Source organism: Miniopterus schreibersii (genome assembly GCF_964146895.1).
Source record: "Miniopterus schreibersii genome assembly, chromosome: 14".
Lineage (NCBI taxonomy): Eukaryota > Metazoa > Chordata > Mammalia > Chiroptera > Miniopteridae > Miniopterus > Miniopterus schreibersii.
Genome location: NC_138114.1, coordinates 40,971,086 through 41,113,628, shown reverse-complemented (window position 1 = coordinate 41,113,628; position 142,543 = coordinate 40,971,086). Strand labels below are relative to the sequence as shown.

Sequence of the window (142,543 nt, the reverse complement as noted above, 5' to 3'; positions counted from 1 at the left end):
TCTCCCACGCTTACTTGGACTTGATTCACACTGGTGATCGCGGCCAAACAAGAACGTGTTAGGCTTTCTGGCTCTGGGATTCTTGGCTCTTACGGGTTTTTCGTTGTTGTTTTTAAATATATCTTTATTGATTTCAGAGAGAAGAAGGGAGAGGGGGAGAGAGAGAGAAACATCAGTGATGAGTCATTGATCGGCTGCCTCCTGCAGGCGCCCCACCGGGGATCGAGCCCGAAACCGGGGATCCAACCGGGATCTCCTGGATCCTAGGTCAATGCTCAACTGCTGAGCCAAGGTGGCCGAGCTTTTTTATCTTTTTCTTAAAGAGCCTTTTCCTTAACCTGGAAATGGTTTTGTGTTACTCCAGTGTTTCCCTGGAATACCACAAAGATTTGTTCTCTCTCCTTATAAAAGGGACATTTTAAACTAATTAGGCCTACTTGATATGCTGAAATGGGAAGCTTTGTGAAATAAAGAAATAATAATTAAACAGAAGATAAAATGGAGGCTTCAGAGGACACAGTCTCCCTCATGAGGTCACTCAGTAGACACTTGCTCATTACCAAACTGGAACCATTCAGGGTATAGTTATATTTCCTGCTGTTTCTTACCAATCACTCTTCCTAGTTTCTTGTGAATCATAACGAGATTGGCAGTGACCAAATATGGAGAGTAGAATCCAATTTGGGGGGCAAGGATGACAAGGTCCTTCCAATACAAAGCACCACCCAGGCACTCACCTGAAAAAACAAAACTCACAGCCCTGGCCGGTGTTGCTCAGTGGTGAGAGCGTCGACCTGCGCACTTAAGGGTCTCAGGTTTGATTCCAGGTTCAGTCCCCGCCACAGGTCGGGATGGTGCAGGAGGCGGCCAGTTGATGTGTCTCTCTCACATCAATGTGTCTCTCTCTCTTTCTCTCACCCCCCTTCTTCCCTTACACTCTCTCTAAAAGCCAATGGGGAAAATGTCCTAGGGTGATGATTAACAAAAACGAAAAAAACCTGAGTATGCTCGTAAGGGTCTCTGGGCACCATTCTCCAGGACAGTCACTGCATATTCATGTATGTTGCAGTAGGTCACATTCTGAAAAGTACTATCCCATGTAAGTAAAAAGACACAACAGAGAAATGACAAAATAGCCTTTTATCTCCAGATTAATTTCATAATGATCTGCTACTAGAACAGTAACTGCTACTAATGTTAGTAAGGCATTTTGCAGGTTTTTTACTTATTACATCAAATTAGAAACAACCAAAGCGATTGACAATAGAGAAATGGTCAAAAAGTATGGTACAGCTGTGCAATACGGTTGTATCACAAACATTTAAAACCTTTTAAAATGTTTAGGCTTAGGAAATATGCTAAATATAATTAGAATACTAAGTTCTATATCTAGCATGCTTCCGATTTTATTATACACATTAGTAGTAATTTTGTCTTTGTTTTTTTGTATTTTCCAACTTTTAACAATATTCATTTATTATTTTATAATAAGGAAAAAGTTAAAGTAAGAACTTTTGATTTCGCAGACGGACCACACACATGCAAGTGTCTCGTCAACCCCCAGCCGCTCCATTATAATGACAGTAAAGGAATAATCATGATGATGAGAGCACAGGGCACTAAGGGCATCGGTTCCGGGACAGCTGCCCTCATTTCCACACCGCAGTTTTCCTCAAAGTGTTTTTCACATTCATTATCCCGTTTAATTTCCATGCAAGTCCTATAAGCAGACCGCAGTATTGTCTACATTTTACAGTTTGGAAAACAAGAACTCGAGATTCATTTTCCAAGGTCAGACCACTTTTGAGAGGCAGAGGAGAAATGGAACCTGAGCTCCTGACCCGATCCACATGTCCCCACGTCGCCAAGCCTTGTGCTGGGCAGCAGGGAATGGAGCCCTCTACATGCAATGACACTCTGCCTTAAAACAAAACAGAACAGAAAGACACCTACCCCACGAAACTGTGTGTCCTGATCTCTTCTGCCAATTCAAGGCTGGCAGAGACGTCACTGAAATATAGCTCCCCACCATGCTGAAACAGCAGAATTTGTCCAAACAAGGTTAAGATTACATTCATCCTAGATAGCAAAGAAAGGAGTGAGGGGTAAAATCAATTTTGAAAACGAACGGCGGGGGAAGTGGAAGTGCTTGAGCTGCCCTGCCCCTTTGTCAGCGAAGGGACCAAAGGTTTGCCATCCTGAAGCTGTCTTTTTTGGATATTGCTTTTAAGCTGTTTATTAAGAAACAAGACTCAGAAGGAAACTTTGACCCTCCCCCCTTTCCTGCCCAAGTAGGAAAATTCTGGCCAGACAGCTCAGAAACAATGGGGCACAGGGAGGATCTAGCTAAGGGCACCTGCTTGAAGTTTTCTCGTTGACCATACTTAATTCAAATTAGGCTAAAGGAGCATCCTACGTTTTCCCTCCAGAAGCAGGTTTCTCTGTCAGAATCTCTTCAGCAGGCAAGGGGGGAGGGTCAAGGATTCTTTCTGAATCTTACTTCTTAATAAACACCTTAAAAATCAATATCCCATAAAGCAGCTTCTGAGCGGCCAAACTCTGGTTCCCTTCACATGCCTGTGTGAAGTCTCCATTTGCATGTATTAAAAACAAGATTTTCTCCTATTAATCTGCCTCAGTTAATCTGATTATTAGCCCAGCCTAAAAGAACTCAGAAGATAGGTGGAAAAGTATTAATATTTTTTTAGCTAAAGTCAAGATTTCTTTTTCAGTGCCCTACTGGACAGGTAGGGCAAGAGTGTCTCTCTCCTAAATAAGGACACCCAGGTCACCTAGACTTTGAGCCAATCTGAACCAAATGCAGCCCCAGTTTGTTGTATAACAGAAGTAAATAGTATTCACTCTTCTCCTTTAAAAATTATACAACTTTTTGTAATGCTATTACGTACTTTTATAACATATTTTTTCAATATTTTCCTTCAAATCTCAGGCATACGAGTGAGCAGTCATTTTAAGATTTTATTTAGCTAATTTCAAGAGTATTGAGGTCTGGATCCTACAATAATGTCTCTACCCACTTCCCTCCTCTCTTTCCCACACTCAGCTTTTTCCCAAGATAAGAGAGATGGACTGAGTGCTTAAAGTCTCAATAATTAAATCCATGGGAAAATCCTTATTGGAATATTTTTATAAAGTTAGAATATTTCCAATGATGATGTGTAAAAAAAAAAAAAAAAAAAGGTGTCAGGTTTTTTTGGCAGTGACATAATGATGAAAACTCTCTTAAACATTAGTTTATAAAATAATCTCCATAAAATTATTTCCTTTAGAAAAGCAGCAGCCACTTTCTCACTCCTTGTTAAAATGTTATCATTATTATCTTGAAGGGACAGATTAGTGGGAGATTAAGGAAAGGGCTCTATCATTTCCACTTGTTCACTTGTGCTTGTTTTATTATATTATCTCCTACTTGTGGTTCTTCACTTGAATCATTTGATAAGCCTTAAATCCACTTAACCACACACAGATAAACTGCACAAAAGCAAACCACCATCAATTCAGATTGAGTTGGTCCCAGTCTCCCTCGCGTATCTAACGTGCAGGGCTGATTCTGGACCACACTGCCTGTGACCACCACTCGCTCTGATCGGTCGGTGCCTCAGCCACAGTTTTGTCTGGTTTTGCTTTTGAATATCATCCCCACTAACTGATAGGTATGCTATGTAGATCAGTCTGCTTCATAGGCCAAATTAGACCTCTCATATTAAGCTCTATTGTAAATATTAGCAGAAGCTAATTTTCTTTAAGATAAAAAATAAACACACGTAGAAATTTTCATTTTTTCTTCCCTTACCTCCAAGGATGGCCTTGTGGAGGTACCTCCACACATCCCACCTTGGAAGCTACTGGTCTGACAACTACAGGATAGTTCAGAAAGTCGGCTTTTGGTTCAGTACACAGAAACATCTTTCAAGTAGAGTTTTCCAAAGTGGCCAGCATCCCTAAGTAAAGGATTCCCCAAACACTGGAAACATTCAAGCAGGAGCTAGATGTCTACTTGCCAGAGACACAGAGACTGGATTCAGTTATTTCCAAGATCCTTTCCTTTGTATTAAAGTACTAGAAGTAACAGGCAGCACCCTTGTTTTTATTTATAAGGAAAGTAACAGATAAATAGGGAGTTCAGTGACTTTGGGTAAGTTATTTCATCTCCTTGACCAGAATTTAAATCACTTTTTGAGGCCCCATGCAGCTCTAATATTCTGGGGTTCTATGATTCTTTCTTCTTCACCAAATATTATATCTTGGTTCTTAGATTTTAAAACGTACTTTTTTTTTTTAAATATATCTTTATTGATTTCAGAGAGAGAGGGAGAGAGAGAGAGAGAGAAACATCAATGATGAGAGAGTCATTGATCGGCTGCCTCCTGCACGCCCCCGAATGCGGATCGAGCCTGCATCCCGGGCATGTGCCCTGAGCAGGAATTGAACTCAGATCTCCTGGATCCTAGGTCGATGCTCAACTGCTGAGCCACGCTGGCTGGACTGATGCTTTTTAATCTATACGAACCAATTAATGGTTTCACATGTTTTTCAAATTTTTGTCATTCCTGCTTTGTTTTCTTATTCCACTTTGATTTCTTTTGTTTCCTTTCTAAGTTCTAACTGCAAACCCTTTAAAAAAGAAAACATTTATTTCTACCCTATCCCTAATACAGAGATTTAAAGCATAATTGTTTTCTTTCTATTACTGCTTTGGAATCATCACATAAATTTTCCTGCATAGAATTTGAATTTTCATTAGTTTAAAAATATTACCCTTCCAACCTATCCTCTACAACCCAGATTTATTTAAAGAAGCAGTTTTTTATTCCATGTTTGATCACCATTTAATTCTATGTAATCTATTTCTATAAGAAACAAACTATCAAATTATGTTTACATTTCAGTCTCTTCTGACATTTCTGGCTACTTTTCTTTCATGTAGTTTGGCATTATGGTCTTTAAAATGACTTAATTCAATACTACTAGGTTTTTATTAATGTATATTTTATCTTTACATTAAATAATTTATACTAAATAATCTTATTTACCATTAACATTTTGTTTGTGAAATTTATTTTATCAGGTATAATGTAAGCAATCACTGCTTTTTCATATTTGTTCTAGCATGATAGACCATACCTTTATTTTTTCATTTTCATGATAAGTTTTGTGTTTTTTAATTGATTTTTTTAGAGAAAGAGGAAGGGGGAGAGAGAGAGAAACACAGAGTTGTTGTTCCACTTATTTACGCATTCAGTGTTTGATTACTGCATGTACTCTGCCCTGGTCTGGGCCAGCTCTGACTCCAGGTGCTGCACGATTCTGTGAGCTGTTCCATCTGCACAGCACAGCACACCTACACCTCCCTCAGGCTGTTCTCCAAACTGGCCTTCAGGTTTCTCATTGAGTCCAGGTCAATGTCCAAGGCTTGGACCATACATCTCAGCTCTATGTCATCTCAGCAGCTATTATTTCAGTGGTCTGAGAGGTGACCAGTGTGGTGCTCTCCTCAGTCTGCTGGGACCAGCACTTGTCTAGCTCCTTGCGGTTCTTCTGAGTCAGCCTGTCCTCGTCACACTGGGCCTAGATGTCCACCATGATCTTGTTGAGGTCCTGAGATTTGGGGGCATCCAACTCCACGGTCAACCCAGAGTTGGAAATCTGGTTTTGTAGACCATTTACTTCCTCCTTGTGGTTCTTCATGAAGAGCAACTCAAGAGCCTCAATCTCTGTTTCCAGCTGCAGCCAAGTGATATTGGTGTCATTAATGACCTTTCAGAAACCACTGATGTCACTCTCCACGGACTGGCGCATGGCCAGCACCATCTCATACTTGACTATGAAGTCATCAGCAGCAAGAAGTCATCTACAGACACTGTCAATCTGTAGAACAATGTGGGCATTGTCCACAGAACTTGCAAAGATCTGAGCCCTTGGGTCCTCAATGGTCTTGAAATAATGCCCCAAGTCCCTGACCTGCAGTCCCTTCTCCAAGTGTTCCCAGATTTTGCTCTCAAGTCTCCAATTATCAGCCTCCAGGCTTCTCACCCTCTCTAGGTAGAAGGTCAAGAGGTCATTCAGGCATTGCATCAGTCTCCTTCTCGCTCTGGATAGCCCCCTATGCCTGTCAGAGCCCCTGCCATCCCTGCAGCCAGGCCCCTCAACCTCCAGTTGCCCCACACACCGGTGGAGTGGGACACAGAGATCTGGGAGCCCAAGCCCCTGGTGCCTGCATAGACGCTGGCTACACGCTGGCCGGCCAGGCCCACTGCCTGGGCAGGCGACTGCATGGAGCCCAGGGTCCAGTAGTTTGTGGAGAAGCTGGTGCAGGTGCTGAAGTTCATGTTCAGGGAGGAAAGCGAGAAGTTGAAACTCAAATTCAAGCAGCCAATGTTTTACTCTTTTTTTTTTTTTAAATATATCTTTATTGATTTCAAAGAGAGGAAAAGAGGGGAGGAGAGAGAGAGAGAAACATCAATGATGAGAGAGTCACTGATCGAGCCCTCGACCCTGGCATGTGCCCTGACCGGGAATCGAACCCTGATCGCCTGGATCCCAGGTCGACGCTCAACCGCTGAGCCACGCCGGACAGGCCAATGTTTTACTCTTATTATGACATTTGCTGTAAGTTTGTAACCCTTCTTTTTTAAGTTAAACTGAGTTTGTTCACATTTAATAACTGTAATAAATGCTTATAGAATAAATGCATAAGTGAATTCCTTCACACCTCTTTTTTTTTTAACCTTAAGTTAACATTTATATGTACAATAAGGGATAAATGCAGTCCGATATGATTAATCAATTTGATGATATATAATATGAATTAAATTGGACTCATTTTTTTTCTTCCAGTAAAAGCTTTGTCTTTTAAAAACATGTTTTCATTGACTTTTTTTTTTAAGAGAGAGAGGAAGGGAGAGGGAGGGAGAGAAACATCCATGAAACATCTATCAGCTGCCTCTGTGCGCCCTCTATTTGGGATGGAGCCCGCAGCTCAGGCATGTGCCCTGACCAGGAATTGAACCAGACCTTTCGGTGCATGAGAGGACACAACCAACTGAGCCACGCCGGCCAGGGCAAAACTTTATTTTCTTATATCAGCTTTCTCCCAACCCCTTAGTAAATTGAGAACTGAACTGGAACAGGAAATAGTCCCATTTTAAATTCAAACAAAGTTAAAGACATTCAGACTTAACTATAGACAATGGTAATGCCATTTAACAAGATGAATTCAATGAATATAAGTAAATGTCTACGAACATAAGGTTTATCCCCATGGCACAACCCTCCACCGCAATCACTCACAGTAATTCAACTGCCTTCGCATTTGGCAATATCATACAAGTGAATTTGCTGATTACTAGCAATATTACAAAATGAACCCAAGGCCACATAATCAAGATTCACAACAACAAAGAAACCCTAGGAATGCAGGTCAAGGCAGGAGTTTGCAGCTGGCCAGATATGATGCAATTTGCCTAATTATCATTTAGGTATTTGCTATAATAAATAAAATAAGTATCTCCCAAGTTACTAGAAAACAGTTATACCTATCACCATTCTGTGACCAGAAAATGAAAATAATTCCTGTATTTATAAAGAAAAAATTCTTTAAAAAAGATATTAACCATTCTTCCATGCTCACAATAGAAGCTCTATTTCTGAATTTAAAACACTACTCAGTGCTTGTTTAAATATCACATTTAGACAATATGGCTTTTGACATTAAACTTCTATGGGAGAAAATTAGACATCTTTTCATTTTGCTTTCATATCAAACTAATAGAGCAACTTAAAAATTCAAAGAAGAGCATGGGTTAGTCTGACTCAAGAAGTACTTCCAAAATTCAACCCCCTAGCTTCTTTTCTGGAGAAACTGTACATCATCACAAATATTTCCTAACAACTTCTGGGGAAGAAAATGGAAAATCAAACCCATAGCACAAAGGTTGTGATAGATGTTTTCTCCTCAGCATCAGGCAAAGCCTTCTTATAAGCTGTTCTATTTCAACAGATGATTCAGCTGGTCCTGTAGATCCGATGACTGCTCAACACTAGAAATTAGAGAGAACGTTTATCTAGAATGAGCAATAAAGACATCTCTGCTAATTATTTGTACTTTAACATGTAAATTAACTGTTAAAGCTAAATCAAAATGTGTATTGGCCTACTAGGATCCCAGAAGTTTTTAAACAATGAAGAAAAGGTTTGTAAAGCCAATTAGTAGTATAAACAATATTGCAAGGGACAGATTTAATCCACTAAAAAGAAAACAAGGCTGTTTAATGACTTTGGCACATTTACTCTACTTAAAGATTATCACCAATGTAAAAAGTTTTCTTAAGGTTGGTCTCTACACCCTGTGGCTTTAAGAAAGCCTTTACTAGTAGTGCACACCTTTGACACGCCTTTGAAATACACTGTATTCTTTATGTCCCAAATAAGCTATCCCAGAGCATATGTCAATTTAAGGGCATCTGTCAACCAGAGTTTTGCACTAATCCTAGGCCCAGCAGTATAATTCCCTCTCGCCTGCTTCAGCTGGCCACCCACTCCCCTTATCTATGGGGTTACTTACTTCTTCTGAATAGCTTCTTGCCTAAACCAGGAAAGGAAGGAGGAAAATAAATGTAGGAAAACTCAGTGAACTAGTAGAAGTTATTTATGGGCAGATATATACAGGCAGAACTCATTTCTAGCTTATGTCACAGTCTTTGTTTCTGTCCATCCTATCCTAAGTTTGTGCTATTGAACCCGTTCACTATATGAATGCAGAGCTGCTGAAAAGATGGATTCTAAACCTAAAGAGGTAACAATATTCTATCATACAGTGGGGGATGTGGTCCAATAAACTACATGCATGACTGAAATTCAGTTTGCAGAGTATGTGGAGTCAAATGGTCATATACCCAATATGTATATACCCAAAGAATAAACATCTAGCTATTTAAATATCAAGAGTTAAATTCCCAAGCGTACATTTCCAGTAGGTACATAAGTTTAAGATCTACTACACAAAATATAAAACAAAATAAGATGAAAAGCCAATTAAATTATAATATTATCCAAAATTATAGAGAGGGGGCAGGTGGAGAAGGTGTCTTTACATTTCAAAATCTCCTGGATGATTTACACGTAGCTAGGGCTGGGCTACATGTGGGAATGTAGGATACAGGTCACATTTACACTTGACTCCCCACTGGAGTTGACTCCCCAGGAAAAAGCTCGAGCACAGACAACAAATACTAATTAAGTGCCTACTGGGTGCCAAGCACTGTGCCAGCATGGTCCTGGCATGAGCCCTCCCTTATGGGGTTTACAGTCTCTTCTTCTCAGAAGCCCTCAAATTAACACAGGAAGACTCACAAAAGGTGGTCCCTGCTCCTGACCTCACCCCTTATCCCACTTTCTGCAATCTCAGGCGTCTTTTCCAGAGGGAACTCATCCTTGACCGACCCCACCTGTACTCCCAACTCCTGCCTCCAGAGGAAAAAGAGCTGAAGCACCAAAGCAAAAAGCAGCAGCTGAGTTTGTAGCAAGCAGGCAGCAGAGAGGACATACTCACTGGTATTGAAGATGTGTTGTTATTATTGCCATTTTCCTTAAACTCTGCATTAAAAAGAAGAGAGAAATAGAACATTTCACTTCCCTGTAGCCCACAAACTATGTATAGAAAACCCAAACCATACAAGAAATGGCTTCTTACATCTTCTGAGTGCAAGATGGCATCTTCCTGTAGTACCATGTTTCGAGCTGCCTGACCTAGCAGCTGGAAGAGAGAAAAAATGGTAATATTCAACATTTCCAAACTTCCTGCAATCTCTCTGCAGCTGCTATACCCCTGCCCTCTCTCCTCCCTACACTCTCCCACACAACTACAAACACTCTAAATGTAATGGAGGACAATGTCTCATTTGTTTGCATTAAAAATCCATTTCATTGTCACTGTAGCGGCTCTGGCATGGGCTTGACACCTATTCCAAAGGCCACTGCCTGAGAAACCCAGTGCTCCACAGCTGCTGAGCTCTCTGCACAGCGTATCAGTCTAGTGCTGCAAGAAGTTTGCAAAAAAAACACCAAAACACCTCTGGCTCCACAAGCCCATTGAGAACCTGCCTTCTGATTCTTTCAAGGCAAATCTGAGATTTGGGGTGGTTTGAGAGGAGCGAGGGGGCAGGGCGTAGGGTAGGGCTGAAAAGGACAGAAGGAACGCAGCTGTTCAGAAGCAGACCGGGCCCTGGCTGGTGTGGCTCAGGCGGCTGAGCGCTGTCCCGGGCACTGAAAGGTCGCCGAGTCAATTTCTCTCTCACATCGATGTTTCTCTCTCTCTCCCTCTCCTGTCCCCTCACTCTAAAAGTCATTTAAAAACATATTTTTAAAAAATTTATAGAAGTGGAATGAGAGCTGCAGAGAGGACGGGAAAGGCCTGGGAAGAAGCTCAGGACGTAAAGTGGAAAACCCACCACATGAAGGATGGAAAGATGGGGACAGGGAAAAGAAAAGAAAGGAGAAACGTGGAGGCAGATTTTAGTGAGTTCAGTGATCGCTGGGCCCTGAGCTGACTCAGCTGAGTGGCCTGTGGTCAAAGAGATGGGACGCAGCACTGAGAGGCAAAAAAAGATCATCTAACAGAGGTTTCTGGCCTATTGTCGCACCCTGATCTTGGCAGACATTAAGTCCAGCCATGTAGAGGGAACTGCTATTATGTGTGTCCTACCAACCTTCCCTGTTTCCTTGAGTCAGAGAGATTCTGGTAAAAAGGGGACCCATGACTTCAAGTTAACCAGGAACAGGAGGAGCACTGCTACAGCCACCAGATTCCTTCGCTCACGGCAACTTTTATTTATTTTTCTTTTTAAGTTTTAAAATTAATAAACCTTGCCCAGCTGGTGTGGCTCAGCAGTTGAGCATCGACCTATGATCCAGGAAATCGAGGTTCGATTCCTGGTCAGGACACATGCCCATGTTGCAGTCTCGATCCCCAGCGCGGGGGTGGGGGGTCATGCAGAGGCAGCCGATCAATGATTCTCTCTCTCTCTCGCCCTTCCTCTCTCTGAAAGCAATAAAGATATATTTTTTAAATAAATAAATAATAATAAAATTAATAAACCCTTATATGCTTCTAAAATCAAAACAATAAAATAAGATTTTCCATCCCTGTCCCTCCCCTTACTTAAAAGGTAGCCTACTATGTGCCCTCTTCCACATCCTGCTCTTTTCACTTGACAACATACACTTAGTTGGATCTGCAGCATTGTCATTGAGTCTCTGCACTGCTTTTGCGGCTGCACAGCACCCCACTGGATAGATGTCCTGTAAGAATACTCAAAGTCCCATAAGAGTATGTGGACTTTGGGACTGTTTCCAGTCTTTTGCTGTTACGAGCAGTGCTACAAAAAAGTACCTATATGTCTTTGGGATAAACTCACAGAATCATAATTGTGGCAGCTAGATCAGAGGGTTTTAATTTTGCTACACATTGCCAAATTCCCCTTCCATTACAGTTATACCATTTGAATTCCCACTTTACAATGTAGGAGAGTGCCTGTTCCCTCCTGGGTAGCAAACTCCAGACTCCTATATAAGGGGTATGGTAACTGACAAACTGGTGGCAGAAAAAAGGGTTCTAATGGAATCTTAATTCAGTCATTCAACAAATGCTCATTAAATTCCTATGATATGCCAGTAAGAGACACAGTCACCGTCCTAACGGGGCTCACAATCTGAGGTTACAAAGGGGACTCCGGCACTATAATACCTGTGGGAAGTGCTGACAGGGAAGCACTGGATGCCTTGAGAACATGGCCGTGGGGGAGGGGAATGTGTCTAACCCATTACAGTAAGTGTTCAGGGAGAGCTTCCTAAAAGAAGCGTCTTCTAAGCTGAGACCTACAGGTTGGGGTTTAGAATTCCTCGTAACTGTAATTTTACAGAAAAGTGGCATGATCAGATTACCATTTTAGAAGTGTGGTAAGCAAAATGGACTAGAGGGGGCACTAAAGGCAGAGAGGTTGGTTAGGAGAACCCTGCAGCATTCTAAGAAGCAATCAGCGGCCTGAACCACAGAAGTGGCAGTAAAAAAAAGGGGGGGAGGGGAGGAGATGAGAGACTTTTAGAAGATAGAGTTTGGGCAACTTGTGATGGCCTGGAATGCAGGAGCTAGCTGTTGTAATGTAGGGCCAAGGCCTTTCCTCTGATGATAGATGTATTTTCTGGGATTGCGCATCATTTTCTTACATAAACCAACCACACACATAAAATATGATCTAAGATTTCTGGCTTCGGTTTCTTTTGAGTACTGAGTCTTTTCAGATTTCTAGGATTTTTGCCCCGGGCTTTTACCATTGTCTTGCTCATAATTAACCCAAAAGCAGTTTGTCTTAGCACTCACCTTCAGCAAGTATTTCTGATTTCAACTTAGTTTTCATAGTAATAGCAACCCTCTTTTTTTTGCACTCACATTTCATTGTTTTCCTTATTAAATAATGTAGTTTCAATAACAAGCCTAAGTGCTTCACACAGGTTTAGGAAAAAACAAAAAGGCGCCCCACCAAGCACACAATTCACCTGGAGGAGCGGAAGGGCAGGTGTGCAGAGGAGCACATCAGTCACAGCATCCACCGTGCTGTGGGCACAAGTTTCCCTCACTTTGCACCAGCCAAACTGGCCTCTGTGCATTCCTTGTGCACATCTCCATCGTAAGGCCTGGCATTTGCTCCTTCCTTGGAGCTCTCTGCTTCCACATGCCCACATGGCTTTCTCCCTCGCTTCATTCTGGTGTCTGCTCAAATATCACATTCTCAGAGAGCCCTTCCCTGACCAACCTACTTCCGTAAACCCTTTCGTCACTCTCTATTCCCAGCTTCATTTTTATTCATAGCATTTATAACCATCTGATTTTTTTGTGTGTCTCATTTGTTTGTTCACTAAAATGTAAGTTTCCTGAGTACAGGGACTTTGTGTTGTCTCCTGACACACAGCAAATACTCAATACTCTAAATATTTATTAAATGAATGCTGTGGAATGAATGTTTTAAATATGGGAATTGTTAGTTCAAACAAAATACCTATGTGGAGTCTGCTGAAGGGAGAAGCAATGCTCTTTGGGTTGAGAAAGATTGAAAATCAGTAAGACACTCCAATAACCTCACAGCCTACTAAAGGAAATGGCAAAAATATGTGAGCAACTACAGAAAAAGGAAATAGAGTACATAATAAGTACTGTGTAAGAGATTCAGTAAAAAGATAAAGTTCAGTGCATGCTCCCCCTCCAGGGAGCAGGCCAGTGCCTTTCCCTTCCCCCTCTTCTTCCCTCTCAGGTGTGCATCTCCTTAGAGTTTAACTCTAAAGGACCCCACAGGCTTGCAACCAGGGAGCAATGGGCAACGGCAGCTCATCCCAGGCTAACCCCCTGAACCTGTCTCCAAGGCCCCCTTTTCTCTAATTTCTCAGTGAGCCCCGCCTAGGCTCGTCTCTTTCCTATAACATTTCTAGAGAGCCAAAGCAACCCTGCCTAGGCTCTTCTATTGCTTTTTCTATCCTAAGCCCTTCCTTGTTTCACTGTCCCCAGTTTTAATAAATGTACTCTCAAAAACACTTTTTTAAAAGAAATGAAAATACTGATCTCGTCAGCTGATTGCTCAACAAAGTCTGCAAGCCAGAGATTGGCACGGAATACTCAGTGATGAAAAGCAAAGACCTACAAGTCATGGTCCAGTCTCGTTAGCCTCCAATAAGGAGGGGTCAGTTCTAATGTAAGTGAAATCCACAGATAACTCACTCCCTAATTTTATTTTTGCTAATAGCTTTCCTCTTTAACTTCAATTAATCCTTGTACCAGAATTGGTAAAGGCAGCAAAATCATCTGCTTAGAATTTGCTATTTTTGCATTCCCTGATCATCCCCTAGGTCCTAGTAGATGCATGTTGAACAGTCAAGTTCAAATTATCCAACAGTAATGAGTATAAAGTCAGGAGCCTGGATGATCTCAGTCAGTCACTAAACAAATGCGAGGGGTCACCATCAATCGCAGTCTGTTTTTATAACAATAACACATGTTAACTTTAAAATGTGCCAACCTCCTAGTGTTGTTTAAACAAGTCAGAGTAAAATTAAATCCTCTATTGTGTTGAGGAAGCTTTCATAATGAAATTGGAGGTTCTACAGAAGCTTGTGCACTTGGACATCTTGACATATAAATATAACTCTAAATTTGAAATGGGGGGGATTGATCCTATACAGGTTTTATTTGTTTGGTCATTTTAATTCAAAATGTATGAAACAACCTGGTCGGCGCAGCTCAGCAGTTGAGCATGGACCTAGGATCCAGAGCTCAAGATTCGATTCCCGGTCAGGGCACATGCCCGGGTTGCAGGCTCGATCCCCAGTATGGGGCGTGCAGGAGGCAGCCGATCAATGACTCTCAGCATTGATGTTTCTCTCTCTCTCCCCCTCTCCCTTCCTCTCTCTGAAATCAATAAAGATATATTTTTTTTAAAAAGAGAGAGATAAAGATCTTACATACTATAGAGTGTTGTCTCTCCACTCTTTGTAAATATCAATTAATGTAAATAATGTAACAAATACTAAATCTTTTGACAAAATAGAATACCCAAGAAAACGAGCATTTTTAGAATTTCAGTAGCAAATATAGTTCAGCAATGGGAATGTTTTAACTGAATGGGTAGAATCAGTCCTAACGTGTATGCATGTCCTTTTTTCAGGTTTTGGAACTAGACTCATCAGTAATTAATTTTCCATTAGTTGGTGTAGAAATCTGGTTTCTCCATGATACCTGTCAGTGAAGATGAAGATCATTTCTGAAAAGTAATCCATATTTCCAGTGTTTCTTTTAATAAAGTACGCTACTTTTAAAGAAATATAAAAAATAAAGAAAATTATAAACGTATTTTAAATTTTTTTAACCATAAAAATAAAGGAAATATTTATATGATAAAATCTTTTAAAAAAGGAAACGTTAAAAAATAAATAAGACAAACTGAAAACCAAGAACGTTCCCAGAAAGACAAATCAGAAAATAATAAATCCACAGACAGATGATGCACAACAGACAGATGGAAGAAATCTGGGAGGTCGAGGGCAAAACCATGCGGAATTTGGGGGCCGGAAGGGACTGAGACAACCCGGAGGAACAAATGAGGAACTGGTGAGGGCCACTAAGTCATCCGTCGTCCCGAGACAATCGCCGCTTTCTAAGGCACAGAGTCCCATCACCTCGTCGTTCCCCCTCTCTCCGGCCAGGCCTCCCAAAGACTACACTTCCCAGAACCTGCCCTCCTCTCCGCCACGATGCACGGCCTACAATCCCCAAGATGCACCGCGACCCCTTCCCACGGCCCTGAAAGCCCGGAGCCGCCGGGGTGGGAGGCCCGGGCGTGGGCGCGCAGCTCACCTCGGAGCTCCGGGAGCCCTTCAGCACCTGCTTGGTGAGGGCGATCACGTCAGTCCCGCAGGTGGTCACCTTCTCCGTGAGCAGCCCCTTCACGGACTGGCCGAATCGCGGCTGCGAGTCGGGAGGCCCGGTCGCCATCGCCTCAGCTGGCGAAAGCCTCCGCGGGCAATGGCGAGTCGCCGGGGCCAAAAGAGCCGCAAAGCGGAAGTTGAAGCGGAGGCGTCTTTTCTCCAACCGTGGGAAAGAAAGGAAGGGGCGCGTTGTGCCCTAGTCTCGGTTCATTTTAAATTCGTTTAAAATACTCAGTTGGTGCCCTAAAGAAGACAGGGTCTGGGCAAACATCGCTGGAGGGAATGGAGGACAATTTAAGCAAATCCTTGGTTTAAAATCAGAAGGCCTGGTTACAATCCCAATTGCGCGGTTTTTGTGACTTCAAATTACTCAACCTCTGCATCTTGTGTTCATCAGCAAAATAAAAGTAATGGTGTTAAAGTCTCCAAAGGGTGATGAAAGTAAATGAAGATCATTCAGTTCCATTTTAACAAACACTTCATGAACGGAACATGAAACACTGTGCTGGGCTCGGGACAGAGAAGGAACTGGGTGGGGTACAGGCCTCGTCGCCCAGGAGCTCCCCGGCTCATGAGGCCTGTAAACAACGAAGAGGAAAAACCCAATAGGAAAACTGGCAAAATTCACAAACAGGCAATTTTTAAAAAGTAAACAGCCAATAAATGTAAAAAATTCTCAACACCAATAGTAATTTTTAATAAGTGATCTCTTTGTTCTATTAAAAGCACACCGACTATCACCTTGGAAAATAGTATCTGAAATGTTTCATATAGCTGTTTCTTTTTTAACTAATGCACAAGAGAGGTGAGAATGGCACATTACAAATTTTGTTTAAAATCACCTTTACTGTATCAACATTACTTTTTCTTCCAAATGCCTAGATTTATGTCTCTGTTGATTCTTTCATTTAACTCTTGTTCTTAATCAACTTTATTAAGGTATAATTTATGTGCAATGACTATGCTCTTTTATTTATTTTTTAAAATACGTTTTTATTGATTTATTTTTTTAGAGAGAGAAACATCGATGTGAGAGCAAAACATGGATAGGCTGCCTCCTGCACATCCTCTACTGGGGATCCAGTCCACAACCCTGGCAGGTGCCCTAACCAGAAATCCAATGGGCTACCTCTCTGTGCATAGGTCAAGACACTCAACCAACGGAGCCACACCGGCCAGGGCTTATTGATCTTTTAAAGAACTGGCTTTTGGTTTTGTTAATTTTCTCTATTGCTCTCCTGTTTTAAATTTTATTGATTATAGGTTTATACTGCTTTTCTTCCTCTAGTTTCCTAAGGTGGAAACTTAGAATATTGATTATAGATGGGGTTTTTTTCTTTTCTAACATATGTATAAATACTATAAATTTCCCTCTAAGTACTGCTTTCACTGCATCCCAAAAATTTTGATAAGTTGTATTTTCATTTTGTTTAAAATATTTTTGAAATTTCTCTTAAGATTTCTTAAAATTTCTTTTAAGATTTCTAAATAACACAATGTGTTATTTAGAAGTGTGCCATTTAATTTCCAAATATTTGGGGACTTTTCCAGCTATCTTTCTGTTACTGGTTTCTGTTATGTAATCTGAGAGCATACTTTGTATGATTTTTGTTGAGGTGTGTTGTATGGCCCAGAATATAGTCTACCTTGATGAATGTTCCCCATGAGCTAGAGAAGAGTGAGTAGTCTGCTGTTGTAGATTGAAGTAGTCTGTAATCAATTATCCAGTTGATTGGTAGCTAATGAACACTAATCATCCGAGTCTGGCAACTGCAATGCTGCCCAATTTTGTCTGGAAGCTCAGAGAAAACAAGTATGAAACTTACTTGGATAAATGTGAAATATCTTCATGTTCTGGTAAGACTCCGTCTTTTGGCTAAGATGGAGTAAAAGAATTGGATTTACACTCACACCTGAAACAACTATATAAAAAGATAAAATATATGAAATAACAGTTTTTTAAAACATTGGGCATCAGACAATAAAGGCTAGTGATCTCTGAGGGATGGGAAACAAATGAGATGAATCCAGTAATTTCTCCAGCTTACTGCCCGAAAAAATTGTTTCATAGGGAAGGAAAATTTAAGCAGAGCCTAGTGGGAGAGACAAACCTGGGAGAGGAAGAGATAAGGCTGGGAATCTGGGGAGGTCAAGGAGACTAGAGGTCACAGGACAGCGAAGGGAGCTTTACAGAGAGAAACTCTAGGCATCAACAGAGTGGTGCCTTTGAATATTTAACTCTCAATTAGGGCATTCGGCTGAGAAGCCTACTGGAGGCCAGTGAAAGAACCACCTGAAAGTTCAGATTAGAGGAACTTTCCCACAGAGCTGACAATAGTTCCTGTTCCCAACAGCCAGAGTGAAAACTTTATAATTCACAGGGCATTGCCTCAAGTACTTAGTTTTTGCCTTAGTAGTGAGGCAAAATTAGCTCTAGACTAAATGCAGCTCTGTTCTCACCCAATAAGTCAAAAGTAAGACTCAAAGGATCAAACCAACAAAGGTGATAAAATGCGGTAATATATATTGGGGAATTTTTTTGTTTTTATTTTGAAATGGTAGCTTTTTTTTTTACAAGTTAATTAAAATACAAATTTTTTCATAAACTAAGATTTTTTAGTAATCACATGATAGGTGTTATCACTGATAGCCAAGGATGAAAGTGAAATGCGAGACTGTGTTGTGACTAAGACTCTTAAATCAGTCTCTGAGACCACTGCCCTCATTGTTCATGAAGGTGCAGGGTCAAGTCAAAACGGAGAACTTGATTAGTTTAACTCAGTCTGAGAATTTATTCACAACCCTTTGGCCCTATTCTAGTCCAACTAGGGTCACAAGACACAAATGCACAAACTGTGGATGAAGTCAGATGAGTGCAGGGGTCAATGATTGATGTCCCTAGTGTAAGAGTCATCCGTTTCTAAACTCTGAGGGTCAAGAGCAGTTCCTATTCGTTAAAGGTTGGATACTGGTGATAGTTAAAACCTTGAGAGGGGTGAGATCAGCCAAGGAGAATGTGGATGGAGAAGGGCCAAGGTCAGACTTGACATACACAAGACGACAGAGGAAACAAGAGAAACAAAAGGAATTACGAAGAATCCAGAGCTACATGATGTTTCATAGTAGAGGGTTTAAAGAAGATGTAAGTCATCAGTAATGCTAATGGGGAGTTTTTATAAGAGAAAGCCTGAAAGACATCCAATGGATTTGGCAAAATGAAGGTCACTGCTGATGTTATTAACAGAAGTACCAATAGTGTGGTGGGGTCAGAGACCAAACTGCAATGAGTTACAATGAATGAAGAAGTAGATAGAGACACAAGTGCCCGTTACATTATTTTACCTAGAAGTCTAATTGAAAAGAGGAGAAAAATTAAAGGAAATTTAGAGAGGAATGCAGCATCAGTGCAGGATTTTGAAATTTCATGTGGGCTGAAAGTCTTGAGAGTGTATGTCAGCTGAGGAGAGGAAGCCAACAGAGAGGATGCGTTGAAGATGCAGGAGGAAAATATTGAAAGAAACAAAATCTGTGGGAGATATGAGGGAGCAGGGTTAAGGATGGTTGAGCATCGACCCATGAACCAGGAGGTCACGGTTAAATTAGGGGTCGGGGCACATGCCTGGGTTTCAGGCTCGATCCCCAGTAGGGGGCATGCAGGCAGCAGCCAATCAATGACTCTCCTCGTTGATGTTTCTCTCTCTCTCTCCCTCTCCCTTCCTCTCTCTGAAATCAATAAAAACATATATAAATATATACATATGATTTAATACAGTCAGTTAAAACACTTTCTATCTCTGTTCCTCTCTTCCGGGGGGGGGGGGCAAAGGTGTAATGGCCACCATAATGAGAAGGTATCTTAAGACTGACAAAGTAGGCTACTCCATAGAATATAAAAAATTTATTACAGGGTAATTTACTTACAGGAATGGAACAGAAAGACAACCCAGCAGCTCTGCGCCAAGTTTCTCCACTAACAGATCCTGGATCCCAGTTACAGTGCTTTTTTTCTTCGTACGGTATAACTCAAGTACTGATGATTGATAAGACAGGAATGCAGTGCAGGCCAGAGGCTGTACCTTCCGGTGGTCTTGTGAAAAATGATTTCTAATGTTTATAATCAGTACTTCACCAGTTTGATATTTATCTCAGTTGTTATACCATTTCAGCTATTACTAACCAAAATACTTATGGAGCACAGACAATCATCAACTGGAAGGTTGTGGTATGCTGGGCTGAAGACATTAGTGTTGGTCAAAGGCCAGAGCACTCCAGATACAAAATTGGTCTTGTTTACATCAACACCTATACAGTCTTTCTTCCCACCACCACCCAGCTTCCTACTTCTTTTTTCCATAGACAAATTCATAAGCTTCTTGCAGATCCTTCCAGAGATATTTTATGCATATACAAGCAAAAAATATATTCTCCCCACCCTTTTTTTTACACAAACGGTGGCATTCGCTACACACCATTCTTGCTTTTGCTTTTTTTTTAACCTAAAATATTTTGGAAATCTTTCCCTAATAAGCACACAAAGGGCTTCCTCTTCTGACTGAATTCCAATCTCCTATTGATGCAGCATATATTACTGGAAATTATAAACTTTGCTGAAATAATTTGTTTTGTATATCAAGCTGTGAGGCATCTGCAGGTTAAATTCCTAGAATCAGAATAATTTATACAAGGTATATATGTAAAGACATTTCCAGTCTATATTACAAGCAGCAGAATAGCATTGCAGTTAAGAGCTAAGAGCTCTAGATTGCTTAAATCCCTGCTTCACTACTGACTAGTTCTGTGCCCTTGGGCAAGTCCTTCTGCCTGTTTCCTTATCTGAAAAATGGAGATGGTGATAGTAATTGCACCTATCTTATAGAGATTTGTAAAGATTACATGAGAGAGCCCTGGCCAGTGTGGCTCAGTTGGTTGGGTGTCATCCTGTGCATGGAAAGGTTGCTGGTTGGATTCCCAGTCAGGGCACAGGTTCAACCCCCTCTTTGGGGTACATGCGGGAGGCAACCAATCAATGTTTCACTCTCACATCAATGTTTCTCTCTCTAAAAAAAAAATTACATGTAATGCATAGTAAATGTTCAATAAAGTTACTGTTCTTTTGCCCTGGCCGATGTGCTCAGTGGTTAAAGCATCAGCATGCGCGCTGAAGGGTTGAGGGTTTGATTCCCTGTCAAGGGCCCACACCTGGGTTGCAATCCCTGGCATGTGCAGGAGGCTATCAATTTTTGGGTCTCTCTCACATCAGTGTTTCTCTCAATCTCTCTTTCCCCATCATTCCCTCCCTAAAAAAATAATGAAAAAAATATCCTCAGGCGAGGATTAACATACAAAAAAAGTTATTATTTTTTTACCAAATTGTTACATGGTTTGATTAGAAACAGGAGTAGCAATGCTTTATGGTTGAAGAAAAAGAAGTGATAAAGTGGAAATTAAGGGAGATTAAATTTAATGGTCTCAGATTCCTTAAATAAAAAATAAGATTATCTGCTGAGCATGAAAAGAACAGGGTTGAGAATGAGGCTTGAAGTTCGGAGGAGCCATTGAGTAGAGTAAGGGTGACAATCTTCGGGTTTAGGAGATGAAGGAACTATGATGTTGGATGTTGTCTGATCATCCCCCATGGACTCTAAAGTCATGCAAGATCACAGCAGCATGGAGAGGAAGGAGGTGAGCCTGGTGCCCAAATCTTAAAAAGAATCTTAAAATGAGCAACAGGAGGTCAGTAAGTAATTGCGGTAACAAAGATCTGAAACCTCAAAGGAGCAAGAATTTGTACTCGAAGGTGGAGGAGTGGTGATCAAGAGGGTGTGGGGAGTGAAAAGAAAGGCAGTTCCATTGCCTAATCTGGAATTAAGTGTCTTCATTCAAAAGGACGGCGGGGAAAGGGCTGTCTTCAGAGAAGAGGCCAGTTTACGTAAAGCAGGGGGGAGAGAGAATATTCTATAGCCAGATTCGGAAATAAGGAAGTATGCTTTTTCTAGAAAGAAAATACAGAGAGGGAGAGAAGCAGTTCGAGGATGGGTGGAGTAGAAGAATCATAGAGCAAGACGGATGTGGGAATAAGCGAGGACACGGAACCTCGAGCCACTGGTGAAATCATTGCTTCAGAAGCTGATGAAACCTATGGATCCTCTTCCCAGAAAAATATATATTAATACATACATGCAAATTTTGCACACAATCTTAGGAAGGTCACAAACTCCACAGGCACCAACTTTTTAAAGTAAACTTTTTATTGAAGTATAACATACATACAAATAATTGATGTCCAGCTCAAAGTGAATGTACCTGTGTTACCAGCAACCATATCAAGAAGCAGAACATTACCTGCTCCCCAGAAGCCACCCATGAGTCCTCTTGCAGTTATTAACCACCCCTCAAGGGTAACCACTCCTGACATCTCCTGACATCTATAACCATAGATTAGTTTCACCTATTTTTGAAATTTTTATATATACATATGTATATGTGCGTATATATGAAATCGTACACCAGGCATTCCTGTAAGTCTGGTTTCTTAACATTATGTTTGTGAGGATCATCCGTGTTAGTTCACGTAGTTGCAGTTCATTCATTCTCAGAGCAACACTCTTTTTAATAATCCCAAACTAGGAAAAATCCAAATATTTATCAATTGTAGAATAAATAAATTGTCATATTTCATACAACAGAATACTATGTCACAAAAAGGAATGAAGTTCTGATGCCTGCTACAACATGGATGAACCTTAAAAACATTTTGCTAGGTGAAATAAGCCAGACACACACACACACACAGGAAATGGTATGATTCTACTTATGTGAAACAGACATATTCACAGAGACAAAGTAGATTAGAGGTTGCCAGGAGCTCGGTGGAGGGGGAAAGGGGAGTTACTGCTTAGTGGGCACAGTTTCTGTTTGGGATGATAAAAAAGTTTTGAAAGTAGATGGGGTGATGGTTGTACAGCTTGCGAATATATTTAACACTACTTAATTATTCACTTAAAATGGTTAAAATGGTAAATTTTGTTATGTATATTTTAATATAATAAAAACAATTTTTTTAAAAAATCATATAGCTAGAAGGTGGTCAAGCTAGGATCTGAACCCAAACCTATCTGACTCTAGGGCTCATGCTCCCAACCTCAGGGCTTCACTGCGTCTGGAAAGGCCAGCAAAACACGAATCGAATCAGGACATCTGGCTGCCTTCGCTGTCTTGTGTGACTGCTACAGCTTGACCTCTTAAGGCCTCACTTTCCTCAACGGTTACCTAGTAAGTCTAGATAAAATGTCTTTGACAGTTCCTGACAGTTATCTGTCTGGTGACTTTGGTTTTACAACGCGGAATGCCCCAAACCTGATTCCGGACTCAGATACCATTTGCTTCTGGCGCACACTGGGATGAGCGAGGGGACCAGCTGTCCGCCCCTCACTTTGCTCCTCCCTAGAGGTTTGCCCTGGAGTTAAGCCAGCCCTTGAGGAGGCCTCCACTCCCCCTTCCTTTCCCCATTGTGGGAGAGGGCTTGGATCTGGCTGCACTCCAGGGTAAACTTCTACAAGGCAAGAGATAACACAAAGTCAAGGTGAAGATCACGGCAGCCCTTAAAAAGACCTCCCTGCACCCTAGAGGCTGCAGCTCTTCCAGTCCAGAGCTGTCCATCCTGCCTGCCGGCACCTGGCCACCATGTGGGAACTCTTGGCTGTCTTGCTGCTCTCCCTGGCCTATTTTTTTTGGCCCAAGGTAAAGAGCTCTGGTGCCAAATACCCCAAGAGCCTCCCATCCCTGCCCTTGGTGGGCAGCCTGCCATTCCTCCCCAGAAATGGCCATCCACACGTGAACTTCTTCAAGCTGCAGGAAAAATACGGCCCCATCTATTCCTTTCGTATGGGTAGCAAGACTACAGTGATGATCGGCCACCACCAGCTGGCCAAGGAGCTGCTTATCAAGAAGGGCAAGGAATTCTCCGGGAGGCCCCAAATGGTAAGCAGTGCCCATTGTCCCTGTCTCTCCCACCCGCCTTGGGTCGTTCAGTTCTTGGGCTGAGACCATGTCTGGAATGACCCTTTCGGCCCCAACAACCTGTAATTCTTCCCCAAGACAGACTAAAAGGGCTATGGGTGGGGGAGTGACCCCTCAAACTTCTACCCAGCCTCTAAACTAGGCAGGAAGAATTCAAGGAAGACCTCATTTTCTGGGCTGCCCAGAAGGTGAAGTGGGGTGGGAGCAGTGGCCTGAGGGGGTCAGGGAGCCCTCACTCCCATCATCTCACCCCTGAACTGGATAATGATCGCTCTGAGCCTTGTCCCTAATTAACTGAGATGGTGCATGTAAAGCTCTTGGCACAGTAAGGGCTCAATAAGTAGTTTTATGGATGTTATTCTTCAAGTGAAAAATTGGGGGTAGTGATTACTGTTCTCCGGGGAAGGTGCAAGGGAGTAGTCTGGTCTGGAAGGGCCGGGGTGGCTGTTTCTCTGGAACCGTCCCCAGCTGCTCCAGCTCACAGGGGACTGACCCACGGTGGGATACTGTTGACCCACCCTACAGAGCTTTCAGTGGTGCTCCTGGGGGAGCGGGGAGCTGACCATCCAGGCACACTGCCAACGCCCCATCCCAGCGCCCTGCTGCTGAGTACTCCCCTGAACACCCTAGGCAGGGCCCCCCAGCCATGCATCTTTCATCGGGCCAGCGGGTGACCCGGGAGCCAGATTTGCTGGCCAGCTACCTCCCTCCCAACTCTGCTGAGCTCTTTTCTCCAGGGAAAGGAGGAGGCTAGCCAGTTGGGGTGTGTGGCTCGGGGGGAGAAGAGAGGACGCTTTGGACCCTTATGCTTTTGGGGGTGCCTCTGGGAAGAGATGGCTTGACCCAAGTTCAGGCTGGGTGGACAGGATGTCTGCACTCTTCAAATGTGGCCCTGTGGTGGGCACATGGCCTTGCAGTGGAGGGGTGAACAAAAAAGAGATGAGCTGCTGTGCCGTTAGCATTTCCCAGGGGGGCCAGGGAAAGGCAGAGGTCTGGGTAGTCCTCAGTCTCAACAAGCCCCCCAGCCCCACTCCTGTCCCCAAGACAGGCCCAATTCAGAGCTTATCCCATCCACAGCTGCCCTCCCCAGTCAGCAACTGATGAGAAAAGAGAGGTCCAGAGGTCACCCTGGCATTGAACTGAACCCCAGAACCCCTGCATTCTAATCGAGTGCCCTTTCTTTCTCCTCTGTCTCTGATGGAATTGGGTTAGAGGGGCGTAGCCCTGACCTACCAAGGCCTCGCAGTCGCGGTGGAGAGAAGCAGGGACGCCCCGCAGCACGGGCAGGTGTCTGCCTTGTCCCTCAGGGACGGGAATGGGTCCGGGACGCCCAGGGCAAGAGGGGCAGACGGTGGTGTCTGATTCCTCCAGCCTTTCCTGCTTTCCAAAGATTACTCTAGATATCCTGTCAGACGAGCAAAAGGGCATTGCCTTTGCCGACTATGGTGACGCTTGGCAGCTGCATCGGAAGCTGGTGCTGGCCACCTTCACCTTGTTCAAGGATGGCAACCAGAAGCTAGAGAACATCAGTAAGTGCCCTGCCTGCCCCTGGGGCTCTGGAGGGAGAACTGGGCTGGGGGGAGAGAAGGGGTGTGGACGGCTCAATCTAGCGTTTTCTTGGCCACTGCTGCCATCTAGTGGCATCTGCTACCTGTCCCTGACTAAGATGGAACTGGTAGAGATGGGGAGAGGGTGCCACTTCATTCCTCAGCCTCATGTCCCCCTCTCCCCTCAGTATGTCAAGAAATCAGTTCGTTTTGCGATTTCCTGGCCACCCAGAATGGACAGTCCATAGATTTGTGCTTGCCTCTCTTCTTGACGGTGACCAACATAATCTGCTTGATCTGCTTTAACACCTCCTACAAGAAGGAACATCCTGTGATGAAGACCATACAGACATACAATGATGGCATCATGGATTCTCTGGGCAAGGACAGTATGGTAGACATATTCCCCAAGTTGAAGGTAAGGATGAGAACAGGCCCCACCTTTAGATCCCAGCAGGCCCTGACAGTACCCCCAATTCTTTCTCCTCACAGCCCAGCTCCAAACTCACCTTTTTCCTGACCACCTCAGCCACAGTGACCTCTACCTTCTCTGACTCTTAAAACTTTGCTACTTCTCTAAATAAGTAGATTTAGCTTTTTAATCATGCATGTTATACTCTTAATAATGGCTCTCATTTGTTTACTAATTGCCACGTGCCGGTATTGAGCACTCCACAGTCAGTAATCGTGGTGTTCCCCTTGGAGGTGGGTTTTATTATCCCCCTACAGATGAGAATTCAGGCTTTGAGAAGTTAAGAAACTTGCCCCAAGGCTTCAGGCTCAAGTCTTTCTTACTCTTAAAGGCAGGGCACAAAACAGAGTCTACTAAGTAAACATCAGTGCTTGATGTTTGAAGTGGAGACCACTCCCTTCTCCCGTCTGGAATTGTCCTCGTGATTCCAAACAAGGAGGGGGGCAGCTTGTAGAGACTGAGGACTGCTCAGACCTCTGCCTTTTCCATTTTGTGTGCCCATCTTGCCTTCCATTTTGGCAGAAAGTTTGGGTTGCAGCGAGAACTCTCCAGAGACATAAGGCTAGGATTACCCCCAGGAGGGATTCTGGTAGCTATAGAAGCAGATTGCAAGAGGGATAGATTTGACATTTCTTTCTACTTTCCAGATTTTCCCCAACAAAACCCTGGAAACAATGAAGAATTGTATTAAAATGCGAAATGACTTGCTGAATGAAATCTATGAAAAACATAAGGTAGGTAATGGAGCAGAAGAGATTTCAAGTTAGGTTGAAAGTGTCATGAGAACAGGGTTGGGGTCCATTTTGAACACCACAGGATCTCCAGAAGCTAGCAGAGAGCCTGGCACATAGTAGGTGCTCAATAAAATCTGACTTAACTAATGAATAGGGGCAGGGAGGTGAGGAATTGAAGAGGATTCTAGAAGAGACCCATCCACCACCCCCCCAAGTTTAAAGAGGACCTAAGCTGCCTCACCTCCACAAGCTCATAGGTCCTGATTAGACTCACTCTGCTCCCTCACTTCCAAGTGGAAGAAGCCTTCAGATCTCCAGTCTAGGATGGAAGTATGGTAGGGTGTTGCAGGTGGGACTCCTTCCTTCTCACTGTTTCCCAACCTTACCCAACCAGAAGAACTTCAGCAATGACTCTGTCACTAACTTGGTGGACATACTGATTCAAGCCCAGATGAACTCAAGCAACAACAATGCTGGCTCAGACCAGCATGCAAAGCTGCTTTCAGATCGACACATTCTTGCTACCATAGGGGACATCTTTGGGGCCGGTTTGGAGACCACCACCTCTGTGGTGAAGTGGACTGTGGCCTTCCTGCTGCACAATCCTCAGGTGGGCTTCTCCTTACTCCAGTCTTCCCAACCACGCGCAACTCTGGCCTCGGCCAGGCTCAACTCTGGCCCCAGAGAGAGAGCAAGAAATAGGGGCAATACCCCAAGGCCTTTTATGCAGATAACTAGCCTGCTCCTTCCTTATCCAAGCAGTGGCTGGCTCTGGCCCTAGGGTGGAGCTGCCTCATCTTCTGGAAGGAAAGTCTAGGCTGCAGAGCCACCACTGGGAAGGGTCTGGGCCAGCTCTTCTAGATGTGACAGTAGGATTCTTCTAAGTCCCTGCTTCTCCTGGGCTTAAAAGTACTCTGGTCACATTCACCCTTCTCTGGCCCCCCAGTTGCAAAAGAAGATCCAGGAGGAGATTGACCAGAATGTAGGTTTTAGCCGCACACCAACCATCAGTGACCGGAACCACCTCGTCCTGCTGGAGGCCACCATCCGAGAGGTGCTTCGCATTCGTCCCGTGGCCCCTACGCTCATCCCCCACAAGGCCATCGTTGACTCCAGGTGTGCCTGCCGCCCAGGAACATCCAGCCCTAAGATGCATTCAACAGCTTGCCAGCCCCCAGGCCCCTCCTCCACTCCCTCAGCCCCATACCTTGCTGGTCCACCTATAGTCAACCAATGACTATCAATTATCTTACCATGACCCTATTGATCAATGTAGTCACCACTCACTAGCACCCCGTGACTAATCCACAGGCCTCCCTGACCTCCCTCAGAAGCTGCCTGCTGTCCTGGGGACATGGTGTCTGGGATGAAAGACGTGTTCTATGCTCCTACTCAGTCCACTAGCCATAACACGTACACATTGCACCAGCTCAAAATGCACAGCCACAGGCCCTGACAGACACGAACATCCACACACAGAAGTGTTATACATACGTGTGTGTCAGGAAGAGGGGGCTGGAGAAGAGCTGAATTCATACGGAATCTGGCAGAAGCTGAGGAAAAGATGGGGGATGGACATGAGGGAGCAGAGGGCTCTTCTCCCCAGGGTGGGGACTGTGGAGGCTCCGGGCTGAGCAGGTGGCGGAGGACAATATTCCAGACCCCTTTTCCTCTCCCTTTCTGAGGCAGCATCGGCGAGTTTGCCATTGACAAGGGCACAAATGTTATCGTCAATTTGTGGGCTCTGCATCACAGTGAGAAGGAATGGCACCTGCCCGACCAGTTCATGCCCGGTGAGTCTGTCCAGCTCCCAGGCCATGTAGCCAGCCTGGTCTCTGTGCTCTCCACTCCAGCACCACTTCCCCTCTGCCAAGCTGGCAACTAGAAAACTCCTGGCTCCAACTACATGGACCTACTGACACCCCCATCCTACCCTAGACTTACCCAAACTCTTCACTTTCCTTCCGCCAACTGCAAACCTCCTCCTCTTAGAAGCCCTCCAGCACATGCCCCTATGAAGCGGGCCCCTCTCCGCTTGATGGTGGTATCTTCATCCCTCGATACTGCCTCCTTTCTGTCCTTCCTGTTTCATTTCCTCTGTGTGATTAAGGGCCGCCTGAGCCTCGGGCTGGGGCCCTCAGGCAGGGCAGAGGCACTCCTCTACTCCTCCAGCCCCGGCCCCTGCCTGACGCATCCCCCGTGTCCACAGAGCGCTTCCTGGACCCCACGGGGAGCCAGCTCATCTCGCCATCCTCAAGCTACTTGCCCTTCGGAGCAGGACCCCGCTCCTGCGTAGGAGAGAACATGGCCCGCCAGGCGCTCTTTCTCTTCATGTCCTGGATGCTGCAGAGGTTCGACCTGGAGGTCCCGGATGATGGGCAGCTGCCCTCCCTGGAGGGCATCCCCAATTTGGTCTTTCTGATCAACTCTTACAAAGTGAAGATTAAGACGCGCCAGGCCTGGAAGGAAGCCCAGGTGGAGGGTAGCGCTTAGAAGCCGTACCTAGCGCTCCAGCCTGTGCGGCCCCACAGCACAGAATTAGAGGTGCTACTCCACCCTCCCCCACCCCGCTTCCCTCCTCCTGGCCCCCTCCGCCTTCTCTTCCACCCTGCAGCCTGACAGTGATGTGCATCAAGTTTTTCTTAAGAAAGTCTCTGAACTTAATATATTCCTTAATATCATTAAATTACCCTTCTTTAAAAAAAAAAAAAAGTCCCTTAGCAGCTCACTTAATTTTTTCATTCATTCTTTCAATAAATATTTTATTAAACACCTCCTATGTTTCACACACTGTCCCTGGACACTTAAGCTCCCTGGTCTCCTGAAGCTTACATTTCTAGTGAGGGCTGACAAATAAACATTTCAGAGACCCATAAGTTCTTTGAAGTCAATTATACCAGGCAATGGTGGTTTAAAAGAGAATGGCAGAGATGGGAAGTGGCTACTGTAAGCAAGTGGTCAGGGAAGGTGCAGAAAACCTGGGGGAAAGTGTCCCTTTGCTGAGGGAGCAGCAGGTGAGAAGTTCCCCAGGTGGGAGAGGTCAGTGTGGCTGGAGCAGAGCAGAGCAAGTGAAGGGGAAAGTGGTCCCTGATGAGGTCAGATTGGAGACAGGGGCCAGGTCCCAGGGAGCTTTTGAAATTTAGCAGGAAGGAATCTAGGTTTTTATCCCAAGTATGCTAGGAAGTCACTACAGGGTTTAAACATGTAAGTGGAAAGGTCTGCTTTATATTTTTAAAAGATCAACCTGGTTGCTGCGTGGAGATTGGTCTGTCGACGGATGAGAGTAGAGGCAGCGAGGGAGGAAGGGGAGGGGTTGTGCTGGCAACAGCAGCAGAGATGGCGAGAAGTGGTGGAAATTAGTTATGTTTTGATAGTAGGGCAAGGGATCTTGTTTGCTTGGATGCAAACGGGCATCGCTGCATGTACCTCAGTGTTTTGGCTTTGGGGGAGTGTGTGCGATCCACGAACTCAACTCACCACTACCCGTCACTCTTGTCTTGGTCCCCAGTGGACAGCAGGCTTTCTTTTCCTTGCCCTGTCCAGGAGACACTGCCAAGATAGGGCTTCCACAGCAGCCTTCTGCTAAAGTGCCCAGGCTCTGCCCCTGTTCCCTGCTCCACGATCCCAGGAAGCTTCTAAGTGTCTCACCAGAAAATGGAACCCAGACCTGGTCACACTAGAGAGGTTGCCAGTTGGATTCCCAGTCAGGGCATGGGCCCAGGGTTATGGGCTCGATCCCCAGTAGGGGGCGTGCGGGAAACATCAATGATTTTTTCTCTCTCCGTTCCTCACTCTCTAAAATCACTTTAAAAAACATATTTTTTAAAAAATGGAACCGAATCCAGACTTCTTCAAACCTTGAAACAAGCATCTTTAAACCTTGGCCACTGGCCAGCCTGCAGGTGAAAGATGTCCCAAGATGCCCCTGGAAAAACTGACCCTGCTCTTTAGCCTAGAGAGAGGCTCCAATCCCAGCTTCCTGGTGCCAGCCAGACCAGGGTCAGGTCATCAACACCCTGTCCTTCCCTTCTGACTGGAGGGAGGCTCCAGAAGGGCCAGAAGGCAAGGCTGAGACCATGTGTGGCCAAGTTCTTAGAGAGAAGAAATCAAGGAATCCCTTGAAAGGAGGAACAAGGTTTTCCATTACAGCAGCACCTTTCTTCAAAGAGCTTTGTAAAGCCAGTGGTAGTAGACCATTCCTGTCCCCCCAACCCAATCCTGGCCTTCAATGGCCAGCGACCCTGGGGCCTTGCTTGAGAGCCCATAGTAGAGTCTGTGGGCAGCTGTGGCCGACCCCAGCCCCCATCACAAGCAGCCTGGAGAGATGCAAACACCACAGTGAGCTGATGGGAAAGGGTTAAGTAGGAGATTCCACACACACACACATCCCCTCTATTATAGTGCCAAGCTACCCACAGCTCTAAGCAGAGGGGAGCGGATCAGCTGGAGGAGAGTGAAGTATTACAAATTTGCTCAAAATTTGAAAAGCATTTTGTAGACTAGTGGTGAACCAGTAAATAGCTAGCGGAGGATCTGTGTCCCCTGTAGAAGCAGCGGGTGAGTGTAACTGGGATGGAAACATCTACTCTCCAAATATTGAGTCAGATCATTGAGTGGCAGGGAAATGACTAACCTTTCATTTTAAAGATGACGAAACTGAGGGCCAGTGGGGGTAGCTAGGGTGGGGAGGTGACTTGCTCTAAGTCAAGTGGCTACTTAGCAGCAGGACTGGGACCAGACCCAAGATTTCAGTGATACAGGACGAGGAGCTGGACGTGCTCTCCTACCTGTCCCGTGTCCACGCAGAAGGGCTCTCAGGTGTCTGGCCGGGGAAAGGACAAAGCTCAGTGTCCTTTCAGGGAATGACCTATCCAAACTGCCCTTCCCCTGCCTGGAAGGCCTTTTCCCACTTAGTCTCCCACCCTGAGTCTCAGAGTGAAGCCCTCCCCCAGGACATTTCTCAACTCCCAGCCCACCACGATTGTCCCCTTTTAGCACTCAGCTTCTGTTCCTTGGTACTAAATCCCACGTGCATCAGAGCACCTGCCTGGACTTAAAATGGGTGTGGTGTCCCCAAGGGACCCTGTCCACCTCTGTATCTCTGGAGTTCAACACTGAGCCCTCTCACGTTCTTTGTCCTGCATATCACACCTGACAAGTAGGTTAGTCACACAAGGGGGGCTGAATCAAATGCTCTAAGTCACTTGGCTAACTGGTCCAGTGATAGACTCCATCTCCTTGTGTAGAAGGAAACCCAGATCTTTGGATAAGCTGGAAGGTCTTTGCCAAGAGCCCAGTCAGTCACCTTTCGAGCCTCAGACTGCCCTTAGCCAGCGATGTTGATACGTAAACACTGACCAACCAGTGCTCTGGTGCTGGTGGCAGGGAACAGCCCTGATATGCAGTGTATGCTGATTACATGACACTCCCACCACGACTGGTTTCAAGCCACGAACGTGAGGTCACTGACCACAGGGTTGGGAAGAGATGCACAGTAGCATTATGTTGTTTACCATAATAGTACATAGTAAATACCATTTACTACAGCTCGTTAAATTCCTGACAATTTAATAATCAGCTCTTGAGAGCTAAGATTTGGCCCTCCTGGGAGCAATGAGCTGCCCTGTCCTTCAGAAGGGCAGCTCCCCAGAGTCCTCATTCTGAGGGGAGGGGACCCCCCCCAGTAACCTTGGTGTGGAGTGTGGACGGGTGAGAGGGCATGACAGTTCTAGTCGGCTTCTTGTGGCCATAAAACCTGAAGCAAATGAGGAGTCCTCTCTCTTGTCATGCTTATAGGTGTTAACACCCACCTCGATAGGACAGGAATCCAGTCACACTGTGGGGTGGAGAGAGGACCAGCCGAGGAGGACCTGATCACCCAGGGCCTAGTCCCCATACTCCACAGTTTCCCAGCCCTGGATCTGAGGCCCACTGCTAGCTTCTTGAACCCCACTTTCCTCATCTGCCCAGTGGGGTAACTTACCACCTGTGCTCCCATTATCGGAGGCTCTGGTGAGGATGAAAAGCAGAAAGGGCTGTGTGACAGGAGAGTCCCACACCAACCGGAGTTACAGAAGGTAAGAAGTCAGGCTGTGGAGGCAAGTTCATGTCGTCATTTACAGACCGAATGACCATGGGCAACTTACCGGGCCTTTCACCAGACCCCCTGCTGAGGATGAAATATGGGCCTATGTAACATGTTCAGTGAGATTAAACACTGGCTTTATTGTCATTGCCTATGTCCAGATCCACAAAATAAGCCCTTCTCTAAGGGTTTCATAAAAGCCTCCCAAAGGCTACCAGTTTGGTCAGGAGGAGCAGGTGCGTCCAGATGGTTCACTGAAGGACAGGGCCTCCAGGAACCTACTCCGGACCCGACGGCCCTGCCTGCTGCCCCCTCCTTCCCTCCAGCACCAGGGCAGGCTGGCAGCCGGGAGTGGGTGCAGAGCCCAGAGACAGACTTTGCATGGTTCCCACACCGAGGGTGTTTTGTAACATTTTCCAGGATTGGGTTTCATGAGACTTCTTGGTGAGACGTGCGACGGAAGGTTAAGCTGTGGTGAGGAGCCACTTCAGGTCAAACTTCCTCTTCTTCCCCTCACAAGCCACCCAAAGCTCTTTTTATCTCCTCAGAGGAAGAGCAAAACACTCTACAAAGACCCAGAGCTTTCACTCCCCCAAATTTCACGGTGTTTCCAAGAGGTCGCACCTCCCTGTGGAAGTCCACACTGACCTGCGGCAGCCCTGTCCGTCCCAGGCAGGCCGGTTCAGCACTGAGGGGCTCTGCTAGGCGACGCTGGCTGCGTGTGGGGCCTCCGAGGGCTTATGACAAGGCGAGGGGGAGGGAAAGAGGGGATAAAGTAGCCTCTGAGCAAACGGTGTCTGGTTCACCTTTCACCAGGCTACTCCCCTGCTCAAGACACCTTTCTCTGGTTCCCTCTCACCTCTGAAAGGTTCTTCACATGACACCAGCAGTACAACTGTCACATCGACTAGCGCACTGCCTGGGCTTTGGAGTCGAGGAGTACGGGGTTCAATTCTGGCCCTACCGCTTATTAGCTGTGTTGCCTTGGACAAGTCAGTCAGTAACTCTGAATGCCTCAATCCCATTAATCAAGCAGGAATTAGAGGCCATGCTTCAAAGGGCTGTTTTTAGTCTAAAATTTAAAAACGTGGGTAAGATGCTCACACAAGACCTGGTATTGTGTAAACAGTCAACAAATGAAACGACAAGATAATTTTTATTACAAGCTTACCTCTCCAGCTTCATTTCCTGTCACTTCCCAGAAAGATGAAGTTGCTCGCAGCTTTAGGCAGGACGCCCACCCTCTCCTGTTTTAGGCCTACCATGCTTTTCTGTGCTTTTCAGCACCTGGCACACAGTGGGCACTCAATAATCTACAGACTGAACGCTTGCCTAGAATCCCCCTTACACCTGTCTTCATCTGGCAAGTTCATTTCAGAGGCCTCTGTTCCAGGCTGCCCCCGCCCAGGTGGACACATTCTCTTCTGGTGTCCTGTGCTCCACGTGCTTCATGGTACTTTCCATGTGCTACTAAACCTGTTTACTGTGTGCCTTTCCTCCTCCCTAGACAATGAGCTCTTCCAAGGAGGCAGGTCTAGGGCATATTTGCATTCCCAATGCCTAGCACATGGTAGGTGCTCGATAAATGATCAGCTCTTAAGTAAGGCCACTCACCCCCAGAGTGGAAACCCGTATCCCAAACACCTCCCAGGACCCACTGCCCTTGGCAGTAGGTTCAGCCAGAAGCAGGTTTCCAGCAGGTTAGGCCAACAGTCAGCCAAACCTACTTCCTACTTCTCCTGAGTGAAACCCTGTTTTTGCCCTCCCTCTAAAACAGGAAACTGGAGAATGGGGAATTTCTTGAAATTCCAGTTCATCAAAGCTACTCTAGTTTGTGCTTCAGGGCATTGGTACTGTCTCTACTTGAACCTGGTCACCTGGGGGAGGAACTCAGTGACCCAGGAGTCTGGGGTGTGGGGCTACAGACCTGGGGATCAAGGGTACACGCACAGCCTCTGGCACTCGGCCTGTACAAGTTGTACATTTGTGTTTCTGCCATTCAGACACTCGATTAAAGAAGGCAGGAATGGTGTACTCCTCCAGTTCTCCCCTGTGGTTTTAGAGCAGGACAGTCTCCAGAAGCTACTGTGGCTCCCCTGAGGTTACTTCAACAGTTTATAAGGAACTAGGCAACAACCATCCCTCTCGAGTCACTGAAGGGCCAGGGCAGTGTCCTCTGGACCAGGGTCAAAGATGGCTGCAGGGACATGTCTGGCTTACACTGCGCTCTTCGCAACAGCAGTGCCGACTGCAGGGTAAAGCGGAGGCTATGTGAGAGAACGCTCTCTTCTCTGTGTCCTCCGCCAGCACCCCGCTACTGAGTGTCACTTGGGGAGGCAGGAACCCTCCAGGGAGGGCTCCAGCAAGATTCCACATCATCTTGCTTTGCCCACCTGCAGGCTGCCCCAAAGGAAGTCTTGCTAGGTTGGGCAGTTCCTTCCCTTTGAGCAGGGACTTACACCTGACTCAAAGTTCTATTGGGACAGTCTTTAGAAAGTAAAGTGACAATGAGTCAGGAAACAATAGCTGTTCCCCGATGACAGATGTTGGCACACCAGTGGCTTCTCCACAGCTTAAAAATCAGTTCTGAGTTCCCTGCCTGGGATTCAAGACCTCAAATTACCTCCCACGACTCAAGTGTCCCTGAATCTGCACCGCTCACTTCATCTCAACCCACCTCAGTTAACTATGGCACATGGGTATGTTTTTGCCTTCCTAACCGGAACTGAACTTCCAAAGGGCACGGAGCCTGGTCTTATGTATTTCTTCCATTTTCCTTAGCATCCAGCACAGTGCTGGGCACCAAGTGGGAGAATCACTAAGACATATTTTGCATATTAAATTCAAGGTCAAGCACCTACCACATTTCTCTCGTATCATTAAGAGAGATTTCAGCCTGGCCGGGCATGGCTCAGCGGTCGAGCATTGACCTAGGATCCAGGCGATCAGGGTTCGATTCCTGGTCAGGGCACATGCCTGGTTTGCGGGGGCATGCAAGAGGCAGCTGATCAATGACTCTCTCATCATTGATGTTTCTCTCTCTCTCCCCCTCTCCTTTACTCTCTCTGAAATCAATAAAGATATACTTTAAAAAAAAGAGAGAGATTTCAGAGAGTACTTGCTTCCTTTTGAATGTCATGTTTTAGCTTCAAGGTTCCTGACAAAACTCGTTTCTACTTTTTTGGGTCTGATTTTAACCTGTTTGTGGGACTTTACAAAGTATTCAAATGTCAGACAGGTACCCTTGGCAGACAGTTTAGGGGAGATTCCGCAGCACAGAGTGTGGCCTCGGCAGCAGCATTACCCAGCTTGCTCTTGCCCCTGTGATTTTTCTGCCTGGCCCAAGAGCCTGTCCTCAGCTGCTGTGGGACTTCTCTCTGCCTCTGTGTGGAGGAGGGAAAAGCACTTGCGGTTAGGAACCTTTAGGTGCAACTCCCTGAAGTCTGAGGTAGAGGGAAAAGGAACAAAGTGCTTCAAGGAAAAAGAGCAGTAGAATTTTGGGACTGATTTTATTTGGGCTTCTCACAGTGGTTAGAGCCACTCTGTCTTCAGAACAATCACAGCACAGAAAATGCGTCACCGAGACTGCCCAGAAAGGTCTGACCAGCTGAATCTTATTGCTTAAAATACACATATTCACAATAACTGACAAATGGTGATGTGCTGCACATAGGAATGTGTTAGCATTTGCAAATCTTCTGACTGTAGCACCAAACCCTCGACCAGCCCCCCTTCCTTCCCATTCATCTGGAAAACCAGACTCAACCAAATCTCCCTGGCGCCCTAACCAGTCCTTCAACTCCCCATTTCCATTTCTCACTGCATTCAGGGTAGCCTCCTGGAGCAGGGGACAGACTGTGACTGCTGGAATCAAGCCCAGCTCCCCAGCTCCACCCTCTTCTTCTCCTGCCTTTAGGGTGGGACGCTGCAGTGAACCTTAACACTCAGACCAGCCCCCCAATCTGACGGGAGAAGGAAACTTGAGAGGGCCAGAATTCATCCATTTGATCAGTGAACTGAAGGAGGATTCATTTTGGTAAAACTTGATGTCCTTGGAGACACTTCAGTGAGTTGTTGGGGATTTTTTTTTAAATGGTGGAAGGAAAGGCATCTGAGGGCTGCTGACGCACTCCCGCCCACTTTCGCCACACACCAGCTTGCTTGCGCGAACTGGACTTCAGCAAAGGGAGGTAAACCCTGTGGTGGCTGCCAAAACCTCCTGGCAATTCTGGGCACGGCTGACGTCTGGGCCACAGCTAGTCCAAGCTTGTCCCTGAAGATCCAATTAAGCTTCGGTCTGAAGTTCCACCTTCACCTTCTGTCCCAAGTGGTTGTGAACATCCCCCAGGGGGCTGATACCGAGGGCCAGGAGCAGCCGAGGGAGGCAGACATGTTCAGAGCACGTTTCCATTTATAGGGAACAGAACACAGGCCTCCGCGTGTCCACGGAGCAATGTGCAAATTGCAGTGATGGGTAGAGTAAAACCTCTACTTTGAGGACAGTATCTCTGGCAAACACGGGACTGCCGTCGACAATGCTGCTGAATACACCCAAGTACACAGTCAGACATTTGTTCAGTAAACAGTAAATGCATAAAATAAATTACCTTGAGAGGGCCATATCTGCTCCAAACATGTGGTAAATGGGAGCAGAACGGCTGCCATTCAAAGTATATTCACAGGAAAACAGGGCTGGGGGCTCACATACAACGAACAGACAGACATAGGTTATCCAAAAAGTCATTGTATACGGACTTCACTTTGTTCAACATGGGTTTTGGATTTGTGGACTCCAAACACAGACACTCGTTCACCTCACAGCCTTGGATTTGTCTATTTTTGTATACGTCTACATATTGTTTCCTTTCTTATCACAACGTCATTGCCTAGTCTAAATGTCATCGTTCAAGAGTGGGGGAAGAACCAAACTCTTCATATGAACAGGGCTGGGCAGGGAATGTTAGTTTCAGCTGTTTGCTTTCTCCATTCAGATTATTCCCATCAAAGCTCAACTGGTTATCTGAAGCCAAACTACAGTAACAAGGATCCTGTGTTCCTTCTGGACGGCTGCCTTCACCCCCTCCCTTGGGCCATTTAAACTCTTTACCATAGACTACAATGATTAGTTAACCCACTTACGGGGGGGAGGGGACGGACGGACATGAAAACCACAGATAACCAAGGCATTTTTTCCCAAGTGGTCAGTTAAAATAAAATTTTAAAAAGCCAAAAAAACTTATTCAGAATCGAGAAAATACTGTGTGAGAGCCAGGCAATGGGGGAGTCCTTCCTCAAGACCCACAGCCTCCTCATTTGTTCATAGAGAACAGTGAAACGTAAAGGCCTGCAGACTGTGTGCTTGGGTTCGGGGAGTGCCCTGGTCACCTGTGGGCACAGACCAAAGGGCAGACATGCAGAAAACTGCACTTCTATCTACCACCACAGCTCAGGGCTTCCTGTGCACCCACAGAAGCTCAGAGACAGCCTCCACCAAAGCCGGTACACAGAGCATCCCCTTCTGGCTCAATCGCAGCCAGGCTCCTTGAAGGCCAACTTAGGAAAGAGCCGCAGACTTCTCTTTCCCAGAACAGAACTCTTGCCTGACACTGATCAAGTTCTTGTTTTCAGCTCGCTTTTGTTCTTTTTCTTTTTTAAAATAAAAAAAAAAACGAAGAGAAGGCAGTATAATCTTCCCCATCTGAACTGGTGTGTGGCCAGCCAGAATGCAGGGCAGGGCCCCTCAGTGATGCGGTGATGCATCATCGATCTCGTCACCTGGAATCTGAGAATGCAACAAACCCTTACAACCTACCACATGACTACCCATCAGCCTTCATCCTGCCACAGGATTAGCCCAAGTTGGGCTCTGCAGACACAGCAGCAAGGGGTGACGAGTCCTGGGTCTCTGCAGGCTTCCTTCACCCAGGGCTGAGATCTGCTGCCTCTCCCAGGCTGACTCTTACACTAACACCAGAGAAAAACCCACTCCACCACCGCGAGTACCTCGGGGTAGTCTCAGCCCCTTCCCTGGGGGCTCCTTAAACACACATCTCTCCGACCCAAGCAGTAGCTGAGATATGACTTGGAAAGGACAAAGGGGATGGGGTGGGCAATGAGAAGTGTCACAGAACCCACTTCTCAGCCCTCCACAGCACTGTGCTTCTGTGCGGGGAGAGGCATCCACACCCGAACAGTACCTGGAGGTGTAGGAAAATGTGGGAACAAGGGGGGGGGGGTGGAGAAAAAGAAGGACCAAGTGGCGGAACCACTTTTTCTGAAAGTCACTTAATGCTTCTGTCGTGGTTCTCCCCATCCCGGTTGCTTTGCCGAGATCTCAGGCACAGGCGGGCCTGCTCTAGCTGGGGGAGCTGCTGCTCTGGGAGTTTGGGGAGTCCTGCTCATTGATGGTGTTCAGCAGCAGGCACGCGGGTGGCCGTGGCAGGTGGGGATGCCCAAGATCTCCGGCCTGCTCCTCGGAGGGTTGGCAAAGCCCTTCCTCCTCGTCACCAGGGGGCCGCACGTGGCAGCTGTCGCAGAAGTCCAGGGGTCCATCCAGAGCGTCGTCAATGAATGTGCTGAACTCTTTGAGGTCGTCGTCATGGTGGCCCCGGTTGCACACACACACCTCAATGCCCGAGTCACCCGTGAAGCGGCGATGTCGGCCAGGCGTCTTGTCCTTGCTGTCGGGGAGGGCACCGCCCTGCTCGCAGCTGTAATCTTTCAGCAGCTCCTCCTTACATTCGGAATCCTTGTCCAGGAAGGCCCCAGGGGCCAGCTCTCCCAGGTCAGCCACGGAGCCGCTGGGCTCCATTCCAGGGGCTTTGGTGGCTGCTGGGTTGGCTGGCATGTCGGTGTTGGAGGGCTCAGGGTCAGCGATGATGCTCGGGGGTCTCGTGCTGCTTCTGCTGGGCCCAGACAAGGGGCTGCTCTGTGCCCCTTGGGAGCCCCTGGTGGGATCAGCAACTGGGGGGCTGCTGCCTGCAGGGCCACACTGTGCAGACAGCTGCTGCTGCTGTAGCTGGAAGGCACTGTATGGTGGGGGAGGAGTTGGAGGTCGGTTCACCACTTCCTCATAAGGAGGTAGTAAATAGTTTGGCAAAAACCCTAAAATGGGGAGGTAGGGAGGAGAAATTACTGCACTGGCAATTGTTCTAGGACAGAGACATTGAACATATGTCTCCTCCCACCCCCAGCATACCCACCAGGTGACAGCTACAGGTCTTGGTTGTGGGCAGGGCAGAGAGCTATGGGAGTAAACTAATCTAGCTTCTTGAAACCTGAGAGCCCCTAAAGCTGCTTCATAGGCAAAGATTTCTGCCTGTCTGGTCCAGAGTGAAGGCAGAGGTTTAGGCAAATGTGGTGGATGGCCAAGAGATCATTTCTGCCTGGAATGGACCTGTTTCCACATGCACACGTGTCTCCTATTTCACAGTCAGACTGTCCTACATCTATGTCCCATAGGCCTCAGGATCAGGGACCCAAACTTAATACTCTGACCACTTTTTTCTTCCCCCATCCTTCCAGATGAATACCATGAAGAGCGCCTTTATCTGGAAGGTTGTAAATCTGTGTTGTCTCTCACTCTAGTGTGGCTGGAGTTGGTCTACAAAGACAAACAAAACCTTATCCTGACTCAGACAACGAGCAGGTGGGTTACCAAGGAAGGGTGAGGGCCTGTGATCCAAGGCTTATAAGAGCATGCCAGGTGAATTATCTTTTCACTATGCTGAATGCCTTGAGGCACTGATGATCTACTTATAACAATAATTGTTAGCATTTATTGAGCACTTACTATATGCCAGGCACTGCTAAGCACTTAACCCTTCTAGATGTGAAATTTCACATTTGTGATCACTTGTTTCAGTAGAACACATGGTAAAATGGGTTTGGACAAGCTGCACAGCTGGGCCTCCACTGACCATTTGAGAGGGCATATGTATGGAAGCCCAAAGAAGTCAAGTGAGTGCCTTTCAGTGAGTCATCAAGTTCTTAATTCTCAGGAAGTCCTAGTGTCAACCACCCCCACCTGCCCCTTTCATGGCAGACTCTGCTCATCATATCACATGACTGTAAACAAATAGGAGGATTTCAGGCCACTGAACTCGAAATCTCAATTCACTCACATCATATACCATCCAACTATCTCCCTAAAAAAAATCTGCTAAAGAAGCAGAGACCTTGTCAGAACGCAGCCAGTGTAGATTTGCAGTGGCCCAATGGCTTCAAGGAGCTGCATCCACAGCAATGGCTCCTCTGTGCTAAACACGACTACTGCCCCCTTGTTCCTGTACTTTCAAAACCCTGCTCTGTACTGGGCAAGGAGGCAAACCCCCAATGCCCATAGGAGCCCTGGCCACCAACACACACAGTCTGTGTGTCCTGGGCTCCTGAGGGTGTACGTACTGAAATAAAATGGCAGCGCTGAGTAATTGTGGGCTTCCCGGTAGGCAATCAGGTTGATTTCATGTTGCCGCTGCTGGGCCTGAAGGCGGTGCTTGGCTCGGCGGTGGTGGCAGACGCAGCAGCAGCTCAGGATGATGATGATGGTCCACACAAGCCAGAACCCTGGGAGTTGGGAAGCAAGACAGAGAGGCAGGGACACAGTGAACACCAGCCAGAGAGGGGCAGTTCTCAGAACAGGGAGGGTCAGAGCAACGTCTCCCGGTCAAAGCCGGAACTGTCAGGCCTCGCTCAGTGAATTCACATTTAGAACCTGCATTTAGTTTTCATAATGTTTGTGCCAGAGTGAAAGATACATGTGATGGAAGAGGGCAGGATTATAAGAATGACAGTAAAAGAGGCCACTCAGTTTGAGAAGCCTCCAGGGACCCTGGGGGAAGGGAAGAGTGCCAAGGCAACACTCCAGCACCACTGGTCCTCCCATATTTTAGGTTTGGTGGGCATTCAATATGCTCCCCTTTTAGGACAGTGTACTCTTCCTCTTTTAAGAGATCTCTGAGTAAATGCTTTAGCATCTTTTAGTGCTCATCTTCTCCCACAAGGACAGCTCCCAGGCTTACTTCCTGCTGCTGACACCAGACCATTCACCAAAAGCAAAGAGTCTCTCAAAATCCCCACACCTCAGCCGATTAGCAACTGCGAGGGGCCTCAGAGGGGCTGCCTGATAAATTCTTGGGTTCTCCTGATATCATCAAAAAGATCTGGGGCTTTTCCCTACCTTGTATGCTTTTGTGAAAGAAGAGGCCCTAAAGTAAGAGGTGGAAAATTCTTTTTTTTTTTAAATATATTTTTATTGATTTCAGAGAGAGGGAAGGAGAGAGAGAGAGAGAGAGAGAAAGAAACATCAATGATGAGAGAGTCATTGATTGACTGCCTCCTGCACACCTCCTGCTAGGGATCCAGCCCCCAACCCCGGGCATGTGCCCTGACTGGGAATCGAACCCTGATCGCCTGGATCCTAGGTCTATGCTCAACCGCTGAGCCACGCCCGGCTGGGAAGAGGTGGAAAATTCTAATTGCCTCAGGTCCAACTCTTCCCTAGGGAGTGCAAATGACTTCCTCAACTCTTGATATAATCCGGTACAATTCTACCTCCCATTGTCACACAAACAATCACTCCCACCTCCTTTTGACCTGCATTAGACTCGTGGCCATTAGCAGCCTCTCCTTCTTCCCCCCTGCTCCAGAGAAGGGTAGAGGAACAGAGGAGAAGGCCCGCAGCCTCTTTTCTCCAGGTGTTTATTTCTTTTCATTTCCCAGTGGTTCTCTTAGTTACCCCTCTTCAATTTTCAGGTGTATGCAGAAGAGCCTTCTAAATATTTTCTTTAATTAATAAGAAATTTTGCTTTAAAATATATATATATTGGGGGGGGATCTGGGATGAAAAACACAAAAATAGTGACTTATATTTAAATAGTGATATTATGACAAATTTTAATTCTTTTTCCAATTATTTTCAAATTATAAAAATGGAAACAAAGTAAATTAAAACTTAGCCTGGCTGGGCGTGGCTCAGTGGCTGAGCGTCGACCTAGGATGCAGGCGAACGATCGGGGTTCGATTTCCGGTCAGGGCACATGCCTGGGTTGCAGGCTCCATCCCCAGTCGGGGGCGTGCAGGAGGCAGCCGATCAATGACTCTCTCATCATTGATGTTTCTATTTCTCTCTCTCTTCCTCTCCTCTCTCTGAAATCAATAAAATTTTATTTTAAAAAAACTTAAAATATCTGTGATTAATTTTATTTTTGCTGGCTTTTAGTTTAAAAATTAATATATTTCTGGATGGGTTTTTAAAATACTCTGGGAATATAGTCATATAATGAAATGATAAGAGCCATTAAAAATTATTCATAGATACTATTTTTTTGACATAAAGATGTTTCTAATATTAAATAAAAAAGCAGATTACAGAACAGTACAAAATATGATCCCAATTTTTGCTTTAAAAAAAGTCTATATAAACATCTAGAGGGATGATCAGGAAGTTATCATGTATTCCTGAATAACAGGGCAATAGGTTTTCTGGTACCAGCACCCTCATTTTTTGCTTATCTACATTTCCTAATTTTTCTAAGATGAACATGTACTTCTTTGAAATTAAAAAATTAATCTGAGGAACCCGGCCAGGCGTGGCTCAGAGGTTGAGCACCTACCTAGGATCCAGGCGATCAGGGTTCGATTCCCAGTCAGGGCACATGCCCGGGGTTGGGGGCTGGATCCCTAGCAGGAGGCGTGCAGGAGGCAGCCAATCAATGACTCTCTCTCTCATCATTGATGTTTCAACTCTCTCTCTCCCTCTCCCTTCCTCTCTCTGAAATCAATAAAGATATATATATATTTTTAAATGTGTACATAGGTCCATATTTTTTTTTTTAAATTATGTGAGGAACAATTTTAAGGTGAGTTGCTATTAAATAAGAATAGATTATATTATCATTCATTTGTTCTCTACTCCTGAATAACTTCAATTTTTTTTCCATTACAAATGCTACATCTATTTTTTATCATCTGCTTTGTAATTATAAATCTGTGTTTAGAATCTGTTAAGTATTTCCAATCCTGCCAGAATGAATTAACATTGTGGTTTTTTAAAAAGGCTTCCTTCTCCCTACAGACAAACTTGTAAATGAATAGAACCCTGCCCCCCCCCCCCCCCCCCCCGTTTGTACCAGAACACAATATTCTGAAAGATTCCACTGACATTTAGGGTGTGGCCTCTGGCAACAGCTCTATCTGTACCCCAGGGGGGTCCCCACTGAATTGCCCCACAAAGCCACCCTTACAGGGTGAGACTGCAAGGTGGTACAGCTGCCAGGCTCTGGCAAGCTATGTGGCACCTAACTGCTTGCGGTACGTGCAATGGAACTTTCTGCGGAGGACTGGCAACAGGAGAACAGGCGGAGGGCAATGAGCGGAGGACTTTTTCCTCTTTTCCCATCAGCAGACAGAAAAACCTCATTCCTAACCAGAGAACATAAACTTAAGTTGACGTTAGAAGTCTCCCTTCCCTTTCTAGATTAAATACTGGACAGTTGCTTAATTAAACTTACATCTCTCTCCTGCTCCTGGCTGACTGAAGACTAGACAGACACTGTTAAAGGAACCCTCAGAGGATGGTGTTGAGGCAAGAAAGCTGTGGGAATGAGCTGGCAACCTGCTGCCTCCTGTAACATCTCCTCCAGATCAATCTAGTTAGCTCCCAGCCTCCTAGGGTGGGACCACACTGGAGGGAAGCACCACAAATAAGCACAGTGCATTCTGCTGAAGAGCCTGACTCTAAATGTCTTTCAAAGTCGAAAAGATTCTGGGCTGAACACTTTATTACATTACCTATATTTCTCTTACTTTTTCCAGCATAACCTCATAATCCGTATTTCTGTGTTACTTGATGATTTAGAAAGTACATTCTCCCATTACATAATCAACATTTAACTCTACTATTTTTACTTCCCAAGTCATTTTTTTCAGTAGTTTCTCACCTAAAGGTAAACCAACTTTTAACTTACATGCAGCAATATATATGATCTAAGGCAGTGTTCCTCAGCTCTTATAGCATGCTTTAAAAAACAAACAAACCAGTCCAGCCTGCGTGGCTCAGTGGCTGACCATCTCCTGGTTTACAAACCAGGAGATCACAGTTTGATTCCTGGTCAGGGCACATGCCAGGGTTGCAGGCTCGATCCCCAGGAGGGGGCGTGTAGGAGGCAGACGATCAATGACTCTCTCATCATTGATATTTCTCTCTCTCCCTCTCCCTTCTTCTCTCTGAAATCAATAAAGACGTATTTAAAAAATAATTTTAAAAAACCAAACAAACAATCCATGCTTTTAATAGAAAAAATCTCATGCACTGGTTTTCATGCTGGCTAAATATTTCTGGTTTCCCCCCCTCCGGATATGTGGGTAGGCTGAACTTCCTGGTCCCTTTCTGATTGGATGAGGCTTTGATACTGGTTCTAACTAATGAATTGGGATTGGAAATGACCATTTCTTGCTGATATGAGACCCTCCATGAATCTTCCTTCTGCCATGGCAATTGGCAATATTCCAGAGAGTGACTTCAGGGTCAGTCTGGTCCCAGAGGATGATGAAGTGGGAACAAAGTGACACACATGCTATAGTGTAAGAAGTAAACCTGTTGTTTTAGCCCACTAGGATTTTGGACTTGTTACTGCAGCATAACCTAGGCTATCCTGACTGATGCAGTGAGTTTATAGGCTTTTCTGGGCGAGAGGATTTAAAGGGTTCATCAGATTCTTAAGCAGATCCTTGATCCAGAAAAAGGCTAAGATCCACTGATCTAGAAGTATGATAGAAAAAAGGGCTTTAAAAAAAAAAACAACAAGGAAAATTTAGGTCAAAAGGGGACTGGGGGAAGAAAAGAGACAACTGGATCATGGTGTGGCTCAAACCTGGGGGAAAACTAACTTGGGAGCAGGCTGGGTCTAGTGGTATGACGCAGCATAAGTGAAGGTCCAGAACAGATCCCTAATGGGCTGGTCCCACTTAATGGAAGGTAGAAGGCATTCTTATCTGACCCTCATAAAACAGATCCTCCTAGGAGGCATTCTAGTCAAAGTAGTGTCCCATTAACTTTAAAAGGAGGAATATCCAGACTAGTCTCTATGGAGTTGGGCCAACTTTTGATCTTATTGCTAGATTTCACAAGCAAGGAAGAGCTTAAAAAAGGAAAACTTAATGAAAGAGACACACAGCGAAAGACAGAAGTATGCCCTCTCTCCCAAACACACACCTACCCAGAGATTAAATTCCCCACTGACAACTTTGAAATTTATGACCTCACGTGGGGAGCATTTGTCATGCTAAGCAAAATGGAAACATGTTTTTAAAAACAACGAGTCCAACGTAGGCACTGAGTCATGTGCCCCAGAGTTCACAATAAACTTGGGAAAACACTACTCCCCAACTGGCAGGAACTTCCTCATTAAGAAGCCAAAGCATACTATAAATTAGCTCTCCTTTTATAGAATGATGGGTGACCCCCTGGGCCCCTTATACTTCTCAGCAGGAGCTCCTGCCATTGTCACTGCAGAAAAGGTCTGAATTTGGGAAATGAAGACTTCAGAGGATGTGCAACTTTATCTGAAACACTAAACAAGTTTCCTATAAGCATGACTACAAATAGAAAAGAGGAGAGGCAGACAACCTGAGTTCAAATCCCAACTCACAAAACCATTTCCTGGTTTTATGACCTAGGTAGTTTTTTTACTTCTCTCATCTGTAAAATGGGAAGAATAATGCTCTCTACCTACTTGGTCACTATGAGGAAAATTGGCTAATATACGCAGAGTACTCAGAACTATGCCTGGTATGGAGTAAGTTCTCCAGCTTATTATTACTACTGTTGTTGTTATAGTACAGGCATGGCCACCAATGGGAAGGGTTTCCTTTAAATTTCCCTTTTTATCCATTAAAAAGCGAGAGTAAGGAACAATTCCAAAGTCTGCTTTTAGGTCCTATTCTAGGCTAAACTCATTGGAAAACCAACCCGCCTGCACTCATCAACCTGCCTTTGTCCTGAAGCCCAGACCACTAGGGAACGGGGATCCAAGTCAGGGCATGAGGAGGCCCCAGCTCCCCGCTCTCCACTTTCCTCAGTGTGTCAAGTGCCGTGGGCCTTCTTAAGAGCAGCTCAACAACGAGTTTCTTAAGACAAACTATTTAAAAAATATTAGGAGGTGAAAAGCTGAGCAGCGTTAACTGGATTTGCTAATAATCTGTTTCATGTCATCTCAGGGAAATTCCAGTCTAGAAACACTCCCCTGTCCCTCATTAAAGCCCAAACAGGGGAAACTGATGCCTGATTGAAGTTCAGCCAAATGATCTCAGGAGCAGAAATTCCCAACTCTGACCTCTCTCTGGAAAATGGAGCTGGGTGAGTGGAAAGAGCCCTGGGATGAGAACTGGGAGGTCCAGGTTCAGGCTTTTGGCCTTGACTATGTCCCTGGCCTCCCCAGGTCTTGAGGTTTGGATTTTTTTCTCTTTCTGCTCCATGAAGGGCATCCTCAGGTGGAAAGTAAACATGCACATTCCAGACCCTCCATGACCTGGGCCCATCACCCTTCTAGACTAGCACTTGGTATTCTGGAAGGCTTTGGAGTGAGGAGCACTGACCTTACTACTCAGCTGCATACTCCTGGTCCAGAGACATGGGGGTGGTATCTGCACCTAGGAGGATGTTCTTAAGGTGAAATGAGGTGAGGTGCATGAAGAACTTAGTGCCTTGCACTAGGAGAGTTCTATGCACATTAGCACCCTTGTTATCACCCATTTCTACCCAGTCACGCCCCAGGGGAAAGGTTAACAATATGATCCATACTCTGTTTTCTCATGGGGCCTTGGTCTATGGTGGTGTGCTCCTCTACTTGGAAAATCATTCTACCCTCCTCCGTGTGTTTAAATCCTATCTACCTTTTAAGACTTTCTTCAAATGCTACCTCTTCCACACAGCCTGCCAGACTCCTGTCCAGCCAAAGCAAACTCTCCGTTGGGACACTCACAGCAGTTCTGGCAAATATATTCCACTCTCTACTTTGCAATTACTACTGAGGCACCTGGTCTTATCTCCTCTCTCTGCTGAGATGCCCTTTCTAATGGCAAGGATTGTATCTGCTCACAGTTTCTAACAGAAGAGCCCAGAGCATCCAGTAGGAACTTGTTAGAATTGCAAATTCTCAGGTCCACCTCAGGCCCACTGACTAAAAAAATCTGGGAGTAGGGCCCAGAAAACTGTTTTAATGAATCCTCCAGGAAATTCAGATACTTGCCAAAGTTCAAGAACCAATGGAATAAGGGTTTGCTGAATGAATAAATGATTGAATGACAAGTAAAGTGCAAGTGCCATAAAAATGTGAGGGCTGACAATAATAATAATGACCAGGTCCTATAGCCTCAGTCACTGCACTAGGAAAACCACCTTCACTTCCTGTCTGATGCAGGCCCAGTAATCACTATTGGCTTAGTCACAACAGACTGCAAAGACATGGGAGAAAGGGTGCTGGCTGGCTGAAGCTCTAGGTCTGCGTGTGCTTGTGTGTCTATGTAAAGTGGTGTGTGTGTGTGAGAGAGAGAGAGATAGGCCTCAGCACACAGGAAAATTCAGCTTAGTATAGGTACAAGGGTTGTGCAAATGGCATTTTTCCCCCTTGAGGCCCTCTGCCAAGGATTTCCTGGATGAGATTGTTTTCCTTCCAAAGTAAAGAGACAAAAAGAATAACCCAAAGCCCATTACTTTCACATTTTAGGCAGTTTAGAGACAATTACAGGGAATAGAGTTAAGGCCACAAAAAGTGCAGTTTTGATGAGAATGCAAAGGGCTCATTCCAACAGTCAACCTCTCTCTATACACGTCAAGCGGAGGCCAAGACCCTCATAAGGAAGAAAACTAAAGAATTCTCAGAGGCACAGGATACTCACTGGGCATCTCCTGACCAAGAAGCCATTTCTGGGTACAGATGAGAGGAAAGGTTTGCTTTTACAATCTCCTTCCCTGCAGGACTTAAAAAGTATGGCCCAACTGGTATAATGGCGATTCTCTTCTCCTCATCCAGATTCTGGTTTCTGTCTGGCCTTCCCCTTTCCCAGCCGACTGTAAGTGGAGAGATAATCGGCCACTCATGCAACTCTTCCTCTGGCTTTTTTTAGGCCCTTGGGGTGAAGCACCTGGTTCCCAGAATGCCTCTCTGCCATCTGGGTCTCCCTGTCCCACCACCCCACCACCCTGCCTTGGCTTTGGTGACCCACTTCTGATGGCTACTGAGTCTGCTCTGCCAACAGCCCAGGAGGCTCTGTCAATCTGAGATGGGGCCATCAACTCCATCCCTTTCCGCAACTGTTGCACCTGGGCCAGGCCCCAGAAAAACAAACTGTCAGCTCTGCGGCTTTTTGGCAACCCAGCTTCAACTTTTGTTTTAACAAGGGGTGGGAGGGAGAATTTGAACCTTGTGGTTATCTGCATTTTAAAACATTTAAACAGAATCTGCCCACCTGCTTGGCACTTTGCTTCTCCAGTAAGTCCCTCGGCCCCACCCCTTCTAAAATAGCAACATCAATTCTGGGCCTTCTCGGTGGCTGCTTATACACAAAGGAATGGGGAGTGGGATTTCCTGAGCCCTGTCCTCTCCTTGAAGGAGTCTGCCCTTGACTGCCCCTGGGATTCCTCAGAAAAGGCAGACAAGTAGGTCCTCAGTCCTGAAAGGGGAAGGAACAGGGCAAAAAGAGGTCCTGTTTGTAAGAACCACTCCCACTGGCTATAAGATGCATTTGCATTTAGAGGGACAGTCTTCCCAGCCAAGTGTATAATTTCCTCTCCATACCAAATAATAGCCCTTCTAGCTGCTTTCTGACCATATCACTGATGTGGGGGGAATAGGAAAATCAGAAAGGAGAGAGGGAAAAAGAAGCAGGGGTGATGGTGCCAATAAGGGAATGGTTTGACAAGCCCAAAGCTCATTTCCAAGTGGAGGGAGTGAGGGGGTGTTTAGAATTATTTGGGGAAACAGTCTATCATTTCCTCTGTCAGTAGACGGTTGTGTAAACCACTGCAGTGCTAGTCACCGCAGATTCTCTGCCCCAAGGACTCTCCCATCCTCCCGTTCTTCATGGAGCATCCTATAGTGTTTCATCTGAGTACCATGAAGATCAGAGTACAAAGTGTGTTAGTGAAGTCTTTAAGCTTGGGTTTCTCCCTGAAGACCACAGTAATGTCACTACCCTTGTGCAACTCTGGAAGGTACAAGTGGTCCCGGCCTCAACCAAACCAGTGGCAAGATAAGGACTGTCTCCACAGGGCATTTAGCTGACAGTAACAAGTTAGGTGCACTGTAAAAGCCTCCAGACACTTCAACTTTCCAGCTAGGGAATAAGCACAGGGGCCTCCCTCTTTCTAGGAGGGCTCTGTAGGCAGGGAACTACAGAAAGATTATCCCTTTGACAGAGACCTTTAGACACAGAAGCAGCTCCTTGATGCTCCACGGGGAATTCTAGAACCTTGTTCTTATAAAAAAAATAAAAATAAAAATGGATTTACAGCCATTCACAGAGCCCAGCTCGGTGCTCACAGCAGCTTGGCTGCTGCAATTTCTCTTCAAAAAGATGGCAAGCCTGGGAGTCTGGGATGGCCAGTGGAAAGATCTAAGTGGTTGTCACTGATGGGCACATACTGGAGAGAGCATGAAAGAGAACCCAGGCAGGAGTTTCTGCAGCAGACCTGGTAAACTTGGCCTCTTTTTTTTGTTTTGTTTCTATTGATTTCAGAGAGGGGAAGGGAAAGGGGGAGAGAGATAGAAACATCAGTGATAAGAGAGAGTCACTGATCAGCTGCCTCCTGCATACCCCCACTGGGGATCAAGCCCGTATCCCAGGCATGTGCCCTGACCAGGAATCGAACCGGGATCTCCTGAGCCACGCAGACCGGGCACCACAGCCTCTTAAGAAGGTTCAGACCATACTCTTCAGTCTTCAACCCACAATGTGCAAAGAGCATCAGAGTGGTCGTCCTCTACAGAGGAATCACTTCTGGAACCTGGAAACTGATTATACTTGCCAACAGTGCCCCCCGAGAGAGTAAGAGAAAGGCTGACCAGTCCACGGTTTCTAATAACCGGAGGCAGTAACCAGCACCCTGGGGTCCAAGAAACCTCCAGGCAAGGACTTACACCAGAGTTCATAGTAGTAGTTGCAGCACTGAGACTGTCCACAGCAGTGTCCTGTGTCACAGATGTAGCTCTGATTGTTGGTACCCACACAGGTTTCCTTATCCTAAAAAAAAAATTAAAAAAAAATTAGCATGTTAAACTTTTTCTCATCCCCCTCTTTCTGCCCATCTGCTCACCCTCCACCCGAATGTTTGTGCCAATATTTATTCCATTAAAAAAAAAATATTAGAAAGAACAGCAGATTTAAGGGGGGAAATGGTTTATTAAAGGGAGAAGAGGTCCTGGCTGGGTAGCTCAGTTGGTTGGAACATCATCCCCATGCACCAAGGTTGTGGGTTTGATCCCTGGTCAGGGCATATACAAGAATCAACAATGAATGCATAAATAGGTGGAACAGCAAATTGACGTTTCTCTCCCCCCCATTCTTCTCTCTTTAAAATAAAGAAATACATATTTTTTAATGTCCACATTTTTAAAAAAATTAAAGGGAGAAGAGGATTCAGCACACAAAGCTGACTGGCAAAGAGCAAGGTTCTCCTCAGACAGGAAAGGGTTACACCACTTTCTTTATATCCAAGCAGAAACACTGGGTGTTCCAGTGTTATTTAAACTCAGCTGGTTACAAGGTGATGCTTCTCCACTAATTAGCAGTTTTCAATAAAATCGGCTTTTCTGTGAAAGTTCCTGGAATAATTAATGCAGTATATATTCTAGGATTAGCATCCAGTCATTCCATCCTTCCTTCAAAACACAAGATCTCCAAGGTTAATTATAGTGAATCAAGAGAGCTAAAAAACCTGCTGCTAAATTCTTCACTTTTAAGAAAAGGGGTGACCTGTTCAAGTGACCTAGTCCAATTTCAATTTGCTAGATCGTTTTTTGCTTATCGAATGATCTCTTAATAATCTTGACTGGATCTAGGATTCATCCTGTCCCTTGTCAGGGTCAGCTACAGAAAGGGCACTGCTGAGTAACCATTTAGCAGTTCGCCAAATTCTATTCACAGCGCTGGGGAACAGAGATGAAAGTGAAAAGGGTTTTTTTACATTTCATACTTAAAATATGAAATACCCCACAAGCCGACCTGAACTTCAGCCCAAAATGTTCTCTGGACCATAATGTATAGAATGAGACCTATAAGTCACCTCTATCTGGCTTTCAACATTCCTTTAAAGAAGCAACACATGCATTTACTGGACACTGTTTTGTGCCAAGCACTGGGTTGGTTATGAGGGATATACAAGGATTGTCCCTATCCTCAAGAAGCTCAGAGTTAAAAGTGAAAAAGCCCTGCTCAGCAAAGAAACTAAAACCACAGTCTCGTGTTTGCTGCTACTCAGGCTGACCCTGCCCACAGCACACATCCGGGCATGCCTGCCAGTGGAAACTAAAGTCAGATGGTCGGTTCATCCTCTCTGGGCCTGGCTTTACTAGGCTGTCTACTTGGCCAAGAGTATAAACAAAGTATGCCAGTGACTATCTACAGGGCTAGAGGCTGGAGAGCAACAGTATAGGCACCTGAAACCACAGGGAGAGGACCAGAAGAGCTAATAACCAGATCCCTGGCTCAGCACAGCTTTCCACCACACATCCTCAGGTGTTTCCTGCTCTTTAAAGAGTCTTACACCCATGTAAAAGGGTTTAGGAAGAAGGAAACATGGGAAAGGCATCTGTAAACTCTGACAATGAGAGTTTCACAATATAGCAAACAATTCTTCCTGTCTTTGCCTCCCTGTGTACACTGTATGCAGAATGCAACTACCTAGGGGGTGGCTGTCCAGTGAGAGGTCTCCTGTGAGGCCTGGCGCACATACAGAAAGCAGATTTGTGCTCACTTTTACTAAAACACATGCTCTCTGACTTCAGAGTAAAACACTGCTTTCATAAGGACATAAAAAAGTTTCTCCTGCCCTGGCAGGTGTGGCTCAGTTGGTAGGGCATTCATCCTGTGCACCAAAGAGTTGTGGGTTCGATTCTTGGTCAGGAAACATGCCTGGGATGCAGGCACACAGGAGGCGTCCAATTGATGTTCTGCTCTCACATCCATGTTTCTCTCTCTCCCTCTCCCTTCCTCTCTGTCGGAAAAAAAAAAAATCAATAAAAATATTTAAAACAATAAATATGTAAAAAATTAAAAATTAATAAAAAATATTTTTTAGAATTTTTTTTAAGTTTCTGCCAACTCTACCAAGTCTTGAAATGCCATTCTTCTGACACTGGCTCACAAGAACACAGTTCAAAGTGTCCACATAGTTTCTAAAAGAGGCCATGCTGCCTACACCCTGACACATTAAAGAATCCAGTGATACTTCTGCGTCGGGAAAATTCACCAGATGAGGTCCAGGCTTTGAACACAGAGCAGCCAAATGGTCCTAAGTGAGGCGTGGAATGGAACGTGTTTGAAATCTAAACAAGTGGCATCCTCATGACCTACTGGTGTCAGCTTTTCTCTTGGCTCTTCCATCCCGAGGCAGGAAGCCTGATATAAACAGGACCCCACTCTTTTTTCCAGGGAGAGCAGAACTATAACAGCACCCTCTAATTCAGTTTTTCAAACACTTTTTAACCAATATACCTTGTTCCCTGTTCTCCCTCTGTCCCCAGATAGAGTCCCTAAGCTCCCTGGGATGGTCTTGATTATGGGAATTGTCATTTTCTGCTACAGGAGAAAGGAAAAACTGCAGGCAGTTAAGGAATATAGGTAAATAAGTGGCCTCATGGACATTTAGCAAAATGAAGATTTAGGGGTAGTGAGATGTGAGGGTCAAGATGAACTCCTTCAGAAACAAGAGACCTGCTGGTGTGAGAAAAAAAATCTAGGCACTTTGGGTTTGGTCCCAGCTCTACCACAACAGAGGAACAGAACTTTAGTTAGGTTACTCAGTGGTCCTAAGACTAGTTAAGATGCTCTCTAATGTCCCCCTTCAACTCATCCAGTCTGACACAACAGCGCTGAGCCAACTCAAAAGCTCCTGAAATCTGTCTCTTCTCATTCAAAGTGACAGCAAAGAATAGTGTGTGCAAACGCTGCCTGGTGCTTTCCATCCTCCCCTGTAAAGAGGAGCTTAACAGCTGTTACCCAGTGTACTCTCATAGACCTCCATGACCTCCATGTGGCTCAAGATCCACTGTGAGGCAGAAGTGATCAAGAATCAGTCAGATCTGGGTTCAAAACCCAATTTGTTAACTTATTACACCCACTATGTTTATTAACTGTGTGAGCTTGGGTAAGTTACTTTAACTTCTCTGAGCTCTTGATATCACCATTATTTTGTTAGCCATTATTGCCAGCATGAAAGACCATGCAAACAGCACTTTGCATTCACTTAGAACTCTTTCAGAATAGCAAAGTTCATTGGCAATGTGAGCTGCTCCAGACACACAAAGAACAGAAAAAGGAGCTGGAGAGAATGCAATGGAGAGTTCAAATATGGAAAATTCTCAGCACCCTCTATGATTATACTTTGCTTTTCTTCCGAGCATCTTCAAGCACTTTACATACATTGTGTTGCTCAGGCCAACTCTTGAGGAGCGACCAGGAAATATCCCTCCCACCCCTCTTGCAGCAGAGGAGAACCAGAGAATGAATTGTACTCTCCCTATGGGCAGGAGCTCTGTCTCCTCCTCCTCCCCCACCCCGAATATGAGCACAGTGCTTGGCACAGAAAGGTTTGCTTAATGAAACAATGGCAATGCAACCTCCATGAAGGCGGAGTAACCTGGGATGGAATATAGCTAATGTGTACTGAGCACTTGCTATGTGCCAGCAACTGTTTTCAATGCCTGACAGTACTCTTTTATCTGAACTTGAAAGCAACACTATGAAATGGGTAGTATCAGGGAACTGAGGCGAAGAGAGGCTAAGTAATTTGCCTAAGGTCACGCCGCTAGAAAGTAGTGTAATCTAGTTTGTCAGACTTCAGAGCCTGAGCTTTTAACTATTATTAAGCTATAGCCTCCTTGGTTGAAGTTATACTTCCTCAGTTGCTTTTTCCACTTCAGTTGCTTAAATAAATCCAATGAAATCCCCAAGTCAAATAAAATCAACATTTTATCTTTGATGGAACAGATAAGGACCCTGCCCTGTGGAGCTCTTTGACTTTGAGAACAGGATCCTTCCTTTTCTACTAGTCAGTGAGGAGGGGCAACATGCCTGGGACTCCTCCCTTCTTTGCTCAAAAGGTCATATTTTCACATACCGATTTTCTTTTCTTTTCTTTTCTTTTCTTTTTAAAATATATCTTTATTAACTTCAGAGAGAGGAAAGGAGAGGGAGAGAGAGAGAGAGAGAGAGAGAAACATCAATGATGAGAGAGTCATTGATCTGCTGCAGCCCACAACCCGGACATGTGCCCTGACCGGGAATCGAACCCTGATTTCCTGGATCCTAGGTCAACGCTCAACAGCTGAGCCACGCCCGGCTGGGCCACATACTGATTTTCTGAAGAACAGAATGGTGCTTCATCCCAGTGTGGAACACAGGGCCTACATTCCGTCCTTCCAAATTTACTGAGTATCCCGCACCAGCACTGAGCTGGGGAGGGCCCACAATGGGAAAATGGCTAAAAGCAGTCCTGATGCCTATCCTTGAGGAGTCTGAAGTTTCCAGGGACGTGGGGTGGAGTAACCACACAGATACAACTGCAGCTAGGAGGGGAAAACACATGATTCAGTGAGAGTTACAACAGTAAGACCTAGCAGCTAGTTAAGAAGGTCCAGACGGCTTCTGGGCGGAAGGCAAGTTGGAACTGAGATAGTCAGGATGGTTGGGAAGTTAGTAACAAGGGAAGAGGGACAGGAAGAACATTCCGGGCCGGGGGAGCAGAAAAGCAAAGCCCTTTAGCTAGGAATGGCTGAGGACGTAGGGAGAAATGTTGGGTAAGCAGGGACCAGACTGGGGGGGGGACGACCACGCCGCAAGATCAGATTTGTATTCTATTATTTTTGTTTATTTTCTTTCAGATTTGCATTTTAAAGATACCTTCTTCCCAGCAGTTTCATTTGCATAAAACACCATGGCCAAAAAAATGCTAGAAGGGTAAAACTTCACACAAATGAACTTTGTGCAAATAAATGACTTAAGCTTTTATGCCCAGGTGTTTTATCTCAGGAAGGACAGTGGCAATGACCATTAGGATCCTCATGTGTTACAGGTATGTGACTTCAAGCCCTTGTACCACAGTGACCAGCTCCAAGAGATGGGGCACATGTGGTCACTAAACAAATAGCACAGGCACAAAGAAGCAGCAAGAATGACCAACACGGAGCTGGAAGGAACATTTTTACAGTGGAGAAGGATGGACGGCACGCCCTTGCACATGTGCAAAACATTATCTCATCTCTTTGGTGGCAGCAGAAACTGTGGGACTAACAACATTTTCCTTAAGAGTTTCCAGGTCTTATAGTTGCTATTCTTAGCTGAACCACTGTAAAGGTCAATTTAATCAGCACAAGAACTTTCAAAGTGCCAGCATAAAAAGAGACACTGGGCGGTAATAGTTGCCCAGGGATGGTTTCAATTTGCCAATTTATGGGGCTGGAAAGCTCTGCTAGCAACTGGCAACAGCACCTTCATGTTCTTAGGAAAGCACTGAAGTTTTCAAGTTTAAAAGTAAAAAAATAGGAAAACTGAAGTATTTCACAGGATGCTAAAACACTATCTTGGCTGCTAGCTATGAATGAATTTGGAGCACCACCTCTGGTTTTCCTTACAGGGAAAAGAAACAGTTTCTAACGGAAATATCCAATTCCACGAATCAAGTAACAAGTTATGTTGTTGTTTTTATATCCTCACCTGAGGATATTTTTTTCATTGCTTTCAGAGAGTAGAAGGGGGGGAGAGAGAGAAAAAAAAATCCATGAGAGAGACATTGATTGGTTGCCGCCTGCACGCACCCTCACCAGGGCCGGGGATCGAGCCCGCAACTGAGGCACGTGCCCTCGGCTGGAATCAAACCCAGGACCCTTCAGGCCGACGTTCTAAACACTGAGCCAAACCGGCTAGGGCAACAAGTATGTATTGATACTCCTTCCCCATGTGCCAAGCACTGTGCTAGATGTTACAGCTACAACAATGAGCAGGAGATTCTGGGGGAAGAGATCCTGCTTCTGGCAATACTGCTGGGTAGGTAACTTAAAAAAATTATTCTGTCTTCTAGAAATACCGTCTATATAACCATATCCTTTTAATTACACAGCTGAGCTTGCAAGAAAGCAAGGAGGATCCCCAGGGACCAAAAATGTTGTGGGGAACTAGAAACTACACTGGTAAATGAGGTCAAGTCTTTCCAGTTGCCCTGGAAAGTGGCTGTTTATTGCTCTTGGACATACCTGAAACAGGGAATTGGAACTAAGCACCAATATAAAGTGAGGATCCTTAAGCAGAGAGAGAGCAGACTAGGGAAAAAAAACTAGCCCATTGGGCCCTGGCTGGTGTGGCTCAGTTGGCTGAGCACCATATCCAGTGCACCAAAAGGCTGCAGGCTCGATTCCTGGTCAGGGCACATGCCCAGGTTATGGGCTCAATCTCCAGCAGGGGGGTGTAGGAGGCAGCCGATCCATTGACTGACTGATTGATGAACGTTTCCCTCTCACATCAATGTTTCTCTTTCTCTTTCCTTCTCTCCCTCTCTCTCTAAAAGTCAATTAAAAAAAAAACTCTAAAAAAATAAAACAAAAAACTAGCCCACTGGTACACAGTGACAAAAAAGCTCTGAAGTGAGAACAAAAGAAGTATCTCCTCTTATAATCTGTAACCACAGGCCTTTTGCAAGCTAATTTCAGACTTAAATTGCACTACTTACATGGTCTGAGAATCCCCAACCCAAAAGTTTAACACAAAAAGTGGGCTTAGGCTGGCAATAACTCTGTGACAGCTGCCAGAAGAAATGTAAAACTCTAGTAAGACCCACCCTCAATCAGGGCATGAAGGATTCCCACAAATAAAGCTCTGTTAAAGATGAACTCACAATACAAAATACAAAAATTTATGCAGAAATAATACATCACAAAAAGATGGGAAATTCAACAAATAGCAGGATAAGACTTTCTAAAAAAAGAAAATAGAATGACCATATAAACTATAAAATACATGTTTCAATTGATTAAAGCCAAAAAGAAAGAATGAAAAACATACTGAAAAAGAGACAGCAACCAAGAAGTCTGGGGGAAAAATAAAACTTGTAGAAAAATAGTTATTGAAATTAAAAACTAAACAGATGGGTTACACAGAGATTAGACCGGTGTGACTGAGTACAATGAATCTCAGGCAGAGTAGTGTGAAAGGAAGAGCTGAGAATTCAGGAGAAGCCAGACCTCAAGTACTTTGTACAACATTTAAAATAATATCCAAAGTATCACAGTTTGTAAATTCATTGTTGGCTAACATAGCTAGTTTCTCCTTAGTTGGTGGAGATTTGACTATCAAAATATTTTTGCAACTCTCATATTTACTTTTCAACTTGGACTCCTTCCTTTATTTTTACCCTGCTACCCAAGTTGTAGCTGCTACTGCAGAGTAAGCAACAAAATCAACTTTCCTTCCATTTTTGTTTGGTTTTGGTTAATCCTCACCAGAAGATATTTTTTCCATTGATTTTTTTTTTTGGGGGGGGGGAGGAACACTGATAGGTTGCCTCTAGCACAAGAGTCAACCGAGGCCAGGAATTGAACCCGCAACCCAAGTACATGCCCTTGACCGGAAATCAAACCTACGACCCTTTGGTGCATGGGCCAATGCTCTAACCACTGATCCACACTGGCCAGGGCAACTTTCCTCCCATTTTTAAATCAGGAATGGTTTTCCAGAAAGTAGACCAAATTCTAGCACTGCACATCTACTAAAGTGGAGTTCTATCTGATTTTGGTAATGCTCTATGACCAAAGTATAAGAGAGGCTTCATAAACAAGGCATATTTGAAATGGCTAAATGAGAGGTGATAGCAAGCAACTTTAACTTAGAATCAGATATTTTTGTTCTATTCTAGATAGAATCTTCAATTTCTGAAAATGCAGCAATTCTAGGTCTTTAGAAAAAGACTTGCAGGTGGTCATAAAAAATAGTCTTTAAAAAGTTTTGTGGGCTGTAAATAAATAAATAAATAAATACTTTGTGGAATTACCTATATTTTACAATAAGTTAAGCTCATTTTTCCCCTAATACTATTGCTTTTAAGGCTGTTTGAAGAACTGAGGAAAATAAGTAGAATTGTTCAAGGACACACATTTGTAACTGGGTTTAAGGAAGTTACGGAAGACTTGGGAATAAAGGGAAGTAAGTTCTGTCAGAGGAATGATTCAGCAAGGAGTCCTGGACTATCTATTAGTCTAACCTCCCTCTCTTTGATGGTAGGGATTGTTATATATTATTTTTGTCTCCGTCACAATATATACTATATATGACAATTACACCTTTAAGCTTTACTAGCTAAAGGAGCTCCGATAAAGGGCAGGCCATAGCTAAGAAGTTAACCAAGACTCTGCTTTGTATGGACTGGGATATTAGGAATGAACTTTTATGCTGTTTGGTTGAGTTCAGTAATTTTCCAAAAGGACAAATAGCCGGGGGCAGGTTCCCCTAACCAAGCCAGTAAATCTCATCTGGTGAGATTCAGGCTCATCCCTCAAATTGGATAGTGTGCCCTTAAGTTCTCTATACTCTAGCTTCCAGGGCTCAGGAACACCCAGTCTCCCATCCTCTAGTTGTAAAGTGCCTTTAAGGGTCAAGCCAAAGACTGGAGCTACTGAGAGATTTGAGAAAAGCCTAGAACCAATGGGGGCAGCTGCCACTTCAAGATTTGACTTAAGTGTATGCTGCTGAAGGGGAGTTCCAGAGGCCCCTGATGGATCAGGGACAGGGGTACATTTACTTCAACCTGTGAGGGCCCCCTGGAACAATTCTAACAGTCTTCTCTTAAAGAATCTGAGGAAGGGCAACACAGTGAGTCAGAACTAGTCAAGAGCACCTCACAAGTAAGTGAACATGCCCCAAACTAGCAATGAACACACTGAGACAACAAATGCAACAAAATTGAGATGTTTCCCATGGGTCCAAAATCACCTGGGGTATTACAGTGGTACCTCCGTTTTCTAATGTAATCCATTCCAGAAGACCGTTCAAGTTCTGAAACGTTGGAAAACTGAGGGATCAACAGCCAACAGCGGGGCCTCAGTATCTTGCATTCAGTGGAAGCCGTGTGACATGTTCTCCTTCTAAGGCGTGTTTGAAAACCGAAATGTTCGCCAACAGAGACGTTCAAAAACCGAGGTACCACTGTAGTTAAGAATGCAGCTTGTGCTCCGGCTGGTGTGGCTCAGTTGGCTGAGCATCATCCCATGCACCAAGAGGTTGCTGGTTCGATTCCTGGCCAGGGTACATGCCTGGGTTTCGGGCTCAGTCCCCAGTAGGGGTTGTGCAGGAGGCAGTCGATCGATGTTTCTCTCTCTCCCTCTGCCTACCCCCCCCCTAAAATCAATAAAAACACATTTAAAAAAAAGAAAAAAGAATGTAGCTTAAGAACCTCTGGGGACAGACTGAAGAAATCTGCCATTTAAAACACACTCCCCTGATTATGCTCATATATATTCAAGTCTGAGAATCACTGCCCTAGATTTATAATAAATGTAAAATATACACAGTTCTTGTCCCCTAAAAGTGGAATATCTAATATTCTTTTTCTAGAATCCCAAACACATCCCAACAGTTACCCCCAAGACTAGCCACTTAGAATCAAGACACATTAAATTATTTATAATTTCCCTGCCTCAGTCCATAAAAATATACACACAGTATATCATAAACATAATTTTTTTAGAAGTTAACATATCAGTTGGGTACATTCCTATCCACACAGCACTGTTGCTGTCAAAGCTGCAATGCAACTGGATCCTCATTAAATAGCCCCCAAACAGAGCAGCCAACAAAGAAATTAAAATCCATTTCCTGTGTTGCTATTAGGAACCTGAATAACAAACTCAGATAAAGCCACTTGACCCTGGTAGGAAAATCCCAGAGCAAAGACTGGAAGTTGCAACATATCCCATGGTTTTATTAAAAGCTACTTGTCAATGTCCTAGTGCAAGCAGGCCTGCAGGGTCCGGCTGGCTGCAGCAGTATAGGACATTGGATTAATGTGCCCCTCTTTCCTCCCTGGACACTTAGAAGGAAAAGCAGTCCTGCCTTGAGGTACTCCCCCAACACCCCCCATCACTGGTCACAGAATAAATGCACTGAGAAATGTGGCATTTCAGCAAGAGCTGGTGCAGAGCTAAGAACAAAATAGCAGGTAGCACGCAACAGAGCAAGTGGTACTTCAACTGAGCAGGAAGGCAATTCAGCAGACTTGCCATGTTGGTCTTTTCTGTCCCATGTTGTATCACTGCCTCTCCTGCTACAAATCAGGGATTGCAAAGTGGTGGCCCTTAGGATACAATGGGCCTACTAATGGTATCTTTTTTTCCCAATGTTTTTTTAAAAAAATGGAATTACCTGTCAATATTTTAAAATGAGAACAATTCATACAGAAATTCAGGTTTTCAGATTCTCTTGAAAATTCAGGACACATATATTAGGGCCTTAGGGCCAAATTAGGCTGAGTCACAGATGTTCATGAGCTCTGGCTCTGCCACAGCCTTCCCAAAAATCCCTACTATCCAATACCCCATCTACTTGACTCAAGCCTATCTGGCCCCTGTGGGCATCTGATCAGCTTTTGTTGCTCTCAAGTTCAGTAAGAGATTGTTCATTCCCTCACCTTGAGCTTAAGACATGCCACAGAGGCCCAAATATAAACACAGCAGACAACTGAGGCTCAAGAAACACCTTATACACAACTGTAAAATAGGCACCTGGACAAGGAAAAGGGTCCCTCTTTCATCCATGTGGGAAATATCTCTGCAGTCAGGAAAATCTCCTGCCACAACACTCAAGAGATGCGATAGAGCCAAGTTCTGCCCAGAGACTGTTAATCAAGCATTTGGCTCGGCGTTTTTATCTATGTTATATATTCCCCTCTTTACAGGAAACTAAGGAACTAAGGTTTAGAGTGGTCACACAGCTAGAACAAGTTTTCTGGACCTAAAGCCCAAATTTTAGTGGAAAGAATTTCATGCTTAGGTGTTATCCTAAACTTTCCTACTAGATGCTGACAGGCACAAAAAACAACAGATAAAATGTGAACTTTGTCTTTGAGGAACTTCGTAATAAGTAAACTGTTATATTTAAAAAAAAAAAAAAAAAAATTTAGCCCTGGCCAGGCAGCTCAGTTAGTTAGAGCGTCATCCTGATATGCCAAGGTTGCGGAATCAATCCCCAGTCAGGGCACATATGAGAAGCAGCCAATGAATGCATAAATAAGTGGAACAACAAACTGATGTTTCTCTTTCTCTCAAATCAATTTTTTTTTTTAATTTTTTAATGTTTACCTTATCTTATGGATAAGGAAGTGACACTTAGCATAAGGCTGCAGATAACAAAACTGGGATCCTCAAAACCCTGGTCTGGCTTTTGGTTCAATATTCTTTCTATGACTGGCTTCTAGCTCATCAAAGCCTTTGTTATATCTTGAAAATGGCTCCTGATCAAATAAAATACTTCTTTGAAAGGGATCTGAAATAATGAAGGTACAAGTTAATTTGTTGCTGATGTGCTTTAAACGGGATTCACCAGTTTCATTTGACAGTGAAGAGCACACGTGGGGTCTCAGGGGCAGAGTCCTCATTTTAAGCAAAATTCTAAAATCAACCCCATTTTTTGCCAGAAGTTCTATCCCACTGCAGCAGGCTTTTGTTGAGAGCTAAAGAAAAAATAACGGGACTTGCCTTGTGTGCCTGTTTGTCTAGAGACCAGTAGCAGAGATCTAATGCCAATGAAAAGTTCAACACTTCGAAGAAACGGTTTACTTCTACCTTGAACAAAGGGTCACGTTAACAATGGTCTCCCTGCAAATAGATAAATTTTTTTTTAAATCTTCAGAATCCAGAGGCTCCATCTCCAAAATACGCTGAATAACTTTAAAGACCTTTCTGAACTCTAAGATCTTATTCTTAGATTAAAAGATGGATTTAGAAAAGGGAGAATTTAGTATGTTATCAAAGATAGATTATAATAAACCCACACCACAGTAACAGGCACCTGGCTTGAAATATGGCCTGTTATTAAAATAACTGCTGTCTAATTGTTCTTTAAGCTACATACAGTTATTTGGGCACTACTGAGTTCCTATTCTTCAGGGGGTTGCTTATGCAGATTATTCAGATTAAGTGGTGAAATGTCAGTTCCAGAAGGGCTGGATGTACTGGCCATAAAAAATTAACTCTACACGTATATTCTTCACCAGATATAGTACCCGCTCACAGGGGCAACCAAGATGTCACAATTCTAAGTCTCTGAGCAGACAATTAACACATATTGCTTAGAACGCAGCAGGAAAAAAGTACACCTATTCCCCCTTTATTAAAACATTCCACATTCCCTGAGGCCTGTGAATTCATGACTACTTCCTAAGCAAAGTGGACCCTACCACTCATAAGTAGATTCCAACCCACAGTTTCTGGCACTATTGACATTTGGACCCCGATCATTCTTTGCTGTGAGGATTGTCCTGTGCTTGGTAGGATGTTTACTAGCAGTGTTGGCATCTACCCACTAGATGCAGGTAGCAACACCCCACCCCCCTTGTTGTAACAACCAGGAATGTCCAAACATTGCCAGATGTCCCCTGGAGAGGGGGGCAAAACTGCCAGACAAATTTCACCACACAATTTAGTGCAGATCATGTTCCGTTCAGTCTTGTTGCCTGATGGCATCATGGACTTCCCAATTATTCTATAAATTCCCTGAGAGCAGAACTGATGTCAGTCTCTCAAGTGCACCTACCCTAGCAAAGGATCAGATATCCAAAACCTACAGAAAGTACTGATCCTGGTGAGTGACAGTCAAGTAACTGCAGGGACTGGTCCTGCCTGGCACTCCCTGTGCCTCTTAGCTACCAGGTACAAGAAAGGATCCTCCAAGGGTTAAGCCAAGGCTGTGGTGATGTGATTTCACATAACTGCCAAGAGACCTACCCATGGCTCTTTGGCCATGACAGGTTTACAGTAACCCAGCACAACCTGAGCCTGGTCCATTAATCTGGAACCTCACCCAGAGACCAGGAGCGATTGCATGTTCTATTTTTGTTGGCAGCCTGCCCCAGCCTATCCTGGGCCTTCTCACCACACTCCAGAGCCACACCCAGAGGAGTGGGAGGTCACAGGTATTCACACCACTGCCTGGTGGGTAACCAGGGATTTCCAAACCCTTGATGAAAACCACACGATAAATTGGGCAGTATTTGAAACCAAGAATTGAGACCATGTGTCACAGTTCAGTGGAAGCTCCTGAGAGGAGTGTGTTAAGAGAACCAAACAATAATAAATACTCTGGCCTCCTTGATGCAGTGCCCAAGGGAACCAATGTCTTATATGCAACACAGTCCCAGCAAACCCTCAGCCACTTTCAGGAAAAGAAGTCACCATGTTACACTCCAGCCATTGTCAAAGCATGTCTCCTGAAATGCCTACAGCTTTCCACCACTGCCCCTCCTCTCCCTTTCAGTTAAAAGAACAAGATAAATCAAGCCAGCCACCTAAAATTGAATCAGCATTTCCAGCAACCAGCAACAGAGGCCTCTTGTGAGGTCCAGGGTTCGAGCCCAGCTGAGGCCTGCCCAGAGAAGCAATGGCCACAGAGGGGCAAAGAAATGGCTAAAACAGGTCAACCTGCAGGGATGTTTCAACTATAGATTAGCACAAACAGTCAAGAAATGCTTGGGGGGGGGGGGAGGCAGAGTTAAGAAACTAGTATTTGGCTGGTAAGGAATTAGGGCAGGACAAGGAATTTTTATAGCCCAGTTTTTTAAGTAGCCCAAAATGATTGTTTTTCTGGACTAAAATTTACATCTTCAAAGGAAAGGGGTGGGAGGGGGGTGGATGAAACTCATGGGATATCACTGGAGGAAGTAAATGTTTTCTTTGGCTTCATCCTGGATAAAAGTCTCAAAATCAGCAGATAGTCGTCTTTTCCACTAAATTATTGTCCAGGCCACTGAGTTCTCTTAGCTTTGATATCAGGAATGTGATGAAAAACAAGCCACTTTCCTCTAAAAAAGCACCTTCTTGCAATAGAGGTGGTTGGGGTTTAAAAATTCACCAGAAAGGCTTAGATAACAGCCACCCTTTCTCACTTTTAGGGGACAGTAGGGAACTGAGGTGTTCTATGGTGCTTCACTTACAAGATTTTTACAAATCAGTTCCGATAAGGATTTTGGCTCCAACCTCCGGTAGTACAAACAAGTGTCACCTTGGCATGTGCTGCACTATACACAGCCAGTTACCCTCCAAGCAGAATCTTGCTCAATTTGTCCTGAACCTGGTAAAGAGAGGCTAAGCACACAAAGAGGGTAATGGTGACTGGAAGTCAACACTCAGTCCTCTGCTGAGCATAGGGCACGCAGGTAGGTCTGGCAGCAGACTCTGGTATAGGTAGGTCCCATACCAGGGCAATATGCAAGAGTAGGACAACATTGAGAAGAACTGGCCCCAGAGCTACCACTGCCACCCATTAGCTGTGTGATCCTCAGGCGAGAACTTGAGTTTCAGTTTCCTCACAGTAGAAAGGAGATAAGACCGTCTACCTCATGGGTGGCTGTCTTGATGAAATAATAAAAGTATCATGTAAATGTCAGCTAATATCCAGAAGTTTAGGGGGTACATTAGAAGTTGGCAAATTCCTCTTCCCACCTTGCAGCTTTAGGCTGGCTATTACCACAGCATTTTCAGTGTTGTCCTTGTAAGACCCTCAGGTCTCTTACCATGCCCAGGGAGTAACTGGTGTTCAATATTCTGGTTGCCCTGACAATCAGCATCAAGCCAATCAAAGGCCTGTAGGGACCAGGTCCCCCTTTCAAGAATATAAAAAGCCCCTTGACCCAGGAGTTGGTCCCTCTTAGCTGTCCCTATCCATGTCAAATTCTAAAATGGCAAGGGCACAATGCCTGAGAGGGTCCCAGACCTATCCCAGTTTTGTTGGAGAATACTCATTTCTAGTATCAGGGATCATCTCACTTTATCAGTGGCACAATTTGAGGCACAGTGGGCCCTTCTCACAGAGAAAGGCAACATTCCAAGGTGCAAGATATAAATTATTGTCTTGATGGATCTAGCCTGCATTCTGACTAGAATTTATCTTCGACTGGCCCTTCCACACACCTACAGTGCAACTGAGACTACTAGACTATGAAAAGGGCCACCTGCAGAAAGTCATCTCTTCACTCCTCTGAACTTCTGTAACACTCTGTTCCTCTCTAATGTCACTAAGCACCACCTGCCCAATGTTCCAGTTACCTGCACACTTGTTCTGCTTCCCCTACCTGACTGTAAACCTCTTGAGGGCAGGGACAGAGGTTATACCTCTTTTTATGCACATGTTTTGAACAGAATAGGTGCAAAATACTTTGATATAGAATGTTGGTCATAAGAATGCTTCAGCATTTCAAAATCAATACCTTCTGAACCAAACAGGAAATAGAATTCATGCAAATCAGCACACTAAGAACATTCTAATTGCAATCTTGTTCTCTGCAAATCAGTAATACATTAGGTATACATGATAGATTCTCCCTTAACCAGAAAACCCATTTTCTGATCTTGCCAGATAATAAAATACACACACACACCCATATAGATAGCATGCTCAATTGTATGTTTTATCTAAAATTTGGTACATAGTGCCTTCTCAAAAAGTTCAGCAGGTGACTCTCTTATGAATTTTAGCTCCTCTAAGCAAAAAGACTACTCTTTAATTAACACTGTATAGTTCTGCCATGCAAAGGACAGTTAAGACAGCTCACTAGAAGGAAGCTACAGGCCTATCTGCCTTTTACAGACACTGAATTCATGTCACACTCATTTTGACTGAAGGGCCCTAATGCTTTCCTCCTCCTCTGTGACAAAGGACACCAATACTTGGTGAGCCAAGTTCTTTAACACCAAGACTCACAGATGACAGTTTCCCTTCTCATCCGCAGAAGAAAACAAAAACAACACTCCCAACCTGATCTGCCTAGAATGCTCTTTCCCCAGCTCATATGTCTGGTAAACTCCTACTCATCCTTCAAGATTCAGATCAGATATCACCTCCAGAACGCCTTCCAAGCCACCTTCCCTCCCCCAACCTGATTTAGATGCTTTCCCACCCTCAGCTATTATAGTTCCTGGGGATTCCTCAGCTGTACTCTCAGCATACTGTCATGTAATTATTTCCCTGCTACTAAAGGGTGGGGATGGGGGAAAGAGGATCACTCAAAGTGACCAGAAACTACCAGGATCAGCACCTCCATAGAAATGCATGTTCCTGGACCCCACCCCCACCTACTGTATCTGCATTTTAATAAGCCCGCCTCACAGGTGATTTTTATGCATTTTGAAAAGAATTGCATTACAGTGTGAGCTCCCAGGAATTAAGAACTGTGCTTTATTTCATTTTTTTGCATCCTTTGTACCTTGACCTCTTTCATTAGGTGTTCAAAATCTCCATGCAGTGGCATTATTCAATAGATGATGCATGCCTGAGAGTCTTCACAGAGTAAAATGCAAATGTTCACACAGATAAGAGCAGTGTCTTATCTGGCTCCTGGACCACCTAGAAACAACTTCAGAAAATATGCCCCAACTGGAACAACGCATTAATCCCACTCTATTCTCACAGACATTAGACAAAGTTGTCTAGGTGAGAAAATCTTTCAGGCTTTAGAATTTTAAAAAAACAGGGCTTTTAAAAAACCCCAAAACCTTCAACTACCATTTCCCTAACTGAACAACTTTGGGCAAGTGGCTTAATTTCTATAAGCCTCAGCACGCACTTCTATAGAAACAGAATCACACTACCACAAAGGACAAGGTTGTGAGTTATGTGAATTAAAAGGAAAAAAGTATTTAATAGTGCATATATATTATGTATGATAAAGATAAATAGCATATATAGTTTATGTCATTTTTTAAAAAACAGAATTATCACCAAGTAATCTTTAGAAGGCTGGCTTTTACATGGGTCCAATAAAGAACAGTTTTAACCGTCAGACACAGAAATGCTAGAAATAAACAATTATGTAACCAAAATACTCAAGGTTTTTATAGGCAAGGCTTGAATCACAGAAGCTGAGGGCAGAAGGGGCCTTCAAGAGGTCCTCTAGTTTAGCCTTCTACCAGGAACCTGTTCAGAAATAAGAGCTAGAGATTCACCTGCTCTTGATCTTCTGAGATGCCCCCCAAAACAACCAACCCAGCCCTTTACCCATCACTACATCCTCTCACTTAACTGAGTGGGAGGGTATTGAATTTCTCATTTGCCCCCCAATACATAAGATTAATAGTATACTGGTACAGTAAGCCACAGCCTCCCAATTCTCAGTCAATGAACAATGGCTGTCACCAAATGACACCAAATGACACCAAATGACCGGTGCAAGAGCTCCTGCCCACCACACCCTCCACCTTGGTAAAGGAATTTGTCCTCCAGACTTTCTGGTACTCCTGCTGTCTTGCATTCTTCAGGAATGAGTGGATAAAAACAAGTTATGTTTTTAACTAAAAGGCCTACTCTCAGCCAGCCAAGGTGCTACAGTTATAAATACATTCTTTTGTGAAATCCTCCCAATAACTCTTTTGAGTAGGTTTTATTATTTTCATTTCAAAGATGAGGTTCAGAACAGATAAGCAGGCCTGCCTACTGAGACCACAGAGTCAGGATATGGACACAGGTCTTTCTTGCTCCCCAGCCCTACTTTTTCCTCGATATCAGGCACACTCTCCCCATTATCTGACCTAGGATGGGATGCTCCATCCATCCCATTTCCAACGCTGCTCAAAAGCCTCACCAGGGTTCTCTCTGCCCCCAGGTTAAAACGACAGTCTTGGGGAAAAGAGGAGATACTCAAATGGGAACCCTGCCTATCAACTGCATGAAAGAAACACTGAAGATCAACAGGAGCAGTAATGCAATGTGTGGAGCTATTCAGAGAAGCTTACTTTTAAAAGAGTTTCAGGCAACCCAAGGGAGATTTGCTCACCTAGCACTTTTCTGGGTGAGATTAGACCACCAGTCCTTAGCAGGGACTCTCTAAGGCTTCTGGTTTGATCTTTTCTGTGGCTTTTGCTCACCAGAAACAGGCAGCAGAGGGTGTGTGTCCCTCCCCACCCCCTCTTACAGAGGTCCCGGTTACAGTTACGCATTCCGATACAGACATGCCTTTCAGACCAAGAAGGGGGATGGCCAACTCTCAGAAGCCCTGGAACAAATAGTTGGCAACAGCTGTGTCTGCAGCAGACAGCAGTTGGTCCCTTGCTACTGTTTTCTCATCCCAACTAGGTTACCGGCTATAATGTAGTGCCCCTACTTCAAACAGCGGCTCCCAAAGCAATCAAGTCTCAGCCACAGGGGTCTGTTGGTTTTGAAAAATCAGTCGGGAAGGCCAAAAGGTGGTTGATCCCTCCCCCATGCCTCTGCAGTGTCCAGGGTGTCCCTCAGGCACACAGCCCTGACCACATGCTTAAAAGGAGAAAACCTTTGGGAGCCCTTCCCTTTAAAAAAAGATCTCCTCTATCCACTCAGAAATCTCTTTAGGACCAAAGAACTGTAAAGTAATCTCCGCTAACTAGCCAAATCAAAATGGAGAAGGAATAAAAGGGGTTTTGATGAAAAATCCTACTCTGCCTCTCCCCCTCCCCCACCTCAACCTCTCAACTGTTTCCTCCAAGAAGCTCTGGAAACAGTCTTACGGTGTCTAATGGAAAATAAGAAGGGACGGCCCCAGAGAGACTAGGGGATGTAGGGGGGTTAATAACACGGTGGCTCTAGAAGTAAGGAGCCACTAGCAAACAAGAAGGGAAGACTGGAAATTTCTGTATGGGGGCTGGCGTGTTATAACTGCGAGACATTTTCTAAAAGGTTCCCTTCACCCCAAGCAGAAGTACCATAAACGAACTCCCACCCTTCTCCCCTTCCCAACCCAGATCCGAGTACAACCAGTTCATTACCTGTTTAAGACCCAAAAGGAAAGGCATCCTGCAAGGGCATCATCCACACTAACGTTTGCAACACGGGGCTTTTAAAAGTTAAGTCCTTGGAATGAGCATTTCCCCTGGTGGGCGTGCATGCTCCACGGTCCCAGTAAAGCAGCCTTCCTGAGCAAAGCAGAGAAAGTAAACAGGGTCCTGGGACCAAGCAGGCACTCTCCCTCCTGCTCTCCTCGCTACCCGCCCCTGCCTGGCTCTGACCCACCCCCACCTTCTCGTGACATATCTCAGACGCAGCAAAGCCCAAGCTGTCTGCCAAGGGGGAAATGACATCAGTTCAGGCACAGGAGAAAAAGCTCCAGACAGCTGCTGTGGAATACTGAGGAGGATGTGCTGCAAACCCGCGATGGCCAGCCCTGGACCGACCTAGAGCTGGAGCCTGCAACAGAGGACAGAGGCGGTCCCAGCTCCCATCAGCTCCCCTCAGTTCTCGGCAGGCTTGGGTGTACATAAAGCAAGAGTCTAAAGCTGAAAAGAGCTACACTTCTCTGAATAAGGACTGGACACTACAACCCCTGAGGTATTGTTTCTCCTCCTTGGGACAGAAAATGAAGCCGAGTCACTGTCAGTTTCACAGAACCTTTCCACTCCCACCCCTGCCAGAGCTGGTACTCAGTAAATAACAGGGCTTTAAGTCTGGCTGTCTCAACTTTCTCTAGGCATTAGGTAATTCGCAGAGGGCGTGGAGAGGCACCTCTTCCCCAACTAAGGTAGGATGTGCTACCTTGGACGCTGACCTCTCCAGCCCTCGATTCAACAGGAGAGTTTATATTTCATAAACAAACTGCACATGTACAGGTGCCAACATCTTTCCTCACTTGTCTTACAAAAGGTACAACAAGTCCCACCGCGGCCTCCAAATTGCCAGTAAAGCAGATCATCTATATTTAAACTAACTCTTGCTTCTTAAAAGTTCACCACCTTAGGTGTGTTGTGCCTTCTTCTCTAAGCTCAGTTTATAGAGAAAATGGCTCTCTAACAGCAAGCTTTGCACAAAAAGCAAAGGCCCTGGGGTTGGTGTCCTGATCTGACTTTTCCTAGCAGTGATGTAAGCCAGCTCTCATCTGGCCACCGTTCCCTAAACAGCAGGTCACAGTAGCTCTCTCCAACCTGAATCCTCTACCAAAGAAAATACTAACAAAGGACAAAAGGCCTATGTTTGGATTTGGACTCGCAGAGGTGACTCTCCTTAAGGAGAGCAATCTTCAGAGGAACTTTATAAATCCAAAGTTACTTTCTGCTAACTTCAAATAAGGTGCAAATAAGGTATAGTTTCCATGACTCAAAGCAAGTATATCTCATCATCTTTTCTGCAACAGTTTTCTTTCAGTGATATTTATCAAAGGCCTCCCTGCGAGTGGCACTGGTCATTTACATGACCCAGGTAAATCAGAAATAATTCTTGCAAATTAGTACCTATCACCCCAACCTAGGACAATAAATTAGTAGTACACAACACTTAAGAGCATGGGGAATTGCCAAAAGTACTTTTCGGTCATTAGTGAATCCAGCCAAACACAATGTGCTTGCTGCAGGTCTCCCACTGACTGTCAAGGTCACACTGACTTTCCTGACAAGGAAATGAATGAGCCAAGCCAGCTGTGCCATTTCCTCGAGGCTCATGAAAAGAATGAATCACAGCCTCACTGCTATGGAGAAGAGAAGTGGGAAGATGTACAGAGAGAAGTGGCTTCTGCTGCTAAAAGTGTTTGGGGCCTAGGGAGCCATTCTTTGGCATATATGTATCTCAAGACATGGTTATACAGTCTATCTCATGCCTTGCTACAGTCCTCACCTACAGGCCAAACTGCCAGACAGGCAGGCGTGGACATCGAGGCACAGCTACCCAAAGAAGAGCGAAGAAGCTGTTTTCAGTGCCTTCCTTTCATTTCCTCAGTTCCTTGCCAACAGCTGACCACCACAAAACATGTGCATCATTATCAAGTTTGACAGCCAAACTGGAGGAAAGGGCATCCTAAGCCCTTCATGGGCAACTCTGATCTGAACCTGCCTAACAAGACAGGGTGGCACCTGCACTTCTCCAGGAAAAGAACCATGGCGTAAGTGTACTTACTCATTTGTTCTACACCTACTGAACGTCCACAGTGTGCCAGGCACGGTTCTAGGCACTGGGGATACCCGCATGACCAAAATACCCAAGAATCCTTGCTCTGATGGGCTACAGAAACATTCCCCATTTCTAAACAATACTCATCAGCAGTGATCTCTGAATAAGTGGAATTGCAACAAAATTACTAGAAATCCAAAAATAATTTTGTAGAAGTTCAATCTAAATGATCAAAATTGCATCACAGACTTCCAGATTTCCCCCCAATGAATCATCCTTTATGGATACTACTCAAGATAGTGTTTCTAATCAGCATTTTTCTACTTTTTCTTCTTATAAGATTATACATTCCTGCATGCAAGGCAGCATTAAACCCAAAGCATTACACTTAGCACAATATCACACATCTAATAGAGTAGTTACTGACCATGGCTTTTCAATAATCTACTTCTCCTTCCCCCAGCCCCTTGCTGACCAACCCTCACTGAGCACTGAGATTTGGGTGGTAAGGAGGAAAAGAGGCTGAATTGGCAAATGCAGGCATTGTCAGGAAAGTGACTTCATTTTTTGCCATGCCCTGCAAATATTACCACAGTGTAGTGACAAAGTAGTCAAGTAGTCAGCTTTGGGATTTAAGAGGCAAGATGATCATTAGCAATTTCTGCCAGTGTGAAAAAAAGGGTTCTTTTCTGTAAGTGATCCAGGCTCATACACAGCAGACCAAAGGCAAGTCAAATCCTTCATCACATAATTGTAGTCATCTGCCTGACAATGCAGAATTAAATTCAATGATCAATTCTCCAATTAAAAAAAAAGGAAGCATCACACTAAACCAGAATTAAGCAGGATTATGTTGTCAAAATGCTGCAGTTAAGCAACTGTTTATGGCCTCAAGCAGTGTCTGAGACATCTTTCTGCTGATCAGCCCCCCCCTCCTTCCCAGTTAAGTGAATCCCCCAAAACAGTAATGCTAAAACCCTTTGTATTCTGATTAACATATTTAAGAAGACACACTGCAATAGCATATATGTTCATGGCCAGTGGCATTCATTCTTTCACTGTAGTTGATTTAAGAATCTTTTGGCACCTGGCCAAGCATAGCTCAGTGACTGAGCATCTACCTAGGATCCAGGAGATCATAGTTCAATTCCCGGTCAGGGCACATGGCCAGGTTGTGGGCTCGATCCCCAGTCAGGGGCGTGCAGGAGGTAACTGATCAATGACAACTCTCTCATCATTGATGTTTCTCTCTCTCTCTCTCTCTCTCCCCCCCCCTTTCCCTTCCTCTCTCTGAAATCAATAAAGATATATATATATATATATATATATATATATATATATATATATATATATTTTTTTTTTTCTTTTTAAAGAATCTTTTGGCATCATTTTTCTAGGCAGCCTATGTATTTATAATTTTTAGTTCTGGGACTAAAGGGAGGTGGGGAAAGATAGTTATTTGTTCAGCACTGACAATCAGCCAGACTCTGTGCTAGGAACTTCATTTAACCAACAGCTCACAGTGCCACTACACCCCCACAACGTAGGTACTATTAACCCTATTGTTCAGCTGCAGAAACTGAGGCATGTGGAGACCTTGCCCAAGGTCCCAAAGCTAGTAGCAGGAGAGCAAGGATTTCAATGAAGTCTCTTGTTCTAAAGACTCTTTCCTTTACAATAATATTAGCAATGATATTAGATCAGAAGTTACTAATAAGACAAAAAACAGAATTGACGGTTAGTTGAACATTGTCCCTGGTGAGTGGCCCAGAACCCTGTTTATAGGAATTCCACTTAGACTGGATCTGACAGTGGTGTTCCGGAGTGTGAAGTCAGGGCCCTTGGGTCCCAAAACTTCCATTCTGACCCACTTTGCAGCTAGAGTTCTGTGAGGTAAATGACTGGGAAAGCCCTAAAGTTCTCATCTGTTCCCAGCACACAGCTGGTCCCCAAACAAGCAGCAAGCTGGAGTGGAAGATCTTCCCATGCCTTGGATCTCAGGTAACCTGGTGGGTGACCTGTTCCCACACCCAGGTCATCTGGCTGGCTGAGGCTGAAGGGGGATTTTAATTTTGAAGTCAAGGAATTTGAAGAAAGAGAATTTTATCAGAACAGGACAGCAACCTCCAGGCTTCTGGGATAAAACATAATTTCCAGATCTAAGGCCACTTTATTTCTAGGAGCTTTGAGTAGAGACTGCTAGGCAGACACAGAACATCTAAGATAAGAGACGTTTTTTATTGTTCTCAGGCACAGGCACACTTAAATGTTTTAGAGTTCTGACCAAAAAACCCCACCAGGTGTGGATACTAAGTCAAACCCCAGAGCAAGGTGAGTGCCACAGTGAAAGTCAGATAGAACACCTTCACATCATGAACGTGGAGCTGAGCATCAGGAAAAGGATCATGAAGTAATAATTCTGGGGAATTCCATGGAAAGAATTCCAAACTCAGAACAAAGATTTTTTTCAGAACTTTACCAAGTAGAAACACTAAGGATCGATTAGCTGCCAGAAGCGAAGAATACTAGCTTATCTGTGTCCTGGGGCTGAACAAAGGCAGACGTGTAGCAAGCCTGCCCTGGCAAGAAAACACACCGCTCCTGGTTTCTGAGGATAAGGAACTCTACAAGTCACGGGGCTTATTTCTTCTACACGGTCTCCATAAAAACCTGCAATGCTTTCCTAATTATTGAGTCTTCCCAGAAAGAAGGCTGGGCATACAGCTCTTAAATGCAGTATGTAATCACTTGCTAAAACACCAAATGATATACTTCAGAGAGAGGAACCTAACATATGTTGATAAGTGACATTTAACAGGTGAAAAACATGAGCTTTAGTGAAGTTAGGTTAAGTCATTCAAGGACCCACACCTAGTAGGCAGTGGAACCAGCATTTCAACCAGGCCTATTTGGCTCCAAAATGTTTTGAACACATATGGAGTTAATATTTTGATATTATAATTGTCACTTCCTCCTCTTTTGTGACCTGATAGTCACAGCCACATCCAGCCATCTAGCGTATACCATGAGTATGAGAAGGATGGACTACTGGATGAATTAGTCTTGCCGTGGAGGATTTATTTATTTAATTACCCAGTGAGGGAGAAAAGACAGCAGACGCAGAAACAAACACAGGCACTTCATAAAAATGTTAGGGGGGAGTCAAGACAGTAAGTCCAAGAAGGGCTCGAACAAGGAAGGCTGTCGAGACAGAATGGACAAAGAAAGTTTTATTAAGAGATTGGTACTAAAATAATGTGTAGGGTTTGGGTGGGAATATGAACGCACTAGAAAGGGCCAACCACAGCCAAAACCATGGAAACAAGGACACATGGGGCATCCGAGAAAGGTAAAGATGCAGCAAAGGTTGGCTGGAGCCAGAATGCAGAGGCCCTACACCTGTGTGTCTTTACTCAGCACCTGTGACTAGCACAATTCTTTCTTTCTAATAATGACAGTAGAGCCCAAAACATCAAGGACAGGAATTTCTAGTTGACTAAGTATCTTAGGCTCTCTTTTTGCTTATTTAATTATATTTACTACTAAAATATGATAAATCTTGGAGATGATTTTGTTACACTCTGGGGGTGGGACAGCCTCAGTTAAATAGAGAGATGAAAGTAGCAGAAGCTGAAACCAGTTTACAACAGCTTCCTAAGGTTTCTGCCTCTTGCTTCTCTGACCCCTAACAAAAAATCCTTTTGTGCTGATAATCAATCACTCCACAACATTTATTACTTTCATGGATGGACATTGCTGCCCTCTCCAGAGAGTACAGGGGTCTCTGAAACTCACCACTGACAGCGGGCCATCATTGATGGTTAATGGGCTGTCTCTGGATCTGCAAATTCAGCTTTATCAAACACAGCAGCCTTGTTTGCTTTCATACCAAAACGCAAGGTTCATCTTTCCTGCTCTAGGAACAGTTCAATCTCAACCAAACTGGCAAGAAGCCAAGAATTACATGAAAATTAGGAAGCCAAAGCTCACGACTGTCCCCAGACATATTTCCTGTCTCCTAAGGAACTGTTCTTTAAACCAAAGATCGGGATAACAACAAAAAGAGAGACACAGGTCACACAAACTACATGATACACACTCAGATGTAACTTGGAAAGAGAAGTTCATTAAGAAAATTAGTCTTCCAGGTCTCCATTGAATCTGATTTCATCTTTTATTTTTATTTAAACTTTGGGCAAAACAAAGAGAGATGTGGTCCACATTAGATGGGACTGTGAATGCAATGGTGGCAGGTACAGAGAAAAGACTAACATGAAAGTCATTTTATTAATGACTTCAACTCTGAGTCCCTGGAAGCAGCTCCAGGCCCTCTGGGTTTAAGGGCATAAGAGCAATCATTCACATTGTCCAGAGAGAGGCCATCTTGGTTGTGTGTTTGTTTTTTTTGGTTAATCCTCACCCAAGGATTTTTCCATTGATGTTTTAGGCATGCAACCCAGGTACACCCCACGACCCTTCGGTGTGCGGGGTGACACTCTAACCACTGAGCCACACTGGCCAAGGCTTGGTTGTGCTTTTATAGGAAAATCCACGTAACTTTTCTGTGCTCATAAACTCAGTAAAGTTATTTATTCTCAGACTTATCTCCTCTTCTAAAGTTCAAGCAATTTAAGGGCAAGATCCATACCTTTCACTTCTGTGTACCTCAAAATACTAAGCAATGCCTTGCACAAAATAAGCCCTCAAGAAAAGATTGTTAAATGAACAGACTTAATGACTAAAGAGAAGACTGTAAAAATGAAGTTAATATAGCTGAGCCCTCGAACATTAGTATGGATAATATTTTCCTGGCAATAGAAACCTGATAAACAGCTGAGAGATCAGGAGAGCACCTGGATATTACTACAAGCTCATGAGGTCTGATGCAAGAACTGGGAAACCCTCTGTGGATCTCATTATCTGTGTGTCTCTAACTTCTCAGCTAAGGATTTTAAGATATTTAAGCCACTCAAAAGCAAAAGGCGGAGGGGGGTGGGACAGGGAGGAGTGGGTCATTGGGGAGAAAAAGGGACATAGGTAATATTTTAAACAAAAATAAAAAAATAAAAATAAAAAAGCAAAAGGCCTTTCTTCAAAGAAGAGCTGGAACATAATCTAAAGCCCCACCATTTGTTTTTCAATTATGGCAAATGGGATGAAGCTGCTCCTAGTTTTGTCTCCCATTCACCAGATAACTCCATGAGCAACACCTGGAAGTTGCCTTTTCTGCATAAAGGATTGTGAAACTTAGATATAGTTGGAAACACAGCTCTGGGCTCCATGCCTTCCCTCATTTCCTGGATCTTATGTAAATCAAATATTACCTCCTCCCCCCTTAGGCTATGTGGTAAGCAAATCTACTCCAGCTCTAAGATTTCATGGCGAAAAACACCAGAAGAAAACATTCAGGCAGTTTATCACTCCCATAAGTTGTAGGAAGTGGGAAAATTTCTGGAAAATACACGCCCACCACCCAAGTAAAATAACTACTAAAGGTGGTGAAACTGGAGAGGGGATCATGCCAGATGCAGGGACTACTAGTCCTTTCGTCATTTAATGCTCAACCAGAGGCCACACCTGAACCTGTACTCCCTCCCTCCCTCCCAGGGCACAGAGTGTAAGGCAACACAGGATGGCAGCGGTAAGTAAACCTACTTTAAAAACACCTTGACCCAGGGTCCAAATCATGAAGAAATCACTAGAGCGAAGCAGAAGTGGGCAGAAAGATGCTACTATATAGGCATATGGCTCAGGAGGAAAAAAACTGGAAGTGACTTTGAGAAAACAGGCCCCATCAGAGCAAGAAGGAAAGTCGGCACAAGCCACTGTTTCTCCCCAGAAAAAATTAGCAGGTGCCAATATCTTTGCACTTCTATCCATTGTTCCAAAGTCTTTCACTTTGCTCAAGATGCTCAATATTGCTGAAAAGTTGACACTAACCAGTGAGAAACAAAATAAATCATCTTCCCTGCAGAGAACTCAAGGTTTATAAACTATTTTCATATCCATTTTAGTTGTTCCTTACATCAGCTGGTGACAGGGCTAGGAAGTCATTACTATCCCCTTGCCAGAGTCTACTGAAGGTCTGAAAATATGAGTGACCCAGGAGTAAGATCTAGGGTTCTGACAGAAGGGACAGAGGTCTTCCCAGGGAACCCTAGTGAGGAACAGCCTAGGGGGAGATTTACCTTTCAACTAGATTCTGTCAGGGCTCTGGCATTCTAGCCATGCGACCACCTATTCTCATGACCCTGGGCCAATATTTTAGTACTCTGAGCCTTCATTACTTCTTTTTAAATATATCTTTATTCATTTCAGAGAGAGGAAGGAAGAAGAAGAAAGATACAAACATCAATGATGAGTCATTGATTGGCTGCCTCCAGCAATGCCCCCCACTGGGGATGGAGCACAAAACCTGGGCATGTGCCCTGACCAGGAATCAAAACACGATCTCCTGGATCATAGGGTGATGCTCAACCGCTGAGCCACGCTGGCTGGGCTGAGCCTTCATTACTTCTATCAGCATTATCCAGAAACTCCCCTGGGGCATGCAATTCTGCGATAAGAGGCCCATGTGGTCAAAGAAGTCTAAGGTCCCTTTTGGAGATTTACGATGTACAGTTATATGCTCTACAGTGAAACCTCTGAAGAGTCCCATGGTTAAGCCTGTTCAACCCTAAATCTACTACATTTTAAATAGCACAGACTCTCTTCCTACTAAACTTTCTTTCACAGCATCATTCTCTCTATAGTGTCTTTCAGCCTCCATATTCTACATTCCACTTCTCCCTCACCAGCCTTGTGAATCTGCCATGAACTCCCAATACTCTATCTTGAGGGCAGGCACAGTCAGCCAGAAATGGGATAGGAGCACACAGCTTATGCCCCTGGACAGCTAAAAGAGAAAAAAAGACACTTATGTGGTCTCCTCATTTTCCCAGGTCTCTCTGAACATTTGTGCAATCTCAGATAAGGGATGGGTTTTTCCAAAATTTCTCCCTACACTAGAAATTGAGGGCAAAAGTCGTAAGTTAATCTTTCACTTTATATACTGGGCAGAAGTTAGAAATGAATGTGTGCCAAACAATGACAAAGAAAGTTTTGAGGGGTGTAAAAAAGGGTTTGCCATGATTAAACTCCACCAACAGACCTGTTCAAGTTAAAAAAAAAAAAAGAGAGAAAGCTGTGGTTGGAGAAGCACTTTTGAAGGGTATTGTTCGGAAGTAACTTTTTTGTTTTTTTAATCCTCAACTGAGGATATGCTTCCATTGATTTTTTTTTAACATATGTTTATTGATTTCAGAGAGAGGAGAGGAGGGGGAGAGAGAGAGATAGAAACATCAATGATGAGAGAGTCATTGATTGGCTACCTAGCCTGCAACCCGGGCATGTGCCCTCACCGGGAATCGAACCCCGATCGCCTGGATCCTAGGTCGATGCTCAACCACTGAGCCATGCCCAGCCGGGCTCCATTGATTTTTTTAAAAATATTTTTTATTGATTTTTAGAGAGGAAGGGAGAGAGAAAAACATCCATCAGCTGCCTCCTGCACACCCCCTACCGGCGACTGAGCCAGCACCCAGGCATGTGCCCTGACCAGGAATTGAACCTGCAACATTTCGGTGTATGGGATGACGCCCAACTGACTACACCACACTGGCCAGGGCACTTCCATTAATTTTTAGAGACAGAGGAAAGGGGATAGAAAGAGAGAGATAAAAAAAAAAAAAAAGAGAGGGAAAGGGGGGAGAAACATCGATGTGAGAGAAAAACATCAATCAGTTGCCTCCTGCAGGCGCCTCAACCTAGGTATGTGCTATGCCCGGGACTCGAACCCTCAACCTTTCGGTGTATGGGACAATGCTCCAACTGAGCCACCCAGCCAGGGCTGTGGGGTAACGTTTTTTAAAGTAGTGGAATACTTAGTGAGGCTTAATTACTTACGAAAACTGAAGAGCTGTCATAATTGGCTGAATTTTCTAATAGTATTTTTACCCCAGGATCTAATTTAAATTGTCCCGTGCAAGATCCAATCCTATAACAACAAGGAATTATTGTCCATTTTTTAGGGTATGATATGGAAGGGTGGTTACTTTGAGGAACAGAATCCTTTTATTTCTTAGAGATTCAAACAGAATTATTTATGGTTGAAATGATGTGAAGTCTATGATTTGCTTTAAAATAATTTCACTGGGGATGAATGGAAATGAAAGTGAATATAGATAAAACAGGCCAAGACTATAAATAGCTGGTCGGTGATGGGTACATGGGTTAATTCTCTTTATCTTTATTAAAAGAGCTAAGGAGCACCAAAAGCTCAAGTGACAAAAGAAAAAAGTAGATAAGCTAAACTTCATCAACTTAAAAAAGTTATGCTTCAAAGGATACTACCAAGAAAGTGAAAAAACAACATACAATGGAAGTAAATATTTGCAAATAATTTATCTGACAAAGGACTCGTTAGGTTTAACTGTAGGATTCTTCAGAGGCTTAAAACTGTAGAGCATGGCTTCTGAATCTCCAAAAGAAACCCAGACTTCTTTAACTCCAGGCGCCTCTTATCACCGATATGGCTGCCTCCAGAGGTCTCTGGACAATACTGATAGAATGAAAGCTCAGAAAGGTAAAGCAATTGGTCTAGGGTCAGGAGAACAGTTGGTAGCATGGCCAGAGCCCTAAATCTGGTTGAAAGGAAAATCTCCCCCTGGGCAGTCATTCACTGTGGTTTCCTGTGATGACCCCTTTCCCCTTCAGATAAGGGACTTTTAAAACAGGCCAACAATCAAACAGATATTTTTCCAAAGACATACAAACGGCCGATAAGAATATGAAAAGAGCCCAGCCAGTGTGGCTCAGTGGTTGAGCATCGACCCATGAACCATGAGGTCACTGTTTGATTCCCAGTCAGGGCACATGCCCAGGTTGCAGACTCAATCCCCAGTAGGGAGCGTGCAGGAGGCAGCAGATCGATGATTCTCTCTCATCACTTATGTTTCTTTCTCCCTCCCTACCTGTTCCTCTCTCTGAAATCAATTAATACATTATTTTTTTTTAAATTATGAAAAGATGTTCAATTACTAGTTATTAGGAAAATGCAAATTAAAACCAGAGTGAGATACTACTTCACACCGACTAGGCTGGTTATGATACAAAAGACAGACAAGTGCTAAAGAGGATGTGGAGAAATTGAAATCTTCATACATTTTTAGTGGGGATGTAAAATGGGTACAGCTGCTGTGGAAAATAGTCTGGCAGTTCCTCAAAAGTTAAACACAGAGTGACCATATGACCTAGCAATTCTACTTCCAGGTATATGCCCAAGAGAATGAAAACAGTCCAAATGTCCATTAATTGATTGAGATAAACAAAATGTGTTACAACCATACAGTGGAATATTAATTGGCCATAAAAAGAAATGAAATACTGACACAGCAGCCCTTTGAGCGCCCGCTTGCAATTTCTCGAGTGTACTTTCCCTTTGCTTGCCCAATAAACTTTCTCCAGCAGTAAAAAAAAACACGAAATACTGACACATGCTACAACATGGATGAACCTTGAAAATATTATGCTAGCCCTGGCCAGTTTAGCTCAGTGGTTAGAGCATCAGCCCACAAACTGAAGGGTCCTGGGTTTGATTCCAGCCAAGGGCATATAGCTTGGTTGCAGGCTCAATCCCCAACCCCAACTGGGGTGCGTGCAGGAGACAACCAATAGATGTGTCTCTTTCACATCGATGTTTCTCTCTCTCTCACCCCCCCTTCCACTCTCTCTGAAAAAAACAAAGTATTATGCTAAGTGAAACAAGCCAGTCACAAAATACCACATGGTGTATGGTTCCACTTACTAAAACCACTGAATTATGCACTCTAAAAGGATGATTTTTATTGTATGTGAATTACATCTGAATAAAGCTGTTATTACAAAAACAACAAAAAAAAATGGCCTCAGAAACCATCTTCACCTCAGATGGAAGCTGGGGTCAGATGTCAAGCAGCCCCAGAGAGCGCCTCACCTCAATACAGTACACAGTGTTCCGAGAGCAGACAGACCTGCATGTGGTCTAGCACTGTGGTCAGAAGGGTGACGAACCACAACTTCCACACTTGAGACAATAGCACACTTCCTTGCTGGTGGAAGTCTCCACTCTTTTCTTCACTCGAGAGGACAATGATGTACAAATCAGAATAACAGTATATGTTCCAACTTACCTGCACTATAATTTCATTCTTTATTATTAGAAAACAATTGCTGGAAAAACACCTCATCTGATTGCCAACACTGATGATATGGAAAGTAATGCACATGCCTTTTGAACTAAGGGTTAACCAAAATATATTCTTAAATTCCTCCTCTGGACAGATCTCGGGTCAGTCAGGAAATAAAGAAGTCTTAAAGGTTCCCCAAATGTAATAAAAATAATAATGGAGGGTAACATTTACCAAGTAATTACTATGTGGCAGGTACTGTTCTAAGTGCATTGTAAGTATTAACTCAATTTATCTTCACAATAACCCTATAAGCTGGGTGCTATTATCCCATTGTACAGATGAGAAAACTAGCTCAATATTATATGGGGGCAGTCTGGCTCCAGAGTCTGTACTCTCAGCAATGCAACTTCCAAGTGTCCCTCCTCCTGGACTGATGACCACGAACACATGGTTGGTTGGGCATGCAATTGGACTTGTGTGGTACATAGCAATTGGGCAACAGGTCCAGGCCACCTGCCTGACATTTTCCAGGGGACCACAGACCTCTTTTTTCAGCACCTGGGCAGGTATTTCTACCCTTCTTCAGCTACAGGTTCATTGTCCTTGGGTGAATCCTTCTCCACAGCAAAGGGAGCATCTGGTTTGCAGACAGGGAGGAGACTGGAAGCTAATCAAATTAAATTAGAGGCACATAGGCTTCTGACGAAGAAAAGTGAAATGTTCCTCAGGTGCTCCTGTTAAGAATCAGAAGGCACCCCTTCAAGAATAAGCGCAGGGAGTAGAAATGGTCAAGAAATGTTGCTTACTCTTTGGGGAACTGAGCCCTTGCATACCCTAGTGATGGGAATGTAAACGGACAGAACCACTGTGGAGAGTAACTTGGCACTTCTGACCCCAAATTTCATACCCTATGACCCCACAACCTCCAAAGCCACACCTAGGAATCTAGCACAACTGCAGAAAGAACTAAGTACAACAATGTTTACCTCGCAAAAACCTGGATACAACATATGTTCATCTATAATGGAGTGGTTAAATAAGTCAAGGTCTAATGCATAACATACAGAAATTTAAAAAAACATCTGAGATATAACACAATATGGAAGTCTACAATACATTAAGGTTAAAAAAAAGTGCATGTTGTAAAATACTGCACATAAATTATCCCATTTTTGTTTAAAAAATGAAAGAAAATAGCCCAGCCAGGCGTGGCTCAGCAGTTGAGCATCGACCTAGGATCCAGCAGATCATGGTTCGATTCCTGGTCAGGGCACATGCCCAGGATGTGGGCTCGGTCCCCAGTTGGGGACGTGCAGGAGGCAGCCAATTGATGACGACTCTCTCATCATTGATGTTTCTATCTCTCTCTCTCTCTCTCCCCCTCTCCCTCTCCCTTCCTCTCTCTGAAATCAATAAAGACATTTAAAAAAAAAAGAAAGAAAATAAAGAACCCTACACATATCACCAATTTTACATTTATATATATACACACATATATACAAATACATGTATATATGTGAATTTACAAAAAGGTTGGGGCAAAAGTAGGTTTACAGTTGTAATACAAATAAGTAATACAACAATTAATAAATAATAATATAAGAATAAACTGCGTTTTGTGTACTCACAACTGTAAACCTACTTTTTCCCCACACTGTACATCTATAAATTGACAGCATAAGCAGAAAAAACACCAAAAATACACACCAGACTTTCACCTTTTATTCTAAGCATTGTTGTATTTTTGTACAATTTAACATTGTTATGAGCATATGTTGTTTTTGTGTAATTAAAACTGATATGAAGAGATAAAAGACACCTTAAAGCTCAAATAAGAGCAGCAATCAAGCCTAAGGAAGGAAAATGAAAAGCCAGCCATAGAGGACCTTGTACTAAATCAAACTGATGCCTGCTTTCTGTTTCCCCCACCCCCTGCAAATGTAGCAAGAGGATTTGCATATTTATTTTTAAAAAATTTTTTATCCTCACACAAGGATATATATCTATATATAGATATATGTGTGTGTGTATATATATATATATATATATGTATATATATATATTTAAAATATGTTTTTATTGATTTCAGAGAGAGGAAGGGAGAGGGGGAGAGAGAGAGAAGCACCAATGATGAGAGAGTCATTGATCGGCTTCCTCCTGCATGCCCCGTACTGGGGATCAAGCCCACAACCCAGGCACGTGCCCTGACCGGGAACTGAACTGGGATCCCCTGGATCATAGGTCAAAGCTCAAACACTGAGCCACGCTCCCCTGGCAAGGATATGTTTTGTTTGTTTTTTATTTTAGAGAGAGGATGGAAGAGAGGGAGAGAAACATTGATGTGAGAGAGAAACATCAGTTGGTTGCCTCCCGTATGCCCGACCGAGGATTGAACCCACAACCTAGGTTTGTTCCCTGACAAGGAATCAAACCCACAACCTTTTGGTGTACAGGACAACGCTCCAACCAACCAAATCACTTGGCCAGAGCAAGAGGACTTGCATATTTAAAGAGAAAGGTCCCAAGGTACAAAAAAGAAGTACATGGAATGAACTCACACTATTCAACTCTCACATTATTCAAGTCCTAAAGAGCTACAATGCTCCAACATTCCAGTGTAAAAAAAACAAACATTAACTTTTTTACCCACATAAACCACTAAGAGGGAAAACATTGAGATCTGATCAATAAACGAAACTGTGAGGTTTTTTGGGTTGATCTTTATTGATTTAAGAGAGAGGAAGGGAGAGGGGGAGAGAGTTGAAACATCAATGATGAGTCGTCACTGATCAGCTGCCTCCTGTGCATCCCCAACTGGGGATAGAGCCCGCAATCCTGGCATGTGCCCTGATCGGGAACTGAACCGAGATCTCCTGGATCCTAGGTTGATGCTCAACTGCTGAGCCACGCCCGGCCGGGCAAGCTGTGAGGTTTTTTGTTGTTTCTACGGTAAGATGGTTTTTAATACAACTGAAGTGAAACTGCCAAGTTTAGGTGAGGAAGATAATTTAGGAAGGGCAAACAAAAAAGCATGTAGAATTATGAAAAACATGAATATTTTCTCCATGAACACACGCCTCTGATCTGCAAGAATGTGTAATAACAGTGTTACGACACAAGATGTCTTGCTTGATATTTAAAAATCAAAACAGACATGTTTTTATAACCTTACTGTAGGGCCCACCCTTCCCAGCCACAAATATTCTTGCAACCTCTTCCATTCATTTTTACCTCTTCCAAAACAAGTTTAAATTACACCCTTTAAAACACCTAAAATCGTGAATCAAAACTCAGCTGTGGCCCTCTAAGGGTGATGATGGCACCAGGAACAGAAAATACATACACAGCTCATCTGTTTTCCCACAGAAGAAAGTATGGAAAGAAGAAAACCAAAAGTAAATAAAGCAAGGCCACGGGAATGTAGTTGAGTGAGAGCATCCCAAAAACCCAGCCCACGCAAGACTGGCAATCTACAAGTTTGGGAGAATGACCTACTTTAATTCCCACAATGGGAAAGCCCAGAATTGTAACAACAAGCTGCAGAATTCAATAGGATGAGATATGTTTCCCCTCTCCTTATTTGTATTTCTTTGTGTTTCCACATTGCAAGCAGTTTTTTGGCCAGACTTTGCTCCACCTAGTGGAAACACAAAGGATGGTCCAAAAGAGAGGTGCCCACAGCCAAACATCAGCCTGTCTGTTGTATGCCCTGAGTAGACAGGTCACCACAACCCCCCATCACTGATCCCTGTCACTCAGGGCTGCTCTTACTGCCTCTGAAGTTATAGTTGGATGAGTGGCCCTGGCAGTGCCCACAACTGGGGTTGCAGAGTAAAAAATAAACCTACATCTGCCCTGGCCGGCATGGCTCAATGGTTAGAGCATCAGCCTGTGCACCAAAGGGTCTGGGGTTCGATTCCAGGTCAAGGGCACATACCTGGGTTGCAGACTCAATCCCTGGCCCAGGTCGGGGTGCACATGGGCAGTAACTGATTGATGTGTCTCTCTCACATCCATGTTCTCTCTCTCTCCCTCTCTTTCTCTCCCTTCCATTCTCTCTAATAGAAACAATGGAAAAATAATCTCCTGATGAAGATTAACTAAAAAAGATGGCCCCTCAAGCGTTAGTCCTAACAACTTAAGGCAGAAAGAGGCCCTCTTGGGCATATGGATGACCAAGAATTCAAAAGGCAGTTGGAATTTTTAATCCAAAGTCATCTAAGGTAGTAGCCACAGTATCCATAAGTGTTCCTGGTTAGTGCCCAACACCCACAACGAGCTATATATCCTGAGGCCTGGAAGAGAAGGCTCTCCTCTAGACACAATCTTCTCGAGGTCCAGGAGAGTCAGCTTCCCTCGTCATGCCCTACCTAATTGTTTCTGCAGGCTAAGCGTGTGTAAGAACAAACGTCCATGAGGCTGAAAATGAGAGTAGAGCCAAGACTTGGAATGGGGAGAGGAAAAAGTTCTAAGAACATGACTAAGTTCATATTGGTCATAGGACAATGGAGGACACTGAGAAAAGAAAGTAACTGGCCATCAGCTTCAATGGGGTGAAAACAAACATGTTCTCAAATAAAAACATAAGGGCAGACCAAATCAAGGGAAAAGAAAGTTCAAGATCGGATGACTAAGGAAGGGCTCACCTTTCTTACTAAACCACAGACTTAAAAAAGTTGCTTTTTCAAAATGTTTGATGTCAGCTGACAAAGCAGGGCTGACTGGTAACATACATCAACAAATCTGAGAGTAATCAAGATTCACGATGTTAAAGCTTTAAATTATCCCATCTAAAATTTGTTGTCAGAGGGCATTCCATACACTTCATAATGCTATGTTCTCTTCATAGGAAGGCTGAACTCAACCCCTGTGATAAATGAGCAGGACCTGGTAAGAAACCAGGGTTTCAGCCCAGCCAGAGTGGCTCAGCGGTTGAGCATCGACCTATGATCCAGGAGATCACGGTTCGATTCCTGGTCAGGGCACATGCCTGGGTTGTGGGCTCGATCCCCAGGAGGGGGCATGCAGGAGGCAGCTGATCAATGAATGACTCTCTCTCATCATTGATGTTTCTCTCTCTCCCCCTTTCTCCCTTCCACTCTCTGAAATCAATAAAGACATATTTAAAAAGAAAAGAAACCAGGGTTTCTCTACCTTGGCACTACTCATTTGGGGACAATTCTTTGTTGGGGGGGGGGCTACCCTGAGCATTGTAGGGTAGTTAGCATCCTTGGCCTTCACTCACTAGATTCCAGAAGCACTCCCAAGTTGTAACAAACCGAAAATGTTTCCAAACACTGACAAATGTCCTCTGGAAGCTGCAAAATTGTCCCCAATGAGAACCACTACTCTGAACACAGAGGTTCACCATGAACAGTTACCTACATAGCTAAAAGATCACAAGGACAAACCTAAACTCAGCAGAAGAGAATCAAGGAAGTGACTTTCAAATCTCAGTTTCTAAACTTAGTTTGGGAGTTGACACTTAGTTACCAACCACAATGTCCTCTGAGGAACACCAATATTAACAGTAGTGATAATTATTGTACTCAATAACCATTAAATATATTCCAAGAGCCTTACATATGTTACGTCTTTTCACCTCACAACAAACCTATTAGGTTTATTTATTTATTTATCTATTTATTTATTATTACCATTATATAGATGGGGAAACTAAGGCACAAAGAGGTTAAGTAATTTACTCAAGGATAGTAAGTAGAAGAGTCAAGTTTGGAATTCAGGTGGTCTGCCCCCAGAGCTCATGACCTAACCACTGTGTTAGACTATACCCTATCCCCCCACTGGAAAGCTATTAGATCTGCATTGTCTAATATGTAGTCAGTAGCCACATGTAGCTATTTCATTTAAATTAAAATGAATATCATACCACCTTGGAAAAGCCTGGCAGTTCCTCAAAAGGCTACATACAGTTACCATATGCCCCAGCAATTCCACTGTTAGGTATACACCCAGGAGAAATGAAAACATATGTCTACACAAAAACTTGTACACCCATGTTCATGGCAGCATTACTCATAATAACCCAGAAGTGGAAACAGCCCAAACGACCATCAATTTACGAATGGATAAATAAAATGTGGTACACTCATGCAACTGAATTAATCAGCCATGAAAAGGAATACAATACTGGGGTGGGGGGAGCGGGGTGGTAAAAAGGGGACATCTGTAATACTTTCAACAATAAAGATAAATTTTTTTAAAAAGGAATAAAATACTGATACATGTGATGATATACTGATCAACATTGATGAATCTTAAAAACATTATGCTAAGTGAAAGAAGCCAGTCACAAAAACCCACATAAGTGTATGATTACATTTACATGGAATGTCCAGAATAGGCAAATTCACAAGACAGAAAGTAGATTAATGGTGGTCAGTGCCTGGGGGAGGAAGAGGTGAAAAGGGGAGAGACTAATGGCTATGGGGTTTCTTTATGGGGTGACTGAAAACATTCTAAAATTAGATAGTGGTAATGGTCACACAACTCTGTGACTTACTAAAAAGACATTTTATATACACTTTAAAAGGGCGAATCTTGCCCAGCCAGCGTGGTTCAGCGGTTGAGCATCAACCTATGATCCAGGAGATCACGGTTCGAATCCCGGTCAGGGCACAAGCCCAGGTTGCAGGCTCGATCCCCAGTTGGGGGTGTGCAGAAGGCAGCCAATCAATGACACTCATCACTGATGTTTCTATCCCTCTCCCTTCCTCGCTCAGAAATCAACAGATATATTTAAAAAAATAAAATAAAAAGGTGAATCTTTTGGCATGTTAATTATATCTCAAGAACGTTGATATAAAAAACTAAATGACATTCAAAATTCAGTTCCTTGGTCATCCTAGCCACATTTCAAATACTCAATAGCCACATGTGGCTAAACAGCGGCTACCAAAACAGTGTAATATAGATAATTTCCAACATTACAGAACATTCGACTGGACAGTGTTGTATCAATGAATGAATAAAAGACCTCCTTTGCCATCTAACCACAGTCCCCTTTTCAAGTCTCAATACTTTCACACTCCTCACACCCACATATGAAGCTTCAACCACAGACTAAGTACATCCTTCAAATGCACCTCCATTTCACTTTCATCTGGAATGTGCTTTACCCCTTCCTGGCCCATAAACAATTCTACTTATCCTTATCAACCTTTAGAGCCCTTCCAAATAAATGCCTCTTCCCTAAGTCCCCACCTTCCCCTGACCCTAGCAGAACCAGTTGCTTCCACTGGCCTTTGTTTGTACTTGCATTACAACATTGATCCCTCTGGATTACAAATCATTGTGTGTGTTCTCTGTCTTTCCCACAAGATCACCAGCTCCTTGAGGACAGGGATTCTGTTACTCATTTGAGGGTTCCCCAATGCCTAACAATAATAATAGCCTGCTGCAAAGAGTAGACATTTCAGTAAATGTTTGCTGAATTCTACTTAAAGGATTTACAGAAACTCAAGGTATTGATTTTCGACAATTGCTCACTTTGGTGTGTAAAACAGACTAAGAAAATGAGGGAAAGAGGATTCTAATCTGGAAGTCTTTTAGCCCACTATTCTACAAGGAATGTTGGTGATTGCACTGAAATGCCATTTTTAAAAAAGAGGGGCTTCTGGACTGAAAACTGGGGCAATGGAGGTGAGTAAAGAAGGGGATTAGGGGGCCAATGGTATACTATTGAGAGATGGGAAAAAACAGCAGGAACGAGAGTCTCCATCCAATTCAAAGTTTTAAGCATGACAGAGGAAAAGTAATGACTGCATCTCTAGAGATTTGTGCCCAGGCCATTGGTTGAGTCACTTCATGGAAAAAGACTTTTTTACTAAATCTTTATTTTAGATAATATAGTCAGACTTTTCTGGTTAAGCCTAACCAAAAATAGAAAAAAGAATCTCTATGTATCTCAATTATAATTTAACTGGAAGAGACAAATGCCAAGGCCTTACTATTTAGAGACCTTACTGCTTTTTTCTTCTTTATGGATTCAAACACTCATAACCGAGTTGCAGCGACCTATAGGAGAGTTAAGCCTAAGTTCCTAATCATAGCAGTGAGCTAAACTAATGAACTTTCCTGAGCCAGGATGGCAAGAAATAGCTGTTCCAGGGCAGAGTTATTAAGAGGGAAAGCAAGCCACCTAATATCATGTATTTCTGATATTAAATGCATATGAAAAAAAGGTTGTATTTGACAGAGGAATTTCAAGGGGGGAAATACAATGAGGTACCCATACCATTTCAACAAGGAATGAGTACAGAGAGTTCTCTTCAATTCAGAGTTAGCTGGAAGTCACTTGTTGAAATAAGGACAGTGAGTACCTGAAGTAGGTCCTATGCCAAAATGGTCTCTGAATTTTTTTTTCATTACTGATTTCTACAAGCCAAAAATCAACAACAAAAAAACAAACCAAAAATCAAATTGGCTAAACTGCGGTGGATTCAGAGTTAATAATTATATAATAGCTTCCATTCCAAAGGTTAAAATTCAAAACACAAATCTCACTACAGATATATAGTATTCTCTGACAGAAAGAGACAGGGGTATTAGGTAGGGGTGGGAATGTATGGGGGGAGGGGTCAGGAAGAGGGAGGCTACTCATTACAAAAACCTTCCCTTCTCTGCATGAGCTGTAACCACATAATAGCTGCTAGTGAGTGCATCCATCCAAATAGAACAAAGTACAAAAGCCACTCTATCCCCCAAAATAAGTATTGGAAGTTTCAGGGAAATGATAAGAAAATGGCCTGTGCTCAACAAACTGCAATTAGGGCATGACACTGAAGACCCCCTCCCACATTTTCTAGCCACCTCCCAAGGCTTGCATGACATGTAAGGAACCTCCACTTGCCGTCCCTTCTCCTGCTAAAGAAATGGATGTGTCCCACCATTGACTAGGAGGTCCACCACTCCTCTCCAACAGGGTAAAGCAGTCCACAGGCCCTGGGCGCCCACCTCCAAAGGCTCCAACATTCCTAAACCAACCCTCTAGCAATGTTATTTATTGGTAATGGGGAACAGCCTTTAGAGGTACAGAAATAGATGCAAAGGAAAAGCAACAGTTTGTTCTATGTTTTGTTCTGTCAGCATTTATACTTACTTTTACCAGTCCAAAGGGTTATAACTTTTCTAATAGACAAAATAATAATAATTTCTCCTGCTAGTTTGACTTTAACTGGGAAAATAAAGAACCCCAACAAAGCCTAAAACGGAAGAATTCACACCTAGAAAAGGGAATATACTGGCCCAGAAAATGAGCTCTATTACTTTCACATGTTATTTCTAATATAAATATATTCTGGGGGGGAAACAGGACACTTCAACAGATAAATGAATAAACAAATTGTGGTAGAGCCATACCGTGGAGCATCATTCAGCCATAAAAAAGAATTAAATACTGGTACAGGCTACAACATGGATGAACCTCAAACATTACGCTAAACATTAGCATAAAGCAAAAACATTATGCTAAGGGAGAGAAGCCAGACACAAAGGTCATTGCAGAATTCCATTTATATGAAATATTATGAATAGGTAAATTCATAGAGACAGAAAGCAGACTGGCGGTTGCAAGGGGCTGGGGGAAGGGGGAAACAGGGAGGAATTGCTTAATGGGTTGGGGGTTTTACTTTGTAGTGATGAAAATCTTCGAAACTAGATAGAGGTGGTGGTTACACATTGTGAATATACTAAATGCCACTGAATTTTTCACTTTAAAATGGTTAAATGGTTTTAAATAGTTTGTTACGCGAATTCCATCTCATTTCAATTTTAAAATAAAGGATACTAATGGACAAAACAAAGATGCATCCAGTATGTGAACAGGCAGCCCATGACTTCCTAGGGAAAAGATAAGTATTTTTGCTGGGACTCTTCTACTCTTGATTACCACGCAAAGTTCAAGCGCTAAGCTGTATAGACTCTGCCACCGTGTGTGTATCTTTCTGAAAAGACAGGGAAGGGAACAGATAGTGAAGAAAATAGAATGGAAAAGCCTTGCCAAATGCAAGGGAAGGAGGGGTGATTACCCCTAGTACACCCCACCCAACTTGGCACCAGGAGTACCACTCCCATCAAGGTTTCGAAATGCCAGCCAGAGCTGGAATCAACACAAGCCAGCTTCTCTGCATGGATAAAAAGCAAGCCACCCAGCAAGAAAAGCTGGGGTGCTCCATTTGCTGCCCGTATTGGCATCAGCACCACCGTTTGCTCAAAAGCCTTAGGCTGTCCCAGATCAGCGTCAGCGACTGGCTCTCCCAGGCGGGCCAGCCTAACAGTTTTTAAAAGCTTATTAGAACTCAAGTGTGGCCTCCTCCTGAGGGGTCCAGCTCTACTTCATCTCACCTGCCTTCCAAGAGTCCTTCCTCCAACCACTTAATTCAAACACTATTAAAAATGGTGTCCTCAGAACTTGGCCCAGTCCGGCTTGAAATAAATATCCTCTTCGCCCCTCCTCCCTCTCAGGCTAGCTCAGCAGCTCACGTACCCTGACCCGCACACGCGGCACCGCTGCCTTGGAGACTTGCTCCACGGGGAACACGAACGCGCCCCACATGCCCCAGCCTGGCACCACTTTCCAGTCACAGTCACCCCAGCCCACCTGACCTAACTGCCGTCTCAAAGGCCCGCACTCGCTTGGCACCATGCCTCTGCCAACCTCCCTGAAACCAAAACAGGTGTCCCTCAGCTAAACACCGACGCCCCCTTAGATCCTGCCCACGCCAGGCCTGGGGGTCCCTCTCGGGACCCCTCAACTCTTGGCAACAACACTCCCTCAGCCCCCTCCAGCTAGCAGCGAGGTCGTCTCCAGCCCCCTCCTGCCAGGCCTCGACGACTCCCAGGCCCACAGCCTGGCCCGGACGCCCCCTCCCCCTTACCTGCGGGGGTTCGGCCCCGGCTGACAGGGGGCTGGGCAGCGCCTGGAGGAGCAGGAGCGCCATGCCACCCAGGAGCCTTCTCCTCTCCATCCCCCTCCTGCTCCTGCTCCTCCGCCACGGCGCCGCCACCACCCTCCTCCTCCTCCCTCTCCTCCTCTTTCCTCTTCTTCCTTCTTCCCTTCTTTTCCTGTTTCACTCTCCCCCTCCGCTTCCGGCTCTGCTCCACCCAGCCAAAACACCCTCCCAAACACCGGGGAGGTTCTCCAGTCCCAGCGCTTCATTGGCCTCTGCCCTTCGCCCATTGGTCTAAATGGCTGTCGATCAAATCGAAGTTCCGCCCTCCCCTGAAGTTCCATCCCATGAAGACGGAAAACCAGAAGGATACAGCCAATTAAAAGTAGGAGGAAGCTGGGCCATCTTGAGCGCCGCGAGCCGGTGTAAAGGCGGCGAGTGGAAGAAGTACCTTGGATCGGGGGACGGGCCACCTTAAACGTGTGGTATAGAAAAGTCCAGCTAGAATACAGCCGTGGCGGAAGTACTAGATTTCCACAGTTTAGCAAAGAAAGGATGAGTCTGATGATTCTAAGCGGTGTTGGCAAATGTTATTTTTTAGAGAAGCTAACCGGGAGCTCCTAAAGAATTAAACAACTGCAATCTAAAAATCTTTTGATATCATGTCTTGAAGCGCAGCCCCAGTACCAGGGTCCCTCTACTGGTCTCCAATTGCCCAAGCAGTAGCTTAGGTCAACTTGAATTCCCTATGAGACAGTATCTTTACCTGAGGCACAGTGCTTTGTCACCAAAAGTTTCTGGGACAAAATGGACAAAATTCTGACCCTACTTCAAAAATAGCTCTGAAATCTACCCCAAATGCTTTAATCCATGTTCTCATCTTCTGGCTAAATACAAATAGTCTCCTTTCACACACCACAAGGGTGCTCTACCACAAAAAAAAACACACAATCCACAAATACACACAACTCCAAACATTGTCTTACGGCTTTCGCTCTTAAAATACTTCAACTACCTATAGGATATATAGTCTGGACTTTTCACTGTGGTTCCTGCATACTTATCTCACCTGCCACCCACACATTTTTTCACACATTCTGCTCACACTGGACACTAAAGAGATCTTCAAGGTGCTGTGCTATGTAGTACACGTAACTTCATTTCCACATTACACATATAAACTCCTAGTTCCCACCCCCTTGTTTCTTCTTCTGGATTCACATAACACTTCCCCCCTAGTGTATCTAATCTGTATCTGCCTGGCTGACCACTCCTACTAAATTTGCAGCTTTTTATTTGGCACACCAGGCCTTATTTATTTCCTAAGAAATCCCTACAACATCCTGTACAGGACCCAACTATGAATGTAATCGATGATAGTAAAATGAAATGAAGGCCCATGACAGAGAAGCCAGCTGTCTGCAGCTGCCAATTTCCTCTCCAAAACCTGCCAAAGCATTATACAGTCTGGCCCAGGGCTAAGCCCACAGGGAGTTTGTTCTTGGCTTAAATGGTGGCAAAGAGGGAAACAGGTAAGAGTGAAGAAAACCCGTTTCACTTCAGCATAAGAAATGTCCTTAGTTCTGTCTCTACCTTGATCCTGCTTTCCCAAGTGCTGCAAAAGGTGACAAGCATTTTGGGCAACCTCAAGTTTCTTAGAAATTCATCCACTCCATAATCAAGCTCCCTAGGAGATAAGTAAAGATTGGCCTCTGAGCTGTAGCCACTAGATACTCCAGACATTTCCAAAGAGTAATTGTCTATGACGAGAGGAGGAATGCCAGGAAGCTTAAGGAACTGGGAAAGATTGTTGATTTTTGAAAGAACATCAGTGTCAAACTGCTTCTGAGCTCTGTAAGGTTTTTCCTATTTGTCTTTGGAAATGGGCAAAGCTGAAGCCAAATCTCTTATCCTAAGAAAACTAGCTCAAAGACACACTTTTCTACTCAAACATCAGCTAAAATTGAATTGCACATTATAGCATGTATGAACTTTGAAAACATTATGCTAAGTGAAAGATGCCAGATGCAGAAGGCTACATACTATGTGATTCCATTTATATGAAATGTCTGGAATAGACAAAGCTATAGAGACGGAAAGTAGATTAGGGATTGTGAAGGACAGGGGCTGGGGGTGGGGGGAGTGACTGATAATTTGCAGTTTCTTTTGGGGGTAATGAAAAAGTTCTGGAATTAGATAGCGATGCGATGATTATACAACTTTGTTGAGTATACTACAAACTACTAAATTGTACACTTTAAAAGCAGTGGTCCTTTAAGTGTAGTACGTAGAATCATCATTGGAAAATTACCAGAAATATAAATTCTCAGGCTCTACCCCAGTCCCATATAATTAGAAATTCTGGGGAGGAGGCCATACAATGTGTTTTAACAAGCCCTCTAGGTAATCCTGATACATATTTTTTTAGAGCTATTACTCCAGAGTAGAGAAAACTTTTTGCATAAAGGACCAGAGAGTAAATATTTTAGGTTCTACATGCTACATACATTGGGTCTCTGTCACATATTCTTTGGTTTTTTCCTTTTTACAACTCTTTAAAAATGTAAAAACCATTCTTGGTTCCCAGGCACATAAAAACAGGTAGCAGGCAGATTTGGGCCCTTGAGCCATGGTTTGCCAACTCCTGCTCCGGAGCAACACAGCTCCCATTCTGGGAGACCTCTGCAGCTTCCAGCACAGGTGGATTTTTCTCTAGTAATAGGGAAATGAACAATGGCCTCCAGGCTTCAAACAGGTAGGTTCCCCTTCAAGTTGTGATACCCTCCCTCCATGCCAAGGCCAAAGTAAGTCCAGATCCTGCTTTCCATCCAGGTGTTATTAACTCAATCTGCAGACAGTTCATTGTGCTTTTAAGAAATTTATTCAAGTCACAGTGGTATCCTTTAGACAGTCAGTAAATTTTACTAGACAAAACTCATACAGACATTGACCCTGGTTGTGCCACAACAGTCCCCCAGGGAGCTTGAGAAATCACCTACAACCACCAAGTTGGAAAAGGCAAGTGGCTGTGCTTTGCTATATGTCCTTTAAGGCTCTTTGGTCCTGGCTGATTTTTTTTTTTAATATATCTTTATTGATTTCAGAGAGAAGAAAGGAGAGGGGGAGAGAGAGAGGGAAACGTCAATGATGAGAGAGTCATTGATTGACTGCCTCCTGCACGCCCCCCGCTGGGGATCGAGCCAGCAACCCGGGCATGTGCCCTGACCGGGAATCGAACCCCAATCGCCTGGATCCTAGGTCGACGCTCAACTGCTGAGCCATGCCCGGCTGGGCCTGGCTGATTTTCTTGTACAGGCGTCCAAATAAAACTTTCCTTTTCTAGTCAGTACACATCAGTCTTTCTTTGGTGTTTAATCCAATGGGCTGAGGAAGGGCAGTAGCCAGGAAATTATACCCATTACAGTGTGTGGTTAATACTTACATACATTCTTTTTACTCAACAGTTAATGGAATTATCTTTTAAACAGAAGTAAAATCAGACATGCTTTTAGAACAGAAGTGTCAATAGATAGGGCTTGAAGCACCATGGAACTCTGCTGCCTCACACAATGACCTTTTTTTAGCACTGAGAAATCCCAGGTGCCTGAAAAGTGCAAGGTTAGCAGCACTCCCAAGAACCTTTCTGAGGCGCAATGAGAATGGGAAGAATGGAGATGAGCCCCAGGGTGACACGGACTAGCCCCCTCTCACACTCACACACACACTTCCTGCGTTAGCTAGAACTCCATGGGAAAAGAAAGGTTCCATAGCTTGAGGGAGGATGATGCAGAAGGGAAGAGGAAAGAGTAGGAGCTTCTTGTCCCAAGGGCTCTCTCCCAATCCTGGCTGTAACCAGGACCCCAATTTCCCTAAATTTTCCAATTGGTTTGCTAAGTGTCTTCCTCAGGTCCTAGCAGCTTCTCCCTGAGGGGGTCTCAGCCTCTGGTCTCCAGGGGATGGGAGTTAAACGGGGAGCAGATAGAAGATTTGGTCTTTCTCCCTCGTTCACTTTTCCCTAGAGCCCCAATAAACCAAGTGGCTGGGTAGAAGCATGAGGCATCCTCATACCTCCACCCCCAAATCCACCCTAGCCTCAGGCCCTATTGGCAAAGAGGAATGAAGGCAGAGGAGGCTAAGGAGGAGCTGGTATAAACTGGTCCTTGGAGGGGCAGGGGTGGGCAAGGATTTAGAGACCCTTATTGAAGTAAACGTAAGGCACAAGTTCTCCATACTTGGCCTTGATGCTGTCTTGGAGCTCCGGTTCCAGATAAGAAACTGGCAATTCACTGGGGAGAGAGAAGAAGGTTACCAGTATTCCATCTAGACAGCAGCATATTACCCTTACACAAAGCCCAACTCAAATGCCACCTCTAAGAAGCCCTTCCTGATTTTTCCTTCAGAATTAGTAATAGCCTCTGTACACAATATTTTGCTTTTATTTCTACTGAGGCCTTTCTTCTCCCTGGTGCTCAACTTCCATGCTCAGTACTGGGAATACAGGAGCTGTCTAACAGATGACTCCTGAGCTAAGAGTACTAAGGAAGGAGAGACTGGCATCTCCTGGGTATAGATTTAAGCTATTGAATATATACATATTCCAGGTATATATTCATATCTAGTCTCCTGGAGCTAGTCCTTCTTCCCACCCTGTCTGATGTACCCCTTCCATGACATGCAAGGGAAGTGAAGAGGTTCAAGGCATCCACCCTCTGGCAAACATGAATCAGAGTAAGTACCTGTCCCCTGTTCAGTTTCAAAGACTAGACCAGCCAGGGGAGATTTATCTAATAACCCAACCAGTGGGACAGAGTCTCTTGTTGTTCCCCCACCTTCTCTCCAAAGCAGCCCTTGCTCCACCAGGAGGAAGCAATTCATCCCCTTAGAGACATGTTCTGGCTTACCATTCACACAGGGTTAAGAGGCCCAGAATTTAGGCTGATAGGCACTTGTCTCTGGGCAAATGCTGCCTTTCCTGCCCCTCCCTCTCTCCTTCAGGACAGCAAGCAGGGCAGGGAGAGCAGGGACAGGACATTTCTTAGAACAAAGTAAGGAATGAATAGTTGATACCATTTCTGTGGGAAGAGCCCACATGCCACTGGCACCATGAAGATGAGGCTGGAAAAAAGGAGAAACCAAAGCATTAGGAGACATTTCCCCACAGGCCCTCCCACAGGCTGCACCTGAGCCTCCTAAAGGCTGGGGGAGATGCCCATTCACTTGGCCTGCCTTCACAGCCAGCCCCATAGTTCCTCTCTCTCCAACCCTTCTCCTGGTCTCTTGGTGCCAGGATATTTGTTCTGGCAGAGAATAAAATCAGCCCGCCTCCACCCTCACCCCTTACCACAATCCCCCCGTTACTCAAGCACAGGAAGTCACTAGGGAGTGCAAGCAGCAGCCCTAAAGACCACATGCATCTGCTGATGGGCAGGGAAAGCAGTGAGGGGTGCGAATCCAAAGGTCCTGCTCCTCTGTTCACTGACCATCTGGACTGCTAGAGAACAGTAAAGGCCGGGGTTTCTCAAACTTCAGTGTGCATACAAAAAACTCCAGTAGGTCTCCAGAAGGGTTGAGAGTCTTTATTTCTAACAAGCTTTCAGATGATGCGGGTCCAGGACCATGCCTTACAAGATTTGGGAGTCTTTTTTTTTTTTTTAATCCTTACCATATTTTTTCCATTGCTTTTCAGAGAGAGTGGAAGGGAGTCAGGGAGAGAGGGAGGGAAGAGGAAAGAAACATCAATGTGAGAGAAACACATCGATTGGTTGCCTCCTGCATGTCCCAGGGCCAGGGCCGGGGCCAGGGATCGAGCCTGTAACCAAGGTACATGCCCTTGGCCGGAATCAAACCCAGGACACTTCAGTCCCCTGGCAGATGCTCTAACCACAGAGGCAAACTGGCCAGGGCAAGGATTTGGAGTCTTAACAAACCTGGGTTCATATCACAGCTTTGACACTTAAAAGTTGTACAGTCCTGACTGGCATGACTTAGTGGTTAGAGCACTGACCTGTGCACTGGAGGGTGGTGGGCTCGATTCTGGGTCAAGGGCACGTACCTGGGTTGCAAGTCCAATCTGTGTGGGAGGCAACCAATTGATGTGTCTTTCTCACATCGATGTTTCTCTCTCTCTCTCTCCCCCTTCCTCCCTCCCTTCCACTCTGAAATCAATAGAAAAAATATCCTCACTCTTTGAGTGAGGATAAATAAATAAAGTTGTGCAATCTGGGGCACACTGCCTCCTGGCAGCAGAGGGAGGACAAGAGTGTCTATTTTGTAGGGTTACTGTGAGGATTCAATGAGATAATCTATGTACAACATAAAGCTTATGGTAGCTGCCCACTCAGTGGTAACTCAATTAGCAGAAGTATAGCATGTCTGCTGAGAACCGATCTCAGCTCCAGCAATTATCAGCTATATACACTTGGGCAAGTGTCTTCATTGCTCCAAGCCTCAGTTTCTTCTTTTGTAAAAGATGATGATGGCAGTATATATACTTCCAGGGCTGAGGGAATTAAGTGTGAAGCATTAGCACAGTGGGCACATTCAATAAATGTTAGTTGTTGTTGCTGTCATTAGCCCTGTAGCCCTGCAAAGCATGATTAATGGCAGGACATGTCCAGTCGATGGCAGGTACCCAAGAATGCTGCCATGACACGTTTTCCTCCTGTGCGAGGCTGGGACACTCGACAGCCACAGGCTGTCTCATCATTTTTGTCTCTTCGTTTAATTTATCTATTGAGATATAACTGACAAATAACGTGGAAGTTTACGATATATAACATGCTGATTTGACACATTCATATATTGCAATATGATTGCTTTAGGGTTAGCTAACACCTCTATCACATCACATAATTATCATTTCTTTTTCATTTTTGTCTCTTCTCCAGATTTAAGGTCAGAGGGAAGACCCTGGGACAGGAGGGTACCCAAGCACTCCGCTTTCCATGCAGATGTGTGCATAGAGCCTAGCTAGCCTGGTTCCCTCCAAAAAGATGAGGTGAGAACTCTCCAGATGGATATAGGTGTTCTGAGATCGGGCACTGTGGAAGTCATGTAAAGGCGTACATGTTCTTCAACACAGGTGACACAAGAAGACAGATCTTGGGTGCCCCAGCCACCACAGAACCCAAACCAAGAAAACAAGTTACTCACAAGCACCCACACAGCATAACCTGCAATGGCGCATGCAGGACCTTGACTTTCTGCACACAAAAAAAAAATAAAGACTCACATGGGACTTATGTACCTTAAGGTGAACCCCACACCTGCCTCACAACCAATCAGCTAGCTAGAAACCCAGAGGTATGCTGGCCCTGAAGGAGAGGAGAAGAGGCTCTCCTTGCTCTCTATAGATAAGGCCAAGCAACCAGCTACGATGTCTAAAGTGGGAAGCCAGTGGGGACTCGTATGGGCGCTACTTCAGTGAGATGAAGGCTGGTAGCTAGAGGGAAGGATGAGAGGATTGGGAGCTCCCAGGCACAGGTGAGGTTGGAGGACTCTGGGCAGGGAAGAGGCAAAAGGGAACCCCACTCACCTGCATGAAGGGCAATTTCTCCAGCCTTTCCATGATGACCGGCAGTAAGACTGAAAGAAACCAGAGAGAAGCTGGGAGGCCCTGTAAGACTCCTATGACCCCTTTCTGAAGTCAGATCAGGGACTGAGTGATTCCCCCTCCTTCCCCAGAAGTTCCAGAAAATATTTTCATTTGGGAGAAGAGCAGAAGACTGTAGGCATGGCCACTCTGATTTGTCCCCCAAGTCCCAGCAGAAGGGTGCTTCCCAAAGCACACCTGCAATAATAGAACATGTACGCCAGGCCCAAAGTGTCCTTCTCAAAACTATCTCTGAAGGCTCATGTAAACAGACTTTTTACCGTACTCTGTAATGTGCCCCTGCTGGAAGCACAACCAGGGCAGGGGATTTATTTTCTCTACCACTGTCTCCCCAGCACCCTGCACTGTGTCCAGTACATTGGAGGTACTTAAGAAATATATGTGTTGCTCTAGTTGGTTTGGCTCAATAGTTAGAGCGTCGGCCCATGGACTGAAGGGTCCTGGGTTCCATACCAGCCAACGGAATGTACCTGGGTTGCAGGCTCGATCCCACTGCATGCAGGAGGCAACCAATCCATGTGTCTCTCTCACATCGATGTTTCTCTCTCTCTCTCTCCCCCCCACTCTCTCTGAAAAGCAATGGGAAAAATATACTCGAGCGAGGATTAAAATATATGTGTGTGTGTGTGTATGTGTGTTGAATGAAAAGAACTTAAAATGTCTGATTAATTGATGTTCCAAGAACTACAGTGCAGCTCTCAGTACTCAAGCAAACCAGTATGAGAAGCATGGCTGTAGAAGCTGGAGTCCCACCTCCCACCCAAAAGCTGAGTGTGGCTGAGGCCTTCATCATGTGTTCCAGGGGCCCCCAGAAGGGAAGGCTTCTCCATCTTACTCATGCCAGGGGCTGCCATGGTGATCCGAGAAATAACCACTTGGGTGATGCCTATGGCTGCAGCTCTCTGAGGGCAGAAAACAGCAAGTTGTCAGGAATGACCTTATCCAGTATCTGAGCTGGGTCAGAGTCAGGGTCAGGGTCAGGGTCTTAGCCAAGTCTTAGCTGGTAAAGGGAAAGGGATGGACCTGCCAGGGGCTGAGGGACTTCTCTCAACCCTCACCCACCTAGCCAGACTTCTATGGCTTCAGGACTAGAAATGATGGAGAAAGGACATGAGAAATGTCCTAAAGAGAGACATGTGGGGGAAATTGAGGAGAATGAGAGTGGAATCAGGGAGATCCTATAATGGAGCCCAGGATGGTCTGACGGTTAAGGACAGGACAAGGAGGAAAGAGAGTTCCCTCCTCCCAAAGGGAGACCTCTACTTACCCGGGAATGACCAATCTCATTGTTATTCCTGTCGTTCACGCGGATGCCCTGGATGAGTTCCCTAAACACAGATAGGAGTTGCTTGCCTTGGGAAAGGGGTGCTGGAAGCCTGCCAGCAATGTGACACACCTGGGGACCAAGGCCAGGGCACTCAAGCTCTAGCACACCCCCTCCTGCAGCCTTGCCCTGTGACCTTCCTCTGCACTCCAATGAGTGGTATCTCTGAAGTGATCTAGGGCAGTGGTTAAGAGAGCTAGTTCTGAGCCTGACTGCTTAGGGTGAATCCTAAAACTGCAGGGTAAGTGTCTAATCATGAGCAACTTCCCTAATCCTTCTAAAGACTCGGTTATCCTAATCTGCAAAACGGGGACAATTGTGGCACCCATGTCATAGGACTTGGTGAGGATAAAACAGCATAACGGCTGTAAAGTGCTTAGTCCCGTGCCTGACACAGAGTGACTGCGCCACAAACAGTAGCTGCTCTGATTATTATTCTCAGGCCAGTTCTTGACAGCACTCAACCCAAAACCAGTTAGGTGGCTGGGATTATTAATTTGATGGGAAGGAGCAACTGGAGGGATGAGGGAAAGAGGAGAGGAGTAATGTGTATGCACAGTTATTCTGGTAGTGTGCTCGTTCAGCAAGGGCAAGTGTGGTAAATTTCCATTTACTAGTAGTTCCAAGCAAATGTGGCTTGTAGAAATTGATGATGATGAAGGCGATGATGACAACAGTAGCAATAACAGCTAACACTTATGTAGCATTTGTTATATTCTAGGTGCTATTTTGAGGGCTTTATGTATATTACATCATTCAATTTTATAACAGAGGAACATCTATGCTTTCTCTAGTCAAGAAATAATAAGAACTGAGCCCAGCCTTCGTGGTTCAGTGGTTGAGCATCAACCTAGGATCAAGGATATCACAGTTCGATTCCCGGTCAGGGCACATGCCCAGGTTACGGGATCGATCCCCAGTGGGGGGCATGTGAGAGGCAGCCGATCAGTGACTCTTATCATTGATGTTTCTGTCTCTCTCTCTCCCTCTCCTTTCCTCTCTCTAAAATCAATAAAGACATATTTTTTTTAAAAGAAAAATAAAGAAAGAACTGAGACACAATGGGTGAATTCTCCTTTTACCTTTCCTGCTGCAAAACTTAGAGCCGGGTGCCTGGAAAACATCTATCTACTCCTCTGGCTTCTTTCAAAGCTTCATGGCTCTATTCTATCTTTGGACACCTCGCTCTGCTACATTTCATTCTGTAAGTCATCCCCAGGGCTTTGGAGGTAGGCAGAACTCACAACTTAACTACAGTTGCAGCTGAAAGGGCATACTTGAGTAAAAACCACAGTTTCACCCTATGCCTCCATCCCACACCATCCAAAAAATGACTCCCACATACTCATCACAGATTAAACCTAAATTACCCGCCACTCCTATAAGAGTGGCCATCACTGTTGGAGCAGTCAATCCTCAAGGACTCTTCAGAGGCACAGTGCAGCAGCCTCCCCCACATCCACCCCAACTCCAAGAAGCCACTCACTGACTTGGTTTCTTGCCTTCCTTTCCCTACTGACCTTGTGGCCCGTAGGGAGGGAAAGGGATCCCTGTACTCACTGTTGTCGCATCATTGGGATGTTGACACAGTTAGCAGCAGCCACAGCAGCAAAGGGCACCCAGCGGCCCACCAAGGGTGGAGCTTTCTGTTGGGGAAAGGGAACAAGGGGAGTTGTTCATGCTCGCTGCAAGATGGGAGTGGAGGAACTTAAGGACTACAAAACAAGAAATCAGACCTTGCTACTGCCACACATCCAGACATCCATCTGGGAACCCAAACTCCCTCAAAGGCCTGAGAAGAACCAATCTGGGGACAGCCATTCTGCATTTCCTACTGCTTGGGTGGGCTCCGGTTTACCACAACCCAGGACTAGGGAAATTCCTAATTCTCCCTAGGACTTTGCTGCCCCCTAGTGGCCACCATGCCCAAGGCAGCCCAGACAGTACCTTTGTCAACATGTTCATGCCCACAGCAGTGGCCACAGCAGTGGTGGTAGCTGAGAAGTAGGAAAGGGCCAACTGCCTAGTGGAGGAGAGAGAGACTTAGGAGTGGGGAGTCCTTCTGGTGGAAAGTAAGATCATGGCTTCAATGAGAAAGTCTGGAAATGAGGCTTCATGCCTGAGAAACTCGTGATCTGTCCCCAGTGTCACTTTGTGACCTCCCCCAACTCATGACGATCCAGCCCCCGGATCCTTTCTGTACTTTATTTATTTTTGAATTCAACAAATATTTATTGAATGCCTACTATGTGCTAGGTACTTTCTTCATGCACTTTAAGAATGCCCAGCTTTTTCCTACTTCAGAACCTCTGCACATGGCTGCTCCCGCCCAGGGTATCCTTCCCTGGGCTCTTCCATAGCTAAATCTCCATCCTTCAGAGCTCAGCTGAAATGTCAGCTCTGCAGGGAGGACTTCCCTGAGCTGCCTATCTACCCAGACACCTCTCTGCTGTTCTCTACCTTGACACCTGTGTTCACCTGTGTATTTCCTTAATGGCAGCAATCACAACCTGAGTTTATTGTGCTTGTTTTTTTAGAAGTCCTTAAATTCCACAAGAAAAGGGACCACACATGTCTTACTCAAATGTATCCCCAGCACCTAGAACCATGCCTGGTATATAATATACACCCAAGAACTACTTGTAGAATCAATGTAGAAGAAATTTGTTCGTCTTTAGAATGAACAAATTTTGAATTGGTCTAAGGAGAAGATGCTCTCCTAGTCAGCTTAAGAAAACACTTCCAAGCCCTGAAAGGGAGACTTCATCACCTGCCAGTGTGAGCCCCACCCAGGGAGGTCTAATAGCCTGAGAACCCTTTAGAAGGACAGTTCCCCTAGAGACAAAAGGACAGCCACCTCCTCCAGACCTATGAGGACAGCTTGGGGTTCGGGTCTCCTACCTGACTGATGTGGGGGAAGCCGCATTCCTGTTGGTGTAGTTGACTAAGGCATTGAAGGACTGGTTCACCCACTGCCAGAAGATGACCGCCGGCATCGTCCTACCAGTAAGTGAGGTCCAGAGAGGAGAGGAGAATGGAAGAGAGGACTTGGTATACACAGGTCAAACCATGTTAATGGCTTCCCATGTTCCAAACTGTTCCCATGTTCTATGCACCTGGGCTTTTGTACAGTCTTGCCCCTCTGCCTGGAACACACACACACACACACACACACACACACACACACACACACTCTGACACACTCCACTGTATACATGGCTAAATCCTGCTCTGTTGAGAAATAACTTCCTCCTTGGAACCTTTTTGACCCTTCCCATGCCCTTCCTGAGACAGTCATTCCATGCTCCCAGCTCCTACAACCCCACATTTCTTCCTTAGCCTACCACTTAGCAAGCTAGACTGTAACTGTTCACTTCTTGATCTCTTCAACAAAACTGGGATCTTTTTGAGAGGAAGGACTAAAGTCTTTATATTCCTAACAGCTGGGGCCCAAGGCCTGGCTCAATAACTGGATAAATGAATGCATGGGGTGGAGCCAGGGGAGAAGAAGGAAGAGAGGAAGGGGGAGGAGTCACACATCCAGCAGCTACAAAGTTTATTCTCTCCCCAAATGAGCTGAAAGGGTCTTCCTAATTTTTTCCTGGGATAGTACATTATAAAAATACATTAAACTCATTGTTGACTATAAGCACTTTTAAAAGAGGAAATTAGCATAGTTTATTCACTGAGAGTTCTAGAGAGGGCTGCCTCCGTTAAAATCCAGGTACCAGTACTTCCTGGCTGTATGAACTTGGACAACTTATATAACCTCTCTAGAACCTCAGTTGTTCTTCTATAAAATGGAGATGATAACAGTACTTCTCTGTAGGACTGTTGAGAAAATTAAAGGAGGTAACACAGTCAAAGAATTTAGCACAATACCTAGTATCTGGCAAGTTTCAATAAAGACAGCTATTTTTTTTAATATATCTTTATTGATTTCAGAGAGAGAGGAAGGGAGAGGGGGAAAGAGAGTTAAAACATCAATGATCAGAGAGTCGTCATTGATCAGCCACCTCCTGCATGCCCCGGCTGGCAATAGAGCCTGCAACCCGGTTATGTGCCCTGACGGGTAATCGAACTGAGATCTCCTATATCCTAGGTTGATGCTCAACTGCTGAGCCACACCCAGCCAGGCAAGACGGCTATTATTATTATTATCATAATATGGCTCCCTGATATCTATTATTATTATCATAATATGGCTCCCTGCCTAGCAGACCCAAGTGGATACACCTCCCATTGCCTTGTTCCCGGGTCCCACCTGTAGAATTGGAGCATGAAGCCTGTGATGATCATGCCGCCAGGAACCTGGAAGGACATCCGTCCAATGACATTCATCTTCTCTCCGGTATCAGGGTGGAAGGCTGCATCATACAGCTTCTTGGCATAAAGCAGCTGCTCCACTTGGGTGCCTGGGGGCACGATCCCCATCCTGTCGCCCAACGACAATAGGCAGAGTTATCGCCTTGTCCCCCCACTCCAAGTCATCCTGCTCTAATTTCTCCCTCCTTCCTGAGATCTCTGCCTATTCCCTCATCTTCAGTTTCCACACCCTCCCTAGGGAAGCCATCAATGTTGCCCCAGTTCCTCTGGCCCCTTCCCCTAACCATTTACCTGCTCTTCTCCACCATTGCCTTGGCCCAGTCCAGCTCTTGCTCTGGTACCAAAGCAGTGCGGGGGTCCGTGATATTGAAGAAGTACTTCACTCGCCCCAGGAACGTGCGCTGGTCCCAACGGGGGGCATCGATGTTAAAGCCAGATGCGTCAGCCTCCATCTTGCTCATACACAAAACTGTGGACTTAAGGAATACAGGAAAAATGAGGACTGTCCCCCAAATCAAAGTCTGCTCTGGAGGCCCTGAGCACTGTGGTAAACAGCCTGCTTTCACCAGCCACTGCTGTCATCTAACTCAGTTTGGGAAGGCCTCAGACTGAGCAACTGGGTACTAACATGTGTTTCCTGAGTTCCTACTGGTGTCCAGCCCTGTGCTTGATCATGCTGCGGGGGAGACTGAGAAAAAGGACAACACAGTGCCTGTCCTTGGGGAGCTAAGTCTGACAGGGGAACAAGAGCCCACCAGTGGAACAGTATGTAATATGTACAGCAACAATAATACAGGAGATGAGCAGAAGCAGAGATGGTGGGGCAGGGAAACACAGTAATCAAAGGGGGCTTCCCAGAAGGGGTGGAATGTGAGCAAGACCCTGAAGATAGGATAGGTTTTTCTGAATGAGGTAGAAGGCATGGGATCACATCAAAGGTAGAAACAATCACAGATAAAGGTGGACATGAACATGGCATAATCACTTTCATCATTTCAGTGACTGTGTGGGTGGTGCATGTTGGCCCTATGAGAGATTCGAGATTCCAGGCCACGGCTGTGAGTGAGGCACCATGCCTACCCTCAAGGAATTTCAGAATAGGAGGTAAACAGACAAGTAATTCAACAAGGACAGCAGAGTAAACAATGCTGTTGACAGACACTGGGAGCAGTGGAAAGCCAGAGAAGAAGCATCTAAAACTGAGAAGACCATATCTCCCAGTTTGCCTAGGATTGTTGGCCTGGGGTAATTATTAATAGCATTTCCTTTCGCTCTCAAATGTCCCAGTTGGGTGACAAATTATATGGTCACCTTATCTAAAATAGACGAGGGATTATGAACACATTTTGTTAGTATGAGAAATAATGTTTTGAAATATGCATAGAAGAGCCAGCATTGAAAGCACACTGTGTGGGGGGGCATAATAACAGCTCATACTCACTGAGCTCCTACTCTATGCTAGACACTTTGCTTAGTGCTTGAAATGCATTTTCTGAATTCGTCATAACCCTGTAAGACAGAACCCCATTTTATGGATGAGAAAATCAAGGCACAGATAAGTAACTTTACCAAGTCACACAAGCATTAGCGAGTAGCTGAGGCAGGATTTTAATTCAGCTTGATTTACTTCAGAACTCTTGTCCATAACTGGGTTCTGGAATTCATGACTTGAAACCCTAAGGCAGGTTTGACATGTAAAGAGCTTGGATGTTATCACTCCTGTCCTCACAATAAGAAAAAAAGCTGAACAAACTAAAAATCAACAACTTTTCTTAGCCCCGTCGGAGAATTGAGATCAGGGCAAACCACCGCCCCCAAACCTGAAGAGACAGGCAGGTACAGAGAAACACAGTTCAATTCATCAGGAGGAGAAGCCCACTGCTGGGACAAGTATCAATGGAAAACTTAAAATGTAATCGATAAATTGCTGGAAGCTCAGTGTGGACAAGTGGAGATTCAATCTTTGGGGCGGTGGCACATTTTTGTGAGTTTTATCTCCAGGAGCCCACTAGGTTCTCAAAGTGAAGATCAGAAAAATATCCCCTAGTGCTTCTGGCAGGGAGATGTGGAAAAGCCATTTTAAAGCACAGCCAGAGACCTCTGTTCTTCTTTAGAAGGCCTGCCCACAAAGGAAACTGTTAGCAGAACTTAACTGACTTGGGAAAGGAGAAATACCCAACTCTAGCCCCTTCTAGCCTCCTATCTCACGTTGAGGGAGTGAGGGGAGACTGATAATCATTTGTGAAGGTTCAGGGCTACAGGCTTACTCACTCAAATACTGAGACCTAATCTTAGGCCTATAGAACTGCAAGTCTCAAACCTTATTAAAGAAGAAATCTCTAGAAATCCAAAGACACCAGGGAGACAAAAACAAGGACACCAGAGGAAATTTTAGCCTTTGATACCTATAGCTTCAGAAGATAGGAAACACAGCCTAACTTCTTGCCCGATAAACATAAAGCCTCATACACATCATATCTGTCTTTCAACAAAAAAAACACGACATGGCATACTAAAAGGCAAAAGTACAGTGACAGAGCAAGCATCAAAACCAGATGACAAGAGATTTGGGGATTATTAGACTGGGAACTTCAAATAACTATAATTAATATGCTAAAGACTCTAACAGGGAAGTGGACCACATGCAAGAACCAATGGATAATGTAAACAGAGAGATGGAAACTCTAAGAAAGAATCAAAAGGAAATGTTAGAAATAAAAAATACTGTAACAGAAATGAAGAATGCCTTTGATGTAGACTGGAAATGGCTGAGGAACAAATCAATGAGCTTGAACATGTGTCAGCAGAAAATTCCCAAGCTGAAAATTAAAGAGAAAAAAGAATTTTAAAAGAATAGAATAGCCAAAAACTTGGGACAATTACAAAGGGTGTGACATACATGTAATGGGAATACCAGAAGGTGGAGAGAGGAAAAGAAGAAATATTTGAAGAAGTAATGACTGAAAAATTTCCAAAATTAATGACAGACACAAAACCACAGATTCAGGAGGCTCAGAGAACACCAAGCAAGATAAATGCCAAAAAACCTACACCTAGGCATAGTATATTCAAGCTGCAGAAAATCAAGATAAAGAAGATCAAGAAGCCAGGAGGAGTGAAAAAACACCTTAGTTAGAGAAAAGATAAAAATTACATTGGAATTCTCTTTAGAAATCATGTAAGCAAGAGTAGAGTGAAATATTTATAAAATGTTGAAAGAAAAAATCCCATGAATCTAGAATTCTATATTGAGCAAAATAATCCTTTAAAAATAAAGGAGAAATAAAGACTTTCTCAGACAAACAAAATTGAAGGAATTTGTCCACAAGAGACCTGACTTGCAAGATGTTATAAGAAGTTCTTTAGAGAGAAAGAAAATTATATAGGTCATAACTCTGACCTACATAAAGAGTGTCAGAGCCCTGGCCGGGTAGCTCAGTTGGTTAGAGCATCGTCCCCATATGCCAAAGTTGTGGGTTTCATCTCTGGTCGGGGCACATACAGAAAGCAACCAATGAATGCATAAATAAGTGGAACAACAAATCAATGTCTCTCTCTCTAAAAATCAATAAAATAAAATAAGAGTGTCAGAGAAGGAATAAAAGGTGAAAATAAAATCTTTATTTTTCTTATTCTAATTTTTAACAGTTAACAAACAGATAACAGTTTGTTCAAAATAATAATAGCAACAATGTATTCAGTGGTTATAGCTGTGGATAAGTGAAATGAATGACATCAATGATACAAGGGATGGGAGGAAGGAACTGGGAATACCCAGTGTAAGGTACTTGCACTACACCAGTGAAATTGTAGAGTGTTATTTGGAAGTGAACTTGGATTAGTTGTAAAAAATTTTCAAAAGAAATATGATATGCTAAGAGAAGAGAGAAATTGGAGTCATACAAAAATCGACGGCTTTGGAACTTTTGCTTAAAAACTTCAGGTAGCCATTAAAAGATTTTAAGAGTGACAAGATCAGATGTGTAGTTTATAAAGAACATCCTGGGCAATCATATAAGATAAAGACAATGTGGTAGGAACCTCATAAGAGGCAGAGAGCAGCTGGAAGGGAAACCCAATAACCCAGGCAAGAAATGGGCTCAAATGAACCCAAATGCACTGAACAGAAAGGAGGGTCCAAAAGGAAAGAACCTTTTAAAGCAGCAGAATCTGAGGATTTGCTAAGTGATCGGGTATAGGAAGAATATTGTAAGTCAGGGTTCAACCAGAGAAGCAGAAACAGTAGTAGATATATATATGTCTATCTCCTTTATACACATACACACATATACACACATATTGATAAAAATTGACTTAGTACAAGGAATTAGCTAACTGGGTTATGTAATTGTGGGAGTTGGCTAAGTAAGCCTGAGGCCAACAGAAGAGGCAGACAGGAAGGGCTGATCCTGGGGGAAAGGGAAGTAATGCAGGCCCAGCTGTGGCTGGAGTCTCTGACCTGCAGAGTGGGGAGTGGGGGGCTAGCCCTCTTTTAAAGGGATTCCATCTGATTAAGTCAGGCCACCCAGAATAATCTCCCTTTAGATTAATTCAAAGCCAACCCATTACGATCTTTAACTACATTTGCAAAATCCCTTCACCACAGTCCCTAAATAAGTGTTCCATGGAATAACTGGGAGAAGGTGTGTGGATGCTAGGAATGGCGGCTTCTCCCTCATAGCCCACTGCAAACATACCAGAGAAAGACAGGGTCCTGGGGAGTTTTGTTTAGGCTAGTCAAGTTGACACACCACAAGTATCTGGAGTGACACCTGGGGTTTCTAATTTGGGCAATAATGTTCTGAGACAGAAAATATATTTTTTTTAAAAAAAGGCTTTCAGGAAAAAAATTAGTTTGATTTTCCACATGTTGAGTTTCACGTGCCATGGGAGTTCCTTAAATGCAATAGGCTGCCTGCCACCTGTCTCAGGTACTTTGCAAATACCATTCCCTGTCCAGAGTGCTATTCCTTCCCCTCTTCACTAAATAACACCTACTCATCTTTTACTTTTTAAAATTAACTTATTTTTAATATGTTTTTATTAATTTTTTAGAGAGAAAGGAAGGGAGAAGGATAGATAGAAACATCAATGATTGGCTGCCCCCTACTGGGGATCGAGCCCACAATCCGGGCATGTGCCCTGACCTGGAATTAAACTGTGAACTCCTGGTTCATGGGTTGACATTCAACCACTGAACATGCCGGCCAGGCATCTTTTTTGTGTGTTTTTTTAATGAATAATTTTCAGATTTAACTTATATCTTCCACAACTAGGTCATTTGTCTTTTATCTCGAAAATATTACCTTAACTGAGGATTTTCCATACTTAGAAAATTACAAGTTCATATGCACAGTTTGAGCACCACGGAGCCGATGGGAAAGCTCTGGGCTTTGCCCTCAAAGGGACAGGCTAACTTGGCCTCCCGCAGGTTCATTTAAAGACCAAAGGTATTTCACTCAGTCCCAACTGAACCAGGAGTGCGAGGGGGAAAGAGGTCACCTTCCCTGACTCCAAATGAGCCTAAAAGAAGTTGGCCTGGACAGAAAATCACACTGCCCTGGCTTACAGAGCCCCATGCTTGCACCCCCTGGAAACAGCCCAGCAGAGCAAAATGCTATGCCTACCCCTCAAAGCATACACACACACTTCTCAGACATCTCTCTCCAGCTTCAACCCAACATTAGAAAGTTCCCTGCCTTTCACAATGGAAGCTCTTCAACCATGAAGGGGTAAGCATTTGCTAAATTACGCAAGAAACTTTGCCTTTATTACTGAGGTGAGGATAGTAACTGTTCAGTCCTTGTCTCATGTAAAAACTAAGACCAAAAAAAATCTAAATTCTATGTCTGGAACATCTTCCCCACATCACTGCCCCACGGGGTACAGTTCTGTGACTCCTTCAGGACAAACTCAGCCCTTCTGTTCCACACTCCCCTAGCATTCTGTTTTCCTTGGCAGCATATTGGGCTTTTGGAATTGTCATTTTCTTTATTTACAGTTATTCATGTGAAGTCTGAGTTCCCTAATAGACTATAAGGTTCATGCTGTATCTCCCATCTGCCCTCTAAAGACACTAACTGCCTGCCTAAAATGCATTCCAACTTATCCTTGGGTTCTCCTGGCATCAAGGATGTCACCTCTTTTAAGTCGAACTCAGAATTTGCCTTGAATATCGAAAAGCAGGCTTTCTTTCACGAAGATAAAAATTGTCTACCGTGCTTATACTGCATCCTATCTGGTCTCTACGTTTTCTTCCAGTTACCCTCCCTCTTCCCACAGAACCACATCTAGTACTCCCTAGAAAGGTCACTATCATGTCCAGGGTGGCTCCGCTAATGAAGGAATATGGTGCCACTACTGGAAACAAGGGGGGAGATGGAGGTCAAACCACGAATGACCAATAACTCCCTTTCCTTCTAGGGTTAGAGAATGTCACTGCTCAACGACGTTAGGGAGGGAGCCAAGATCTCAGTTTATAGAACAGGAAACTAATGCCTAGAAAGGCTCACATCGATTGAGCCAGCATGGTGAGCAATAGTGGCACACACAGCCTCGCACTAACAACAAACAGATCCAGTCCTGTATATCCATCCAACGATCTGACAATAGCTAGGGCCTTACTTTCCCAAGGTCACAAGGCTTAGGGTCATCTAGATAGGTCCTCTATCCATTATAGGTACTTGTCAAGAAAGGGGTGGGGGAGAAAAAAAGAAATAATCTACTACATCTCCAGAAGTAATGCTCATCCTGCCAAAGGGAGCTGATTTTCTCTGGCAAACAGTATCAGAGCTCAGAGAACAGACTTCCAAATCCTCTTGCAAGGGAAGGGAAGTACCCAAGATGCCCCTGTTTGTATCCCAGGTAGGGAGAAAAACAAAACATTATGGCTGGTACTCACATCAGAGGAAGATCAAAGCAACCAAAAGCTCAAGAAGGTCACAAAGACCAGAGATGGCAAGGGTTGGTGTCAAGACTGACTAGGGCAAATTGGAGAATGAGACAAATAAACAAGCAGGTCTAGGTATGTGTGATTCCAAGGCAACAACTTTGAGAAGTCTGCCTTGCCTTTTTCACAAAAGAACCAGACTAGAGATAGGTAGACTGTAGGAGTGATGATCTGAATTAACCATTCGTCTTGTACCTCCTTAATCAAGGTTCTTAACTGAGTTTTCTCTCCAAGGATCTGAAGCAAGTATGCATGTAGCAGATGTTTGAAAAAATACTTTAGTTGAATGTTTAAATAGCTAAGGACCATTCAGGGGAAGTCTGCCTTCATTTCAACGATCTTTACTAGACTAGAAAACCTTTATTGATAGGAAGAGAGGCAAAGCCCAAAAACCTAGATGAAACTATTAATACAATCATATAATTCATATAATCCTTACCTACCCAGTGAGGTTGGTAAGAGGCACACATGCATGTGCAATCCAGATGTACCATCCCCGCCCACACTGTATCAACTCTTAAAAAGTTCTGGGTTTACATCACAAATATAGACCACTCTGTTCTTTCCACCTGGACCATACAAAAACGTTTAAAAGCACTTCCTCAAGAGTCAGGCAGAACTGAGTTCAAGTCCCCACTCTATATTGCTCAAAATAACCAATGTCTAGGGTTGTGAGAATGAAATGAAATCTTGTACGAAAAGCACTTCACTAGGAAGGATATAATTCCCAAGAGGGTACATTTTGTGCGCTGCTGTGCCTCCAGAGTCCAGAATAGGACCTGGCTCCTAGTGAAACTCTTCATCCTGTCCTCTGCAGGGGCAGGGGGTGGGAGACAGCACCTCCCAACTCACCCAGAATGCCTCTGGCTCTCACTTGCCTGGACGTGCATGCCCATTTTTTGCCTCCTTGGGGACTGCAGAAGTCGTGCCTCCCGGTCTGACGTAACTTAATAAACCCCGGCCATCCCAAAATGCCTTTCACCCGCACTGTCAGCTCACTTCAGGGCTCAGGGCCAGTCCCTCGGCTGCTTCTTACCTCCGACAGGCAGCCTCCCACCACTCGGGCTCCTCCATCCCGGACTTTAACACCGGTGTGTGGAGAAGGGCACACAACCCTCAACTCCCCCGCCCCTCAGACTGACAGACGACGGCGCTGGGGGCCATGAGGGAGAGGTCCGGGGGCAGACCCTGGCACTCCTCTCGCCACGTGGCTGCAGCAGGTGGAAGCCCAGTCCGCGCTGCAGACTTGCGTGGGCAGAGTCAAGACAGAAACACAACCTCCCGCCCAGGAGGTGAGGACTGGAAGTAGACGCGGTGGGCGGCTTCCTCCCCAGACCACTTACCTGGCCCCGGGAAGAACGCTAGCCAGGCCTGGATGCACCGCGAGACTCCGCCCGGGAACCTCCCCTCCGGAACCTCCCCTCGCCCCGCCTCCCCGCCTCTCCTTTCCGACCAATCACAAGCCGGGAGGCCCGCCGGCCACGTGGGCGAGTTGTCACTATTCCGGAGTCTCTACTAGCCAGCAGCCGCCGCCAGCCGCTCTAGCCTCCGGCCTGCGCAGGGGGCGGGTACCTTGGCGCGCTTGCGCACTTCGGGGAAAGCCGAGCAAGAACCCGCCGCGTTCTGTTGCTCCGCTTCGCCGTGCGTGCGAGGGACGTCGGGGGCGGTGCCACAGCAGTTGCCCCTGGTAACGGGGTGTGGAAGGAGGAGGAGGAGGAGGAGGAGGGGGACTCGGCGGGAGGATGGTGAGTGTGGGGGCCTGCGCCCCTCCAGAGCCGGTCGGTCACCTCCGGCCTCGTCCCCAGGCCCAGGGCGGGGCACTGCGCTTATGGCCAAGTTGGGAATGGGATGGTGCTCAGCTTGCTGTCTGGGTTCTAGACTGGTTTCAGGGGGCGGCGGAGAGCCCCAGGGGTGTGGGCCCTGGAGGGAGACCTGGGCCTGAGGAGGAAGGCGGGGCTTGCCACGGGTCTGAAGCTAGGGGAAGGGGCTGGAGGGTGCGTGGATGTCCCGGTTGGGAGCCGGGGCTCCATCATTACTCTGGGGACTGGGATGAGGGCGGATCCGAGGAGCTGCGAAGAGCAGCCTCCGCACTCAGGCTTAGATCTTCCCAGGGAATCGGCCTCCTCACGCCGCAAGAAAGTGGGGTCCGCCGGGGCCGGGTCAGAAGCAGGGAGCACAGGGCCAGTGCTACTGCGTTTGAGGTTGTCCTAGCGGTACCCTGGGAGATCGTGGATTAGCGCTCCTGTTCCCGGCGTTGCGCGGGGCGTCTCAGGGGAGGAGTGTAAGTCCCGGGGCGCTGAAGAGGTGCCGCTGGGAAGATACGCCTGGCGGATCTTACGCTGCCTCGGCGTGTGTGTGTGGCGGGCGTGCTTCTGCATCCTGAGCTGTGTATTGATGGAGGCAAATCGGCTGCCCGCGCCCTGGTAGAACCTGTTGCAACCTTCTTTTGCGTATGACCCTGCCGGAGCCAAAAGGTCTTCGTCTCAGCTTGGGGCCTCCAAACTAAAAAGAATGGGAAATCAAAACGAGAGAGTGGGCGGTCCTTTTCTCCGTTACCCCAATGAAATCTTTCCGAAACTAAATTATGATATGTGACAAATTTGGCCATTGACACTCTGTTCCTTGTTGATTTCGATGAAGTTAATTGGAGGGTGTTAAGGTGAAATTGAGTAGTTTTAGAGCAAGCAAAGAAAAATTGATTTTGAAGCATTTAGAACAGCTTGGTTGTCTTTCCAGCGGTAAAGAGTCAACACTCAAACTTAGAGTCACTTTCCTACCCCACCCCCAGTCTCTTTGACTTTTAGAAATGTTAAACCACTTCTATTTATTTAGAGGTAAGAAAAAAGCTAGATGTCCACAGGGAAAAAATATGTACCTTTCGTCAGATTATCCAATGAGTAAATTTTGATAGGACAAAAATCTCAATTGACTTTACATTGTCAGATGCTAAAGAAGTAGAATTATTTGACCTGAAGTTGCCAATCACATTTCACACTTGCTGCACTGCAGTTTTTTTAACCTCGGGCTAAACAGATTTTTACATTTTCTTTTTATTAATCGTTTATACATGAGCTGTCCATTTAAAGGCTAAGTTTTTCTCAACAAATGAATATAAACATAAATATTTACACACAAAATAACTAGAATTGAAATGAAAAAGGCATGCCAACCTATTAGAGAATGAGATGTAATCATAAATGAGAAATGTATGAGAGTAGCCTAACTTTTCCCAGTTTGTTTATCAATTAAGTGGACTGTGTAATTTCATGATTGTTTAACTTATAATTACAGGCCACATTAAATTAAGCACTGCTAATGTTTCCAGGTGCAAACTGACACTGTATACAACACATTGACAGTGTATACAACACTGTTGTATACAACTGTTCTGTTCAGTGATCAAGACAGATTTTGTTTTTATTTTTTCCTAAAATGAACAATTAGAAATTAGGACATTATTCTGAATTCTTTATCCGGTTTCCAAAATGCATTTTTTTCCTATCTCCAAAAGTGCGAGTTATTCTTAGAACTGAAAGTGGAACATGGAATTTAAACGGTCAGTGGTATGATTAAGTGTGTCACACCTCGTATCCCATAGGCCCCCATGGTAACTGTACAACTGAACAGTAAGTCCCAGGTTGTTAGTTTTGGGGTTGTGTTTTATTTTAAACCTTCAGTTATGACTAATACATACTTTTTTTTAAAAAATTGGAGAGTACTGCAACAAAAACCCATTGGGGTTTCTCTGAACATTTAGGGTCAGCCATTTTACCCCTGCCTTATGATTCTAAGTCTTTGGTGAAATACTAAGGTGGCAGTAATTTTAGGGCATAGCTAATTATTGTTATTTAATAGATGACTCCTTCATTCAGGAATTACTTATGGACTAGTTTCTACATGCATGAACCTAGTAGTATTTATCAAGCATATTCAGCATTTGAAGACAGTTCCCAAGATTGTTTTCTGGTCAGAAATGGTCAGTGAAAAGTAAACAAAAAAGACAAAAAACACAACTGTTTTGAGGGCCTACTGTGCGCCATGCTTTACACACATTACCTTGTTAATCTTCCTAACATTTTTTTTCTTTTTAAAAAAATATGTTTTTATTTATTTTAGAGAGAGAGGAAGGGAGAGGGAGAGAGAAAAACATCAATTGGTTGCCTCCCACATGCACCCCAACCAAGATCAAACCCAAAACCTGGGTATGTGACCTGACTAGGGATCGAACCAGCAACCTTTTGGTGCACAGGATGATGCTCAACCAACTGAGCCCCACCAGCCAGGGCCCTGACAGTTTTCTTGAGATTTGTTAAGTATTGTTCCCATTTTCTAGATCTAGCTGTGCCTGGAGTTAGTTAACATATAGGGAAGTTGAATACAAATCTATGAAACTATAAGGCTTGTAATGTTCTTTTCATTAGGACTCTGGTGTAGTCAGAACCCACATTCTTTCTGAGGAGATGCCCATATTTTGTTCCTCAAGAAAGATGGTATTTATGTAGTCGAGAGATGAGGAGAAAGAAGACAAAGTTTGGGTGAAGTTTTCCCTATTAAGGCCATCAGAATTCCTGGAAATTAATAAGGTCTTACTGGGAAACACCAGCTTTTTTGTTAGATTAAAGAGGTAAAAATAAATTGAAGTCAGTTCTATTTAAGCTAGCTATGAGGAGTGCATGTACTTGGCAGTTGGCTTACTAATTTGAATATTTAAATTTTAGCTGCTTCTCACAGCCACATACATTTTCCATACACCAACACACTCGTCTTTCCCCCTCTGCTACACTGGTTTCTTTGAATGACCTAGTTTGTATCATTTTAGGTCAGTGCGCCATGCCTCTGCCAGTAGTTGAGTTTAAGCTGATTTTGAGGCAAGTAAAATGTAACACATCTATTCATGATTTGCCTGTAGAAAAGTGTTCAAACATTTTGTGGCTAAGTCAGAACACTTTTGTCCGCCAGGGTGCACCTAACTTGTATATGTGTGTGGTAATAACAATCTATAGTTAACTAAAGTTGTTTCTTAAATTGCCTTTATTTAATGGCATAGGAGTACAAATTCTACCTAGAGATCATGTCTATTTTGCTCACTATTGTACTCGGGTACATTATGGGTATTTAATGATGAATGAATGAATATTTTGACCAAAAATCCACACCTTAAAAATCCATTCCTTCATATTTATACTACAAAACCTAGCTCCATAAAATTAACTTCTAATGTCTGCCTTCCTTAATTTGACATTTAAAATAAAGTATGGACATATATGGATAGAAGCATAGAATAGACTTATTCTGCTCTCTTTCCTCCAGCCTCTTAAATCAGCTTACTTTGTACCTTTGAGGCAGAACCCTAATATCTATAAATATCCTCTTCCCTATTTAGCAAACCCTAGTAATCCTGTGATCCCTTGTCCTCAGTAGTTGGGTTAATATGATATGATGCTGTACTGTATTTGCATTTGTCTCGCCTAGACCGTGTTTGAGGTGCCTTTTATTATTTTGCTGGTAGAAAATATTAGCTCAACTTTCCATTCTCTGTAATTTCACTTAAAGGTAAAGCATGTGAAGTCATTGTTTCCCAATGAGGAAATTTACCCATTAGAAATGTAGAAGCCTTGTTTTTTATACCATTAGGTTAATAAAGTTTAGCTATAGTTAGAATGGTTTCTTTCTCATCTGTGCTTTGCTTCTCTCTGTTTAAGATGAATAGAAATTATATTTTTCTTTTAATTACTGAATTTCAAATAGAATGAGTATGTAAAAAGTCTCAGCCTGCAGAATGCAGTATTTTTATGTACTAATTTTTCAAAAGAAGAGACACATGAGGAAAAACCTAAAACATTCATTTTGAACCTTGAAAATAATTTATAGAAAACAGACCTTCTTTTACAATTTCTACACTAGTAAATACTGCATGAGAAGAACTGTACCTGTACTGTTGTTTAATGTAGTAATGGGATAAATTCCAGTTGTTTTAGAATTTTATTGAAAAGATAATGGGGACACCTAACCAGGAACCCAGGAGTAGTACAATGTGTTTTCCCTGTTCTTAGCTTTTTTATACCACCAGTCCCCTGAGGATCTCAGAATTCTAATTTTAACTGTTCTGAAAGGTGGTATTATAAATGAGTGATTGCAGTGTGGCTACCAGAAGCCAGGGAGACTTCTCATAAATATACTTTCAAAAAGGAATGGTGTGAAAGTATTCAAGGCCAGAAGAGATGAAAACAGAAGAAATGTCATGCCTATCTTTTTTTGTTAGTTTCAGATCTATTCAGCCTTTCTTTCCCAAATCTTTTGGTATAGAATTTGTCTTTCTGTCTTTAACCATACCTTCCATTTTATTGCGGGAAAATTTTGAGGCATAGAGAGGTTAATGTGGTCCTTAGCAAGTCAGTGCAAATCCAGTACTAGAAATGGTAAACAAAGAGTCTCTGAGGAGAAAGGAATTCTCAATAATTATGCATATTTGCATATCATTGTCCAAAGAGTTGTTGAGATTTATTTCACAGAATTATTATTTGATCAGAGTGAACAGACTGGTTTGAATTATTACCTGACACAATGCATATAAAAAATATAACCATTTTACATAATTCTAATACTCAGTTTGAAGGAGTTTCTGCTTGAGCTGGGAGATTAGATTAAATGCCCTTTAAAATTTGGGATTCTTTGATTCTTGTAACCATGCCTCATTGGAACAAGACTGTCAGGTACAGGGCAGAACAAGTAACTATCTCATAAGATTTTTCTTATGTTCTTAGATAAAAAGCAACATGATTTACTTCCAGCCCATAAAAATAATAATAATAAAAACAAGAAACAGGAATATTAGGTTACTAGTCAAAAATATCATGTTGAATCAAAACTACCCTGTTTTATCAAATTCTTCATCTGAAAAACATAGATAATCCATACTGTGCACCTATCCTGTAAGGGTCTTGTGAAAGTTAGATGATGGTAGAGTATTTTGCATGATGAAGTCCTTTTTTTTTCTTTCAAATTTTATTTATTGTTTTTTTAGAGAAAGAGAGGAAGGGAGAGATTCTTGTATATGCCCTGACTGATTTGTTGTTCCACTTATTTATACATTCATTGGTTCATTCTTGTATGTGTCCCAACCAGGGATCAAACTAGCAACCTTCACATATCGGGAGGATGCTCTAAACAACTGAGCTACCAGGCCAGGGCTGAATGACGAAGTATTAAAGGTGAACTGAAATAGATCAAGTCTTAAACAGAGAGAGAGCCTAGATACAATTTTATACAACTTTTTTTGTATTTCTTTGTATAGCACCTTTAAATCTTTCATTAACTTGGGTGGATAATTCTATTTAATTCAACAACTATTATCTAGTATCTATCTAGTAAGTTCCAGGCATTTGGGAAACAGAAGCTACAGTCCTTACCTGCAAGAAACTTCACTCTAGTAGAGGAGAAAAATACAAAAGTCAATTACCTATCATCTGATATGATGAGTGCTATACTCAAAGTTTATATAAAGGGCTTTAGGAACACGAGTTGGGTAGTAGCTCAGACTCCCAGGAGGTTTGATGTGACTGCTAAGCTGGATTAATAGGAGGAGCAGGAATAAGCCCCGCTATGTATTACACTGCAGAATTTACTAACCTAATTCTGCCAAAACTTAGAAGGGGAAAGCAAGTGAAATAAATGACGTTAAAATAGAAAAGAATAATAATTAAGCTCTCCACAACCAAGAACTTTTTTCAAAGAGAAGAAGATACTCTGATGTTCAGTAATATGAAAGTCAGTGCCCCCAAGTAATCTTTTTTATGGTTGTTCTAGGGCTTACTCTCAATTTTGCGTAAATTGAAAAGTGCACCAGACCAGGAGGTAAGACTCCTTCTCCTGGGCTTGGATAATGCTGGCAAGACTACCCTTCTGAAGCAGCTTGCATCTGAAGACATCAGTCACATCACACCCACACAGGTGAGCACTGCATTGGTCCCAGCTGCTTGTGGGACACATGGAAGATGATAATACGATAATAGCAGCATGAAAGACAAAATGCAAAATACCGTTTTGTCCACTTCTAAGTTTTGTTACTGAGAAAAGTCTATACTGTATGAAAATAATCTTATGATTTCAAAAATATATCAAGGGATTCCATTCACATGAGATACTTAGAGTAGTCAAATACGTAGAGGCAGAAAATAGAATAATGGTGACCAGAGGCTAAAGAGAGAGGAGGAATTGGGAATTACTGTTTAATGGGCACAGAGTCAGTGTTGCAAGATGAAGAAAGTTCTGTGGACAGATAGTGGTGATGGTTGTACAACAGTGCGAATGTACTTAATGCCATTGAACTGTACACTTAAAAATGGTTAAAATGGTATATTTTGTTTTATGTATATTTTTTAACTTCTAAATAAATAATCCAAATAAATATATGTATATACATATGTCAAGACACAATCAATTCCCTCAGATCTAAGTGATACCTTTTTTATTTTTTTATTTTTTTTTATTTTTTATTTTTAAATATATCTTTATTGATTTCAGAGAGAGGAAGGGAGAGGGAGAGAGAGAGATAGAAGCATCAATGATGAGACAGTCATTGATTGGCTGCCCCCGACTGGGGATGGAGCCCGCAACCTGGGCATGTGCCCTGACCGGGAATCAAACCCCGATCGCCTGGATCCTAGGTCGGTGCTCAGCTGCTGAGCCACACCCAGCCGGGCTAAGTGATACCTTTTTTAAAGTAGCTTTCTCTTCTCTGATTATGAAATTAATTCATGTAGAAAATACAGAGAAAGTATAAAGAGAACCGAGTACTCTGAGAAAAGCCACTGTTAATATTTTAGTGTATGTTTTTCAGACTTGATAAATACAAATATATATCAATTTTTAAAATAAAAAAATAGCCCAGCCTGCGTGGCTCAGCAGTTGAGCTTCAACTCAGGATCCAGGAGATCGAGGTTCAATTCCCGGTCAGGGCACATGCCTGGGTTGTGGGCTCGATCCCCAGTGGGGGGCATGCAGGAGGCAGCCAATCAGTGACTCTCATCAGTGATGTTTCTATCTCTCTCTCCCTCTCCCTTCCTCTCTCTGAAATCAATAAAGATTTTTTTTTTAAGAACAAAATAATAAAATAATAATTACCTATATTTTTAATCCAGCCTCATGAGCCCTCCTCTTTCCCAAGGCTGAACAAGCAGACACAAAGTATAGGCAGTGGTGGTGCTCACTGTATGGAAACTGAAAGCCAAGTCCCGGTTGGAAGAACTCTAGTCCACCTTCTTAGGCCTCCTTTACTGTTGGAAATTCTGAGAAAGCTTGACCTTGGCCAAGCCTTTGGGTTTCCTAATTAGGGACAGCCCTTTGGTCTTAGTCACTTTAAAGTGTTTGAGCTTTAGAGGTGTTAGCAAAACCAGGGTTATTTAGAATTTTCTGTCACCATACTGTGCTAAGAACTTCGCGTCAGGTTTGAGTATCTGTGCTAGTGTATGTAGTTCACAGCCTGTGAGTTTGACTAATTCAAAACACTTTGTAGAAAAGTCATTTCAACTGCTACCAAATGAGCAATTTTACAGCTTCTGAACAAATTTAATGTATAGCCTAAGGAGGAGCATATTATAGTAGTCTAGCCTAGAAGGGCTGAAAACACACATTAATGTATGAGGATTTCTGCCAGAAAAGGGGCTAAATTTTGTGTGTGTGTTTTCTTTAAAAACAAACTTTTATTGTGTTTTTGTTTTATATTAGAAAAAGTAATAGATGCTCATTATAGTAAACTTAGAAAGCATATATAAGTAAAATTGAGAAACTAAAAATTACCTATAATGTCCATTCATACATAACCACTGTTAACTCTCAGTGATATATGCATTCAATTTTTCTTCTATGTATATATATGATGAGTATATTTAATATAAATTTAAAAGCCTTATAGAGAATATACTGCTTTGTATAATCTTTTTCACTTAACAATGTATGTTGAACATCTTTCTTTTAAATATATTTTTATTGATTTCAGAGAGAGAAAGGGAGAGAGAGAGATAGAAACATCAATGATGAGAGAGTCATTGATCGGCTGCCTCCTGCATGCCCCCGACGGGGGATCAAGCCCACAACCCGGGCATGTGCCCTGACCAGGAGTCGAACCGTGATCTCCTGGATCCTAGTTCAATGCTCAACCACTGAGCCACGCCCGACCAGGCAAACATCTTTCTATGTTGTTATAAATACTAATGCAATACACATCCCTAAATGTTTATACCCACTCATTATTTCCTTAGAATAATTTCTTAGTAGATTTATTTGGTCTGATGACTTAATAGAATTTTAAGGTAGTTGATACATATAGTTGTATTCCAGGATTTACTCTTATTTATTCCCTGCTTCATTTTAGAAGGATTTGATGTTACAAGATTTGACATTTAATATTGTAGTTATGTATAGAATTTTTAAGCTCACAAAAATGGTTTTGTCAATGAGTCAGAATGAAGCAGCCTTTTACAATAAGCCTAAGCCACTTCCCTTTAGAGTTCTTAAACTTCTAATTTATTCAGTCATTGGCATTTTAGAGGAGCCGCAGTCAGTATCCTCCCCAGTTACTCTCTAGTGACTATTTATCCTCAGGGGAAATTGAGTGGCAGTGTTCCTGTACTGCTGCACTGTGTGTTGCTTTCTACGCCAGGCAGTATTGTAGGCAAGCTGCCAGATGAGGCAAATGTTTATGGAGGCATCCCCAGATGCACTTAACTCCAGTTATTCTGGATAAAATGTCACTTCTGTGGTAGCATGCTGTTGATTGGATTTTTCAGATCCTGATTTCACTATATCATTTTTGCAAGAAGAATTTTTTTTTATATTCTTGCTCATGAAATGCCTTCTCTCCGAACCCCGAAGTTCTTGTTAATTTGTTTCTCTGCACACTGACTCCCAGCTCACAATTCTGCCTGCCTCTGATTTGCTCACCTTCCCCAAGGTTCCACCTTGAGTAACTTTTCTGAAAATGAATACTTTATTCTCAGGTTCACTAGAGATACCTAATAAAGAACAGCTTCAAATGCCTGTCTGTTTGTTTGTTTGTTTGTTTGTTTTCATCGCCGCCTTGTAATGGAGGGCTCCACTTTAGAGCCTGAACATGTTGTTCCCGCAGGCCTACCTTCCTCACTGGGCTCAGACTCCTTATTCACCAGCCTCCCCAACAGTGTGCTGAGTTCAGCTCCTTCCTTTCCCTGAGTAATCCATATGAGGAAATTTCTTTAATTTTGAACTGCTTCTAAAGAATTCAATCCTCCAGATTGTAGCTTTTACCTCTTTTTAAATGTAGCATTTGTCTGTTCTGTTGAGTTTTCAGAGATTTTTTTGTTAGTTACATATAATGTCCTGTTAAATTTTAGCATCCTGAGGACTCATCAGAGGAGTGGTCTGTATTATCAGAGCTATTCCCATACCAAGTTGTCCTCCCCAGTTGTGTGTGCGTGTACTCATTCTAGAAAGGGCATCATGTTAGCCGTGACATGAATAACACTGACTCCCAACCTGAATAAAGTAAGCATGTATAAATACATCCCTTTCTTACCTATCATAGCAAACTGTTTTCAGTATTACCAATGTCACATCTGGCAGAGTACCTCAGAACTAGTAAATAACATAGCTGTCCAATGTAACTGTCAGAATTATGATCTCAGAGCTTAATAAAACTTGATGGTTTTGCCTTTCTGTGTTCCAGGGTTTTAACATTAAAAGTGTACAATCACAAGGTTTTAAACTGAATGTATGGGACATTGGTGGACAGAGGAAAATCAGACCATACTGGAGGAATTATTTTGAAAACACTGATATTCTGGTAAGTACGCCTTCTGATGCATTAATTCATAGTCTTTTCTGCTGGGTTAGGAACATTAACACTGTAACGCTCTTTCTTGCCAATAATTCCATTGCCATAACATTAATCACTATGGGTTTAGGGCTAGCAGAAGGCTCCGTATTGTGAGGGACAAACATCTTTGTATAACTTGCATAAGATGTTTTGCTGTCACTCAGTAACAATGTTGTACCCACACCCACCTTGGCAAATAAAGTAATTATTTATTACCATAGTAATTTGAATAGTAGAAGGGAAATCAGAAGATTGTGCCACTAACTCTGTCACCCCAAGGATATCAACAAATCAGTTGTACCCCAAACTGAGCAATCAAGATAGTGAGAGTCCTAGAAACAATGATGTATAAAGAATAGTTGAAAGACCTGAGATGCCCTTCCTGGAAAAGAAAACACTTGGAACTGTCTTCAATTGCTTTAAGAACTATCTTAAGTCAGAGAGATTAGCCTCATTATGAATATTTCTAAAGGACTGGACAAGGAGCAGTTTGGCAAGTATTAGGTGGTAGAGTTTAACTCAGAATAAGGAAGTCTCGGAAACTTTCTGGTCTACAGGTCAGGGTAATTTTAAATCATAAGCTTTAACACCTTGAGGGTAGACTGCAAGGTAGTTAGTTGTAATCTGACCCTGGATTCCACACTTCTCATTTGCTTAGAGTACCTAGGAATTAACAAACAATCCAGCAAAAAGGAGTTTAGAGCAACCCTACGGGAGCTTTTACATTTTGCCAGTACCAGACAGTATTTTGGATTCAGTGTCAACATTCCATTATTTTCCAGTGCCGTTTGAGATTAAACAACTCTTTGGGAGCAGCTGAGTCCCCAGGGTTAGTGTCTAAGGCCTGGTGACTCTTAGCCCTGTCTTCCAGTTTGGCAGCAGCTTGGAGTGGCAGTGGTTGATGAGTTATATTAGTTTGTTTGTATTTAATAGTTTTCCATTGTTGGTTAAAAAGACCTATTACACTAGACTCTGCAGCTGTATTGAGTCTTGACACATTTAGTTGCCCGGTTTAACACTTTTCAATTATCTCTAGAGTGCCATAATAAATTCTTGCTTTAGAGCAGGTGTCGACAAACTGATCCAGCCTGCCTCCTGTTATTCTGTAGCCTGTGAGCTAAGAATGGTTTTTATATTTTTAAATGGCTGAAAAAAATCAAAAGAAGAATAAGATTTCCTCACATGAAAATGAAGGGAAATTCAGATTTCAGTGACTATAAATAAAGTTCTGCTGTAACACAGCCATGGCCGCTTGTTTGCACACAGGGTAGGCAAATGTAGGTTTACAGCTGGTAGTGCTTGAAACACAGTCTCTTCTTGTGTTATTATTCTTAATTATTTTTTTTATTTATATTACAACTGTAAACCTACATTTGCCTACCCTGTATTTTCTTTGGTTGCTTTCACACTATGACAGCAAAGTTCAGTGGTTGTGAAAGAGATTGTGTGGGCCACAAAAACCGAAAATATTTGCTACCTGACCCCTTACAGAAAAAGATTTCTTTAGATCATTAAATGGTTCCCTAGGGATTTGAAAGAGTCAGGGAAACTCCTAAAAGTGCCAAAGTTATTCTCAGGGAAGATAACACTGAGAACATCTGACTTCAGCTTTATTAATTTCGGGGAAGTGACTAAGAAATAAAACCTGAAGTTCGATAGAAAGGAGGCAATAGGCTGTCTTCTGTTTCTTTTAGGGCAGGAAATAACAGCCTTTTGATAAAAATACATCATTTTTTTTTCAAGGTATATTCATATTATTACTAAACTCCATTTACTTATTATCAGTTTTGTGTTTAAATGCAACATAATTTAAACAAAGTAACTCTGTCATCATTTCCATATCCAAAGTGTAGGCCATCAAGTGATATCTCAAACAACTGTCTCGTGTGTGTTATTTCCGTAACGGCACTCACACCTGAGTATCGATACTTCTCAGCACACATAACTGAAAACAAGTTATCCAGAAACCTTCTGTATTAGTTTTCAACTTCCTTTTAGACTTTTGCTCGAGCTATCAATAAAAAGCCACGCATTTTAGTGCCACCTCTTCTCGCCTCTGCCTACCCCTCTGGTGGAGAAATACTTAGGAGCAATAAAATGGCCAAAAGGTGGCAGCAAGAGGGAGGAGGACCAGCAGCAGGAGGAGAAACAAAGAGCCCTCCATTCGCTGGGCAGCCGTGGGGATCGCCCAGAGTGGGCTGAGCTTCCATCAGGCAAACAAACAAACAAACAAAAAGACCTCTTTCTCTAGGTCTTCCTCCCACAACCAGATAACAATTGCAGAGCAGTTGCCAAGGGAGATGTGAATGGGCTTTGCTTAAAGCATCATTCTGAGTGCCACGGATAATTTTGTTTTAGAATAGATTTATGAAACTTGAGTTTTGAGGCTTTATAATGTTTTAAGATCAGTCAGAAGCACTGTACATGTTTAACTTTATCTGATACTTTCTGAGTATTTTTATGGATTATTAATGTACTTTTAATTTAAAAACATTTTTATGACTAGATTAACAACTATATTACTAAAAAAAAAAAAAAAAAAAGACGAGGCTATCATTATCTTTATCTATTGACCAGGAGAAAACAGATACTGCACAGCACTGGGGTGGGGAGCAACCAAGAGACGCGTATACCACTGCAGAAAAACAGATGGCGTATCACCAGACTGGCTGGTGCTTACGCCTTTTTCACCGGGCCCATAATAAATGGGGCGATTGTTTTCTAGACTTCTTCCTGGAATTACTGTGTAGTAATCGTCACATTTTATGAAATTTACGCTAAATGGTAGGAAGAATATATGTATCGTTTAGGAAAACGCTCCTTTTGAATCTTTTAATGGAAGCAATAAATAGCAAGTAATTATAAGTAAAAGTTAAAACTTTCTTCTCATTGAGCTTAAGCCTCTGGATTCTCTTGTATCATCTCTCTCGTCATTTAAACTCTTCCCGTTCCTTCTTACCCTCTCGTGACTGTTTTTCATTACATCAAACCTCTGTCTGTGTTTTCAACCTTGTCTCAGCCTCCTCTTTTCTACCCTCAACTCGTTACTCAGAGCCTTTGCTCCCAGGCACATTTTTTCCTGCTTTGTAATTCCTTTCTTGCCCCGTGACCTGCACACAGCCTTCAGGAAGCCCTGGAAGCCCAAAACACCCTCCCAGTGATCACCTGACTCTCCCCCCCTTACATCTTCTTGGACTATTGCCTGAGTGACGAAAATCCTAATCCACTGTAGACTCCCGAGAAATTCTGATTAGGTCTTTTATACTGAAGTTCACGCTCCCAGTACATTCCTTCTCTCTATATCTATGTTTACTCTCCATCTGCAACTTTAAAAATGGGAGGCTCACTGGTGGACAGCACTGGACTTCTGGGTATCAGTGGTGTGCAGAGCCCATTAATACAGATATTGATGTTGAGTCAGGAGTAATATTAATGACAGCGATAATAAGGCCGCAAAAAAAAAATACTGAGACCAAACACATCCATCCTTTTTCCTTTATGATTCTCCATGAAAGAAACACAGGTAGAAACATAGGGCATTCTTCAGCCAAAAAGCTGAACTTGGTTCCTGGTATATTTAGCACTAGTGATTCTAAATGAGAGTACGTTAAACTAAGGAATTATAATTGTTTTCTTTCTGAAGAGAGCAAGTCTTCAGGTAGCACAGAATTTGACCTGCGTACAGAAATGCCTACGTGCATATCAGTTTATGTAATTTAAGGCATGTAAAGGTGAGAGTTGTTTTTGTTGTTTTTAAATGAATACAGCAAGTCCTCGAGTAATGTCATTTTGTTCAACATTGTTTCATTATAACATGGATGAGGAGCCCTAGGAACTTAACTCTTGTTTATGTCAGTTAGCCTAAGGTAAAATTGGTTTTGTTATGTGTAGTTTCACTTAAAGTTGCAGAACCTGTTGATGACATTAAGTGAGGACTTACTGTATGCTCTTTTAAAAGACTGTTGTCATAGTACCATTAGTTTAATAACAGTTCTAAATTCTTTAAAGGAAGTTAGAAAATTTGGTAATTTTTAAGATTAGTAACTGGGAAAACATTTAATATGTCATTTAATTTGTTAAATGGACTACAAAATTATATCTGATTTTCTTTTTAAATTTTCATTTGAAGAATTAAAAGAGAACTTTCATAGGAAATTAAAATAATATATTTGGGTTCTGTAACTATAGGTGATTTTATTTTTTTGGGTCTTTTCTTAGTTTATTATTGTTATAGTATGTTACTTATGCAATAAATAAAATTCAGTGATGGGAGAGAAAGTTTAAGGTTTGTAATTTATGATGAATCTCAAGACTTCTCTTACTCTGGCAGAGGCTGTGCCCTTGCTATTTGCCTCTAAGCTCTCAGCAGCCTGTGAAGGTAGGAATGGGATGGAGATCACTGGGTCTCCTGCGTCAGTACATGAAGTCAACTTATAGTTAACACTGCAAACGGTACTTTCAGAGTGATGACCAAAGACTAGGATTTGTAGATGTCTCAAAACAGCATCCCTTCCAGACCATTTGGGATGCAGTGAGGCAGAGTGCCCAAGAGCAACTCTGGATTTACTGGCAGGTAGGCTTGAGTTGGAATCCCAGTTTTGTCAAGTACCTGATAGAACTTGAGCAAGTTACTTAACCTTTTTGGGCTTGTGTTTATGTATAAAATGGGAAAGTAATGCAGTCTACCTCACAGAGCCGTAGCAAGGATTAATATGGGGAATCTAGCAAAAATGTTTAGTCAGTGCCCAGTAAATGTGGCTCTTTTCATCCTGCTTGGCTCTACTGACTTTGTATTTTGCAGCTTTGCTGGAGGTGTTTTGGGGGCATCCCCCATTTAATTAACTTGTTATTAATTTGTTAATTTTGCACCCATAGAGGAGGTCATAGTTACCAGCTCAGTGTCTGTGTGCTGTGCTAATATGGAATTGGCTGGCAGGATCGCCCGCTCCTTCCATAAAGGTGCCCTTTCCCACCTCTGCTTGTTGAAGTAACCGTCTTCTGCTTTACAGATATATGTAATCGACAGTGCAGACAGAAAAAGATTTGAAGAGACGGGTCAGGTAAATAATTCTCCTGTTGAGCTATTTCCCAAATAACTGGGTGTTCATTAATCTGTCTTGTAAATGTATGAGAGTGAGAGAGAGATTTTCTTTGTTTAACCTTTGCAGTTTAAACAAGGCAGTCATTCTGGCAAACAGGCAAAAATACAAGTTGCCTAAAAAGAAATTAGTTCAGAATCCTTTAAACAATTTTTTTGATTAAAGCCTTTCAGTTTGAATCAAATTGAATAAACAAGTTATAAGCAAATGGAACTTACCACCATGCCCAAAAGCTCTTCATGCTTCTTCCCGTTCTACATAGAAATGAACCCAGAGCAACAATTCACTTATTATTTCTATGTACATTTTCAATATCAACTTAATTGACCCAAGGGTAACTTTAACACATTCAAAGGGATGGGAAGAAATGTGTAAGCCAAGAAGACTAAAATGCTCTTGTTTCCAAGCCAAGAGATAGGTATACTTTGAACCCAAATATGGCTTCAAATGCAGAGTACATGTCAACATGATTGCACAGTGCAATTTGTGTACACAGTTTTAAATAGAGAAGCGGTGGGCATAGATCATTTTTTGAGTACACTGATAAGAAGCAAAGAGTAGAGTGGGCCTCTTTGGAGAAGCACAATTACATTTTATCGCAGAGTCCTTGGCTTGTGTCCTAAACTACCACAGGTGGCCTTCCAAAGGTAGCAGTCCCCACGTTTATGTTCCTTCTTCCTGGAAATTAGTTTGAGAACTTGTTTCCAGACTCTTAGAGATAATCCTTCTATACCTTGATCATCACTGGATCATCGCTCATGTGAACTAATGCTAAACATGAGTTTGAAGGTGAAGGGTGTCATGTAATGATCTGCCTCTTGAACCATTGATCAGTTGCTTCCTGTGCACTCCCCACTGGGGATCAAGCCCGCAACCCAGGCATGTGCCCTGACCAGGAATTGAACCATGATCTCCTGGATCATAGGTCGGTGTTCAACTGCTGAGCCACGCTTGGCTAAGTTTTAAATTTCTAATCACAACTTATGTTCTCCCTTAAACAGTGTTTCTCAAAGTATGATCTATGAATCCCTATAGCAGAACTACTATAGGAGAGCTAATTAAAAATGCAAATTCCTGTGCCCTCTCTCAAACTTCCCAAAGTCAGCATCTCTAGAGTAGGCCCAGCAATCTCCCAGGGACTTCTTCCACAGGCTCAAGCTTGTGAGCCACTGCCCTTGAAAGTTGCTAGTTGATCAGCTTAACTGTTTGTTTTTTTTCTAACTAGAAGTGAATGGTTAAATATCGTAGCTTTCATCCTTCCCTCCCCATCCGTTCTCAAAATGATCCAGGAACTAGCTGAATTACTGGAGGAAGAAAAGCTAAGTTGTGTTCCAGTGCTCATCTTTGCTAATAAGCAGGATTTGCTCACGGCAGCCCCTGCCTCTGAAATTGCAGAAGGACTGAACCTGCACACCATCCGTGACCGAGTCTGGCAGATCCAGTCTTGCTCAGCTCTCACAGGAGAGGGCATTCAGGTGAGATTACCAGAAGTCTTGGTCACTTGGCAACATGACAGCCAACCAAGGTAGTCTGTCTCATTTGTTGAGCTGATCTAGATAGGAAAGATATGAAACAAATAGCCTTTGATTGGCAGATGAACAATCCAGGATGTGAAGGGCATGGAGAGTTTAGGTCTTTTTGCTTAGCAACCAATGTGATACCATGAACTGTTCTAGGAAAGACAAACCACCCCACACAAGCAGCAAACTATCCCATTAGGTAGGAGGTCAGAACAGAAGACTTAGAGGATCCTTTCTAACTGTAGGATTCTTTGATGATTGGGTTGGGGTTTTTGTGTTGTGTCCCATATTGTGGACACTAAATACATGTACTCCCGAGGTAGCAGAGCCATCGACAATTATGCACATTAGTTATCCTATAGAAGTGTTTTGTTTTTTTCTGTTGGCTGTCTCTACTGCCTTCAGAGTTGTTTCCACTGTCTGTTTCCTGGGAGGCTTCTGCAGACAGAGGGCCTATACTGAGGAACTATATACCAGAGAGCAGGCTCCCCTTCATTTGATACTAATTTGGGGCAGAAAACAGTTGTATCCAAGACAACTGAGAGGCTATATCCTCAAAGAATGATAAACAGGTTCAGCTCTGACGCTTCCTGCCAAGCAGACGCAAACCAGGTGACACTTGGAGTCAGCGCTCTAGGACCACTTCTTTATTCCAAAGCCCTAGCATGCTCCACATGCCTCATTTTAAACATCTGGTGGACCTGCTGGGGAAGCGACACCATGCTGTGAGAGTTGGACAGTACTGCTCTGGGCTGCTGTGGAGGATTAACAACTAAAGAAATGGTGTCTTCCCTCGTTGCCATATGGCATGTGTCTCTAATGGCATGACCAGTTTGCTCTTCTCTGAACTTGGTGTGTTGAGTACGAGCCTGCAATTTGCTTCTCAATCGCTGTTCTGCAGCCTCTTTCCATTTCCTTTCTAATACTCTCCTTCCCTCTCTCCGAAGACATTTGACATTGATTTGTCTTAAAACTGCCTGACTGCTTTTATTTCAAGAAAATAGTCACGTCCTAGAATTATCTCATTTGTTCCATCTGTTTGCTGCTTGATTTTTTTCTTTTTGTTACACAAACAACCAGGGCTTGTCTCTCTGATTGGCTTTTAGATCCAAGAGCAGACCAGTCAGCACAAGACAAGCACTCCTTCCTCTACAGCCCTCAATACCCCCACCCTCTGAAGCTCTCTTGCAAGTGTGTGTGTGCAGGCTCTAAAATAGCCAGAGATGACCTCAGCCACCTCCCCCAAATGGATGCTTGAGCTCTGTGGGGCTCTCTGTGAGGTTTCGGTTTAGGGAGTCTTATTTATTTCCTTCCTTCCTTCCTAAACTCTGGTTATAAAAGTAATGTATTCTCATTGGTTTTTGGTTTTTGTTTTAATATATCTTTATTGATTTCAAAGAGAGGAAGGGAGAGAGAGAGAGAGAGAGAGAGAAACATCAATGATGAGAGTTGTCATTGATCAGCTGCCTCCAGCACACCCCCAACTGGGGGTTGAACCTACAACCTGGGCATGTACCCTGACCGGGAATTGCACCACTGTCTCCTGGATCCTAGGTCAATCCCCTGGATCCTAGGTCGATGCTCAATCGCTGAGCCATGCCTGGCTGGGCTGTATTCTCTTTGTTAATCATATAAAAGTATATAAAATTTCAAACTGTAAAGTTCTTTGCTTCCCCCTAATCCCACTTGACAAAGGAACTATCATTAATAGCTTTATTCTTCTTAAGTCTCCTCTAGAAAATTATAATGACATATGTGATTATAGATCTCTTAAGTTTCGAATTAACTGCATTTTTCAGCTTAATTTAGGCAGGTCCAACAAGTATACTACAACCCAGGATGTTTTCAAATAGGTAAACTCGAATCATTTTATTTAGCTTCTCACTTTTTAAAGAAAATCAAATTTTGCCTAAGGTATTTTCCTCGACTGTGCATAAGATGGCCTTCATGAGGCCTAAGGTGATTTGGGTATGGATGAAGCCTTCTTGTGTTTGTAGAAAGCACTTCAGCAAGAGAACTCTGCCTGTCTAAATGGTTTAGAACACAAATATAGAGAGGAGAGAACATCTCGAGGTTGGGGGCTCTAAAGGCGGGACTAAAGAAAATAAACACATTTTGTGTGCCTCCTTCTAAGAAAGTGGGAAACTGCAGCTCTGTAATCTTTGTTCACTTGGCCAGAGTGTTGAAAGGAAGGAAAAGCAAAGCTGGAATTAACAGTGAGGTCCTTGTTTCTTCGGCTAGCCTTAAGCAGGGACTAGAGTTTATCTAAAATCAGTATTTTTCAGTAGAGGCATTCAAGTCAAGGGGACTTCTTCATCTGAGCCTGGAGGTTGGGAGGGAGCTCCAGTCATTGTCTTCCCAGCCCCCACCCTGCCACACCCCAGCCTGCCAGGGGAGGTTACAAGGAGAGAGCTCTTGGTTCCTAGCTGTGTAGTCACCATAGAAGTGGAGTTCCCTTTAAGTCACAGGATCTTTAGACCAAAAAAAGAAGCACTCAGCTATTAGACAGTTACAGAGTGGGGAGGGCTTTAAAAGCAATCAGTTTAAATCAAGTGAGACAACCATGTATGTTTGGATTTTGTTAAAGTTCTTAGATCTGGGACCTTCAGCAACCAGATTCACAGGAAATTATAGCAAGAGAAATCTAACAAAGAACTGTGAGTGGGGAAAAAAGAGATTTTACATGGAGGAGAAATAGTTTGAAGGTCACTTAATTAGTTTAGTAGATAGTACCATGGTGTATAGAATTGGGTAGTTAAGACTGGGATTTCAAGGTTAATGAGATTATATCATGGTTAATAGAATGATATAAATTTAGAGAATTTAACCATTATTTGAAATGAGTTATTTAATAAAAATGTTAATTAAGAGGGGAATCTGCCATCTATTGTCCTTTAATGGTAGCCTTTGGGGACTACAGAAAGGCCGTGGAGTTCTCTGTGCAAGTATTTCATTGTGAGGCTCTGACTGACCGTGCCCCTCCCTCAGGTAATGCCTGCGGCCTAAGCTCTTTCCCACTCAGCCAGTGTCTTGGTTTTTACTTTAAAAAGAGTAACTTAGTAAGAATTGTTTTCCTGCATTGCCTAGTTCACATTCAGGCCTTTAATGATTATTATTAATTAAGGTTTTAAGTATTCCTAAAAATGAAAGACTTCACTAGAAAAATATCCATAAGATCACTTTCAGGCACCGATACTGTATAATAATTACTAAAATTCCCTAAATTCTTTTTTTTTTTTTTTTTTTTTAATCCTCACCAGAGGATATTTTTTCTATTGCTTTTTCAGAGAGAGTGGAAGGGAGAAAGAGAGAGAAAGAGATATCGATGTGAGGATGTGAGAGAGACACATCGATTGGTTGTCTCCCGCACAGTTCCCAGACCAGAACCAGGGATCGAGCCTGCAACCAAGGTACATGCCCTTGGTGGGAATCGAACCCGGGCCCTTCAGTCTGCAGGCCTACGCTCTAACCCACGGAGCCAAACTGGCCAGGGCACATTCCTCATCCTCCCTCTCCACCCTCCCCTCCCGCTGCCCCGTGAGAGCTGGTCAATAATGGACGGAGCTATGAAAATGATCAGACATTAAATGGGTCAGATAACATCTGGCACCACCACTCTAATGACCCTGAAAGAAAAAATGTACAAAGGTTAAAAAAAAAAAAGACTTGGATTTTCTGTTACAGTTTCAGGTGTTTAGAGACAGTGCCTCTCTTTATATTGTGCTTGTGTGTATGTGTTTAATCAGAATGTTTGAGAGACCCATCTTATGCTGATAAATAACACCCTCAAGTGAGTGAGTTGAGGGAACAGCCAAAGATCCGGTAGACAGCGAGCTACACCTTCTGGACTCATCCATCGGGCAGGTGTATCACTTCCCCTTAGCTGAGTAGCTTAAACACATGATTTAAGGTTATGGAAGTTAGTGATTCCTGGGATGGGTTTCAGATTCTTGTTCTACCTGATGTTCTGAAGACAAATATGTGCCGTCTTTACAAGGACAGGCAATCCCATATGTTATTCAACAGCCCCTGTTCTGGGTGTGGAAATTGACTTCTAAGGGCTTCAAGGGAGTTCAGAACAGGTCTTTCCTTGCCTGATTGATGGTGACCAGGAGGCCAGCCCATCGTGTAATTAAAGCAGGCTTTCATGGGAAACTGTCAAGAGCAGAGCATAGGTAAAGGGCACTAGAAGCTGAAGGAGAACATCAATCTTGGAAACCCTGCCCTGCTGAGAGGCCCAGAGTCCAGAGGAGCAATCAGAAGAGACCCAGTTATGTCACATAGATGAAGGCAGAAAAAAGAGAAACTGAACAATGTCTGGCAGGGAAAACCTGCAGCCCCTTAGCCAGACTGCCTTACAGACATGGAGGCTGTCTCCCTCTGTGCCCTGGGGCTGGGCCAGGGTTGCTAGGGCCTCTTCTAGTGTCTAACAGCTAGCCCTGGGACTCTCTTCTTTTCCCGTGGTGTCTAGGAAATGGTGAACAAAGGATCTGGCTTAGAGCTGGAGAAAGGTAGAGAAATCAACCTCTCTTCCACTTACAGATCTGAATTTGAACCCCAGACCACAGCTGTCCTTTGCTGTTGTAGTGTCAGGTGTTTGAACACATTTTCTCTCTAAAATATCATGAGTGTGTGTATATGTGTTTAATTAAAATTGTACTGGAATAGAATTTCCTTTCAGTATAGAGAATCAGCAGTATCAACCTGGTCTCTAGCCTTAGTCGCCACAGAGACCTGCCTACACCAGTAGCTTTGAACTAGCAGAAAGTCCTCGCGGGTATTCCTCTCCATGCCCCACTTCATGCTCACCTTTTCTTTTCACATCTCTCCCACATTCCCTGCCTTCTTTCTCTAAACAGGAGCAATGGTCCAGCTCGTAGTCTCACCTACCTAGAAAGGACCACTAGCAGCCGGAGCCATGGTGTGTGAGCTCTGCATCAGAGTGTGCCTTGCAGGTGAACACTACACACTTGCTAGCCCAGCTTCTTGTTTTGTTCCTTTTTCCTTGGTCTAGGGGACTTTTCCCTTAATATACCAACAGAATTTCGGTATTTTTAAATATGACATTTACCACTTCTTTCTAGGCCTGGCATCAGTTATTTTTGACTCCAAGTGTACATGGAATTGCTTATCTGCAAGTCAGACCTCAGGTTTATTTTTGAATTTTCAAACCTCTCTATAGACTAAGAAAGCAAGCTCGGGACATGCGATTTTGCTACCTTGCTGGTGCAGTGCCCTTTGTCACTAGAAAAAATATTAACAGCAAGCAATATTTTATGTATGCTGCATCCAGCTGCTCCTTGACCCTGGGGGCCAGGTGCCACAATGGGATAGGCTGCATTGCTCAGCGAGGGCTGGAGCTCCTCGTCTTAAAGCAATTACTGATATGACGTGTAGTCCTCCTGGTGTTGAAAACCAGGCCCACCCAACCATGGCTGTCACTACTTCCTTCCAACCATCAAGCAGTGATGGACGCATTGTACAGTGATCAAATGAAAAGGAGCAGTGCAGTCAGAGTCCACTCTCCATAGAAAGGGGCATCATGCCTTTAATCCTGGACCGCTGAGAGGATTTCCACCCCTATGGTTAGGGGCAGCCTTATATTTTTCCCAGTGGTCCTGTTAGGGGGTAATATCATGACATGGCAAAATTTATTTCCTCTTCACGAGGCCAAAGCTCAGTATTTGAGGTTCAGTGTCTCTCTTTAGTCTCTATTATTGAATTAAAGCTAATCAATTTAAATTCAGTTTCAGCAAGGTTGGCCGGGGGAGGTGTGGAGGAAGAAAGGGGAGGACTACTCATGCCATAATATTGTCATCCCCATGACGAAGATCAGATGTGCAGAAATTTGGTCAAACCAGTTTTTAACAATAAAGGTTCAACCATTAAACAAACTTATGAGTTCATTTCCTTCTTTGGAGGCAGAGCAGTAACCTACTTCAAGTAAATGATCACTTTTTCTCAGTCGTCTGTTTTAAAAAAACAAAGCCTTGCCAAACTAAGGCAAGAGTGATGTGGAGCACTAATTTAAACCCAAGAAGCAGAAGGTTCCGCCTCTTGCTATGATGTTGTCTCTAAATGTAGAGTTCCCACTGGAGGTGGTGGTCTTGGTGGAGCATTAATATGCTAGGATGTGCAGCAAAGTAAATATGCAGCTTCCACACTTACAGATACCTGGCAGCCCAGGAATCTTGAGAGTTGAGTGGCCAAAAACAGCCTTTGGCACCTTCAGAGCTGCAGCCAAGATATGCAGGAACTTGGCCTGGGGCCACCCCAGTCTCATGCCCCTATAGTCAGTTGGGAGTCCTAAGGAAGAAATAACTGGAATTGTTCTTTCCCAACTTCAGGGTGTTTCCCAGCTTCACTCTAAGCTTGAGGCAGAGCTCCTCCCTCCAGCACTTGTCCACATTCACTGAGAAATGGTAAATGGTTGAAGAATATGGGTGCTGGAGCTAGACTGCCTGGGTTCACAGCCTGCCTGTGCCACACACTAGTCTGTGCTCCCGTTTCTTCCTTCGTAATGTGGAAATTAACGTACCTACTTCACAGGGTTGTTCAAGGATTAATTAAGAAGATATAAATTAAGTATCTACTGTAGGCCAGACACCATGCTAGGTTCTATAAACACAACCTCAAGCCAATCTGACATGGACCCTCCCTTCAGGGATATGGGACAACACTATTATCTTTCCTTTTCTGTGGGCAGCTTGGCACAGCTTGTCCCTGATTTGATTGGAGAGGTATTATCCCCATTACTATTGGCTCCCCGACAGCCCCTCACCTCCAGCTCGTGTTCTCCTCTAGGTAATAGCAGGAAGGGTACAACTCCCCCACCCTCCGACCCTTCAGATCAGGGCAGAGCTGCCACAGGGCTTGGCCCCTGTTCAATCTCCCTGTGATTCCCACACTCCAGGTTGCTGGAGGCAGCTGCCCAGGCTCAGGGGCCAGCAGGACAGCTGGTGGGTACTGACCTCTGAGCGCCCTCTGTCGGCAGGGCCGCGGCTGGGAGGGCTTTGCGGCTACTGGCCCTCAGACATCTGGAGGACTTGGCGCCTCAGCAGGGCTCCCCCATTTAAATCCCCTCTGCCTCCATAACAGATAACAAGGAGAAAGCTGCCCCCACCCTCCACATTCTGCTTCGGGGTTCCTGCAGCTGAGTAAATATTTTTTCTATCTCTTTGACTGTATTCATGGTTAGTTACATATAATAAAAAGAACCAAACCCCCTGTAATCAGTCATAAAACAAGGGGGGGAAACCGTATTCATATAGTGCGGGAATACTGTTGATTTCTCTGAGAAGATGAGTTGGTGAAATATTGCGAGTCTCTAGAGGAGAAAATAGCAAGGCACCTTTGACAGTATTTGTGCGGGTTCCTGAAGAGGGAAAGTGCCACCTAAGTGCTGAGCTGCTCGGCTTTGAAGGCAAAAAGAGGATGCTTATCTTACTCATCCCTCTTTTATTTGTAAAAATCTTTTCTGTCTCCTGGCAGGTGATCATTTTTTTTCCTGGAAACCAATTAGCTACTAAAATTAAACATGCTTCTCTTTAAATTAATCCTTTTCATAAAATGGTCTTAAAATTGGCCTCAGCTTTTCAAATCAGTAGCTGACCCAGTTGTAATTGGAGATGTATTTGGAGGCCACCTCTCTCCCACCTCGGCGTTCCACCTCCCTTGTCCCCACTGCTGCCAGGTGCTGTCCACCTCCGGGCCACGGCCAGCCTCATCTTGGCAAATGCCTTAAGGTCTGCTCCAGACCAGCCATCAGATTATCTGATTCTCCTGGCCAAGTGTTCCGATGGCAACTGGCAGAGTTTTAATCGCTGTAAATTCAGGTTATGGTCAGATTAACCAGGAGATAGGGTGCCTGCTGGTTGTTTTGCAAGTGATGTATTGTTTATGGTGTCAGCTGATATTTATTACTGTAAGCTGGCTCAGCTGTTCAGGTTCAACCACTAGCTCCGTGGTCCCAGAAAATGCAGGGCTCTTCATGTCATGTATGCCCCGAGATGGGCAAATGTGACGGGGACCTCAACAAGCATGTTATAGATGCAGGGGAAAGGGATTTGTGCAGGATCCTTCTTTGATTTTTTTTCTGAGCTTCCAAAGGAACTCTGCACACCTCTGAAGGTCAGAAAAACTCTAGGGAAAGGGAGAGTTTTCAGGGGTGGCTCCAAAGGGGGGTTGAAAAGGAGGTCATCTCTAGCAGGCCTGGCATCCAGGAGAAATCATGCCACCTGCCAGGTGGCTGTAGGCATTGTGTGGTTTTTTACCTCTGTCCCTCTCCAGCCTTCTAAGAAAGGACACTTTCAAGGTCACTGTGCCTTTAAGGGAACCTTCTCCCCGGTCCCTCTGCTTGGTAGTGCTTAAAGCTACAAGAATCAGGCCAGGCCCTTCTAAACCTCTCTGTAGTGCGGCAGGAAGAGAAATAAATGCACATTGCCTTAGTGTGTGTCTAGTAACACACACTGCAGTTGGTTTGTTTTTCCAAAAAGAAATTTAATTTAACCCAAGTGTACACTGCCACACTGTAAACACACCGGGGCACCAGGAGGGTGGCTTATTGAATTTAATGCCCTAGCAAAGGTCAGCTTTTAGAAAAAGCCAAAAATGGCTGGAATCTTTCCTGATAGCTCCTCAATCAGGCCTTGGATCCAGGCAGATGTGTTTATTTTTTCAGAGGGAGTTCCTGAGGACCCATCTCAAGTTCAGACACTGGGCACTCCCCCTCCCATCTCCCTCCTGTGCTCTCAGAAGCCTCCCTCCTCCTCCCCAGGAGGTCACTATCCCTGGTCACCCAGGTGGGCCCCTAGGGCAAGGAAACTCCCTGGAGCTAGTGGTTGGGGAGGGTGGACTCCCGACCCCCACCCCCCAGTCTTCTGGGCTTGAGTGTATAGTGCCTTTCTTATAACTAACGCTGCCTTTCTCTGCCCATTTCCCTCAAAGGACGGCATGAACTGGGTCTGCAAAAATGTCATTGCAAAGAAGAAATAAAATCTAGACGAATGGAGATGCAGGAACTTCGGGAGCTGAATTCTGTCCTGAAAAACACTAATTTGCTGCTTTCTGACCAAATGTTTTTCCATCTGTGTACAGCTACAGCTGTTTGAAGAGAGGGAACAACACAGTTTAAAAAGAATCCCCATTCCAGCAGTAGATTTAACTGATCTCTGAGGTTCAGTATCATTTTTCAAATAAAGGAATTATATTATTTCCTCTGCATAATTGAAATAGTATTAAATGTCTCAAAGCACATGATTAGAAAATGAGATCTTTTAAATGAGCAAGAGATTGCATTGCAGTTCAGACAATTCCAGTGGGCTTTTTTTCCTTTCAAGAAAGAAAGAAGAGGGAAAGAGGAAGAAGCAGCTTATGCTGCATTCATTTATTTACTGACCTGTCCCCTACGCTCTCCCCTTGGTTTTGAAAGCACAGACAGTGTTTGCTGGTGTGGTCAGTGATTTTTACCATCACCAACTGAGCCAGGGCTGCATTCCGTTGGGAGGGAAGCTGCGGGGGGGAGGGGGGGCAGATGATTAAACCATCTTGTCATGCAGGTAGGAGACTGTGTATGTAATCCTCACCCTTTGGAGAGGAAAAAAAATCCTGTCTTGCAAACAAGTCACCACATAAACAGCCCATCCCCAACCCCCCAGCCGGCCACACAGGGAAGCAAATTCTTAGGACTTTTGGCTGTAATGACATCTGGAATGTAAGGAGAGGTGGGAGGTTTAATTCCAGAAAAATTACAAGGTCCTTAGCCCTCACATCGAGGGCTCAGGCTAGCATAAACAGGCTCTCTCCAGTTCAGTGGAGCAGGGAGCAGCCGACTCAGATTAGCTGGCTTCTCCACAGCGGTCCTATAGAAGGGATTTCTAAAGCTCAAAGAATTCTGTGTTTAAATGATCACAATAGGCCATTGCTATCAGATTTTAAAAATAAATGCAGCTTTACCATGAACCTGCTCCACTGAGAAAAGGCAGGCAGATCGATTTTTAGAGGAGATCAATTTTTACAGTGCTAGCAACTTGGTGGTGTGGGACGCTCATGGGCGGAGAGGGTTTGCTGCTGGGCCACTCCCAGGGAAGCCAGAGTGACTGCAGCTGCCCATCTCCCCTGCCTCTCTCCAGCAAAATGTGTCCTCTGTTGATTGATTGGAGAGGACTGGAAGGAGACTTCTCCTGCCCCGTGTTGCAAAAAGAGCTTGTTTTCCTGAGTCTTAAGAAACCCCAAGCTTCAAACATGAAAGCCGGCCAGAGCATCTCCCAGCTCCTGAATTGAACTCTGTTCTGGTGCCTGAGCTGAGGGGTTTTCAGAGAATGAATGAGAGACTGTCCAGTGGCTGGCTGGTGGGCCTCAGGAGGCCAGCTGCCTTCTCATCCCAGGAGGTGGCCCTTCCCAAACCCACCGAGGCATGTGAGCCAAACAGAGGGGCCACTCCAGCCCCTGGCCCTCTGTGCCCAGCTTTTCTGGACAAAGTGGTGCAGGTGAAGCTGAAGCATGTCCAGCCTTAAAGGCGTTCTGGGGTGAAAGCCATGAGTGCAGACATGAAAAGGCGCCCCAGGGTTCCTGTGGACAGGCCTGTACTGACTTGTAAAACAAAAGAAGGCGAGGTTTTTTTCAACCACGGAGCTACCTGCTTCCTGCTACCTCCTTCTCTGGCTTCTCTGGCTCACCCAAGGGCCTCTCTCACTTTGAACAGAGGCAACAGAATCACAAGGAACCAAAATCCCCCTGTGGTCAGGCTGGAAATGTGGCTCTAGCACTTGAAAATGGGTTTTTCCTCCAAACAGTGCACCAGGGATTCGAGCTGAGGGGCAAATGCCTGCTTTGAGGTCATAACTCTGCAACAATGTGCTGTGGAACTTTGATTCTGACAGTGGATGGTCTGTAAAATACTTCTGTTCTTTTACCACCAACTTAAGGAACTGTTTGCAAGAGTCCTCCCCAGGCTGGGCCAGCAGGCAGAAGCCACTCCCCTCCTCTGATAAGAGCCTCCGTGAATGTTCAGATTTGCTTTTCAGCTAAAGACACAGTGACATAGTGGGTGTCACAAGCTTTCATCTTCCCTTTGAGCCCTGCT

At 44.0% G+C, this 142,543-nt stretch overlaps 6 protein-coding genes and 1 pseudogene across 12 annotated transcripts; 2 read left to right on the top strand and 5 right to left on the bottom strand.

The window, feature by feature from the left end:
- Positions 1 to 585: 585 nt before the first annotated feature.
- AS3MT (arsenite methyltransferase) lies at positions 586 to 2,078 on the bottom strand (the record flags this gene model as incomplete). Its single annotated transcript, XM_081157905.1, is given in 3 exon segments — positions 586 to 737; positions 1,954 to 1,964; positions 1,966 to 2,078. Coding segments are annotated over 3 exon segments (276 nt in total).
- A 3,284-nt stretch (positions 2,079 to 5,362) lies between these two features.
- LOC308566909 (keratin, type I cytoskeletal 18 pseudogene) lies at positions 5,363 to 6,350 on the bottom strand (annotated as a pseudogene). The gene has a single exon. The product of its transcript is annotated as a keratin, type I cytoskeletal 18 pseudogene (transcript).
- A 714-nt stretch (positions 6,351 to 7,064) lies between these two features.
- Positions 7,065 to 15,700, bottom strand: BORCS7 (BLOC-1 related complex subunit 7). 2 transcript variants are annotated; one of them, XM_081157924.1, is made up of 5 exons: positions 15,419 to 15,700; positions 9,713 to 9,775; positions 9,572 to 9,615; positions 8,585 to 8,605; positions 7,065 to 8,060 (listed from the first exon to the last, which is right to left on the bottom strand). In XM_081157924.1, exons 1-5 carry the CDS (start codon positions 15,554 to 15,556, stop codon positions 8,009 to 8,011), a joined length of 318 nt encoding a protein of 105 aa, XP_081014050.1. In that variant the 5' UTR covers positions 15,557 to 15,700; the 3' UTR covers positions 7,065 to 8,008. The 2 variants fall into 2 exon arrangements, with proteins under 2 accessions (XP_081014050.1, XP_081014049.1); XM_081157923.1 differs by lacking the exon at positions 8,585 to 8,605 and having other exon boundaries at positions 15,419 to 15,620.
- A 6,029-nt stretch (positions 15,701 to 21,729) lies between these two features.
- Positions 21,730 to 28,787, top strand: CYP17A1 (cytochrome P450 family 17 subfamily A member 1). Its single transcript, XM_081157922.1, has 8 exons — positions 21,730 to 23,469; positions 24,899 to 25,037; positions 25,244 to 25,473; positions 26,175 to 26,261; positions 26,656 to 26,871; positions 27,208 to 27,377; positions 27,951 to 28,054; positions 28,471 to 28,787. Exons 1-8 carry the CDS (start codon positions 23,173 to 23,175, stop codon positions 28,752 to 28,754), a joined length of 1,527 nt encoding a protein of 508 aa, XP_081014048.1. The 5' UTR covers positions 21,730 to 23,172; the 3' UTR covers positions 28,755 to 28,787.
- A 7,051-nt stretch (positions 28,788 to 35,838) lies between these two features.
- Positions 35,839 to 92,986, bottom strand: WBP1L (WW domain binding protein 1 like). 2 transcript variants are annotated; one of them, XM_081157920.1, is made up of 4 exons: positions 92,768 to 92,986; positions 50,484 to 50,586; positions 40,750 to 40,911; positions 35,839 to 39,450 (listed from the first exon to the last, which is right to left on the bottom strand). In XM_081157920.1, exons 1-4 carry the CDS (start codon positions 92,855 to 92,857, stop codon positions 38,702 to 38,704), a joined length of 1,104 nt encoding a protein of 367 aa, XP_081014046.1. In that variant the 5' UTR covers positions 92,858 to 92,986; the 3' UTR covers positions 35,839 to 38,701. The 2 variants fall into 2 exon arrangements, with proteins under 2 accessions (XP_081014046.1, XP_081014047.1); XM_081157921.1 differs by lacking the exon at positions 92,768 to 92,986 and adding an exon at positions 69,555 to 69,791.
- Positions 92,987 to 95,642: 2,656 nt separating this feature from the next.
- Positions 95,643 to 114,412, bottom strand: SFXN2 (sideroflexin 2). 4 transcript variants are annotated; one of them, XM_081158702.1, is made up of 12 exons: positions 114,334 to 114,412; positions 106,333 to 106,517; positions 105,980 to 106,150; positions 104,617 to 104,715; positions 103,663 to 103,738; positions 103,276 to 103,361; positions 101,659 to 101,719; positions 101,227 to 101,293; positions 100,314 to 100,363; positions 99,932 to 99,981; positions 97,847 to 97,894; positions 95,643 to 97,065 (listed from the first exon to the last, which is right to left on the bottom strand). In XM_081158702.1, exons 2-12 carry the CDS (start codon positions 106,500 to 106,502, stop codon positions 96,966 to 96,968), a joined length of 978 nt encoding a protein of 325 aa, XP_081014828.1. In that variant the 5' UTR covers positions 106,503 to 106,517; positions 114,334 to 114,412; the 3' UTR covers positions 95,643 to 96,965. The 4 variants fall into 4 exon arrangements, with proteins under 4 accessions (XP_081014828.1, XP_081014831.1, XP_081014830.1 ...); XM_081158705.1 differs by having other exon boundaries at positions 106,333 to 106,510; positions 114,334 to 114,391; XM_081158704.1 differs by lacking the exon at positions 114,334 to 114,412 and adding an exon at positions 114,027 to 114,136.
- ARL3 (ARF like GTPase 3) lies at positions 114,392 to 140,685 on the top strand. The gene is made up of 6 exons (XM_081158706.1): positions 114,392 to 114,735; positions 120,797 to 120,940; positions 124,692 to 124,808; positions 129,851 to 129,901; positions 131,230 to 131,415; positions 140,407 to 140,685. Exons 1-6 carry the CDS (start codon positions 114,733 to 114,735, stop codon positions 140,452 to 140,454), a joined length of 549 nt encoding a protein of 182 aa, XP_081014832.1. The 5' UTR covers positions 114,392 to 114,732; the 3' UTR covers positions 140,455 to 140,685.
- Positions 140,686 to 142,543: the final 1,858 nt, after the last annotated feature.

Bases quoted from the DNA above. Each gene is read 5' to 3' on its own strand.
- BORCS7 (XM_081157924.1), bottom strand. From the start codon at position 15,556: ATGGCGACCGGGCCTCCCGACTCGCAGCCGCGATTCGGCCAGTCCGTG. The intron at 9,616-9,712 runs GTAAGAAGCCAT...TTTTTAATGCAG, and splicing joins CCATCTTGCACTCAGAAGAT to AGTTTAAGGAAAATGGCAAT. The intron at 8,061-8,584 runs GTAAGTAACCCC...TCTAATTTCTAG, and splicing joins CAAGAAGCTATTCAGAAGAA to TGTTGAGCAGTCATCGGATC.
- CYP17A1 (XM_081157922.1), top strand. From the start codon at position 23,173: ATGTGGGAACTCTTGGCTGTCTTGCTGCTCTCCCTGGCCTATTTTTTT. The intron at 26,262-26,655 runs GTAGGTAATGGA...TTACCCAACCAG, and splicing joins AAATCTATGAAAAACATAAG to AAGAACTTCAGCAATGACTC. The intron at 28,055-28,470 runs GTGAGTCTGTCC...CCGTGTCCACAG, and splicing joins GCCCGACCAGTTCATGCCCG to AGCGCTTCCTGGACCCCACG.
- WBP1L (XM_081157920.1), bottom strand. From the start codon at position 92,857: ATGGAGAGGAGAAGGCTCCTGGGTGGCATGGCGCTCCTGCTCCTCCAG. The intron at 50,587-92,767 runs GTAAGGGGGAGG...TTTTTTTTTTAG, and splicing joins CCGGGGCCGAACCCCCGCAG to GATAAGGAAACCTGTGTGGG. The intron at 40,912-50,483 runs GTAAGTCCTTGC...CCCAACTCCCAG, and splicing joins CTACTACTATGAACTCTGGT to GGTTCTGGCTTGTGTGGACC.
- SFXN2 (XM_081158702.1), bottom strand. From the start codon at position 106,502: ATGAGCAAGATGGAGGCTGACGCATCTGGCTTTAACATCGATGCCCCC. The intron at 106,151-106,332 runs GTAAATGGTTAG...GTTGGGCGACAG, and splicing joins GCAATGGTGGAGAAGAGCAG to GATGGGGATCGTGCCCCCAG. The intron at 103,739-104,616 runs GTAGGAGACCCG...CTCCTCCACTAG, and splicing joins GCTTCCCCCACATCAGTCAG to GCAGTTGGCCCTTTCCTACT.
- ARL3 (XM_081158706.1), top strand. The intron at 124,809-129,850 runs GTAAGTACGCCT...TCTGCTTTACAG, and splicing joins TTGAAAACACTGATATTCTG to ATATATGTAATCGACAGTGC. The intron at 131,416-140,406 runs GTGAGATTACCA...TTTCCCTCAAAG, and splicing joins TCACAGGAGAGGGCATTCAG to GACGGCATGAACTGGGTCTG.